Source organism: Manis javanica, chromosome 4 (genome assembly GCF_040802235.1).
Source record: "Manis javanica isolate MJ-LG chromosome 4, MJ_LKY, whole genome shotgun sequence".
In the NCBI taxonomy this organism is placed as follows: Eukaryota; Metazoa; Chordata; class Mammalia; order Pholidota; family Manidae; genus Manis; species Manis javanica.
Window position 1 is genome coordinate 85,369,124 of NC_133159.1, and position 121,896 is coordinate 85,491,019.

At 41.8% G+C, this 121,896-nt stretch overlaps 3 protein-coding genes across 9 annotated transcripts; 2 read left to right on the top strand and 1 right to left on the bottom strand.

Moving 5' to 3' along the window:
* Nucleotides 1-5,045: 5,045 nt before the first annotated feature.
* Nucleotides 5,046-114,872, bottom strand: LOC108388365 (mitochondrial adenyl nucleotide antiporter SLC25A24-like). Of its 7 annotated transcripts, XR_012130251.1 has the most exons (15): nucleotides 114,622-114,872; nucleotides 76,646-76,720; nucleotides 75,536-75,651; nucleotides 63,568-63,702; nucleotides 52,657-52,804; nucleotides 41,752-41,839; nucleotides 31,640-31,751; nucleotides 29,742-29,921; nucleotides 26,367-26,519; nucleotides 20,278-20,445; nucleotides 17,151-17,301; nucleotides 14,713-14,832; nucleotides 13,719-13,799; nucleotides 11,336-12,588; nucleotides 5,046-8,943 (listed from the first exon to the last, which is right to left on the bottom strand). XR_012130251.1 is itself a non-coding variant. In XM_073234336.1 (13 exons), the coding sequence occupies exons 7-12, from the start codon at nucleotides 31,730-31,732 to the stop codon at nucleotides 14,753-14,755; spliced, it is 825 nt and encodes a 274-aa protein (XP_073090437.1). In that variant the 5' UTR covers nucleotides 31,733-31,751; nucleotides 41,752-41,839; nucleotides 52,657-52,804; nucleotides 63,568-63,702; nucleotides 75,536-75,651; nucleotides 76,646-76,720; nucleotides 114,622-114,872; the 3' UTR covers nucleotides 12,821-13,799; nucleotides 14,713-14,752. The 7 variants fall into 7 exon arrangements, 5 of the variants coding, with proteins under 5 accessions (XP_073090437.1, XP_073090436.1, XP_073090435.1 ...); XR_012130252.1 differs by lacking the exons at nucleotides 5,046-8,943; nucleotides 11,336-12,588 and having other exon boundaries at nucleotides 12,821-13,799; nucleotides 17,077-17,301; XM_073234336.1 differs by lacking the exons at nucleotides 5,046-8,943; nucleotides 11,336-12,588 and having other exon boundaries at nucleotides 12,821-13,799.
* On the top strand, nucleotides 77,828-83,929 carry LOC140848713 (uncharacterized). The gene is made up of 2 exons (XM_073232933.1): nucleotides 77,828-80,463; nucleotides 80,656-83,929. Exon 2 carries the CDS (start codon nucleotides 80,896-80,898, stop codon nucleotides 82,294-82,296), a length of 1,401 nt encoding a protein of 466 aa, XP_073089034.1. The 5' UTR covers nucleotides 77,828-80,463; nucleotides 80,656-80,895; the 3' UTR covers nucleotides 82,297-83,929.
* LOC140848930 (uncharacterized) lies at nucleotides 114,002-115,072 on the top strand. The gene is made up of 2 exons (XM_073234339.1): nucleotides 114,002-114,596; nucleotides 114,866-115,072. The coding sequence occupies exons 1-2, from the start codon at nucleotides 114,002-114,004 to the stop codon at nucleotides 114,907-114,909; spliced, it is 639 nt and encodes a 212-aa protein (XP_073090440.1). The 3' UTR covers nucleotides 114,910-115,072.
* Nucleotides 115,073-121,896: the final 6,824 nt, after the last annotated feature.

A 121,896-nucleotide genomic window follows, 5' to 3' on the forward strand; every position in this document is an offset into this window, starting at 1 on the left:
GAGGGCAGGCATTAGAATGGTCACGGAGGCTCTTTTAGAGAGATGACATGTGACCATAGACCTGAATGGAGTGAGGAGAAAAGATCAACAAGAGAATGTATGGGCAAAAGAACAGTAAGTGTTAAAGGTTCTGAAATGGTCCTGGCACTTTGAAGAAAAAGAACACTGTGGCTAAAATAGTAAATAAGAAAGAGAATGGGGAAACAAAGTTGACGCGGTGAGAAGATTGGAGGGATCAGAGACAGCCAACATAAACAACTCTTCCAGGGAATTTTGCCGCAAAGAAGAGCAGATAGACTGGAGAGGGATGTGCGGAAAGGTTTTGTTTTCTTTTGTTCATTAAGATGGGAGAAAATCCAGCATGATTGTGTACTGATGGGAATGATCCAATGGAGAAGGGAAATTTTAGAATGCAAAGAGAGGGAAGAATTCAGGAAGCAAAGAACTTGAGGAGGCAAGAGGGGAGCCATTGGCCTCAGATTGGAGCATAGCCAGTTCATTTACAGTAAACGGGAAAGCTAATGCATGGGCACAGATGCTGGAAGGGGAGTGCATGCAGCTGGCAATAAGAGCTTGTGAAAGTTAAGTGCTCTTTTGATTGTTTTTATCATCTGAGTGAAATAGGAAGCAAGGTATCAGCGGAGAGTACAGATGGAAAGGAGGAGTTGGAGGTTAAAAGGGAAAGGACAATGTATGAAATAGGGCATATGAATGATGTGTAATCAAATAGCCATATAAGTCTTCACCTGTAGACTTTGGCCTGGACAGATCCAGCCTTTTCTGCTGTTCTGTTGGACCCCTAAAAGAGGCAGGAAGACCATGTGACAATTAGGCAGGTATTACCTGTGGTTTGATGTGTTTTGATCTTTTGCATTTGGGGCTCATGGCCCTTCAACTGGTCTTAGTTCTTTCTCTTCATTCCCTTTGTACCATGTAAAGCTGCTAACATGATGCTCCAGCCTGCAACTAGAATCTTCATCCTGAATCCCGTTCGTATGTGCCCAGTCTGTGTCAGGGAACTCGGTCATCCGCATGGGCTGTCAGAGTGAGATTCTGACTCACACAGGCAGAAGGGGGCGTCTGCAAGCTGACACTGCCCTGCGGGAGGCATGGAGGCTGCATAGAGGGGGTGCCTGAGTGGCCCACAAAGCCTTGCGGCTTGCCGCTTGGCTCTCACAAAATGTCTCCAAAGGCCCTACGAAGCGTCTGTGGCTTGGAACTCCGTGGGAGGAGGAAAGGCAAGCAAGCTACGTGCGGGCTTCCCTCTTCCTCTCTTTCCCTTCTCGGTAGAAGCTCTGTGGGGGCTTTGACCCCCTCGTGCTCCCTGCTGTGGCCCCCCCCAGGAAGCCACTGCAGGGGCCCAAGCCACCTCAGTCCCATCAGGGGCGCAGGGGCACAGACCCTCCTGGGCAGTCCACGTTGCACGAGGGGCTCCTCAGCGGGTGGAACCAGCGGCCACCACTTCCGACCGTGGGAGCACAGTGGCCGTGCCCGGGTCCTCTGGTGGAAAGCAGGGCGTGTGGCCAGGACCCAGGCAGAGCCAGGCAGATCCGGGGTGCACATAATGGCTCTGCTACAGAGCCCCGCCTACCATTTTGGGGGGCCTTAAAGGCCTAAACATTTTTAAAAGAACAGTAAACATTAAAGTCCTAGGAGAAAATAAAAGAGCCTACCTTTATTATTTGGGGAAAGAAAAGACTTTCTTAAATAAGACACAAAAAAGAAGAATCATAAGAAAAAGCCTTATCAATTTAATTGTACTAAGAACTAAGTTTTGTATAAACAGTGGATCTCAATGGAGGGTAATTTTGCTCCCCAGGGGACATTTGGCAATACCTAGAGACATTTTTGACTGATGAGCTTGGGGGTTGGGGAGCTGGAGAGGGTGGGGACCACTCCTGGCATTTAATATATTGAGGCCAGGGGGGCTGCTGAACCCCCTGCAGTGCACAAGACGGTGGTTGCACCAGAGAGCTACCCTGCCCGGTGAGTGAATAGTGCCGAGGTTGAGAAAAACACCATAAAACAAGGTAGATGGACAAGTTAAAGACAGAAAAGTTGTGTGGTGTGTTTATCATCCTGATAAAAGATTAGAGGCTAATGTGGAGAATTATAAATCAGTAAGAGAAAAATTCAACAGGAAAATGAGATATCGTTTCTCATGCTTTCTATTGATAAAACATTTTTAAATCTAATAATATCAAGTGATAATGGGAATACAGGAAAAGAAGACTCTCATATACTGCTGGCAACCATGGGAATAGTTACAACTGCCTAGTACAGAAAGCTTTTTGACAGAGTGTTTTAAAATTTGAAACGTCCATACCCTACCATCTGAATGTCAGCAAGTGAGATGTGTCTCTCTTAGACCTGTTCCTTACAACACCAGGTGTGAACTCTGCTATGCATTTTCTCTCTTCCTGATGATGGAATTTGGAGCTAACTTTGACCTCGCTTCAATCATGCAGACAAGGCTAAAATAGAAGGAAAGTATATGATTGGCCATGGTAGAGCCATTGTTCTGTCTGAGGGGTTCACCTCGGGACTGCTGTGTGGACAGAACATAAATGGCTACTTTTAAAAATCAACTGTATTTGGGGAATTGCTTTGCTAAAGTAGCTTGCTTTTACCCTAATACAATGTAAGTGTGTGCAGAGTGTGTAAAAGCACAGGAAATCCAAGAATGAACTAACAGTACCAAAAGGAAAGGGACCGAGAAGGAAGGGTGAGAAGGAAGGGGTAAGAGAGGGGGGTAGAAAGGGGGCATTATGGTTAGCATGTATAATGTGGGGAGGGGGGCACAGGGAGGGGCTGTACAACACAGAAGACAAGTAGTGATTCTACATCTTACTACGCTGATGGACAGTGACTGTAATGGGGTATGTGGGGGGAACTTGGTGATGGGGGGAGTCTAGGAAACATAATGTTCCTCATGTAATTGTAGATTAATGATACCAAAAGAAAAAAAAAGAAAAGCGCAGGAAAGATTTGGAAGATTACACACAGAACTCAGAGTAGCTTCTTCTGGGCTGGGGTAGGGGGCTGGACAGGTTCAGGATCAGTGGTCAAAGCGCTCATTCTGTGATGTTTTCTTTTAAATAAGAGAAGGTATTCACATACCATTCATTTTTCAAACAATTGACTGAGATTACGTTGACAAAGCACATTCAACAAATCGGAGCACGTTAGTAAGAGGCAGGTGCTTGATAACTACACACGATTTGCTCTCAGGAGACCTGGGGCATGCTGGCAGGTGTTTAGCAAGAGGGACCAGCTGTACGTCTGACACAGAGAGTTCAGGGGGTGGTCGTCTCCTGGGGTGGGAGGAGGTCACTGTGCAGGAGGTCAGTTCAGAAAGCCAGCCGATTCCTGTGCTGCCAGATCTGCAGGGGTGAAAGCTCAGTGGCACAGCCAGATCCTGGGGAGGGAGGCTTATGGACAGGATCAGGAATAAATTAGAAGCGGGAAGGCGACCGCTGGCCTCTACTCTCCATAGAGCCCTGAAACATGGCATCTACCTCCTGGCTGGTGATCAGGTGCTCAACTATGTCCTAACATCTAAACGCAGCTGTGTCTTCACAAGCATTTCCATTTTCATTTCAACTTCATAGGCTGCAAATGCTGCAGAGACTAAAGGTGGAAATGTGTTATCCTGTGTTAGGGTCCCTGGTATTTGTGTGCTTTATCTTTAATATTTTCAATTAAATCAGGAGGAATCATTATGCAAACCGTAATTTCAACATCCACAGGGAAATAATTAGTTTATTATCCTTGAGAAGTTTGTATCAGGACATCTAAATCTTTAGATAAGCAGCTAATTTAATTTAAGTTCTCCTGCTAAGATTTCATACTCTAGGGTAATAAATTTAAAAAAGGGAAAATATGAGGACTCTAAGTGAAGAAAATAAGCACAATTATTAATAAATAGAAATTGGGCTGTTATACCTCTTAGGTCTCCAAAGGTCTTTCTCACATACCATCTCATTTATTCTTAAATAATAAAGCAAAAATTCCAAAAACAATATACCACAGTTATACTTGAGGAAGCTGTGTATTCAGGAAAACAATCTCCATTATTGACAACTAGTCATTTGTTTAAAAATTAAAGTTTAGTTAAGATTTAGATAAAGCACTTACCACTTTATATTGAAATTGTTGTGTTTTCATGTCAGTCTTTCCAATAGATGGGGAGCTCTGAGAATAAAAAGTACGTATTATTTATTTTCATACATGCCTAATGTCTGGCACCTAGTGAGCGAGCATCCACGAAAACCTGTTGAGTTAATTAATCCACTGTCAGTGGTGGCATGAGTATTTGGTGCTTCTGCTTCCCATCCACATTTACCGTGTTCTGGGTTGATTTCGTGTTCTTTACAGTTGTCTGCCTCTCCCTGCTCCTTTTTGTTCTATTTATGTACTTTCAATGGAAAGGCAAAGCCTGACCTCATTTCTTATCCCTCAGGCTCCTCTTCTTTAGTAAGTTGAAACCAAAAATATTACACCATGGAAAGACGTTTGGTTCAAGCCCCTTTTCCCGTAGATAGCCATGCGGACATGAGATTTGATTTATTCTTTCATAATGAAATAAAAATTAACTTCATGGAAACAGTGCATACAGCCAGAGGTAATTCAGTGACTCAATGAATGAAATATTACATAACAAAACAGCCTAATTGGCTATTCTTGATTCAAAAAGCACTATGGTTTACAAAGTTTAATTTCTTTTCATTGTTTCCAATTCTGTCATTGTGTAGTAACTACTACATAACCCTCCCTGAAATCCTGCCTTCCTCTCAACCTTCAGCTCATTCTATTCCTGCCCTTGTAGGTGACCCACACCCACGCACGCTAGACTTCACTGGGACTGATTTAAAAAGTCACCGCACAAAAGGCAGGCCCCTGCTCTGCCTCCAGGAAGCTCCCAGCCCCCTCCTGCTCGCCCACCCCACCATCGTCCCACCCAGTTTCCAGGTTCCCCCTCGTGCTTACAGTTAGGGTTTGTACCCCGGCCCCCGCGCTTTCCTAGTGACGTGGATCAATGATTCAGCCTGGACTTCTGTCCCCTTGGGATGGAACCCCCCAGATCTGCCTCCTCCCCCCACTCCTACAGCCCCGGCCAGCACGCAGTGCTCCGCCGCAGGCCACAGAGGAGCGGAGCACCCCTGGGAGTGCAGACCTCGGGGAGCCCAGCCTGGCAGGGGAGGGAGGCTGCAGGCGCCAACTCCTCAAGCTGCCACCCGTCATTGTCACCTGTCATATTTACACATTTTAGATCCTCCCCCCCCCCCACCTTGTAAGCTTCCCTCAAACCTTACTTAGCCCATGAAGATTTGCACACCCAGCCTCTCCCATCCTCCCCTTTCCTGCTAAACCTCCGTCTCCGGTGAGGATGCCCCTGGCCACCGGGGGTGGGAGGTGGGACGTGTGAGCTCCTCCGTGATCACCTCTAGACCGTCCTCCCCACAGGCACCGCCTCATTAAATCCCTGCTCCACCACTAGTACCGCCACCTGGCCACGTAGACCCCGCATGGGCAACATTTTCTCCCCATACTCTGGTTACTCCCTCTCATTCATTCATCTCCAGGCAGCGGGTCACCGAGATCGTCCTCACCTGAACTGTTCTCCACCAGATTTACAACTCCAAATCTCTGCCTGGCCCAACCTCTCTCCTCCTGGTCTATCGGTCATTCCCACCATTCTTGTTCTTCAAACTCTTTAGGACATCAACCCATTCCCTTCTCTGCGCATCAGCCCTCTTCCCGCCTCACTCTGCTTTGGTCCAAGGTCCTAACTCCCAGTGTTCACAATTTCCTCTCTCCTCCCTGTGCTTCCACGGCCCCTGCCCAGCCAAGCCGTGGGTGAGTCAAGCCGTCTGCTGTCTCTGTGCACACGTCTGGGACGTCAAATGCTGCTGTGGAAACTGAGTGTGCTAGGGCAGGGCCGTCCTCCCCGTCACCTGCTTCTCTCCATCCCGGCAGGCGCCACGGGGTGCAGGAAAGGGTCCGCTCGGTCCTCAGCTCACCCGGAGTCTCTCAGCTCATCCCGCGGTCCGGGTCTTCCTCCTGCCTCACCGCTGGCGCTCCCACTCACCTCCACTGCTTCTTTCTCAACCCCTTGCTGGGGGTGCTCAGGTTCATCCTCTATCTTCTCCCCCTCAGTTAGACTTACTCCTTAGATAATCATCTCATCTCTCGTCTTTAAATACTATCCAGACGCTGATAACTCCCAAGTGTGTGTATTTAGCCTGGGCCTCTCCCCTGAATTTCAGAAACGGCCTTCTTGAATTTTTGTCTAGAGTATCTCGTAGGCATCTTGACTTTCCTATGGCCCAAACCCAATTCTCCACCTCCCCCTCAGCCCCACCTTTTTGGTATTCATGCCGTCTTCCTATAAGGAAGGCAGCTTCGTCATTTTATCTCTTAAGTCAAAAACTTACAGTCATCCTTGACTCAACAATTTCTTTTAAAACTCCATCTAATTTGTCAACAAATCCTGTCAGCTCTGCTTCCTGACCTCCTCCACACAGAAGGGCACTGGAGAATATTGCCCTTTACTTAAAAGTCCTTTCATCTCAACCATTAATGTCATTTAAATGCAGCGGTCACAAGGAAACCAGTTCACAATGGTCCTCAACCTTGGCTGCACACTGGAGACCCTAGGAGGGGACTTTAAAAAAGTCTGGTATCCATATTACACCCCCAGAGCTTTCTGTCAGTTGGTGTGGGGTATGGCCTAAAATTTTTAAAAGCCATTCCTGGGCCTGACCCAGATGGTTCTAATGTACTGCTAAGTTTTTGAACCACTGTAGTAGAGCTTAAAAATAAGGAGAAACTCATGAAAATCATTAGTATTACCCAGTTGTCTTGCCAGTGGGTTTCAGACCTGGGCAAATTCACTATGGATTCAATGCGACCAAAGAAATGACAGCAAAATGTTCTTTGGGGTGAAAGGGTTCACTACCTGGCTTGTTCTCCCAGCAGTAGGTCAAGCACTAGCATCTCCCTCTGGGCCGAGCTCTATAAAGTGCAATAATAGCTTATTGCCTAAAGGTGTGGAAGTGGTAGCCTAGCAACAGGCCAGTTACATCATCAGGTGGTTTAACTTCAGTGAGGATCCTGGCCATAGGAACCCCAACTTCCCCACACCAGTGTTTAAATATCAAGTAGATTTCAGAATCAGTATCTGTCTTGTCAGCTCCTTTCAGCCCCAGGACAAGTTTGCTATGGATTTAATGAGACAGAAAAATGACAGAACATTCTTGTAATGAAAGGGGTTATACCCAACTTTACTACCACGGTGGCAGGTCAATCACTAGAATTTTGTCCACTCAGAGTGAGTCTGCAGGCAGCAAGCTGGTCTCTGCCTCTGGGCCTCTCTGCCCCCGCAGCTGTCTCAGCCCCTGTCCTCAGCGCTGCCACCACTCCAGCCTCTGTGCTGCCCACACGTGTGCAGTGAGCAAGCTGACCAGGGCCAGGTGAGAATCCTGCCCACAGGAACCTTCACTCTCTCCACAGTATCACACACTAAAAACAACATCTCCAAGTTAAACAATAATTAAAAGTGGGAGGCTGTGTCAATGTGTTATCTATCCTCTTGAATGAACCTTATAATTTTAATCTTTTATAATCTTTTCTGACTCATTTTTATAAGAATCTTTGTTTTAAATATTGATCATTTGGCAAGGAAATCCTACCACTGGCTATACATTGGCTGGAAATCACCAGATCTCAGGTCTGGTTCCTCTCTGTGTTTGTTTTTTAAGCACAGACATTTTTCTGTGAATTTTGAGGGACATGAGCTGAAGAGCTCATCTCAGTTTTAGGCAGGGTTGAAGGAGTTTAACAATTTAACAAGGCCAGTTTTTATCACCTTGACTTTCAATTTTCTTTTTCAATTTTCACTCCTTTTTCCTCCAAAGGCCTTGAGGCTGTGGTTTACAGGCTCCTCATGGGTTTCCAGTTACAAACAAGGGGAAAGAGACAATTGGGAAGCAGAGAATGATCCTGCAAAGGACTCTCAGGCACCGGTGGGTGGGGAAGTAGGAGGCAGAGGAGCTGGGAGAGCAGGTAAGGAGTTTGTGGGCCCTGGGAGGGGGGCTCTGCCATCAAATTAGAACCTAACATTTCTCTTCTTCATCCTAATTCCTATTTTTCTCTGATCAAAATTTATAAATGTTTCTACCTGTTTACTGGAATTAAAGACTATTCCCGGTTAACCCTAAAATATGGACAGAGTTGCTTGATTTTCCTATTAAATTCTTCCTCAGATGCTTATTGTTCAAGGGATATGCCACCTGAAACCTGAATTGCACTTCTTTTAAAACATGTTGACCGGAGTGCAAAATCAATGAAAACAAGTTCTTGTTTGAAAAAATCCCTAAAAGAGAATGAAGCAAACTCAATTTTGTGGTGCATTTTACTTTGTTTTATTTTATTTTTACACTTACTTTACCAACCCTTGTACTTCAACCTTAAATCATGAGTACATTTTTCAAAATATTTTAAACAAATGATAAAATGTTAATCACACTATGAAAACAAATATCACAAAATATCTTCTCTGATCACAATGTTATCCGAACATTTAGCTGTAACTCTGTATGTGACTGGTAACACTTGTTTATTTCACTCATTTCTAATTTGTCTTATAAAACAGGGAATTTTTCTATTTATCAAAAATTGTCAAAAAAACAAACAAACAAGAACAAGCCTTTCTCTTCAGTGCTGCGTATCAAGGGTCTTTGTCACCTCCTCTTGGAATGCTAACCAGCCAACCCTACCTTCCCTCCTCTAACCAAGGCAATGACGGTCTGTGCAGGAAATCTAAATCTGGCCCGCAGCACCCCAGTGATTTTCCAGGAGAGCCAAACAGAGGAAGCAGAGCTGAGAGGCTTGTGTTCCTTTCCGGGCGCCTGCCGTGCAGAGCTGGGAGAAGTCTGCTACCTAGTGGAAGACGGAGGCCACGGCGGTTACTCGGAATGGCAGTTCGGTGCCAGTGCATTAAGGCCACCAAGGAACCGCGCCTGGAGTCCTGGGCTGTGGTCTCAAGAGGATGCTCAACAGCAGCAAACAATACTCAAACCCAAAACTCAAAAGGTTCCTTTGTATGCATGAAAACTGCACAGTAGTGAGCTACAGAAAATGCCTCTTCAGAAAGTAATGCCACGTTTTACTTAACAAATCCCATCTCATTTCTAGTGATTATCAATATATTTATTCTGTGTGTCTTTTCCTAAACAATGGTGAGAACACAAGGTGGGAGTATACTTATCCCCCATTATGGTTCAAGTTGTATACAATTTCTATACAGAGAACGTTTTCATCGGCTCAGATGTGAAATCTATCTCAGTTTATGGTTGTTCAAAAACTACTAACATGTTCAAGTAAAGTTAAGGGATTAGGAAATGGCGCCCAGGCTAGGCCACTCTGAGGTATCCATGCTCCCTGTTGATTTGGTCACACATTTCTAGTTTGCTTTATGTCTTAAATGATCTACTTTCCATTAAAGTGGCTCATGCCCAGGTATCTTACAAAGGCCTCCGTCCCCTGGCCCACCCCTTCCCGCCTCTAGTCCTGTTCCCCAAGGTAAATACTTGTAGTTAGTCTGTTAGCTACTGCTTTTGGCTTTTTCCAACCTAATCTCCTTAAACAAAATGCTCCTGCCGCTAGCTAGCTCCTGTAGCTAGACCTGGTGGCGGTGGGCTGCCTTCATCTGGGCTCCCTCAGAAGCTCACCCCAAGACAAGGATTCATGGGCAGGTTGCAGAGGGAGGATGAGGCAGGGAAGGGAGCCAGGAAAGAGCACGTCAGCACACCAGCTGCCACTGTGGGTGCCTGGAGCCAGACCCCAGTGCAGAAGTGGGAGCCAGGGAGAAGGGAGCCCCAGGTCACCAGTTTGGGGCAACACTGGTCACACGGGCAGCCAAGTAAGCCCCAGTGGCTGGAGTTTCTCCTGAGGAAGCAAAGAAATGCAGAGTCTGGCAACCGGACACAGAGCTCCTGTGTGCAGCCACAGTCACCAGAAATCACTTTGAATCAAAGACTCTTATATCTTTTGCAAACATCTAAGTTACCTGCAGAGAGGATGCTGGGGGTCCAGGGGGAAGAGAAGTGCTATTAAGAGCAAAGAGAAAAAGGGCTGAACCCAGAGGCTGGGAAGGAAACAAAGGTTAGTGGGTCCAAAATTAAGAGAGATTTGTATTCGGCTCCTCACTCCTTCAGAATGGAAAGGCCAGACGCCAGGCACAGATATCCCACATCCTACCAACTAGCCCCATGCCACGAACAGCACAGCCATTGGGGCCGAGAGACCATGCTGGCTGGAACAAAGAGCGCCTCAGCAGTGACTGGTGGGCCGAGACCAGTGTGCAGAGGATCCAAGACCCCAGGTCGAGGGCATAAACTGGGTGGTCTAAGAGCTTCCCACTGGATTTAAGCTGCCTTGAAATTAGGAAATGCCATGTTTTTTGCACATACCAGCTGGCTAAGTAATGTACATGTGGGATCTCCCGTGGGGGCTGAGTGATGCATATCTGCAGCCAACATTGATTACAGGTACTGAAATTTAGGCTAATTCATCCTGAGCTCGTGGCCATGACTGTGTTGTTGAACTGGTATAAAGACAAATGTAAACTCAGAAAACATAACTGACTAGCGAATACCAAGGGTCTGCAATAAACTTAGGTTTGATAGAGTATCTTCGAATGCTTTAAAATCATTCGACACCAGCACCTTATTCAAGAGTAACAAAATACAAATCACTTCTTTGTTACTATTATCCTGACTTTGTGAAAGTGAATTCAAAGCGGTACAATATCAACTAACAAATAAATAAGTAAAAAGATTGTTTCCAATATTGCACAGTTCATATATACATTATAAACAAGCAAATGCTGGGCAGATACAAGGTGATCAGAGGAGTGAGGGCACTGATAACCTTGTTAGTTTGCCAAAATTAAAGTTCTCTGTGATTACTAGGAAAGTATCTAGAAAGATGTTAACTAAGTCAACTTTTCTTTTTAAAAATTAAAATTCTCCCCAGAAAGCGGAGAGATGTAGAGTGCCAAAATACATGCTACCTGGGGAAAGGGCAACATGTTGGGACAGCAGAAAACTATTCTGCTTGTCATTATATACAGTTACCAGAAAAGGCAAGTGCTGTTCTTGGTATTGAGTCTCCCACTCCCAGAGACACATCTGAATCCTGGATGGGAAACGTCACCAAGAAACTGCGGCTACTGCAGCACTGGAGGCCGAGAAATGGAGAAATGCTCGGCTCGGGTGCCCCGCAGAGGCCCTCTCGGGCTTCAGGGCTTCCTCCCTTCCCTCCAGCTTACCCCACTCCAGCCACACTGGCCGCTGGATGGTCCCTTGGCCTGGAATGCCCTCCGAGCCACCACCGGCCGTCCCCATAAGGAGCACCTTCAGAATTCACTCAAACAGCACCTTCTCGGCGAGGCCTGCCTTCCGTCAGACTGCAGCTCCAACACTGCGTCTGCACCTGTCGCCACCTGACATGAATATGGCAGCTTTCACTTAGTGTGCCTACTGCCTGTCTCCCTACTAGACAAGCTCTGTGAGGAAAGGTGCTGTTTTGTTCACTGCAGTGCCCTTGGCACCTCAAAGCGTCTAGCACATAGTGTTTCATACACATCTCACTGAAAGAACAAATGAGAACATAAATACTTAGGGAAAAAACTCGCAGGTGGTCCTGACACGGGTGCTTCTGCTTTCACAGCAAAAGGCGCAATAGCGGCTCTGGCTGAGCAACCGAGTACAGGGCATGGGGGCCCGCTGACACCCGGAGAACCTGCTCATCCACCGAGAAAACACAAGAGCCAGAAAGCCTCCCCACACCTGCCGGAGGGCTGTGAGCAGAGTCTCCAATTGCCCTGTGGTCAGAGGGCAGCAGTGGGTCAGCCCAGGCAGCGCGGACCTGAGCAAACAGCAGGGCGTGCTCTCCCGGAGTGCCCTGAGTGAGCAGCCCGCCCCACCCGCCTCCCACGACAGAGCCTGGCAAAGGAGGGAGGGGAGCGCTGCTGGTTGCCCCCCTCTAAAAATATCATTACCCCTTTGGTGCTCTTCTCAAAAAAAAAAAAATTCCATGAGAACAAAAGGGCTGGCAAAATTCCTTTCAGGGATATGGAAATCATACCACACTTTTATACATGGGACCTGTTGTAAAGCTTGAGCAGAATAGTGTAAAATACAATCCCTGTTCAAATGAAGGTTATTCTCTTGATGCAGATGAAAGACTAAGAGGCAAGATGTAAGTCTGGCAGCATTTTTCTAACAAAGGGTTCCTGAGGGCAGAGGAGGGCCGATATGTTACCCCTGGAGTTTGGGTGGCATTCTAGTTAAAACACAGACATTTCCTTTGTGGTTTTAAGTTTTATTTCACTTTGTTTTTAATATATTTTGTACTTACTTGTAATCTGCATTATAAAAAAACTTTTATATTACTTACCACTTAAACTTACTTAACTTTTGCCTCCCACAACTTCCAGGAAAACTGATATTTCACCAAGATGTGCCAATAAATCCTGCGATTTTGGATTCTCCTTGATGATGTGAACCCCCAGGGATGTAACTGTAATTATAAGTGTGGACTTGTGATATCACAAAAACCACCTTCTTATGCCAAAATGTATGATAGAGACAACAACTGCTATGACTTCAGGAAAAGCCAAAATATTTGGAAAGACTATATGGAGTCAGATGTGAAAAATATTACTCAAACTACTGCCAGTGACGTGACCTGTATGACACAGGTTTCTTTTTGCGTCAGTTATACTATTTCTTAGAAATGAGGAGACAAGTCATTTTAAAAACAAACATACATGTACTTTTTTAATATAAAGGGATGCAAATGCAAAAATGCCAGAAATAAAGCTATCTTCAACTCCAGGCTCTTTTCAAAAGATACAAGATCATTTTTCTCAAAACATACAAGATGCACAGATAAATCACATACATACCTTATAAATGTTAATTAGCAAACAATTTTACTTCATAATGAACAATGACTATTTTTTCAGTAGCTTGAAATTTCAGTTATTCATGCCAAAATTTTTGAGTAAAAAAATCATGCACCTTGTCATTTATGTATTACTCAAAAGTACAAACAGCCCTGAAAATAGAGTCCCATGCTTATCAGTTGTATCATAAAAATAGTGAGACATTTATCAGGCATAGCTAATACAATAAAAACTACATTTTAGAATATGTTTCACAAATACAAATCCAACACTTCTCTTTGGTTCAGAAAACGTTAAGAGGTAGGTTCAAACAGAATAAATGCCTATTATGTCACTAGATTGTCATTAAAATGTTGGCAATTTAAATCAGAAATTACTAGAAATTACAAGTTTAGGAACTAATAAGAATAATTTCAAATAATAAATGTTTTTCTAAGTCCTAGTCACACAAATCAGAAAAGATAGTTGACTACAAAGATGACTTTAATAAAATAAAAACATGATATTGATAGTATAAATTAGGTTGCATCTATCATAACATGTTCCTAAAACGTGGGGTAAGAGAGAGTATATATGTACAATGTTTATAAATTGGGCCTTTCATTAAACATAGGTACCTAACATATATGATTATTATAGGCTACTATTAATACGTACTATTGTCCTAGGTTTGTATGCCCAAATTGAAAATTGCAGGCTCAAAGAAACTGGATAGTGAGGGGGAAATGATAATGTCACTCACCTGTAATCAACCCACTCAGGTAATCAAGAAATTTCAGATAACCAAGAAGGGTCCTTGAAGACTTGGCGATTAAAACAGAATCTGATTCAAGCAGGAAAAAGGGACAAAGAAAAGAGAGATGCTCTTCAGACACTGATAGAAGTAAAAGGGTTTTGTTTCCTGATATTTTTCAAAGCAATAACAGAATAAAGGGCTTTGTGTTGATAACATAAGAGTAACAGACTGACCATGAGTGTATCAGCCCAGGAACCAAACCACAGCACAGCAGTAGCGGAGACAGACCCGCTGCCATTTTATCACTGCACCTCACACAAAAGTAGTATGAATGGACTCGGGTGTTCACATGCCTTAAACCTTTGCCACGTATGTTCTTATTTGACTTAAAGAAAGGTAAAGATGTACGTTTTATTAGTTGTTTGGCTGCTGTGAAGTATACTTTCATGCAATGATTTTTTTATTACTGGTTCTACAATAAAATTTTAATAAGTCTATGAAGACATTCAAAATACATAAAGCAATTTGAGTTTCAAGGTTTTCTATTTTCTAGTCATTCTGTTTTTAAGACACTTAAGTTTAAAGGAACTGGCATAAACTTGAATCAACCAAAATAAAGATTAATGGTCTATAATCCTACCACACAAAACAAATTTAATTCAAGCTGTATATTTGTTAGATTTAGGATTCAGTGTAGGGATTTGTGAAAAGGACAAATAAGAAAAAAGATAAAACACAACTTTGTGATTTTTAACATTTCTGTACATATAAAATTGAGCCCAAATGTCTGAAGTGATCATTGATCTGCTCTTCCCTTTTCTGAAAAAAGTAGGACTCCTTTTGCCAGAGACTTGTAGCAATTCTAGGAGAAAAAGTCATAATTCAGAGACTGCTGAAAGTTTCAATAATGTGGCTAAAGCAAAAAAAATTCAACATGTCATTTCTGGGTTGCTCCTAGAGTTTGTTTCATATTTTCATAAACCACATAGCTAATGCCTACAGCAGGGAGCACTTTCATGAAGTTTGGGGTGATGCCTCTGTCAAGTCCCGGTATTCCTTCTTTGAAAACTATTCGTCAAAAGAGGCCCCATGTTCACCTGTGGCGTTCCTTCTACCATGGCTAGGAAATAAGAGAGAAAACAGGTTAATTTAATCTTCAAGCATGTTTGGTTATTATACACATTATGATTTGTGTATTTGTTACCATTCACATTATGATTCAGAATGATATGCTAGAATACAATGAAAGAATAAAACATATTCCAAGGGGCCCAAGAAAGTACCCCTTTATGACTGTCCTTGTATGGCACCTAATAGTGGGTGCCCTGATTATGATAATGGTGGGAATAACAGTTATTTGTTGAGTGTAATATTACTATGTGCTAGATATTGGGCTAATTACTTTATATACCAATAACAAGTATTATTATATATTGTTTTATAAATGAGGAATTGGAGGCTTACAAAGATGCAGACACTTACCTAACACACTTGGCTAGCAAGTGGGAGAGCTGAGAGCTGATGGTCTTTCTGCTCCAAAGCTCATGTGCTCTCTACCATCTCACCCTGCCAGCACCCCCACCCCCAACCATTAGCCAAGTGTTGAGGGCAGACAGTTCGATCTTGGGAAGTAAGGGGAGTTGGGGAACACTTTGGGGAGAAGAGGAAAATACAGGGTCCCTGGTCCTTGAAAATGACCTCAATAGGCAAGAAGGAGAGGAAGGGAAAACGGTGTTGCCGGAGCAGCAGACGAGGGCAGAAACACTGGGCTACCGGGTCACCACTCCCTGCAGGAGGCGGTGATGACTCCCGCCAGAGGGGCTGGCCGCGGGAGGGCGACAGAAGGGTGAGGAAATGGAGGCGCGGCGAGAAAAGTCGAGTGGGCCAGATTATTAAAGGCATCCCACCAAGAATTTCAGAATTTATTCTGAAGATACTGAAGAGTCACAAAGACTTCTGAACAGGAATAAAATGATCAGACCCCGGCTTCAGAAACAACACACTTATCAGCCACCCAAGACACGGAACAGGAGTCAGCAGGTGGGAGGAGACGACTGGTTAGGCAATGCTTTCAATCAGACAGGCTGGATTTGAAGTCTGGCTCTGCTAGTTACCCAAATGCATAAATGCATAATCTTAGGGAAGTTACTTAATCTCTTTTCGCCCCAGTTATCCATATGCAAAATGGACGTAATATTAGTGTCGACCCCAAAGATGGTTGTGATGGTTAAATGAGAGAATACACATGAATGTTTAGTTTAGTACTTGGCCTCTTCCTCTCCAGCCATATGGCCTCCTTTCAGCTCCTCTGGCGTGCCCATTTTCTCCTGCCTCAGTGCCTTCACATATGCTTTTCCTCAGGCTGGAAGGCTCTTTCTTACCCACACCCCCTCGCCCCAGTTGCCCAGCTAACTCCCACTTGCCTTTCCAGGCTCAGCTTCAATGACAACATTCTGCGGCTCCCAGACAAGGCTGGAAGCCCTTGCTCAGTGCCCCTCCCCCCGAGGGAAGGGGCTTAATGAGGGTGTTTGCTTGCTGAGTGTGTGTCTCCACTCCCCCATGGCAGGGGCCACACCTGACCTGAGGACTGCTCTCACCCTAGCATCCGGCAGAGTGTCCAGCACCCAACAGTGGCTCAGGAAATATTCGTTAATTAAAGACTGACTGCTTGGTTAGGGAATGGGTAGTTGGGTGCTTAGAAGACGGGTTGAAGAAATAATTGCAGATGCCCAGGTGGACTATTTAAAGAAATGACAGTGGGTGAGTGACAATGGCCAAGGTAGAAGGAGCAACAAAGGAAAGAAAGGCACAGAATGGATACTTTAAAATAGCAATAAAGGCCAGGAAATCATAAGAAAAGAGAATAATCAATGAGATGGCAGGAGAGCCAGGAGGGTGTACTGTATTCAAGGCCCAGGGAGGAGACAGTGTCACACAGGCAAGGATCACAGTCCAAAAGCTGTAGGGTCCAGTAATAAGAAATAATTCCAGCCACCATTTACCAAGAATTCAACAAAGGCCAGGTGCTTTACATATATTGTTGCTAATTCTTACACTATTACATGGTTTTCATTCCCATTTACAGAGGAGAAAGTGAAAATCCAAAGTAGTTCAGGGCAAGAATCTGAACCATCTAGATACTAAAGGTTATACTCTTAAAACATGTATTCTCAGCACAGGCAACAAAATCGTACTCTGTTTATGAATTATGTACATATATGCATATGTGCAGTGCACCTATGGTATTAAAATTTCATGAAAAGGGAGTGATTAGGAAAAGAATTTCTAAAAAGATTCCTTAGGAAGACAATCAGGAAAAAAAAGTTAAGAAACACTATCTTACAACCACACTCTGCTGTCTCACCAGAAAATGAAGTTCCAGAAGCATGTCACTAATGCGGCACGTTTACCACCGTCCCTCTTTCATCAGAAACTCGCCTTGAGCCTGCATGCATGTTCTCACCAAAGCCAAGGGGTAGCTGGCCAGCTGACCACAGGTGCTGGATAAAGCGCCACATCCCAGCAGAACCATGACTCCAGGGTTGACAGAGTCTTTAGCAAAATTATCTAGCCAATAGGACTTCAAGAGCTGCCAGAGAAACAGAAAAGAAGAAAAATAATGAACAAGTAATTTTATAGCTGCTTTCACACAACATGAACATTTCCCAGCTGCTCTTGTCCTTATGAGAGGCAGGCCACATTTCTGCAAGATTGGCAGTACAGTCCCAAGAGCAGCAGCCCTGCAGAGGGGTGGATGAGCCACGGGGGATTCAGAACACAGGAAGTCTGCACTGGCTGCTCATTTCTTCTGAAGAGTATTAATAAGAGTAATATACTACTAATTGTATGTAATTTTGTACTTTACACATGTTTTTTCATTTAGGCCTTTTACAAAAGCTCTGAGGTGGAGCTATTCTTCTGATTTCAGAAATGAGGAAAACTAGTATCAGTGGATACAGAATCAAGTATACTGACCCCCAGGCCACGCTTTTTTCCCTATTATCCTAGGTCCCTATACTTCCATTAGAAGGCAATAGCTGAGAGAAATGGTATAAAATATATGTGCTAATCCATCTTTTAACTATAAAATATTTTAAGTATAAAACCATATGCTGATATGTGGGAAACACTGTATTTCCTTCTGGTAGCCCAAGTATACTAAAACACTACACACAAAGCAATATACAGATTGAATGCAATCCCTATTCAAATCTCAACCAGCCTAAAATTCATACAGAATCTCAAGGGTGCCGAGTATAGCCAAAATAATCTCAGAAGAGAAGAATAAAATTGGAGGCTTCACAGTTTCTGATTTCAATATACACTACAAAGCAACAGTAAGCAAGACGGTGTGGTACTGGCATAAAGAGAGATACATAGCTCAATGGAACAAAACAGAGCTCAGAAATACTATTGAAAGTATGTCCAAACGATCTTCAACAAGAGTGCCAAGACTATACACTAGGGAAAGCACAGTCTTTCTAAGAAATGGTGCTGGGAAAATTGGATATCTGCATGCAAAAGAATAAAGCTGTACTATTATCTTATACATATATAAAAAAACTAACTCAAAATGGATTAAAGACATAAACATAAGACCTAATCCTACATAGCATAAAAGCTTCAGGACATTGGATTTGGCAACAGTTTCTTGGAAATGACACCAAAAGTACAGGCAACAATAGCAAAAACAGACATATAGGCTTCACTAACTTAAAAATTTCTGTGCAGCAAAGGAAACAATCAACAGAATATAAAGGCAATCTATAGAATGGGAGAATACATTTGCAAATCATATATTTGATTAGGGTTAATATCCTAAATACGTGAAGAACTCCTATAACTCAAAAACAATTTAAAAAAATGATTATAAATTGACAAAGGTCTTGGATAGATATTTCTCCCAAAAAAGATAAGTAAATGAACAAGCATATGAAAAGATGCTCAATGTCACTTATCATCAGAAAAATTAAAATCAAAATAACTAGATAATGCTTTTGATTCATACCTGTGAGGAAGCCACTACCAAAAAAACTCACCAAAAAAACAAAAAACAAAAAAACCCCAGAAACCATCAAGTATTAGCAAAGATGTAGAGAAATTAGAACTCTTGTGCAGGGAATGAAAGGGTGCAGCTGCTATGCAAAACAGTTTAACAGTTCCTCAAAAAGCTTAACAGAATTACCGTATGATCCCGCTGTTCTACACCTAGGAATATACCCAAAGCAATTGAAAGCACAGCCATACCCACAGTAGCCAAAAGGTAGAAACAACCCACACGTTCATCAACAGATGAACAGATACACAAAATGGGGATATATATACATACAATGGTATACTATTCAGCCATAAAAAGAAAAGAAATTCTGATACATGCTACACAATAATGAACCCTGAAAACATGCTGAGTGAAATAAGCCAGACAAAAAAGGACAAATATTGCATGATTCCACTCATATGAAATAACTAGAACAGGCAAATACAGAGAGTCAGAAAGTAGATGAGATGTTAACAAGAGCTGAAAGGAGAAGAGGGGGGGAATTATTTCATAGTTGTTACAGTTTATATTTGGGGTGCTGAAAAAGACCCGGAAATAGATAGTAGTGATGTTGCACAACACTGTGAATGTAATTAATGCCCTGGAACTAAACCCTTAAAAATGGTTAAAATGGCAAATTTTACATGATACATATTTTACAATTATAAAATTAAACTTTTAATTAAATGCCCAAAGCCATTGAATTTTATACTTTATAGGAGCAAAAGTGAATTACATCTTAATAAAACTGTAAAAAAAAAAAAAAAGGTAAAGTTCTCTAAGGAAGCTTTCACTACACATTCCACCCCTCCCCTCAGCTCTAGGTTGGGACCCTTCCTAATTTACCCAGGCTTCCTACCTCTGTCGCAGCTCAACTAACCACACTGTGAGTTAGCTGTCTGCACGTCTGCCTCCCCCACTAGACCTTCAGTTTTCTAAAGGCAGAAACCAAGTCCTCCTTTCAATTTCTAGATCCAGCGTCTAACCAGTGGCTTGCCCATAGTGTGTGCTCAATAAATGTTAGTCAGAGTCATAAATTATTAAATGCTTTAAGTGACACGGTTGATCCAAGATCTGTAGTCTGAGCTGTTTCGTCAGTAAAAGGGATGAATCTGTGCTATCCATATCAGTCTTTTGGCCTTATCAATGTCAGATGTTAACAAATCAAAGAAAACGTGCCATTTTTGCTTATTTTTTCTCCCCTCAAAAAAATCCCTAGTACTACCTTCTAAGCTGAACAACTATATCCGAATGTGAGATCACTCTCTTCACTAATAAAAATAATTCACAGGGAAATCTAATATAAAAGTGACCACAGGTATATGGAGTCTCATATTCAAGAAACTTGAAAAAGAAAGATCAAATAGCAGACCCCTGAATCTACTTTTGGTCACAAACTGTTTCCTGGCATATATGTATGTTTTTACATAAAGTCAAATTCTAACAATAAGAAATATTTAACTACATTTTCAGACTCAACAAACAGATGGGTACATTTTCACATTCAAATAAATGTCACAAACTCACCTCATACACAGCAAGATCTATACCTGCGTACGGTATGATGCCTAATAAGTTGGGAACATAACCTTTGTAAAAAGCTCCCATGCCTTCATGTTTCAAAATCTTCTTGGCACAATCGAATATTCCAGAGTATTGTCCAGTTTTGCCTATAGCTAGCCTGGTTTTCAAAACCTGGTTATGAAAAAATTTTATAAGAATGTTACTGTTCATATTAATTCATCATGGAATTTAAAAGAAGTAATTTTATAGAGAATAAAAACCTAGCACATACGGTTACTCGAATGACCCCACTTGTCGATGTGTTCTCCCTCACGTTATTCTCTCTGTTGAGAGGCCGAGACCAGAACCCAGAGGACCCTTATTGCAAAGAGGATCTGAATGAGGGCAGAGGCAGAGAAAATGGAGAGAAGATAATCTATTGATGTCTTCACAAAATTGGTGGCCAATTAGAAAAGGAAGGTGAGGGAAATGGTAGTGTAACGGATGACTCCAGTGCTTCGAGCTTGGAACACAGGATGGGGGCAGCAGGGAGGTGGGAAGGTGATGCTATGAGCTGAACTGGAGGACATAAAAGAAAGGCTGGGTACTGAGGATATTTTTTGAGGGGTGTGCAAGGAATGCTATATTAATATGCATAGCCCAAAAATGAAAACCAAAAGTATATTGTGCTTGAGTCTTATCAGTTACTGAAAAACCTTCTGTCATATCAATAAAGATATCTACATCCACAATATTATTTTTGCTCTAGAGGAGCAAATTTTTCTTTTTAAGAAAGACCACCACTGTTAGCTCAAGGGCTGTGTACAAAGTTGTCCACAGGTCCATGGTTTGCCAATTTGTGCTCCAGAAGGCGGTAAGTTATGACTACCACCAGCTAATTGAATCTTGAGGCTTCATTTTTAAATTTATGGTACATAAACCCTTTGGAGAGGAATGGGTGTTATAATTCTCATCCACACTGTGGCAGCCAGCCTTCCAAGAAGGCCCACTCCCAGGCCTCCCCTTCTCCTGGTATTCACACCCTGGGCAGTCCCGTCCACCGGGGTGGTCTGTGTGGCCAACAGAAGACAGCAGAAGGGACACAGGACTGCAGCCTCCACCTTGGATGCTCACTCACACTCATGTGCTTTCCCCCTCTTAGATGGTGGACTTGAGGAAACCAGCTACACGTCACGAGAATACTCAAGCAGCTATGGAGATGCAGACTGACGTCTGCAGCCCATGACCAGGCAGGCCTGGCAACGGACACAGGAGTGAGTCTGGAAGCAGATCCACCTCAGCAGAGTCTTTCAGTGACTGCAGCCCTGAGCGATACCTTGACGGCAGCCTCTGAGAAACTCTGAGCCAGAGGCACCCAGCTAAGCTACTCCTGGACCCCAGACCCACAGAAACCATGAGAAAATATATGCTGTTTGTTTTAAACTGTTAATTTTGGGATAACTTGCTACACAGCAATAGATAATTAATACAAACACCATTAACGCAGTCAGACTTGACAATGGTACTTACCTCCATAGGATAAATGAAAGTCTGTGCTGTTGCTCCAGCCATGGAACCAGAAACAAATCTCTCAAATGTCCCTATTTTCTGCCCTTCCTCAGTAAGCAACTTCTTGTATAAAATTTTAAATGCACATTAATTAATACCTCCTACAGACTGAATGGTATCTCCTCCCAATGCAGATTGTGGAGCCTGCCCCCCAGTATGATGACGTTTGGAGGTGGGGCTTATAGGAGGTGATCAGGGTTAGAGGAGGTCATGAGGGTGGGATCCTCATGAGGGGGTTCATGCCCTTCAAAGAAGAGGCACCAGAAAGTTTTTTCTCTCCCCTTCCCTCTGTCTCTCTCTCCACATGTATACATCAAGGCGAGGCCAAGTGAGCACACAGTGAGAGGGTGGCCATCTGCAGGCCAGGAAGGGGGCCCTTTCCACAGACAAAGTTGGTCAGTGCCATGATTTTGGACACCCAGCTCCAGAACTGTGAGAAATAAACTTCTGTTGTTTAAACCAACACTGAATGGTATTTTGTTAGGGCAGCCTGAGCTAAGACAGTACCAAAATATAAATGAGCTCCTAGAAATCAAATAATTGACAATATGATGATATTTCTTAAAGGGCAGACACTGCATTAACAATATATAGAAGAAAGCAGAGCTTAAATGCGGATACGTTCCATTTACTGTACAGGAGGTTTCAAGTTAGATTTACAGAGAACACAGATGTTCCACAGATGGGACCCAGTTGCTCCTTTGATTAAACAGAATGTTGTTCTTTCCCAGATGCATTATCCCAGGATTAATAAAGTGCTCATAATTTTTTGGCTATTTTCCCCATAGTTTTCTTTTTTCGAGGTGAGCTTATTTTCACGAGGACAAATAAAACTAATAAATATGTGGCAAACAAACATGAACAGAACAACTTAAAAAACATTTTTATTAGTGATACATAGAATTATACAAACACACCAAGCCCAGTGCCCATGTGGCCCACTGGTTCTAAAGCAGCAACACAGCTGATCCGGCCAACTGCGCAAATCTGACCCCACAGCAGCCAAAATATCAACAGGCCAGTATGTTAATAACGGGAGCTCCTGAGTCAGGGAGATCTAGGCTGGAACCCCAGAAACAGGTGGCCTGGAGCAAGTTCATGAACATTCCATGCTGCACTGCCCTCCCCTGTGATAACAGTGCCTATCCCATGGGTTGCTGACAGTTTTAAGTAAGATGATACATGTAGTACAGTGCCATGGTGGACACCCAGCAACTGGACTACATGTTATCATCATTAATATATTATCTTTCTATATGAAGAGAGAAAAGCTGCCCAGACACAGACTATGCTCATAAGCCAAGCAAACCAAATTCCTTCTTAGAAGTGTGATGTGAGTCTGCAATAGTAATTAGCCCAACACCGGAGGAAGAAGTGGTTAAGTCATTAGAGAGAAGACAACACATGGAAAAGGGACAGGTCAGTGAGGGTCCACTGCCCCCCTTAATGCTGCAGGCATCCATACAGGGGCTCCTATTTCCCAAGCCAGCCAGGATTCTGTTCCTCAGGATCCAAAGAGCCCCATGCAAGTACACAAGAATACTTCTCCTAGTAAAACTGTATTTCTCTACTCATGGTAAAAATTACTTCTATTACTAAAACCCTAAAGAATCCACTCCATTAATTAATCCACATTAATTAATACCTCCTACAGACTGAATCATGTCTCCTCCCAATGCAGATTGTGGAGCCTGCCTCCCAGTATGATGACGTTTGGAGGTGGGGCTTATAGGAGGTGTAAAACCAAAAAACTACCAGAACTAGTATCTGAATTCAGCAAAGTTGCAGGATACAAAATTAATACACAGAAATCTGTTGCATTTCTATACACTAATGATGAACTAGCAGAAAGAAAAATCAGGAAAACAATTCCATTCACAATTGCATCAAAAAGAATAAAATCCCTAGGAATAAACCTAACCAAGGAGGTGAAAGACCTATACCCTGAAAACTACAAGACACTCATGAGAGAAATGAAAGAAGATACCAATAAATGGAAATATATCCCATGCTCATGGACAGAAGAATTAATGTTGTCAAAATGGCCATCCTGCCTAAAGCAATCTGCAGATTCAATGCAACCCCTATCAAAACACTGACAGCATTCTTCTATAAACTAGAACAAATAGTTCTAAAATTCATATGGAACCACAAAAGACCCCAAATGCCAAAGCAATCCTGAGAAGAAAGAATAAAGCTACGGGTATTATGCTCCCTGACTTTAAGCTCTACTAAAAGCCAATTTGTAATCAAGCCAATTTAATCAAGCAATTTGGTGCTGGCACAAGAACAGACCCATAGATCAATGGAAAAGAATAGACAGGCCCAGATATAAATCCAAACATATGTAGTCAATTAATACATAATAAAGGAGCCATGGACATACAATGGGGAAATGACAGCCTCTTCAACAACTGGTGTTGGCAAAATTAGACAGCTACATGCAAGAAAATGAAACTGGATTATTGTCTAACCCCATATACAAAAGTAAACTCAAAATGGATCAAAGACCTGAATGTAAGTCATGAAACCAAAAAACTCTTAGAAGAAAACATAGGCAAAAATCTCTTGATAAACATGAGCAACTTTTTCCTGAATGCATCTCCCCGGGCAAGGGAAACAAAAGCAAAAATGAACAAATGGGAGTACATGAAGCTAAAAAGCTTCTGTACAGCAGAACAAAAAGGCACCCTACAGTATGGGAGAATATATTTATTTGTAAATGACATATCAAACAAGGGGTTAACATCCAAAATATATAAAGAACTCACATGCCTCAACACCCAAAAAGCAAATAACCCTATTAAAAAATGGGTGGAGGATACGAACAGGAACTTCTCCAAAGAAGAAATTCAGATGGCCAACAGGCACATGAAAAGATGCTCCACACCGCTAATTATGAGGGAAATGCAAATTAAAACCACATTGAGATATCACCTCACACCAGTTAGGATGGCCAACATAGAAAAGTCTAGTAACAACAAATGCTGGTGAGGATGCATAGAAAGGGGAATCCTCCTGCACTGCTGGTGGGAATGTAAACTAGTTCAACCACTGTGGAAAGCAATATGGAGGTTCCTCAAAAAACTAAAAATAGAAATACCATTTGACCCGGGAATTTCACTCTTAGGAATTTACCCAAAGAAAACAAATTCTCAGATTCAAAAAGGCACATGCACCCCTATGTTTATTGCAGCACTATTTACAATACCCAAGATATGGAAGCAACCTAAGTGTCCATCAGTAGATGAACAGACAAAGAAGATATGGTACATATACACAATGGAATACTATTCAGCCATAAGAAAGAAACAAATCCTACCATTTGCAACAACATGGATGGAGCTAGACAGTATTATGCTCAGTAAATAAGCCAGGTGGAGAAAGACAAGTGCCAAATGATTTCCCTCATTTGTGGAGTATAACAACGAAGCAAAACTGACGGAACAAAATAGTAGCAGACTCACAGACTCAAGAAGGGACTAGTGGTTACCAAAGGGGAGGGGTGGGAGTGGGCGGGTGGGGAGGGAGGGAGAAGGGGATTGTGGGGTGTCATGATTGGTGCACAAGGTGTGCGTGGGGTCAAGGGAAGACAGTGTAGCTCAGAGAAGACAAATAGGGACTCTGTGGCATCTTACTACACTGATGGATAGTGACTGCAATGGGGTATGGGGGGACTTGATAATAAGGGTGAATGTAGTAACCACATTGTTTTTCTTGTGAAACCTTCATAAGAGTGTATATCAATGAACCCCAAAAAAGAACAAAACACTCCAAAATCACCAAAAATCTATTTGAAATGATACAAAACAGAAGATGGAGTTAAATTTCAAGGTTCTTAGAGTCAGTGATGAGCAACAGTAAAAGAAATGATGGAAAAAGTAATTTTGTGGATGCTCAACTAGACAGTTCTGTTAATGGTCAAAAAGGGGAGCCAAACTCTAAAATTCACTACCCTATCTCCTCTCAACACCATGTTGTTATGCTGAAGCAGCCTCGCAGACGATCGAAGTCCACTGAGAAGCTGACTCAGGTAAATGAATCCACTCCTCCCTCCCTCCCACCAGGAGCACCGAGCACCTGTCCAACGCCAGGCTCTCAGGGCCAGAGCGCAGGGGCAGTAGCCGAGAGCCTGCCCTCAAGGAGCTTTCACTCTCAGCTCCATCCACTTCCCAGCAGCGTCACCGTACACAGAGGACCTTGACTTAAGTTGTCCTCCCGGATGTTACACTGGGAAACTCTCATAAAATTCGTGCTGGTGTGCAACTTCCATTCTCAATTCAAAATGAATAAGCCAGAAGTCTACAGTTCTTTTAAGAGCTACTTAGAAAAGAATACAAAAGACTTTATAATTAACATGAAATTCAGAATCCCAGAATGTCGTCAGGAGGACACTTTGAATTTAGTGTAATCTCGTATAAGAGACATTTCCATATATATGGAAAATTGTGCATTAAAATAAGAATCCAAGAAGTATTATATGTTGCTATTGAATCTGTGTTAACTCCTCTTTGTTAATAAATTCAACAGGTGATAATGATTACCTGTTCATACGCCCAGAACTTAACAGCTGTCTCAGGAGCAATTTTAATGACATTTGTACCATTTCCTCTCCAAAGGGAGCGGATACCTCCTTCTTTCACCATCTGTCGAAAGCCACTATGTATGTTCGTTTTTCCTGATTTTGAACCATGGACCTAAAAATAAAAGCAAAATGGTATAAAATACTGGTAGAATGTTCTTGTTCCTATTTCTAAAGTAACCATATGAACTCTACCTTCCCCAATACTGTCTATAACTGCAAGATGTACTTGAAAATAGAATACAGAACATTCATAAGACAACGTGAGCCAAACTGTACATTAAGCTACAGAACATCCTTTGAAATGTTAACAGGTTCAGTTCAAGAAAAATTTTTAAAGGTATTGCAGGTACTATATTACCCCTCCAAGAAGTAATACCGACATGAAATATAAATGGGTCTGGAAACAGCTGGGTGGTATGAATATCAAAGCCACAGATACCGGGATGCACACGGCCTCACACCAGAAGCAAAAAATGTACCAGCTATGGCTGAATCTCAAGACCACTCCAGGCAATAAATTCAGAAGAAAATGTACCAAATGTGTCACCTCCTGAGCACTGAAATTATTACTTGGCTCATACTACAGATGTGATAGCTATTAAAGTATACTAGACCTTATGATTTCCTTTATATACAAACTGCTTAAACCTAATTAAAAATAATTAAGGAAGTCAGAAATTCTTCTTTGTTTCAACTTACACAAAATGAGTTACTACTAACAAAAAAGAAAAAAGATGGGAGAGGCTGAAGACTAAAGGTCATCCGGAATTGTTAAACTATCTCCTATGTTGATTCCCTGATCAAATCACAATAAAAACTATGGACACCACTGATTTCTCTCAGACTGTTCAAGTACAGTTGGACAATATCCATCATATCATAGACAAATTTTCACAAATGCCTAGGATGCCTAACTGGTCTTCTTGGTTTCACTGGAGACGGCTGGTAATTATAGATCTGCTTTGGTTATGTAACTGTATTCCTATTATGTTAATGTGTGTGCACAATTTAATTAGTAGTTTAAAACCTATACATGCTTAAGTTACTCTACAAGAAGATATGTCAAAGAAATAATCAATCTTCCCATGTTTCTCTTCTGCCTGCTACTTCTATACCTTTTCTTATTCCTTCCTAATTACAACCCTTAGATAGAATTCGTGCCTCAGATCGAATTTACCGAGTATCATAATTCCTCCAAGTGGTAAAGAAACCTCAAGACAAATGCTGGGCATAGAAGCCACAGGGCATAAATCTGCAAAGAAGTAAAAAGCTAACCTTTTCAAACAATATGGCTTCTCTCTCACTTACCAACTTTACATTTCCCTGTATGGCCCTGGAAGATGACTGGTTAGCCAGAGACGGGTAAGATTCCTCAAGGGAGGAACAACCTAAGACAGGCACAGTCGCAAGGGGGCCATCAGGTGAGAAACTGGGGATCAAGAGAGGTGAGGCTTAGAACCTCACCCCCCTTTTTTGGAGAAATCTTCTGCATCCGTGGATGTTTTGTTGCCCTTGTCTAGCCTGGATTAACACTTAGTCTACAGGCACACACCTGATCATCTACATTTGCCCTCTTACAGCACTAAACTATGTTTTCTACCTTTATCTTGCATCTACCTACCACTTCAGCATTTTATTAAAAATAATAATAATAATAATAATAATAAAGGGAGAAATGTGGGATCCACATATAAATCAAGTATAAAAATCAAACGAACATTCATATTTGACCTGATTGTTTATAGTTCATAATGCGTGATCAAAACTGAAAGTTTCTGTGATTACTGCCCTTGTACTGTTCACCATGTAAGAACTTATTCACTATGTAAGAATTTGTTCACCATGTAAGAACTTGTTCACTATGCTTCAGAAGATTGGAGACTGATGAAAATTAGGCTTGGGGTGGATTAATGATTGTGCATTGAGCATTGACTCCCCTATACAGAATTTTATTGTTGTTAACAACCATTTGATCAATTTTAAAAATTAAAAAAATTAAAAACTATGGACACCAAAGGTCCAGGTGAGCTTCTTTGGTAGGTCTGCAACACTCTGAGCATACTGTCACACATCAATGCCAGGAAAGTAACACATCACGGAGAGAGGACAACAGAAACTATGTATTTGTTACTTCTCCAGACCTGGCCCTATGCACTTCTTCCTTGGCTGATTCTAATCTGTATCTTTTCCCTGTAATAAACCATAAACATAAGTGTAAAATCTTCTAGTGATTCTGTGAGTCCTATTAAATTACTTAACCTAAAGGTAGTTTTGGGAACCCCCTTGAACTTACAGGAACTAAAATGTACAGATAACCATTTTATTTTAAATAAATTTTACATTGAAACATGACAAAGAAAAAGATGAATGCTTATTCAAGCTCCTTCAAAGTCAACTTACTGTTGTTCCTAAAGAAACACACCACACCAAATCCTCCTCCTTTTTCTTTAAAGCATTATCTTTACCCCTAGATATACACTGAGCCTCAGATACAGTCTGAATGGATGCTAATTTAAAATATCATCAGACATCAATTTGTACAGAAATCTAAGGACAAATATAAAACATGTTGATCATAAATATAACCACACAATCTTCAAAATATTTTTTAAGCAACCAGTATATTCCAATAGGGTGTTCAGTGTATCTGGGATTTTCACATACCTTAAATCATTTCATTCTACTGTCCTTGTTATATTCTTATTCCCACTCCAGAAGAAAGGAAAATAAGACCTCAGCATTCATGCAGTGTAAGAACCATGAGCTAATATGGGGATAAAATTCTCACCTCATTGTGTTACTATGTGTACTAAACAAGTCACCAGAAAGAGCACCAAATAAACTTTAAATTCCTTTTCAATTTGACCAGCCCAAGCTACACTTTAGTAAACAGTAAAGTCAGTATAGAAATCCAGGTCTTTTTCTGTTAACCTTGCATTAGAATAATTTTAAAAATTACATCCTGGTTCCAAGATTATAGATTTCATAAATATTCTACTTTTGAGAAAGTACATAAAAATAGAAGGAATATATAAATAATTTGAGGAGAACCCTACAATAATGGCTGGAGACTTTTTTCTAATTAAACATTCGAATTAAACATTTTTATAATTAAACACAGACCACCATAGATTCAAAGTTCATCACACATGTATACCAACAATTCAAGGTTTGGTAAAACACTGAAATACTTACATGGACTGAATTTAGGGTAATACCAATAAAGTAGAGACTTTTTTAAAGGTATGAAAGACCGTTACTGAGAAGTTAAAAAAAAATTTTTTTTTTAAGCATCTTATTTCCCATTGTTTTAAAATATTTAGGACAGACTTACACACAAGATCATGCAGTTCACTTGCATCATGACTTTGAGGGGGTCCAAAGGGGCGGTACTAGTTTGAGAGACAGTGCCCGTGACGCCTCCAGCCAAAAGCTGCCGCCACCACTGTCCAGACTTCTTTTCATCTTCTGTGAATTCATCTGGAATTGTTAAACTATCTCCAATGTCAATTCCCTGTAAAAATAGAAAGAAGATCGCCATGATCCTTCAATTAAAAATAGATCATTACAGAAGGTTGGTTTGTTTTGGAAAGAATCATGTGTTATTTTGGAGTTAAGATATTATTTTATAGTATATTCCTTAGAAAGCATACTGAACCAACCTGAGCATATAAATTCACTCATTTATACTAAATGAAGTGCAATATCAGTTCATAAGACAGGCTAATTAACAGTAATTACAAATTTATAAAGCTAGCAACTACAACTTTCTTTCTTAATAGATTTAGAGCAACTTTTCTCCTCTTGGTCTAAGTCAAGTGAAAGGGAGGCATGTTGTCAGATGTAGTGAATCCTTATTAGCTACAAAAAGAAATGAGTTCATCAATTCTTGAAAGATACTCAAAATTATACCATAATATATTCTTTAAATGTATAAATAAAAGTGAAATAAAACTATGCATGTGAATATCCCTAAACTCATTCCTATACAGACTGTGTATAAATATTTTTATAAATCTGACTTGTCATTTAAAACATGAGCAGATTCTATCTAAAATTAGCTAACAGTGAGGTATTGTTTAAAATGATGCATCCTCTAATCTATTCTAAACATTCCTATAGATTACAAATATTGCTTGAGAGAAATGAAGTTTAGTATGGTAACATTTGTATAATTTATAATCCAAATGATTCTGGTATAAAAGATTTTACAGGTAAGAATGTAAGGACAAGAAATTATAATAAATAACACTCTCTTTCTTAATTTTACTATCAATAAAACACATACACAGTTGTAGCCTCAACTGTTATCAACTATCTCCAAATATATACAGTAAGGATTTGATTATGTAAATATAACTTCACATAAGTATAAAATGTATTGGGACAACTGAATTACTAATATGGTTTTATTTTATACTCACAGTTGAAAAGGCACTGAACACCAATAATTTTACAATGCTCTATGTAAGTTTAGGCATTATTACTAGTGGCAATGTGAACTCTGGCTTCATTTCTGCACATAAAATTTACTGAAGTCCATGAATAAGCATAAAAGACAAGACCATTAAAAACTCCTTCAAAGAGTTCATGTTGGTTTCAAAACTGGATTGTACAATAAACTGAACTTTATTTACACCAGTATATTTTAGCAGAGTATTAATGAAATTCATTAAACGTAGAACTTTTTGAGGAATATAGACAGACGAGTGTGAAATGCTAAGTGGACTGAGCCAAAGACTTTTTTTAATCTTTAATGATTATTATTTTAAGAAACTTAAGCCAGAGATAAATCTAGTCAGGTGACTAAACAAGGAAAAAGTTTCAGAAGGGGGCTCTGGCCATTATCAATGGCTAAGGAAACAGATCCTCAGCAAGCATGAAGTGCTGAGATAAGTGAGGCAATATAGTATCTATAAGAAGTCACTTCCCTATGGCAGAATACCTAAATGCCAATAAAAACTGGACAGTGTATCTTCATAAGATTTTGCAGGCAGTACCTCTTTCAAGTTTTGAGAATGGAAAAAATAAGTCTCAAACATCTGCAATGTTTATGCATCTCGAGGTTTCTTAAGATACTCTGACTATACACCTAACAGGATAAGCAGAACTTGAAAAGTTAAGGAGCTGGTGGAACTTGGGCACCCTGGCCTGTGTTACAGAATGCCCTCGGGTAATCACCATGGCTGACAGCTCCAAATAGGCATGAATTAATGTAGATAGTGTACTTACAGTAGAATGCTTCCAGAAACGGATGATCTCCTCAATGTCTGTAACAGGATTCAATAAGAAATAGTCCCTCCATTCATTCCAGTCTACTGTCATTGTCCCATCAGCATCAATGCTGAAAAAATAAAAGAAGCTGATTAATGAACATAACTAAACTTATAAATAAAATTGACACTATTGGCCATTTTACAGAATAGCAGTTTTTTTTTCCAACTTAATATTCTTACTAAGTTTAAAAAATCCCAATTCACAATAATAGGTTATTGGAAATGGCAGCAAGCATTTGATGGTCCGTTAGATAATTTTAATCATTTAGATGAAAATGGACACTGAAACTACAGCAAAATCTCACTAAAGACTATTTTTGGCACTCTGCCAAATTCTAAGTTAATAACCTATCAAATACTAAAGCTAGAAGGTAGGGATTGGGAGGTAATAATAAATGGATCTATGCTAGTTTTTTTCTTGCACTGGTTCAGAAAGAAATTTCTTAATGTTCTGTTGTAACATTTGGGTGTGATATTTGGAATATACCCAAAATACGCTATCAATTTCCTACTCAAATTTCCTCTAAGGTAAGAAAATAAGCAATGACTGTTAAAAAGTAAGAAAGAAAGAAAGTCAAACTTAGGGACAGGGACTTTTGAATCTTCAAAAATCCTGGTACCTCATCTTCAACATTTAAAATGAATAATATTATATAGCCTTAGATATTTTTCATTAACTTTTTGCTTTTTTTACAAGTTTCTTGGCAGTAATGCCATTTATATCTGTTTTTTCCTAAGACCAACTCTGACCTGTGCCATGATTTGGGCCATTTTGTTCACTACTGTATTCCAAGTACCTAAAGTGGTTGGTGCAAAGAAGGTGCTCATTTATTTGTTGAATTAATGCATATACCTGAAAAAAGTTTTGGACTGTAGTCTAAATTGATTATTTATTCTATACTTTGTGTGAAAATCACACATAAAGACGGCAGTCAAGTCAAATGCAATTTTCAGACAATTATTGTCATGTTTTCTTAAAAAAGGGCCACTTGTAATTTTGATCTGAGTATATACAATCACAATTAAACTTCTATTTGTCCCAGAACACAAGTATTAACATTCCATATTTGCATGACAGTCCCTGATACTACTTATAACACTATTTTGGACTGTAATATTTATAGCTATTTTTATCACTATTTTCTATTTTAATGCAATCGTTTATGGTTTGACCCTACCCCCCTCCCACTTCCCACACATTCACACACGTATGGGCATCTTCCACAAGGCAAGGCTTTTTGTTGATTTTGTTTACTGATGTGACCAAAGTGTCTTGAACAGTGCCTGGCACAGAGTAAATAATAATGAATAAATGAATTTCAAATTCTGTAGCTTACAGCCACAAAACACTTAGTTTTGGTGAAGTTCTTAAATAACATAGTCTCACAATGGACTTATATTGCCTTTCTCTTCAAATTACTAACGAGGTTGAACATCTCGAGTACCATATTCATTTGCTATTCATGTTTCCCCATGTGAAATGCCTGTTCATATCTTTTGCCCATTTGTCTAATGGGTTGTGTGGCTTAGTTATGTACAGTTCTTTATATATCAGATTTCAATCCTACAGGTTATAAGTTAGCAAATAACCTTCTCTTTGTCTTTTCACTTTGTTTATGGTTTCCATGAATAGATGCTCTTCATTTCAATAAAGCCGAAGTTATCAATCTTTTCATTTATGCCTCCTGACTTCCATGTTTTTCTTAAAATAAATTGTTCCCACACTGAGATACAGATATTTTCTGTTTTTCCCCCTTGAAGTATTATGGCTTACCTTTCACATTTAGGCTGATTTTGTGTGTAGTCTGAAGTAGGATATAACTTCCTTTTTGTCTGCCTGCATAACAAGGTGCACCAGCCCCATTTAGTGAATAGTCTCTCCTTTTCCCAGTGATTTGCAAAGCTACTTCTCTTTTGTGGCAAATCCCAAATATGGATGGGTCTGTTTCTGGAGAACTATGTTCCATTTTTTAACTTGTCTATTTGTGTAGCAGTACCATTCGCTGTCTTAATTATCAATTAACGAGAACCCTTGATATCTGATAGGGTAGGTCTCCAGCTTCTTATGGCTCTTTATGAATATCTTGGTTATTCTTGGGGAGTTGCTCTTCAATATAAATTTTAGATTCAGCTTGACAAGTTCCTCAAAAAAAATTAAGTAGGCTGTTTTTTCCCAATGATATCGAATCACAGTTATCAATCTAGAGAAGAGGTACATTATTTCTGTAGCATGTCTTCTAATGAAATTCTTGAAGTTGCTCTTTTAAAAGTATTGAGCATAGTATATTTTGCTTTTCACATACCACTAATTTGGTTTGCTAATGTTTTCTTTAAATTATTTACACTAATATCATAAAAGATGTTGGCTTATAATTTCCCTCTTTCATTCATTGTCTGCTTTGGTGTTAAGTTATAGTGACCTCACAGAATGGATTGGATAGTGTACTTCACTCTGCAAATATCTGTAGATCTATTCTTTGATAGTTTGTAAAAACCATCTCGGGATGAAGTTTTCTTTATGGGAAAATTTTTAATTACTGATGCAATGTCTTTGTTAGAGTACTATTGGCTATTTGTTTTTTTTTAGTTTTGGGAAATTATATTTTTCTAGCAATACTTCTATTTCACATGTTTTCAAATTTATTGGTCTAAAATTATATTTTATTATACTTGAAAATGTCCTGATGTGTCTCTTTACATCTCATTTTTCTTTTTTCCTTCATCTCTCCAGAATTTTGTTTTTTTCCAACAACCAAAGTTTAGTTTTGTTGATCCTCTTATTGTATCTCTCTTTCTACTCCACTGCTCCCCTAGTTATATCCTTCTTTCCACTTTTGCTGAGATTATTCTGGTATTTTCCCTTAATTTAGCAAATTAATTTTCAGCCTTAATTCTTTCATAATATGAGCTTTAAGGCTATAAAATCTCCCTACATACCACCTTACCTATACCTCATATGTTTCAATATGTTATGTTTTCATTTCTTCAAGTCAAAATATCTTTAAATATCCAGTATGACTTCCTCTTTAACCCATAAGTTACTGAGAATATAATCACTTAAAAAACTATAAGAACTTCTACAGCTTATTTGTTATTGACTTCTAAATTGATACACAGTACTCAAAGAAGATTGTGGTGCCAATTCTTTGAAAGGTGTTGAGCTTGGCTTTATGGACTACTGTGAAATCAATTTCTATACATGTTCCATATGCACCAGAGGAAGAACAGTTTTTTTTGCCTAATCTTTTGGTTCAAGGTTCTGCTGTATGCTTATTAAAATCAAGCTTCTTATTTAGTTAAATCTCTTCTGTCTTGACAAAACCTTTTCCCCACTTCATCTACCAAATCCAGGAAATGTGTATTAAAATCTCTCACTGCTATGATGGATTTGTTGATTTATTCCTGGGATAAAAATCTTATATCTTTGTTGTGAATTTTCAAATGTGATGAACTTTATTTCCATTAATGCTTTTGACCTTATAATCTTATCTTGATATTATGTAGTTACCCCAGCTTGCTCTTCAGAGGATTTTCTTTAACTTTTGCCTTCATCTGACAATCTCTGTGTTCCGACAAAATTTATGTTAATTTTTATTTTGATATACACTAAAAAGTCTGCCAAAAATAAGCATCATAAAAAATATAATATAGTTTCATGTTACTATAAGGTTAATAATATTTTTCAGTGTATTCTGTCACAAAAATACCATGAAAATATTGAAATTTGTAAGTACCCACCAGGTTGCATACTAAACTGAGAAAATCCTGACTGGTCAGAAGGCAATTACCTCCTAACTTACTTTTCTCCCACCCTATGTCTTCCAGGAAAGATAATAATTTAACCCGTCCCATTTGAGAATGGAGCCGAAAGGAAAACAAGGCCTAACATTATTACAGGCCACATCTGGTAAGGTTTTATTGCACTTGAACTTATGTCGCCCATCTCATCTGCTTTCACTTGTCTCATCTTTTATTTTTTCCTCCTTTCATTTCTTTGTTGCCTTGTCAGAATTTCATGCTCTTTATTTACTTTGTTATTCCATTTCTTCTCTCCCTGGCTTACAAATTATGTATAGTTAATACCCACACCTCCAGTGATTTACCTTGAAATTTTTCCATTTACATGTGGCAAAATCTTAAGTTATTATTTGACCCCACTCGCTTGAATGAGAATTTTAATACAGATTATGCTCTCCTGACTTACATACTATTATTGTCTACTATTTCTGTTGTCCTTTTCTTAAATCCCACAATTGGTCATTATCATTATATTCATGGCTGTTTCCAATGCACTATGCCAACAGCTCAGAGACCACGAGCTAGGAGACAGACACCAGCAGTGTAGAGGGCATCCTGAGAGCCACTGCTTGACCCATTCCCCGAATACACTTTGCAAATGCTTCCATGTGCACACATGTCCTTTCCTCCACCAAGAATGTCCTTCCAGCCACCCTTTTTCACTAGCCTAATTTCTACCCAACTTTAACACATTGTTCAATATTTTCTGAGGCACACTATTGCCAAGTGCTAAGCACAGAACAGCTAACAAGACAGATGTGGTCTGTGTGCTCAAAGCTTACAGTGCAGTAGGAAGAACAGGTACCAAGCCATAGCGAGTAAGAGCTAGTATTCACTGAGCATTTGCTAGGCATTGTTCTAAACACTTCATGTGTAAACTTACTTAATCCTTAAAGCAATGCTACATACTTACTATTGTCTCCACTTTATAGACAGAGAGAGGCTAAGCATTTTGTTCTAGGTCACAGGGCTAGTAATTAGAGTGGAATTAAGTATTTCAACCAGGCATTCTAACTTCAGAAACTATACTTCTAACCACTAAGCTATAGAAATAAGCCCATGGTTAGAACCTGCAAGAACCTTGAAACAGATAAACAAGTTGCATAAGGAAAGAAAACTGATGTACAGGGGCTATTTTAGATAGGGCGGTAGATCTCCGAGGTAAAAACTCAAGGCTGGTAAAAGATAAGGGAAGAGTTTAGTCCTTTAGGCAGTGGGAATTCCAAGTAAAAGGCTCCAAAGTTGAAACAGACTTTAGTGAAGTTAAAGAATTGAAAGAAACATGGCTTGAGCACAGTCAACAGACTTCTCCCATGCCTAGCTTAACTTCCTCTTAGAAGCACCACGGGCCAGTCCCTGAGAGGAGTGGGAGGTGGGATAAAAGGGTAAATATTTATAATAGTCACTGTGGGGAATGGAAGACAAAGATGGCCAGGAATAGATACGCAGAGCTTCATCCCCAAGGTCTGATTAAGAATAAAGGCTGTACATTTTAGGGGTACTAATCTATATTTCATTTTTCTCCAGAAATGTTTAATAGCTCAAATGATAGGACAAAGAGGGCAACTGGTAGGATGCCAGTAGACTGAGGGATGGAGGGAAAGCAAGTAGAAGTGGTGAAAGTAATTGGATCAAGAGATTGTATCTCTTTCCTGGCTGGTGGAAATGAAGAAGGGCTGGATATCTGCAGTCTGAAAGCAGTTATGGGAGGAACAAGACCGTATAAAACCTGCAGAAGGATCAGAAGGTAGGAAGCAGGTGTTTACAACTTCAGGTTATGATACGATCCTGGGAGGGAGTGGATTGCCAAAGCAAAATGGAGATGGAAGTGCTGGGTGTTAAGGAAGGCAAGGAACAGTAAAGCGAAGGCAAAAGGTGAGTCACCAGGTCAAATACTAAAGCTGCCTAGGACCTAGGGGGCAGAGAAAATCCATTTGATGGGTGCCAAGGTCCTCAAAAAATGTCGAGAGAGCTAGAAATAAGAAAATGAGAGACAAGAGGGATGGAAATGAAAGCCTACAAGAAAAAAGGATTTGTTTACTTGAGAGCACAAGATAATGATGTATGTGGTACATATATTCCAGAGAAACTGTCTATTTCAGCTACTACCCACCCATATCTTCCACTGAAAAAGTAGGACTAGGAGGCTCTAGGCCAACCTGGTGACTCCTATCTCATACTCAATGAAAGAGCAGGGAGCTCTTTCAATCAGCACCTTTCAGATTCTCCATAAATTCAGGTTTTAGTCACTAAGAGACAGCGAGACGGCAGAACAGAAGCTGACATTTGGAGGTATATGAATCACACTGATGGCTAAGCACTCAAGGGAAGGTCCATGATTTCCACTACTAAAAACCCTAATCACATTCTGCCTTTTAAAACATTGGCAGATAATAAAAGACACATACATTTGTCTCTGTCCCCAGTTCCTGGTACAGAGCTCCTAAAACCCTTCTAAATTCCCAAGTGATAAAGCGCACTACAAGAGCATCTTTTGTTCTAATGGGGTGACTCTGGGTGGTCTCCTGGATGGCATGGGATGGGAGCTGGTCACCAGAAATACCAAGCCACGATTAGAAACGGATTTTTCAGCCCTGTCTTTCCCCTCCAGCACTTCTCCAGAGAAAGGAGAGGGGCTGGAAATGGTGTTAATAACTGATCACGCCAACATGCAGAAGCCTCCATAAAAATCCCAATTGCATGGTTTTCAGCTTCCAGGTTGGTGAACACATCCACACCAGAAGGGTGACACACCCCAACTTCACAGGGACAGAAGTCTTGCACTTGGGAGCCTCTCAGACCTCACCCTACGTATCTCTTCATCTGGCTGTTCACCTGTATCCTTTATCACAGCCTTTAATAAGCTAGTAAACATGTTACCCTGAGTTTATATGAGCTACTCTAGTAAATTAATCAATAGGGGAAGCAGTCATAAGAACCTCTGATTTCTAGCCAAGTCAGAAGTTGTAGGTAACCTGGGGACCTACTACTTGCGATTGGCATCTAGAGCAGGGAGCAGTCTTGTGGGACTGACCCCTTATCCTGCTGTATCTGACACTCTGTCCAGGCAGCGTTAGAATTAAGTTTGTAGAACACGCAGCTGGTGTTGCAGAACTGCATTGTGGGGAAAAAAAACCCATGCGTTTGGTGAACAGAAGTGTCTGCAGTGTTCTGTGAATAGTAAAGACACATAGGAGGGAAAACTCAGGTTTTTCTAACAAAACATATTATAGTATTTACTGAAGAAGAAATTTTCAAACATTTTCATCACCCCAAAAAGTAACCTTGTCCTCTTCATCAGTCATCCATTACTCCTCCCCTGAATCAGTGATAGCCTCCAGGAACCACTGATCTACCTTCTATACTTTACTGAAGACATGTAAGTATAAACCCCCAAAATACAAAAGAATATACAATTCATTAGTTATCAGGGAAATATAAACTACAGCCATGATGAGATACCACCTCACACCCACTATAGTGGTTAAAAATCAAAACAGAGAAAACATTAAGTGTTGAGAAGGATGTGGAGAAACTGAAACCCTTACACATTGCTGCTGGGATTGTAAAATGGTGCTACTCTGGAAAACAATCTGGCAGTTCTTCAAAATGTTAAATGGGTGTTTTGTCATGTTAATGAGAGACTTTTGGACCCCACCCAAGAGTAGGGCACCAGAGGTTGAATCAACCAATGGCCAATAATTTAGTCAATCATGACTATGCAATGAAGCCCTCACAATAACCCTGGAGAAGAGTTTATCACTCTCTGCTCTCTTGGATCCTGATTATCTGTTGGAGAGAGAGCTTCTATGCTTGGGGAACCAGAATGCTTCCACGTGCCACCGAGCCAGGTCCCAAGCTTCACAAGGAGAGAAGCTCCTTTATTTGTGACCCTGTCCCATGTATCTTTTCATCTGGCTGTTAACTTGTACTCTTTATGGTATCCTTTATTAAACTGGTAAACCTAAGTGCTTTCCTCAGTTCTGTGAGCAAATTAATCAAACCTAAAGGGGAGGTCATTGTGATATAGGGCAGGGACCTGAGACAAGCATCATGATTAATTTTCCAAACAAGCTGAGATATAAACAGTAGAGTTAGAACAAGAGAGATTCCATCTTAAGGCTAAGATTCCATTTTTTAAAAAAACAGGGAGTTAAGAGATAAGATTCCTAATGTAGTCTTTGGTAAACAGAAAATGACTCAACCCACCTTGAAGCAAGGCAAACAGCCTTAACTGATATATATTCCCAGAGAGAAGCCATCATCCTCAGGAGGAACTGGATCAATAAATTTCTTGGGTTAAGTTTATTTTCCAGAATTAGCTGGAGGACTGATGTTAGAGGAGAGGAGACACAGTGTCTCTCACCAGAAATAAGCATCTTGAGACCACTTGACAAGTCTACACCTCCTGGCCCTTTGTCACATTCCTGAAAATGCTTAAAAGAGGGAACTCCCAGTCTTTTAGGCAAACCTCCTCTCTGAGGATGCCCACACTTTTTCTTTAAGTGTGTACCTTTAAATAAAGCTTTCTCACTGCTCAACTTGATTGCATTTTGTCTTTGCACTCTTCCAATAGTAAGCATCTTCGTTACTTCGTTATTTCATTCTATTTTCTAGACTTCAGCACAAGCCTTCACTCTCTCTGTCCTACTTCAGCTTTCTTGCTCTCTTCTCCCTGCAAGGCAGCTGCTATTCTGCTGCTCTTGCTTTGATGAATTCCTTCCTTTCCTATACTCTTCTGACCTGCCTGAGAATTCTTTCTTGTTCAGAGTCAAGAACCCTCCCCCGTCCAGGTTGAGGTTTCACCTGGTGCACAGGGAAAGACCTCCCTAGATGCAGCTGCCCAGCAACAGTTGGAACCCCCAGTCTGTAGCCAGTAGATCAGAAGCACAGATTAATCGCCCAGGGCTTATGACTGGCATCTGGAGTGGGGCATGGAATGCAGTGTTTTAGGATGGAGCCCTTACCCTGGGGAATCTGGTGCCATCCCCAGGCAGATAGCATCAGAATTGAGTTGACTTCTCCAACACCCTGCAGGTGTTCAAGAATTGCTTGGTGTTATGTGTGGAAAGACCCCCCTCTCACATACTCACACACAGTGGCATTGGATCCGGGAATGTGAAAGGAGTTATATTACTATGACTGCTGTGTATAATACTATTTCTTATTGCTGCTATATTTGAAAGAACACATCGTACTAGTAATTTCATTTGAAAACATATGTTCACATGAAAACTTGTACATGAAAGTTCATAGCAACATTATTCAGAATAGCCAAAAACTGGAAACAATCCAAATGCCATCTTTGATGAATGGATAAACAAAATGTGATATGTACTTATAATGGAATATCACTTGGTCTAAAACAGAAATGAAGTACTGAGACATGCTACAATGTGGATGAACCTCATTTAGTGTTAACAAAAGTAACACCGTGATCAGCTCTGAGACTTGGGGCTTTCCTACTGAACAGCTGCTTATAAAAGAAATTTTGAGCAAATAGGAAGAAAATGCTACTGATGCAGATATAAAAGTAGATAAATTCAATAATAAAGCCACTTAGAAGAAACCTTTTAGATAATGTTGAAGACTAAAAATATTCACAAGAATATAACATAACTGCCCTGTTTTCTTGTTATCTTAAAAATATTAGCCCCTGTAGTGTGTTTTTAACAAAAGAGTCTTCAAGGACACTTACAGTTTAGAGATTATTGCTCTATCCTGGGAAATAAAACATTAAGTCTGTAAAGGTCTGACTTAATACCTGAGCTGATTATCCTGACCAATTATATTCAAATTGGTGTTTCCTGAAAGTTTAAATAGGTGTTTCTTTTAAAAGTTTGAAAGTTTAAGTCAGCTAGGAAAGCTCTGGAATTTCTCCTGTGTCCAGTCACATACGAATCAAATAATGTGATGAACATTATTCATCTGATCCCTGACATAATGATTTCTAGAAACCAAGTGGAGAAAATGGCAGCACTAAAACTCTGAGGTTCCTTCTCCATAGATTTAATACCTTACTACCATTCCACTTCCCCTAAGGCCTTGGGACAGACTCCAGTTTGAGATTACATTTCCAGTTCCCACCCTTTAGATGTATGTGTACATCCAAAACAAAAGGGAAGACAAAGGGAAGAAGGGTACTGAACACATGTAATGAGGAATGGTAAAGTGCAGGAAGTTGCTTTAAGCCACACTTACAACACAGATCTCTAATGCAGGATATTGAAATTAAAGTTAAAAAAATTATCAATAAAATGAAGAGCTTACCTTTGAAGAATCAACTCTGCCTGTTGTTCAGAAATAGTTAGACCCAGTATTTGGAGGGACTGGACAATATCAGAAGCCTCAATTTTTCCTTTAAAAAAATTAAAAAGATTCACATATAAATCAAATATAAAAATCAAATGAATATTCATATTTGACCTGATTGTTTATAGTTCATAATGCGTGATCAAAACCAAGTTTCTGTGATGAATGCCCTTGCACTGTTCACCATGTAAGAACTTATTCACTATGTAAGAATTTGTTCACCATGTAAGAACTTGTTCGTTATGCTTCAGAAGATTAGAGACTGTTGAGAATTAGGCTTGGGGTTGATTAATGATTGTGCATTGAGTCCCCTATACAGAATTTTATTGTTGTTAACAACCATTTGATCAATGAATATGAGAGATGCCCTCTCAAAAAAAAAAAATCAAAAAGAGCACACATGAACTCAGACAGACCTTGGAAATCATGTTTTAGATGGGAAAGCCTTGAACTAATTAAGGCAAAATTATGAATTCACATGAGTTACTGATTTGCTTAAATAGCATACTGTAACACCAACTCAAAATTTAAAAATACATTAAACAAGTATATACACATTATTTCATTCAGAAATCATAAAGCCTTATAGGTAAATAATGACATTGCATCTAAAGAAGAGACTGAGAACTTATGTGCCTCATTAAGTAACATTAAGCAGCAGCAGAACTGAGATTCAAATCAAGATACTCTCAAACATAAATTCGATTAAGCTAGGACCTATTAATTTTAAAAGTACATGCATTTCTACATTTTAATAAATAACTAGGCATTTATTATGCATAAAGATGCATTGCACTAAGTTAAAAAGATGTTGGAAATGACTAAAAAGAGTCTGAGAGTGGGGACTATTCTTTTGAGAAACCTGGGAATAAAAATACAGAAGGAATAGTAGGACAATAGAAGAGGGAAATTATTAGTAGTAGAGAAATTAGAGAATGATTGTGGACAGAAGGAGAATCAGAAGAGAGGAAGAAAGAGAAAAGATAAGCAATAAATGTGAGCAATGCCACATTTCCCTGAAGCAGCTCACAGACTCATGTGGGTCCAAGTCTAATATGCGTGATATAGGATGAAACAAAACAGAATCAGAGAGGGGCTGATACCAAACCAGTATTAATGGCAAAATTCTCCAGGAAAAGAGGAAGACAAAAATTACTGCTAGTGGTAAAAGGAAAGACTTCATTTAAAAGAACTTTGAAGAAATGACAAGATTTGGAGAGAATTCTTGGAAGAAAGGAACAGCATGAGAACCTAGACAACGTAAGGATAGTTAGAGGCGTCTTTCGTTGGCAATGGAATTCATTAAATACCACTCTGAATATTCTCCTTTATAATTGCACTCAAAGAAATACAGTCAGTCCTCATTATCCATGGTGGTTGTGTTCTGTAAGATGACTATGAACCCTGAATGATCAGATACAGAACCATGGTTCCTAAGAGAAATACAGGGTGAGGTACCTGTGGGCCTCTGGTCACAACATTCCAACCAGTAAATACGAAACCTTGTTTTACATGTGTTTCTGTTAAAAGACACCCTGTATTATATACAGTGTTGATTCATTAACATTGAACTCACAGACAACAGAACTATAACTCATGCCTGAATGAAGGTTATCTAACACACATATTTTCTTCCTAAGGCACATCACAGCTTCCCTGGATTTAGAAGCACGATGCTTGAGAGTCATTTTAAGCAGCAAAATAATCAACAAAACAGCTCAAAATGCAAAAAAAACATGGCACTATGTAGACTGCAGAAGGACACCTGTTTACAGCACGAAAACTAAAACAAGAAAGCAGAGCATTACCTTGTTCTGGCTAGGTTAGAATGTGCTCATCAAGCAAATGAAATTTATTGCTGCTCTGCTAACATCCACAAGTATTGCTTTGGTGTTGCTTTTGGGGTTAAATTTTAGCAAGTAGGCAAATTCTCGAAAATAGAATCCAGGAGTAATGAGGATAGAAGGTATATGCTTCCTGTAAAGAAGTCTAATAAGCAAAATATGAACCTATCATGAGAAACTGTTTTCAAATGTACAAACAAGACAAACTGTTTGCATCTATTACAAATGCATCATAAAATTCCACCTTTAACTAGTTCCTCTGGTTCATTTAGAATCTGCTGAAATGGCCAATAGATAATATGCCAATTTATGTCCCGTGCTGACCTCTCCTTGGTGGCAGATGCTGCTGGCATAGCTGCCCCTCCCCGCCATGCTGGGAGGCATGTACTATCTCTGCAGCTGCACTACGGGGGGTCTGGGTGGGATGAAAACGTGGAGGGGAGAAGTAAAGCTAATTTAACAACTGAATTTTACTGTGAGACTGGACTACAGGTACACTTGAGGTCTGTAATGCAAGGCCAATGGGAAGTAATGATCCAGTATCACAAACGCAGCTCTCCTGGCTGAGTGTCACAGACTAGAACAATCCTCAAATCCAGTTAAAGGATGTCATCATTTATTTCAAGTATAAACCAAAGGCTGGCAAACTATGACCTTCCAGTCAAAAGGCATATTGCCTGCTTTTGTAGATAAAGTTTTACCGGAACAGCCATGTCCATTCATTTACACATGCCTACAGCTAATTTTGCACTGTGACAGCAGAGATGAGCCGCTGCAACAGGACCACCCGGCCCAACAAAGCTAAAATACTTGCTATCAGGCCATTACAAAAAAAAGTTGGCCCACCCCTGGTATGAACGGTATCTTCAGTCCATCTATTGGTTTGACTTGCTTCTTGAAAAACAAGTATGTGAATGGAATGCCTGACCTACTAATATGTAGGGAAATTTGAGGCTACATTATAATTTTTTAAAATAAGTTCCTTTTTCCCTTCAAAGGTTACCTCTGGTGATAAGGATTTCATGACTCTTCCCTCTCTCCTACTGCGGCCACTGCTTTTTGTTCTACATAACCAGGACTCTGATTCTGAGCTATTAATCTAAATGGAGAAACCGTAATCCTAATTAGTATGTATTTAAATGTCTATCTGTTATTCTTTTTCCTAGTTTTCAGGATCAGAAATGACCTCTAATTCTTTCAAAAAGATTATCACAGGTAAGATAATCTGAATGTTTTTTAAATTTTTGAGTATGTAATATTCATGCTTATATATAAATATCAATAAATCTCTTGCCCAGAGCGCAAGGAAACATTATTTTTATTCCATACTTTTAAGTCAAATCAGTGAAATGTTCCACATTGTTAACATCTTATAAATGGCCCTACTCACACTTTTTAATTCAGTAAGCAAAGCTAACTTTTCTTCACTAAAAACTGAATTCTATATAAAAATCACATAACTGAGGTGGAGCCAAGATGGCGGCATGAGTAGAGCAGCAGAAATCTCCTCCCAAAACCACATATATCTATGAAAATATAACAAAGACAACTCTTCCTAGAACATAGACCAGAGGACACAGGACAACATCCAGACCGCATCCACACCTGTGAGAACCCAGAGCCTCGTGAAGGGGTAAGATACAAGCCCCAGCCCAGCGGGACCTGAGCGCCCCTCCCCCCAGCTCCCAGCAGGAGGAGAGGGGTCAGAGCGGGGAAGGAGACGGAGCCCAGAACTGCTGAACACCCAGCCCCAGCCATCCAGACCAGAGCGCAGACACAGTGCATGCGTGGGGTACTCGATACTAGGGAAATAGGCCAGTAAGACTGGTGAGCAGGTACCAGAGGCTGGCGCCGGAGAACAAAGAAAAGCAAGCGGCCATTTTTTTTTCTTTCTTCTTTTTTTGGCGAGTGCTTTCTGGAAGTCTTAAAGGGACAGGAACCCCAATACTAGGAAAACAGGGCAGCAAGACCAGTGAGCAGATGCCTGAGACCGGCACCTGAGGACAAAGAAAAGCAAGCAGCTTTTTTTTCTTATTTTTAAATTTTTTTTTTCTGTTGTTGTTTTGTTTTGGCAAGTGCTTTTTGGAAGTCTTAAAGGGGCAGGGCGGGACAATTAGTCCAGAGGTAGGGAATCTGGGGATCTCTGGGCACTCTAACCCCCTGGGCAGCAGGGAACACAGAGGCCCCTTACTGAGATAAATAGCCTCCCTGCCGCTCCCCATCCAACCAGGCTCCAACATTTTGCAGCAGCAGCCCGAGCCAGGTCATGCCCAGAGCAACAGCGGAGATAAACCCCAAAGCAACTGGGCAGGAAGCAGAAGCCCTGTCTGCGCACAGCTGCCCAGCACAAGCCACTAGAGGTCGCTATTCTCCCAGGAAAAGGCTACAAACCAACAAGAAGGGAAGCTCTTCCAGCAGTCACTTGTACCAGCTCTGCAAACTATCTCTATCACCATGAAAAGGCAAAACTACAGGCAGACAAAGATCACAGAGACAACACCTCAGAAGGAGACAGACCTAACTAGTCCTCCTGAAAAAGAATTCAAAATAAAAATCATGAACATGCTGACAGAGATGCAGAGAAAAATGCAAGAGCAATGGGATGAGATGCAGAGAAAAATGCAAGAGCAGTGGGATGAAGTCCGGAAGGAGATCACAGATGTCAGGAAAGAGATCACAGAAGTGAAACAATCCCTGGAAGGATTTATAAGCAGAATGGATAAGATGCAAGAGGCCATTGAAGGAATAGAAGCCAGAGAACAGGAACGTATAGAAGCTGACATAGAGAGAGATAAAAGGATCTCCAGGAATGAAACAACACTAAGAGAAATATGTGACCAATACAAAAGGAATAACATTCGTATTATAGGGATACCAGAAGAGGAAGAAAGAGGAAAAGGGATAGAAAGTGTCTTTGAAGAAATAATTGCTGAAAACTTCCCCAAACTGGGGGAGGAAATAATCGAACAGACCATGGAATTACACAGAACCCCCAACAGAAAGGATCCAAGGAGGACAACACCAAGACACATAGTAATTAAAACGGCAAGGATCAAGGACAAGGAAAGAGTTTTAAAGGCAGCTAGAGAGAAAAAGGTCACCTACAAAGGAAAACCAATCAGGCTAACATCAGACTTCTCAACAGAAACCCTACAGGCCAGAAGAGAATGGCATGATATACTTAATGCAGTGAAACAGAAGGGCCTTGAACCAAGGATACTGTATCCAGCACGACTATCATTTAAATATGATGGTGGGATCAAACAATTCCCAGACAAGCAAAAGCTGAGGGAATTTGCTTCCCACGAACCACCTCTACAGGGCATCTTACAGAGACTGCTCTAGATGAGAGCACTCCTAAAAAGAGCACAGAACAAAACACTCAACATATGAAGAATGGAGGAGGAGGAATAAGAAGGGAGAGAAGAAAAGAATCTCCAGACAGTGTATATAACAGCTCAATAAGCGAGCTAAGTTAGGCAGTAAGATACTAAAGAGGCTAACCTTGAACCTTTGGTAACCACGAATTTAAAGCCTGCAATGGCAATAAGTACATATCTCTCAATAGTCACCCTAAATGTAAATGGACTTAACGTACCAATCAAAAGACACAGAGTAATAGAATGGATAAAAAAGCAAGACCCATCTATATGCTGCTTAGAAGTAACTCACCTCAAACCCAAAGACATGCACAGACTAAAAGTCAAGGGATGGAAAAACATATTTCAGGCAAACAACAGCGAGAAGAAAGCAGGAGTTGCAGTCCTAATATCAGGCAAAATAGACTTCAAAACAAAGAAAGTAATAAAAGATAAAGAAGGACACTACATAATGATAAAGGGCTCAGTCCAACAAGAGGATATAACCATTCTAAATATATATGCAACCAACACAAGAGCACCAGCATATGTGAAACAAATACTAACAGAACTAAAGGGGGAAATAGACTGCAATGCATTCATTTTAGGAGACTTCAACACACCACTCACCCCAAAGGATAGATCCACTGGGCAGAAAATAAGTAAGGACACAGAGGCACTGAACAACACAGTAGAACAGATGGACCTAATAGACATCTATAGAAATCTACACCCAAAAGCAACAGGATATATACTCTTCTCAAGTGCACATGGAACATTCTCCAGAATAGACCACATACTAGCCCACAAAAAGAACCTCAGTAAACTTCAAAATATTGAAATTCTACCAACCAATTTTTCAGACCACAAAGGTATAAAACTAGAAATAAATTCTACAAAGAAAACAGAAAGCTCACAAACACATGGAGGCTTAACAACATGCTCCTAAATAATCAATGGATCAATGATCAAAGTAGAGATCAAGGAATATATGGAAACAAATGACAACAACAACACAAAGCCCCAACTTCTGTGAGATGCAGTGAAAGCAGTCTTAAGAGGAAAGTATATAGTGATTCAGGCACACTTGAAGAAGGAAGAGCAATCCCAAATGAATAGTCTGACATCACAATTATCGAAACTGGAAAAAGAAGAACAAATGAGGCCTAAAGTCAGCAGGAGGGACATAATAAAGATCAGAGAAGAAATAAACAAAATTGAGAAGAATAAAACAATAGCAAAAATCAACGAAACCAAGAGATGGTTCTTTGAGAAAATAAACAAAATAGATAAGCCTCAAGCCAAACTTATTAAGAGAAAAGGAGAATCAACACAAATCAACAGAATCAGAAATGAGAATGGTAAAATCATGACAGACTCCACAGAAATACAAAGAATTATTAAAGACTACTATGAAAACATATACGACAAGCTGGAAAACCTAGAAGAAATAGACAACTTCCTGTAAAAATACAACCTTCCAAGAGTGACCAAGGCAGAAACACAAAAGTTAAACAAACCAATTACGAGCAAAGAAATTGAAACGGTAATCAAAAAACTACCCAAAAACAAAACCCCCGGGCCGCACGGATTTACCTCGGAATTTTATCAGACACACAGAGAAGACATAATACCCACTCTCCTTAAAGTTTTCCAAAAAATAGAAGAGGAGGGAATACTCCCAAACTCATTCTATGAAGCCAACATCACCCTAATACCAAAACCAGGCAAAGACCCCACCAAAAAAGAAAATTACAGACCAATATCCCTGATGAATGTAGATGCAAAAATACTTAATAAAATATTAGCAAACCGAATTCAAAAGTATATCAAAAGGATCATTCACCATGACCAAGTGGGATTCATCCCAGGGATGCAAGGATGGTACAACATTCGAAAATCCATCAACATCATCCACCACATCAACAAAAAGAAGGACAAAAACCACAAGATCATCTCCACAGATGCTGAAAAAGCATTTGATAAAATTCAACATCATTCATGATAAAAACTCTCAGCAAAATGGGAATAGAGGGCAAGTACCTCAACATAATAAAGGCCATATATGATAAACCCACAGCCAACATAATACTGAACAGCGAGAAGCTGAAAGCTTTTCCTCTGAGATCGGGAACTAGACAGGGATGCCCACTCTCCCCACTGTTATTTAACATAGTACTGGAGGTCCTAGCCATGGCAATCAGACAAAACAAAGAAATACAAAGAATCCAGATTGGTAAAGCAGAAGTTAACTGTCACTATTTGCAGATGACATGATATTGTACATGAAAAGCCCTAAAGACTCCACTCCAAAACTACTAGAACTGAAATCAGAATACAGCAAAGTTGCAGGATACAAAATTAACACACAGAAATCTGTAGCTTTCCTATACACTAACAATGAACCAATAGAAAGAGAAATCAGGAAAACAATTCCATTCACAATAGCATCAAAAAGAATAAAATACCTAGGAATAAACCTAACTAAAGAAGTGAAAGACTTATACCCTGAAAACTACAAGTCACTCTTAAGAGAAATTAAAGGGGACACTAATGGAAACTCATCCCATGCTCATGGCTAGGAAGAATTAATATCGTCAAAATGGCCATCCTGCCCAAAGCAATATACAGATTTGATGCAATCCCTATCAAATTACCAACAGCTTTCTTCAATGAACTGGAACAAATAGTTCAAAAATTCATATGGAAACACCAAAGACCCCGAATAGCTAAAGCAATCCTGAGAAGGAAGAATAAAGTGGGGGAGAGGGGGTCTCACTCCCCAACTTCAAGCTCTACTACAAAGCCACACTAATCAAGACAATTTGGTACTGGTACAAGAACAGAGCCACAGACCAGTGGAACAGATTAGAGACTCCAAACATTAACCCAAACATATATGGTCAACTAATATTCGATAAAGGGGCCATGGACATACAATGGCGAAATGACAGTCTCTTCAACAGATGGTGCTGGCAAAACAGGACACCTACATGTAGGAGAATAAAACTGGACCATTGTCTAATCCCATACACAAAAGTAAATTCAAAATGGATCAAAGACCTGAATGTAAGTCATGAAACTATAAAACTCTAAGAAAAAAACATAGGCAAAAACCTTTTAGACATAAACATGAGTGACCTCTTCTTGAACATATCTCCCCGGGCAAGGAAAACAGCAGCAAAAATGAACAAGTGGGACTATATTAAGATGAAAAGCTTCTGTACAGCAAAAGACACCATCAATAGAACAAAAAGGAACCCTACAGTATGGGAGAATATATTTGGAAATGACAGATCCGATAAAGGCTTGATGTCCAAAATATATAAAGAGCTCACCCACCTCAACAAACAAAAAGCAAATAATTCAATTAAAAAATGGGCAGAGGAGCTGAATAGACAGTTCTCTAAAGAAGAAATTCAGATGGCCAATAGACACATGAAAAGATGCTCCACATCGCTTGTCATCAGAGAAATGCAAATTAAAACCACAATGAGATATCATCTCACACCAGTAAGGATGGCTAACATCCAAAAGACAAACAACAACAAATGTTGGCGAGGTTGTGGAGAAAGGGGAACCCTCCTACACTGCTGGTGGGAATGTAAATTAGTTCAACCATTATGGAAAGCTGTTCAAATGCTCAAAATAGAAATACAATTTGACCCAGGCATTCCACTTCTAGGAATTTACCCTAAGAATGCAGCACTCCAGTTTGAAAAAGACAGATGCACCCCTATGTTTATCGCTGCACTATTTATAATAGCCAAGATATGGAAGCAACCTAAATGTCCATCAGTAGATGATTGGATAAAGATGTGGTACCTATACACAATGGAATATTACGCAGCCCTAAGAAAAAAAGAAATCCTACCATTTGCAACAACATGGATGGAGCTAGAGGGTATTATGCTCAGTGAAATAAGCCAGGCAGAGAAAGACAAGTACCAAATGATCTCACACATATGTGGAGTATAAGAACAAAAGAAAACTGAAGGAACAAAACAGCAGCAGAAGCACAGAACCCAAGAATGGACTTATAGTTACCAAAGGGAAAGAGACTGGGGAGGATGGGTGGGAAGGGAGGGATAAGGGTGGGAAGAAAAGAAAGGGGGCATTACAATTAGCATGTGTAGTGTTGGGGGGGCACGGGGAGGGCTGTGCAACACAGAGAAGACAAGTAGTGATTCTACAGCATCTTACTATGTTGATGGACAGTGACTGTGAACGGGGATGTGGGGGGGACTTGGTGTAGGGGGGAGCCTAGTAAACATAATGTCCTTCATGTAATTGTAGATTAATGATACCAAAATAAAAAAAATAATAAAATAAAATAAATAAAATAATAAAATAAAATAAAATAAAATAATAAAATAAATAAAATAAAATAAAATAAAAAAATAAAATAAAATAAAATAAAATGAAAAAATAAATTCTGCACATATTTCAGATAATCATGGAAATTGAATCAATACTCTATACTTACAGTTTTGAATGTAAAACCTATTTTCCTCCATCCCTCCCTTCTACCTTCCTTGCCTCTTTCCTTTCTGAATCAACAATTAAAACCCTTCAGCAGGCCTGAGGAAAGCTGCCCAGTACAGGTCAAAGCTCAAAGCAGCAGCCTAATGGGTTGGGAGATGGGTAGCATATAAGAGGATTGAGCAAATAAATAAATATATTGAAGATAATGAGATCAAGTCTTCTTCATGTCAGAGAAATGAGTTACAAATATGCAAAGGAGAAAGCTAGAATGAACTACTATACTGTTGGATTTGAATTGCTTGTTTTAAATATTTGTAGATATAGAAATATAAGTGGGTCTCTGTCCTCATGGAACATACACTTTAGTCAGAGGAGACAAAAAAATAACATAATCAAATCTCCAGGATGCTGTAGCTAGAAGAAATTTTAGTATAAATAAAACAAAGAATCTAAAAAGCAATAAATATTGTTCCTCTAACATGCATTTCACAAGTTACACTGTGCAGTGAGAAATTTCTAGTGCACATCTCATGTTAAAGTGCTTAAAAGTTTTACACATTCAAAAAAATTTTTTGCTGTCTTTTCTTAAATGTTTTGCTTCATATACTCAAAACCTGAATATCTTTTACATTAATGTTTATATCTTGATAACATCTTCAAACTCATGATCACCTGTTCCTTTGAAGTAATGTGACTGTACTTGTATCTTTGTAGTAAGTTTCAAATAGTTTGAGAGCAATTCAATTTTCAAGAAATTCATCTGTTTACTACACTTTCAAAGTATTATTTTCCTTCTGAAGAAAAAGCAGCCCCTATTGGAAAAATGGCCACCATGTAATGTCACTGACAACTCAGTAAAAGGGGTGCTGTAACTTAAAGATGAAGAATGGCTTGGGAATAAATTTAAAAAGCTAAGTCAGATACAGGCAGGAGAGTATCAAAGGAAAGAAGGAAAATAAGTGGAACTTTATTTTGTTAGTCACCAATATAGTTATGGATTCCTAAAATACACTAACAAGTGATAAAGAACTAAAATAGCATTTAGAGCCTAGGTGTAACTAGACATTTTTTTGTTTTAAAAAATTTTCTGCCATATTCATTTACTGTGCATTCCAATAAAACTAAAGTAAATCAACAGAAGAGATACATTTATCTTTAAAAATTATTTTACATACTGCAAAAACAATTCTTCACATCAGCATCCTTTCATCAATAATAAAATCAAACGTTCATGTGGAGTCAGGAACTTTGTGATCCCTGTGAATGATTTCTTGGTGACTCAGTCATCTATTTAAGCCCGTAAGTATATAATGTAACTTTGAGCTGCAAAAAAAAGGACAAGAGATGGTTAAAAGTTTCTTTCATAACCCTTGCAACTTCCTGTTGTCAAAATGTACCACTCTGTTACTGTTGTTGATTTTAATTAATCCTCTCTTGATGTTTATACAGCTTCAAATGTCTTCTAGATGTTGACTCTGTATAAGGCAAAATATTACGTTTGTATACAGTGTATTACCATATTAAATCCTAAATTTGTTTTCTCTTTGCAAAAAAAAATTTTTCTAAGAAACCTTAGCAGGCTTTTATAAATAGACAGTGTTTGGAAAATCCAACTGCTAGAAATCCAGTTTGAGTTAATTTATGTAAAGAGGACTACAGCAGGAACTCAGGTAAGAGAAGAGCCATGAACTGGAACAGCCTCAAGATTCTCTATCTTGTGTCTCTGCTCCTATCTGTGCTCCTGCTTCCAACTTCTCCCACAATGCAGATCAGTTTTCTTCACATGGTAGAAAATATGGTTGTCACAGCTCTGTTCTTTCTCTTACTGTCTCAAGCACCAGAGAGAGCCTCTCTTCATGTCTTTCTGGTACTACATTCTCCTAATCTTCATAAGGCACTCCTCAACTTAGGTTTGGCACTCACCACTGGAACAATTAGCAATGTCCATAGGCCCAAGATTATTATGTCAATGCATTGGGGTTCCCAATGAATCCAAATAAAAGGAAAGGGGAGAAGAGCATTTTCTGGAAGAGGGTACAGATGTACAGATAGATTTTCCTTATTGAGTTGAATTGGCTTATGGTTTTCAGTATGTCAGATTATTCCTAATTTGCCCAATGTTCCAAAGTCAGTTCCACTTAAAAACAAATCAGAAAGAAACAATAAAGCATCTCTGGAATTATTATTAAAGTCAATGGCAAAATGAGATTCAATTAATAAAAACTAAATTTATAATCAACTTCATAGGAACACAGGATTTATATAAAGTAATGCAGAATTAACAGGCTGTAAATAGATATGAGACCAAGATACCAAGACAACAGATATCCTATTCCAAAATGATATGCAAGTCCATGATGCAGAGTCTTCAAAGGAAGTAAGTAGTGGTTGGAAGTCAGTTTTGTGACCCTTGACACCTTCACCTACATTGAAAGTAAAAAGGAGTTGGATTTGATCTGAGTCTCACGGGTTTTGAGGACACCGTGGTGTCTGATTCATGCTTAAGAAATGTCTGCCAACCAGTCTCACAATACAGTGAAAGAGAAGCTGCTGCTTTAGGCAAGTTACACTCCCAGTTTGTTGAAACAAAGAACATGTGAATGTTTCTCCTGCACCAGATGTGGGCTATGCAAGAGAAAGAGTGGAGCTGTCTTAGATCCTGTCTAAAGCGTTGAAGGGCTGTCTGAAGAGATAAATTGTAACATAAAAAAAATGTGGGAGTACCATCAGATGTCTGGAGACTGAAAAAGGAGACAAAAGTGGGCAGGCAGGGAGAGTGCATGATACCCAACAGGAAACTGCACAAGAGTTTCCTAGTAACTGGATGGGCAAGGAGTCTGCAAAGGCCCCATGAAAGAGCCCCATGAGAGAACAAGAGAGCTTCCAGAGGTGTCAGGGCAGAGCACTCAGCACTGCTCACAGCCCTTTTAGTCAAATAAGCAGCAGCCTACCAGCCCTTTCCTGTCCTTTCTATTCTGTCGTGGCTCTGATGGAGTTAGCAAGCTGGAGAAAGACAACTTTTAGAAGGGGAAGAAAGAAACCAAACATGCCCATCTTGCGGATCTTTACCTAAGCAAGGTAGAGGAATAAGTTTAAGCTTTAAATGGAGACTAAAGTTTTAACGATTACATGCCACCAAACATATTAATTACTTTTTTGAAGAGCATTTTATTGACTAAAAGTGATAAGTCATAGGACTTGACCTAAATTTCATCTGGAGCGAGGGAAGAACCAGCCCCACAAAATAAATTCAAAGTGACTCTAGGAAACAGCTAAAATAGCATAGCACTTACATCCCATAATTAATGCTGGTACCACACTTAAAATGTTCAGCTACAAGTGTCCCCATAAATATAGAGATATTTAAGAGAAAGGAAAGGAGACAGCTGTTAAAGATAGATTCTAGATACTTTATATATCTAATATACATGTATTACAGACATAATTCTAATCTAAGTCTCATAACAATCTTCCAAGTGGGAATTAATCCCTTTTTTACATATATGAAAACTATGAACAAGATTGACCTTCCCAAATGACTGTCATGAGTCACAGGCATTTTATCTGCTTCCAACAGCCAATATCCTTTCTAAACATCACCTTAGTTCCCATTTCCTTCTCTCAGACATCTCTAACTCAGCAAATTTACCTAAACTCTGGGATTCATTTTCTTTGCAGATAGGATTGAATTACGTTGCCTGCTCGGCCTCCCTCCAAAGGACATTGGAAGAATCATGAGCTAATATATTATAAAGCAATATATTAATTCCAAATTACTATTACCAGAGGAGGGGAGCAATACTTTACTGTCCCTTCTCTGCAGACAGAATTATATTGGAGGTAATTGTATTTTCTTTGGGATCATAAATGATAATAAATTATTCGGATTTACTACAGCACTAAAGCCATTGTATCTTCTTCTCTTAAAAAAAATTCAAACTGGAAATGCTTTCTCAAAAAATAAGTTTATTGGTCAAACAACATAATTTGCTGCCAATAAAAAACAAAGGCGTTTGATTCTTTAAAACTTTGGGAGACCATTCTTTTCCCATTTTGTGTCACTAAACAAAAAAATGTGTTTGGATTATACAAATCATACCAATCTAATTATGACTTGGCTTGCAGTAATCCAGAGTGCACCTGAAGGAACTGGAGTAAGGATGGTCACTAGGTGCACCTGTTTGAATATTAGCCAAACTTATTTGTTAAAGCTCAGAATTTCCCACTGCCCACACAGTACCTTGCACAGACTTCCTGTGAGTCTTTCATGACTCACATGGGATGTAAGTCATTGTATGAGAGTGCTTTATGTAATTAGAAAATGCAAGTACTGGGTATTAGAATATTATAAACTCTCTCAATTGAAGAGGTGAAATGGTATCTTAATTGAATACTGTAAATAGCATTACTTTAGCATTTACATTAAAGTATGACCTAGTTCCACCAACACTGTGTAAGGCAGGGAGACTGAGATTCATATTACCCCATATAAATATCCAACTGCTTCAGAGCCATTTGTTGAGATGATTATCCTTTCTCCCACTTACTTTGGCACTTTCATCAAAATTCAATTGACCATATATGTGAGGTCTATTCCCAGACTCTCTTAATTTATTTCACTAATCTGAATGGCTAACTGTATGCCAATACCACCCTGTCTTGTTACTGTACCTTTAGAGCAGTCTTAAAATCAGATAGTATGAATCCTCAAACTTCATTTCTAGAAATTCATCTTAAGGAAATCATCATGGACATTAAAAAAAATTTATCTATTGGAGTATTTATATTTTATAAAATTATTTAGAATAGTCTAGGATATTCACAATAAAATCAGAGAACATACTTTGTATGATTTTAATCCTTTTAAATTTATCGATACTATTTTATGGGCTAGCATATGGTCTGTCCTGGAGAATGTCCCATGTGTACTAATAAGAATGTGTATTCTGCTGTCTTGGGTAGAGTATTCTATATACGTTAGGTCTAATTTGCATATGGTGTTGTTTACATCTTGTATTTCTTTGTTGATCTTCTGCCTAGCTGGTATATCCTTTATTGAAAACAGGGTATTAAAGTGTTCAGAAATTGTTGTTTCCCTTCAATTCTGTCATTTTTTGCTTCATATCATTTGGGGCTCTGCTGGTAAGTGCATGTTTTATTTTGGTGGACAGAACTATTATTATAAATATCCCTCTTTATATCTAGTAACACTTTTGTTTTAAAATCTATTTTGTCTGATATTAGTATAGCCACTCCAGCTTTCTTATAATTGCTATTTTTATGACACATCTTTCCATCCTTTTACTTTAAATCTGTTATCTTTTGATCTAAAGCATATCTCCTTGTAGATAATATAGTGGGTCCTTATTTTTTTTATTCAGCCTGATAATCTCTGCCTTTGATTGGATTATTTAATGAATTCGCATTTAATGTTATTATTGAAATCATTGGATTTACCTGCCATTTCACTTTTATTTCTAGATGTCTCATGTTGTTTTTGCTCCTCTATTCCTTTTTACTGCTTTACTTTGCATTGAATCAATATTTCCCACATAAGATACCCACACCTTAAGAGTATATTAGTTCCATAAAGGATTTTCTTTCATTTATTCACTAAATATTCAAAAGAGACTTGTATTAGGAGAGGTTGTATTGCTCTACCAAATACACCCCAAATTGTAAATGCCCAAACTCAAAAGCAGTTATTTCTCATTTACATGATAGTGCTACACATGTCCTCCAGAGCACAGGTAGCTCTCCTCCATGCAGTTTCAGAAAATCTAATTTCAGGCCCAGACATTGGGCACATCATTTCTGCTCACATTCCATTGCAAAGAACTTGGTCACATGTCTACCCTAACTTTGTTTAGCTGCATTCCCAGGGAAAAGGAGAGACTGAGCATTTGTGAAAGCTGTATGTACATTTCTAACTCAGTACTATGCAGAAAACTGACAAATGTTTTTCCTCTGGAAGATCAATATTCTGGCATTCAGTCTCCAATCTACAAGCAAAAATCCATAGGAAATTTTATTAAAAGATAAAGTATTGAGCAACATATATATTTGCAAAAGCAAAAGTATAGTAGTAAAGAGACACAGTGGCCTAAAATTTTTTGAGAAACCCACAAAGATTAGGGTAAAATTTCTCTCTAGTATCACCTGTATGAGCTATTCCCATAAAGTCTTCTATATTACTCTCTGCTTCATAGTAGGCTGCACCACTACCCCACGGTCTGCTTACAGTTCCCTGAAGTGTGTACTGCACTATGAGGTTGTTACATTAATCTGGTCTTTCCCCTGACATAATCTACTTTCGCATGGCATAGTGTTCTCTTGGTCTGGCTTTTCCAATAATAAGGTGAAATTTGATGTCTTCAGACAGTCTTATATTTTCCTTTGTTCCAACCTGCAGGACTATCAATGGGGGTCGACAACCTGGAGGAGAGAATTGAAAAAAAAAAAAAAAAGAATGGGGCAAGGGACACAAAGAACGACCAGCAAGACAGGATACAGGATGTCTGATCAAGCTGGCACAGTTTATTGTTTGCAGGCTCAATTTATACAGGTTAGCAAGTAAGGGGTGGGTCAGGAGATAATTGGACCTTAGGTGGCGCCGGTGGGGAGGTGTAGAGGGGTGATTGGGTCTTGGTTGGTGCCGGCGGGAATGGAGGACCCGGAAGAGAAGCGGGGAGTTTGCCATTTTGGGGGTGGGGGCCCTTGGGAGGGAGGTTTTAAGGGAGGGGCTTTCCTCTGGGGCAGAGGGTGTTTCTTGATTAACAAAGGACAAAAAAAGCACATGTTGCGAGGTAACCTAGCCACTAGCTCTAACCTAGGAGTTCACTAAATGCGTTTCTTAGTAATAGGGGAAAACTTGTTTCTAACGCGTGGATGGATTCATTGTTGCTGACTTTACAGTAAAGACTTTACTCAAATATTGCTGTTGTCTTAAGGCTTTTGTGACCGAGTCTGCCTAAAGGCCCACAGGTTTGCTCCCAACATTCCTTAATCAGAATTTTCTTTTCAGAACTTCCTTAATCTGACATTCACAAAACCCATAGCTCTTATAAAAGCAAGAGACTTTTTGATATCCCTCCCTTTCTGATATGTTCAGTAATTACAGCTCTTTTAAAGGAGTTATAGCAAGATGTCAGGTCAGATATTCATTCCCTCCTCTTGAGGCTACTATCTTTACAAAGAAAAAGACTTTAATGGGGCTGGCACATTTTAACAGAATAATACCCCTTTTCTTAAAGGTCATTTTCTATTCTAGACAGCAAAGAATGTCAGCTACACTAATTGCCTACAGGAAAATCACACCAATGACAGTTTTCTCTTGTCTTTCCAGTAATAGGTCTGAGAATTCCATCCCAAGTATATTATTCTCAACTATTCAGAAGTTAACAAGAAACCCAACTTGCTCCCCACCTTCCTCTGGAGTTTATTATTAATATTGCCATCATCATCATTATTATTAATATCATTATCACTATTACAATTATGAATTGGGCAGAAAATCACATTACCTAGTGAAAATATTTCACAAAAACCCCATGGCAAGTGAAACAATATCATAAGCTCCTCCTAAAAAAAGGAAAAAAGAAGTGTGTATTCCACTTTACGTTTAATTTTTTCAAGTGAACAAAGAAAAGAAAAACATCAGAGGTTAAAGTATGGGACTAGCTCAGTAAATTCTCAGAATAATACCATCTCCTAGGGAGCAACTTGGAAATCGGTGAGGGCATTAAACACTTTTTTAATAAAAATTTAACTTTAGAATAGTTTTTGATTTACAGGAAAGTTGAGAAGATAATACACAGATTCCCCAGGATACATATCTATGAAGATAATACATAGAATCCCCAATTTCCCCCTATTATTGACATCTTAAATTGGTATGGTATATTTGTCACAATTAAAGAACCAATACTGACACATTATTATTGATTAAAATCCAGATTTTCTTCAGATTTCCTTAGTTTTTAACCTAGTAGAGTACAGTGTTCATGTGCAGCTTCTCTTGCCTATAGTCTTGCAGGCTTTCAGGGCACTTTTGATTGCCATAAAGTTTGGAGGTGTGGCTTAACATTTAGAAGAAAGGGCTCAAGAATGCTCAACTTACTGAAATGTGATGCACAATTCTGTACAAAATATTGAATACATGGTTTTTAAATGTCCCACTTAACATTTATGCAAGTAAAACCTATTTATTATCTATTCTTGCACTGCTTAGATTTTCACTAAACATTTCAATAATGTAACTATGATGTACATCAAGGGGAAATCCCATGTCCTTTTTCAGAATGTTACCAATGTTTACCATTTTGGAAAATAACTTACTAATGGCAACACTGCTTACGGTATTTGAGCTGCCAAAGCAGTACCTCTATTGCTCTACATCTGTTGTCACTTTGTAGCAATTCTACCATATATACAATATGCTTGCTTAGTTAGCCCTTATTTCAAAATGTGAAATACAAAAAAAAAAGTGTCTAAATATTCAAGCAAATACATTTTGTCTTACTTGGAGTTTTGGGTTCCTGAAATGAGACAGAAGCTAAATTTTAAATTGTCCTACTTTTCCTAGAAACCAGAGGAAAAGGAGAATGAAAGGACATCCCTCAAACTGAATTTTAGTGAAAATAGGGAAAATCTGAAAACTCAAAATTGGGCATGAGTGCTGCCAAAGGTAGGATCCTTAAGAAGCCTGCATAGGAGTTTGTGACATGTGTCTTAGGGAAGAACAGAGGACCCAAAAATGGAAGATCTCAGAAATATCCACAAAATGTGGTACTGTATAAGGAAAGGGTCCAATGTAGTGAAGAAGCCATTGTGAATGGGACTGAAATTGGATAGGACACCAGTGGGGAAAGGCAAATGCTGGAGGTGCAAATTTCACAAAGTTCCCACAAAATAAAATTCTAAAAGCTAATGCATCATCTAGGAAGGTGATTCTCCCTAAACCAGAGCCCCATCTCACCCTTTCAGTAGCACCCCCGTCATCTGAAATTGCTGTTTAGGTATCACTTGTTTCTCACCCCCACACCAGTAAACGTAATCTCCTAATGTGATTATCTTGCCTGTTTTGTGTACTGCTACACATACCCCAGCGTCTACAATAGTGCCTGGCACATGCTAGGCCTGAAAACTGCTTGCTGAATGAACGACTAGATGTATCTGTTTATTCGAAGAATTAGGCCTGAGAGGAGCACCTGTGGACTACGAGTGGGTGACAACAGAGGAAAGAACATCTGGTGGCCCTTTGCTAGTTGCCCCTAGCAGGACTCCATGCCCATCCTGCACTAGACACAGTGCAGGGCGACCACAGTGACTCCATTCCTGGAGTGGGAGCACATATGTGCCTGTGCAGTGAAGCATGGGGAGAGCAGACATTGAAGATGGGCAGGTCTGGGTCCAACTCCGTCTTGCAGCTCTTACCAGCTGTTTAATTTTGAGTAAGTTGTTTTAAAGCCATCACCCTGGCCTCATGACTTTCTCATGAATGTTTTCTGAGGCACTTAGCCTGTTCTGTGCTTAGGAAGCAAGTGAATCAGAAGCTCACTCAGACCTTTGTTGCTTCCCCTCCCACGGTGAGAAGAGCAGGGCTTGCTATGTGGAGGAGGTGATAAGCAGCTTCAGGTAAGGGGGCAACTGTGTCAACACCCCCAAGCATCCCAGACAGGGTAGCTCAGAGCCACTGAACCAGGACCATTATGCTAACACTCACCGAGGGTTGGCTGCATGTCAGGCTCTGCTCCAAGCATCACTGCTCCCAGTTACCCCTCCATGAGTCCTACCTTACTGTACAGGTGAGGAAACTGGGTCACATACCTGTAGCACATGCAGCTGGACTGTGAACCCACACGGCTGGCCCAGAGCCAGCCTCTCAATCACTGTGCTCTCTTCCCTCCCATGGGGTAACAGGTGGTCTGGGAGGCTGGGAAGATGACAAGTCTGTAGCCCATGCCTGTGGCCTGAGATGGTGGGGAAGTCCCCTTGGGCCCCCAAGGACCTACCGCTGGGACAGTCTTCTAGGCAAGCACACCAGAGGCTCATTTCTAGAATATTCCCAGTGGCTGCAGAATGGCTCCAATCCAACACACTGCTTTCCATTCCTCTTCCAGGTGAGGGGAAAGCATGTTTCTGTGGTTGATGCCTGTATGGCTTCCTGTCTCCTACACAGCCATGCCTCCACCAAGACCCAGCCACAGCCACCAAGGCCTCCCGCTCTTGGGGACTAGCACTCACAGAGCACACAGCAGGTGCACAGGGACAGGAGAAGAGGGAACATTTCCAGGGCAGGAAGAACCATTAGGCACCCGAGTGCCTACCTCCTGTAAGCCCAGGGCAGACCAGGTGGCAGGGGTGCCACCAGCCCCGGCGCAGACAGAGGAGGCCCCAGAGCAGAACGGTGGACAAACGCCAAGGCCTGAGCATTGGTTCTATTACCACACCTCTTGCCAGGTGGAACTGAGGCAGATTCTGATATAAAAACTGACAGGAAGCAAAAGCGAAATGAACAAAAATAGAAGAAATTGTCAAGCCTTGAAGGGAAGTACACAAGATGAAAATGGAATGAAACCGACCATGACTGGAGATTCTATAAAAGGGGGTGAATGACAGTAAGTTAACATGTAGCCCATGTACAGTCTGTCTGTAGGGATAACAAAGGATAGTTTTATGATCATGCAGATTTTTGTTGATTTTTTCCCCCCACTGGCTCCTACAGTGAAAGGTTTAATTTTTCACAGAGCTCAGTGTTGTGGATTGCCCAACTGCTTGGAACACACAGGCGTCTGAGCTGTGTTTTTCTCTAAATCTCCTTGGATGCAACTCTTTTATGGATGGAATTTTCTGTGAAGTTGAGGGTGATTACTTAGGAGTCATGTGTTATGTGTACTTTTTTAAAAACAAAAATTGAAACAAAATACTTTTTTCACTTAGTAACACATTATGAGCATTTTCTCATGTCAAATGTTCTACATGATTTTAGTAGCTGCATCATAGAGTATACCAGAGTTTACTTAATTACTTTTAATTTTGAGGAAACTGAGAATGTTGGGGAACATTTTAAATTTATTCTCACTTTAAATTCACTGTGTACTATGCCCCTGCACAAGGCGATTTTCCTATTCATAATCACATCCAACCCTCACATGGTCCCAGTGATGACCTATGAGGTATTAGGATGCCATTTTGAAGAAGAGTAAATTGAAGGGCTGAGAAGTTAAGTAGCTTGCCCAAAATCACACAGACTATAAGAGAGAACTGCAGAAAGAAAACTTTGGTCTCTGAATCTACAGTTCTTCAGCCATTTCCAGAGGTCTTAATAGACACTGAGAATGAACATAGGCTTTCTGAGCATTCTTGCTTTGGCTTCACAACATGAACAGAGAAAAACCCCCCAAAGGAGGTTAGTGTCAAAAGGCTTTAGAGCCAAGGTGGGGAATGTAAGATAGGAAAAGAGAAAGTGGGTGGAGAACCACCTATGGAGAGACTCCTGGGTTTTCAGTCCCAGGAATGATCACTGCTAAGTGCTCTTTATACATTATCCAATTTTATTCTCACAGCCAGCCTGTAAAGTCTATACCAGCATAATCTTATTTTAAGGTCACAGAGTAGTTGGTCCAAGGTCACCCTGCTGGTAGGTGGCAGAGGCCTTTCTCAAGTATGAGAACATTGTTTTTATTAGTTCTACCAATAATCTATAGTAATATGGTCACAGGTCTCATCCCTGGCTTAGGGGGTATTGTTTGAAGGGAGGTTATGGGACAGATGAATGAAAGGGGAAAGAGTGAGACACATACAAGATGAAAATGAAATCAAGCCCAGAAAAAAATGTATAAAATGCCTGAAAGAATGCTAACTGCAATCAAAGTAATACATTGACTGCAGGGAAGATGGACGGGAATCTTTGACTCACCAAGTTTGGAAAGCAACATTAAGCTGATGAAAATATTGTATTTTCTGCTGTTTCTTGTTTTGTAGGCAAAGGAGAAATGAATGAATAGTTTAGTAATGGTTTCTCTTCTGTACAAACCTAGTACATTTCCCAAAACTGATTAGCTCAAAATACTCATCTTACTTACCATGAAACCACTGAGACAGTCTTTCATATCCATTATTTCACCAGTTTATACAGTTGGATAAAAGATGCACAGCAATATTACTTCCAGGCATTGAGTGTGTTCATTTAGACTGCTCCTGTTTCAGTTCCTTAATTTCTGAAATAAAATGGATAATACAGGTGTTGTAAAAATTAAAAAGTGAATACTAAGATCTTGGGGAGGGGTTTAAAAGGGATATGTTAACATATGGCCATGATTATATCTTCATTCCTATTCTGAAGTCATAATGTTCTGATGATACCATTAGTCTACCCCATGGAAAGCAGTGGTTTCTGCCATCTCTCTTTCTGGGGCCTCAACCATTTTCTAGGAAGTTACAGAGGCTGCCATGAAAATAAAATTAAATCCCTCTTCTCACAATCTTTAAATGCCCTTCACTGGCTTGCAAATGCCTTCTCTTCTACACTTTTCCTTGAATGCCCCCCTAGACCTCCACCTACATCTTTCTCCTCTTGCATTAGACCCACTCACTCCCATGGGTGTGGTTATGGGCAGCACATCTCTCTATTCCTTTGTTCCCTTCTTCCTGGCTCTTCCTTTGCTCCTTATAGGTGGGAACAATCGCTGTTGATTCAACAGGTTGCTCCCTATCCCTATTAATGTCTGCATGGAGAAGCCAAACCACTTCAAAGTTATCAGCTTTGTGACTGCTGCCAATTACTGAAGTATCAGTGCCTGCACAGTGTTTTGTTTCAGTTAGAAAGAAGTCACCATAATGTTTCATTTGTAAGAAGTCACCATAAACAGATGGCTCTGTTATTATTGAAGACATGAAATCAAATCAGTAACACGAGTTATCTGCCTATGAGCTATCAGATGGATATTATACCAGGTTTTCTCTGTGTGAATGAGTTCAATTTTTGAAAATCTGATATTCTCTGTTCTCTTGAGATAATTGGCACATGAAGACAAGCTATCGAATTCCCTAGTGAATATTTTAAGTAAGTTTTTCCACATTACCAAGTAGCTTTCACTTACCAAACTAATGCAAGACCTGAGTCTACAGTAACAGAAAACAGTATCTTGCTTTGAGAAAAATTCTCTCACAACTTTTTGCCAGCAGTCATTTTTTCAGCCTTTAATTGTCCCCACTTTCTCCTCTTCTTTTGAGTCCCTTACAATGAAAACCAGGAAAAATATACTGATTCAACCATTATCCTGTCCTCCAGTCTCCCTTACAGCACTCTTTCACTTTAGTTTCTCTTCCCAGCAGAAAGCTAAGCAGCTAAGACATCTTGCAGCAGACTGGCTGTTTGTGAGCAGCACTACAAAACTGTGGGAGTGTCTGACTAAGCCTCTTTGACAGGGAGAAGGACCTGAAAGCCGGGCTCTCAAGTGGGTGCCCTGAAGACAAGCATCCCCACCTTTAAAACCTCTATTTCATCTGGTCTCACTGCAGTGAAAGTGGGCCTGCACCCCTCACCACATTCCCGATGGCCCCAGTTCAGAGGCCCAGTGGGGCTGCCAGGCAGTATCTGAGCCACCACCCTTCACTTAGCTTGCCTTCGGGGGCTGGCGGTGAAGGCTTTGAGTGGACTTTTGTGTCTGGCTGACCTCCTCATGCCTGTATGCACCTTCTCTCTGCCCTGCTGAGTGATCTCCTCACTGCAGGTTCTCATCCCAAATGCCAAGCTGAAGGAAGAACATGTCATTGCACTGTCATACCCGCATTTGCAGGGAGCAGAAGACCAGATGCAGGGGCTGAGTGAATACCAGAGAAACTTGTGGTGGCAAAAGTCCTATGTGTCAGAGCCTTTAGCTTGGATGGTCAGGAAGGGCCTTTCTGAGGAGGTGATATTTGATCCAAGACCTGCATGCTGAGAGTAGATAAGCCTAGGGAAGAATATTCGCAAGGTCTTGAGGAAAGATGTTTCCATAACTTAAGTTGTTTGCTCAATGTTCACAGCTAGTAAGTGGCATACCATGATTTGCAATCAAGTCTGTCTGTTCAAAGTCCATGAGTGCAGAGGCCACATTCTTGTCAGCACACATGCTTTCTTCTGTATCCCAGGGAGTCAGAGGTCTCTCAGAGCAGGGCAGAGGAGAAAAGAGACAGACTGATTTCATTCTACCTGTTTAATTTCCCTTCTCTAGAATATAAGGTCTCTGAGAGCAGAGCTCTGAATTCACCATGTTCTTGCTCAGTATGGAACACAGGGCCTAGGCACACTCTAGTGCTCACTAAAACTAGTTTTCAAATGAATGAATAAACCTGAGTTGGAATCCACATAGCTGCATGACTTTGGGTGAACTGGGCCTCTTTCACCAAGTGGGATGTAGGAGCCCATTGCACAGGATTGCTGGGAGGGATTAAATGAGATGCTGCCTATTAAGGGCCTGTTGCACATACACAGATGAGTACTTGGTGCCCCTCAGGTCCTCAGGTGACTGATGTGAGAGCTGTAATGTGTGGTCTGCTAAGTCCCTCAAATGATAGATGTTTGAAGCCAGGAAGTAAAAAGACTTATGGGAAACAGCATTGTTTTCCCAGGTTTGGGAAATTAGTACAATGTGGAGAGTGTTTGCAGGATTAGTTTGGTGAACAGAAGGAAGAGTGGGCTGGAGTGGGCAGCTCTTGTAGGATTCTTCTGAAGCATCAGGCTCCTCTGCCTAGAACCTGACCTCAAAGACTAGGTGTCCCTGGGTAGAGTGGTGCTCAGAATTATCTCCAAATGACAAGAAAATCCACAAATCTGAGGCTCCATTAGAGCAATAACCCAAAATAAATTGTTCTTAATTTGTAGATATTCTCTAGGGCCTAGAGATATTATGACACTAAGAAACTGGTTAAGCAAATAGTTGCCCCCATAACATTTTACTTCAGACCAGCTACATTTGAGGGTAAGGGTGTTAAAATAAGACCAAGGCAGCAAAGCCGCTTAGGACAGTGCATCATGAAGGCAGTAATAGTCTAGGGGAGCCTGTTAGTGGGGACATTAGGTACAGGGCAGGGGCAGAGTGAGAATGCCAGGATGTTTGGAAAGGGAGGTGGGAGGCAGTAGGCTAGCAAGAGCAACCGCAGTTTTCCCCAGGACTTGCTGGATGTTCTGCTGAGAGTGCATTTTTCACCATAAGGTGTATTTGCTGGTGCCGGGCATGAGGGCAGACCACTCAAGAAGCTTCCCCTCTGGTTTAGCTCTTCTACCAGGATCCCCTCTCTGTGTGAAAGCAGAGAGAAGGCCAGAACACTGGCCTTCAAACTTTTTTGCTGTCATTCTCCATAAAAAATTTTAGAAAGTCTTTGTACTCCTTTACCTTTTTAAGCTTATATTTATATTTGATCATAAGTGAAATAGTTTCAAAGGATGTGGCTTCTGATATATTGAAAACTGTGTCTGTGAAACACGTTTTGTTGAGCCTTTGGAGCTGCCAGCGTGTAAAGGGTGATGGAAGCCTTCGCTGACAAATTAATGAGGCAAATTAAGAATTGTTTTCTGGAGAAAAAACTCTAACTCTATTTTTCAGTTCAAATAAACATGTTAACATGCATACAGGCATTTCACAAGACAGCCCTCTTATACTTGAATTTTAATTCCAAGGTAGTTGGGGAAAGGTTTAGAGCTGGATAAAATGAAGTGCTGGTCCTTTGTTATTTCTAACCTCTGCCTTTCTTGCCTTTCACGGAAGCTTCATCATGCAGACATGATTGATTACTAGCACTACTTCAAGCTTCTATCCCCTCTCTGCAGAATGGAAGGTGGGACTTAAATTTCCAAGCTTCTAATCATAGCTTGGTCATTCTGGTGACTAGATGCCATCCAGGAGCCTACTAAGAATTGTCTCATTAGAATAAAGACATTCCTATAATGAGGAAATTTCAAAGATTTAGGAGCTCTGTGTCAGGAGCCAAGGTCAAAGACTAAGTATTAGAATGAAAGATACTCCTAGCACCCCAACTTATAAGGATTTAGGAGTCCAATGTCAGGCCCTGGGGGCAGAAACAATATATATATTTCTTATTTTATATATATTGGTGGGCCTATACTGCTGAAAGCATGACAAAGCATGACAAAGTCTAGGCTGTCATGATAAACTCAGGGCACTTTTCCATTTTATACAAATGCTAAGGAGACACTAGCATCATTAAGATATTGTTTGATGAATGCTTTCATTGAGAAGTATTAATGTAGTTAGAGACTACTGTGAAAAAAGAAAAAAGAAAAAAAAATTGACTCAGAATTGGAATGAAATGGCAGGGGAAATATGATTCTGTTTAAACACCAAGAATAGAACAAAGACATCCTACAGTATGGGAGAATATATTCATGGATGAAATATCCAATAAGGGGCTGACATCTAAAATACATATTAAGTGCTCATGCACCTCCACACACATAAAGCAAATAACCCAATTAAAAATGGGCAGAGGATCTGAACAGACACTTCCCCAAAGAAGAAATTCAGGTGTCCAACAGGCACATGAAAAGATGCTCCATTGGATTAAAGATGGCAGCGTTGAGAGGAGAGAAAGAGGCTTCCTCCTAAAACTAGATTCAATTAGAAAATATAGTTGGCGCAACTAATCCTGAGAGACCAACAGGAAAGAGGATGGCGCCAGACTGCACACACCTGGAGAAAAGAGCAGACCTCACGGAACAGGGTAACGTACCAAAGTGGTGGCCAGGCAGGACCCAAGCCCTTCCCCCACCACAGCTCACTGGCGGGAGGAAGAGAAATGGAGCAGGGAGGGAGTGGAAGGCCTGGGACTGCTGAATACCTAGCTCCAGAGACCTGCACTGGGAGCACAAACCTACATTTCATGGTGCTTTCATGATACTTGCATCACTACCGGGCTGGAAAGTTAATACAGGCAGAATTCCTGAAGAGACTCAGATTCCAGCTGCTTGTGGAAAGCAGGGATCCATATCCGGCTGCTCTGGGACAAAAGCTTATGCCTGTGTGCTCGGCCCACTGGCTAAGTGCAGTGGAGACAGGCACAGCAGCCAGAAGCCAGGAACAGCTCTTTCCTCCACCCAGGCACCAATACTGCTCCCCTGCAACCCCTGACATTGCTTCAGGGGCAGAGCAGCTCCAGAGTGGAGCTTCTGGACACTTATGGGCACAATATACAAATATGAAATGGTAAGGGAACCTGATCCAGAGTAAAATTAATATAACTGCAGAGAAAGATTTAAATGACATGGACCTTCCGACTCTTCCTGAAAGGGAGTTCAAAATAAAAATCAACAATAGGCTAATGGAGGTATGGAAAGATATCCAAGAACTCAGGAATGAATTCAGGTCGGAGATCCAACCACTGAAGAACACGATGGAGGGTATTAAAAGCAGGCTGGATACAGTGGAGGAGACGATAAATGAAATACAAACTACAGAAGAGGAATACAAAGAGGCTGAGGCACAGACAGAAGAAAGGATCTCTAAGAAAGAAAGAATATTGAGAGAACTGTGTCATCAATCCAAATGGAACAATATTCGCATTATAGGAATATCAGAAGAAGAGAAAGAGAAAGGGATAGAAAGTGTCTTTGAGGAGGTAGTAGCTGAAAACTTCCCCAGTCTGGGGAAGGAGATAGTCTCTCAGGCCATGGAGATCCACACATCTCCCAACACAACGGACCGAAGGAAGACAACACCAAGACTTAGAGTAACAAAATTAGCAAAGATCAAGGATAAGGACAGACTATTAAAAGCAGCCAGAGAAAAGAAATAAGATCACATACAAAGGAAAGCTAATCAAGCTAACATCAGACTTCTCAGCAGAAACCTTACAGGCAAGAAGGGAGTGCAGGATGATATTCAATGCAATGAAGCTGAAGGGCCTGGACCCAAGATTACTTTATCCAGCAAGATTATCATTTAAATTTGAAGGAGGGATTAAATAATTCCCAGATAAGCAAAAGCTGAGAGAATTTACCACTCACAAACCATCTCTACAGTCTATTTTGGAGGGACTGCTATAGATGGAAGTGGTTCCTAAGGTTTAATAGCTGTCACCAGAGGAAATAAAACCACAGTAAAGAAAGAAGAATAGCTAATTATTAAGCAAATCCAAAATTAAATTAACTATCCCCAAAGTCAATCAAGGGATAGACAAAGAATATAGAAAATGATACCTAATATACAAAGAATGGAGGAGGAAGAAAAAGGAGGAGAAAAAGAAAAGAACCTTTAGATTGTGTTTGTAACAGCATCTTAAGTGAGTTAAGTTGGACTCTTGAATAGTAAGGAAATTAACTTTGAACTTTTGGTAACCACAAATCTAAAGCCTGCAATGACAGTAAGTACATACCTATTGACAATCACCCTAAATGTAAATGGACTGAATGCACCTATCAAAACACACAGTCACTGAATGGATAAAAAAAAAAGACCTATCTATATGCTGCCTGCAAGAGACTCACTTTAAACCAAAACACATACACAGACTAAAAGTGAAGGGATGGAAAAAGGTATTTCACGCAACTAACAGAGAGAAAAAATAAGGGGTTGCAATACTTGTATCAGACAAAATAGACTTCAAAACAGAGAAAGTAACAAGAGACAAAAAAGAAGGACATTACATAATGATAAAGGGGTCGATCCAACAAGAAGATATAACGATTATACATATCTATGCTCCCAACACAGGAACACCCACATATGTGAAACAAATACTAACAGAATTAAAAGGGGAAATAGAATGCAATGCATTCATTCTAGGATACTTCAACACTACACTCACTCTGAAGGACAGATCAACCAGACAGAAGATAGGTAAGGAGACAGAGGCACTGAACAACACAATAGAACAGATGGACCTAACAGACATCTACAGAACTTTACACCCAAAAGCAACAGAATACACATTCTTCTCGAGTGCACATGGAACATTTTCAAGAATAGATCATATACTAGGCCACAAAAAGAGCTTCAGTAAATTCAAAAATATTGAAATTGTACCAACCAGTTTCTCAGATCACAAAGCTATGAAAATAGAAATGTTACGCAAACAAAATGAAAAATCCCACAAACACATGGAAGCTTCAAAACATGCTCCTAAATAACCAACAGATCAATGACCAAATAAAAACACAGATCAAGCAATATATGGAGACAAGTGACAACAATAATTTGACACCACAAAATCTGTGGGAAGCAGCCAAGGCTATGCTAAGAGGAAAGTATACTGCAACACAGGCCAATCACAAGAAAGAAGAACAATCCCATATAAGCAGTTTGAACTCACAATTAAATGAAACTAGAAAAAGAACAAATGAGGCCCAAAGTCAGTAGAAGGAGGGACATACTAAAGATTAAGCCAGAAATAAATAAAATTGAGAAGAATAAAACAATAGAAAGAATCAACGAAAGCAAGAGATGGTTCTTAGAGAAAATAAACAAAATAGATAAACCCCTAGCCAGACTTATCAAAAAAAAAAAGAGTCTACACACATAAACAGAATCAGAAATGAGAAAGGAAAAATCACTACAGATACCACAGAAATACAAAGAATTATTAGAGAATACTATGAAAAATAATATGCTAACAAACTGTACAACATGGAAGAAATGGATAACTTTCTAGAAAAATACAACCTTCCAAGGCTGACCAAGGAAGAAACAGAAAATCTGAACAGACCAATTACCAGCAATGAAATTGAACTGGTAATCAAAAACCTACTTAAGAACAAAACTTCTGGACCAGATGGATTCACCACTGAATTTTATCAAACATGTAGTGAAGACCTAATACCCATTCTTAAAGTTTTCCAAAAAATAGAAGAGGGAATACTTCCAAACTCATTTTATAAGGCCAGCATCACTCTAATACCAAAACCCAACGCAAAGACAACACAAAAAAAGAAAACTACAGACCAATATCCCTGATAAACATAGATGCAAAAATACTCAACATAATAGCAAACTGAATTCAAAAATACATCAAAAAGATCGTCCATCATGATCAACCTGGATTTATGCCAGGGATGCAAGGATGGTACAACATTTGAAAATCCATCAACACCATCTACCACATCAACAAAAAGGACAAAAACCACTTAACCATCTCCATAGACGCTGAAAAAGCATTTGACAAAATTCAACATCCATTCATGATAAAAACTCTCAACAAAATGGGTATAGAGAACAAGTACCTCAACATAATAAAGGGCAAATATGACAAAACCACAGCCAACATTATACTTAACACCAAGAAGCTGAAAGCTTTTCCTTTAAGATTGGGAAAAACACAAGGATGCCCGCTCTCCCCACTTCTATTCAACATAGTACTGGAGGTCCTGGCCACGGCAATCAGAAAACAAAAAGAAATAAAAGGCATCCAGATTGGAAAGGAAGAAATTAAACTGTCCCTGCTTGCAGATGACATGATATTGTACGTAAAAAAACCCTAAAGAATCTACTCCAAAACTCCTAGATCTAATATCTGAATTCAGCAAAGTTGCAGGATAAAAAATTAATACAAAGAAATCTGGCATTCCGATATACTAACAATGAACTAGTAGAGAGAGAAACCAGGAAAACAATTCCATTCACAATTGCATGAAAAAAAATAAAATACACAGGAATAAACTTAACCACGGAAGTAAAAGACCTACACTCTGAAAACTACAGGACACTCATGAGAGAAATTACAGAAGATACTAATAATTGGAAACACATTCCGTGCTCATGGATAGGAAGAATTAATATTGACAAAATGGCCATCCTGCCTAAAGCAATCTATAGATTCAATGCAATTCCTATAAAAATACCAACAGCATTCTTCAACGAACTACAGAAAATCGTCCTATAATTTATATGGAACCACAAAAGACCTCGAATAGCCAAAGCAATCCTGAGAAGGAAGAATAAAGCAGGGGGAATTACACTCCCCAACTTCAAGCTCTACTACAAAGCGATAGTAATCAAGACAATTTGGTACTGGCACAAGAACAGACCCATAGACCAATGGAACAGACTAGAGAGCCTATTAATATATGATAAAGGAGCCATGGACATACAATAGGGAAATGACAGCCTCTTCAACAGCTGCTGTGGGCAAAACTGGACAGCTGCATGCAAGAGAATGAAACTTGATTATTGGTTAAGCCCATACACAAAAGTTAACTTGAAATGGATTAAAGACTTGAATATAAGTCATGAAACCATAAAACTCTTAGAAGACAACATAGGCAAACATCTCCTGAATATAAGCATGAGCAACTTCTTCCTGAACCCACCTCCTCGAGAAAGGCAAACAAAAGCAAAAATGAACTCATGGGACTAGACCAAACTAAAAAGTTTCTGGTACGGCAAAGGAGATCAACAAAACAAAAAGGCATCCTACAGTATGGGAGACTATATTTGTAAATGACATATATCACAAGGGGTTAACATCCAAAATATGTAAATAACTTACACACCTCAACACCCAAAAAGCAAATAACCCGATTAACAAATGGGCAGAGGATATGAAGAGACAGTTCTCTAAAGAAGAAATTCAGATGGCCAACAAGCACATGAAAAGATGCTCCACATCACTAATCATCAGGGAAATGCAAATTAACACTGCAATGAGGTATCACCTCACACCAGTAAGGATGGCTACCATCCAAAAGACTAAGAACAACAAATGTTGGCCAGGATGCGGAGAAAGGGAAACCCTCCTACACTGCTGGTGGGAAGGTAAGCTAGTTCAATCATTGTGGAAAGCAATATGGAGGTTCCTCAAAAAACTAAAACTAGAAATACCATTTGATCCCGGAATCCCACTTCTTGGAATGTACCCAAATAATAAAACTTCTCAGATTCAAAAAGACTTATGCACCCCTATGTTCATCGTAGCACTTTTTACAATAGCCAAGATATGGAAGCAACCTAAGTGTCCATCTGCAGATGAATGGATAAAGATGTGTTACATATATACAAAGGAATACTATTCAGCCATAAGAAAGAAACAAATCCTACCATTTGCAACAACATGGATGGAGCTGGAGGACATTATGCTCAGTGAGATAAGCCAGGCGAAGAAAGACAAATGTCAAATGATTTCCCTAATTTGTGGGCTATAACAATGAAGCACAACTGAAGGAACAAAATAGCAGCAGACTCAGAGACATCAAGAATGAACCAGTAGTTACCAAAGCAGAGGGGGGTGTGGGAGGACGGGTGGGGAGGGAGGGAGAAGGGGACTGAGGGGGTATAATGTTTAGTAGATATGCTGTGGGGGATCACGGGGAGAATACTGTATAACAGAGAAGGGACATAGTGATTCTTTGGCAACTTGCTGCACTGATGGACAGTGACTTCACTGGGGTATGAGTAGGGAATTGATATACGGGTAAATGTAGTAACCACACTGTTTTTTCATGTAAAACCTGCATAGGAGTGTATATCAATCATGTTAATAAAAGGTTTAAAAAAAGAAAGAAATAGGAATGAGGAAAGTAAAAGCAAATCAGAAAAACAATGAACTGAGAAGAATAAACTCAAAGAAATAAAAAGAAAAAAGAAAAGATACTCCACATCGCGAATCATCAGAGAAATGCAAATTAAAACCACAATGCATTATCAAATCACAGTAGACACAATAGCCACTATGCGGAAGACACACAACAACAGATGTTGGTGAGGATGTGGAGAAAGGGGAACCCTTAGACACTGCTGGTGGGAACGTAAATCAGTTCAACCATTGTGGAAAGCAGTATGGAGGTTTCACAAAAAACAAAAAAGTACAAATACGGTTTGACTCAAGGATTCCACTCCTACGAATTAACCCTAAGAATGCAGGAGTCCAGTTAGAAAAACACAGATGCGCCCCTATGTTTCTCACAGCACTATTTACAAAAGCCAAGAAATGGAAGCAACCTAACTGTCCATCAGGAGATGAATGGATAAAGAAGAGGTGGTACATATACACAAAGGAATACAATTCAGACATAAGAAGAAAACAAATCCTAACATTTGCAACAACTTGGATGGAGCTAGAGGGTATTATGCTCAGTGAAATAAGCCAGGTGGAGAAAGACAAGTACCAAATGATTTCACTCATATGTGGAGTATAACAACAAAGAAAAACTGAAGGAACAAAACAGCAGCAGACTCACAGAACCCAAGAATGGACTAACAGTTACTGAAGGGAAAGGGAATGAGGAGGGTGGGTGGGAAGGGAGGGATAAGGGTGGGGAAAAAGAAAGGGGGTATTACAATTAGCAAGTATAATGGTGGAGGGGGGCACGCGGAGGACTGTACAACACAGAGAAGACAAGTAGTGAGTCTACAGAAACTAACTACGCTGATGGACAGTGACTGTAATGGGGTTTGTGGGTGGGTCTTGAAGTGGGGAGCCTAGTAAACATAATGTTCTTCATGTAATTGTAGATTAATTATAACAACAAAAAAAAATTTTTTTAAGTGCAATAGGGACACAGCTCTCAATGGTCAGAATAAAAGGACAGGCTTTAAATGCTCCAGTCAAAAGACACAGGGTTAAGGAAAGGGATGAAAACTCAAGACCACCTACGTACTCCCTTACAGGAGACTCACTTGAGATCCAAGGACACAGACAGACTACAAGTTGAAGGTGTGGGGAAAGGTGCCCTACACAAGTGAAACTGAAAAAAAAACAAAAGGATGGGTCGATGGGATCAAAGACAGCGGCTCAGGTGAGAAGGGAGGCAGAAACCTCCTCCCAAAACCAAAACCACATACATAGGTACAATATGAAAATAAAACAACTACACCAAATCCTGGAAGAACAGCAGGGAAGGAGGCTGCTGCGGCAGGTTGCCACCTCAAGGAGAAGGGTGATGTACCAAAAAGCCTGTGACCCAGAGGGACCCCAAAGCCCTTCCCGCACCCAAGCTAACGGGGGGGGGGGGGGGTGGAGGAGGGGGAGGACGAGAAACGGAACTGGGGAGGTGGGCGGAGGCCTAGGACTGCCGAACACCCAGCCCTGGAGATGAGATGTGCTCTGGGAGCGCAAACCTACCGTACACGTGGTGCGCTCCGCAGGATCGGTGGGGTCGGAAAGTGAAGACAGGAAGACTTCGAGAGACTTGAGATTCCAGCCACTTGTGGGACAACACAGGGATTCACATCCGGCCGCTATGGGACAAAAGAAAGGCGGGCAGTCTGAGAGACTTCCTAACAGCGAGAGAGAGCAATGCTTCCGCAGAGCTTGCCGCTCAGGAGAAAGGACAGGTGCGCCAAACTGCCCGGGTGCACTCTGCCCGGCAGGAGGGGGAACATTCAGGAGCTCTGGGCGCTCCATCCCCCGGCTGGCCTCGCAGCTCCGAGGCCCCCTACCGTGCTGTGACTGATACACGGCCTGCCTCCCCACCGGCACCGGCCTGCAAAATGGCCGCCCCCCCCCACCTATGGCAGCTTCTCCCTGTGTGCTACGCAAACTGGCCCTGGCAGTGGAGACGGGCAGTGCGGCCGGGGAGCAGGAAAGACCTCTTTCCTCCCGGTGGGGGGAGGGCACCGGCACCGCTCCCCTGTGACCCCTGCCATCCCCCCAAGGGCTGAGGAGCTCCAGAGAGTAAAGCTTCTGGGAGCTAGAGGGCGCCACCTACCAATATGAACCTTCAAAGGAACCTGGCAACTGGACTCAAATCAATCTTCCTGAGAAAGAGATCTCAAAATAAACATCAGGAGCATACGTGCTCATCGGAGCTACAGAAAAAAAACTGCCCCTGTCTCTTGAGCGCAATTCTGTCTCTGTCTCTGTCTCTATCTCTGTCTCTCTGTCTCTCTCTCTCTCTCACCAGGAGCTCTGCTGAGGCCCTGTTCTGAGAGGGATGCTGCGACAGCCCAGCAGGAATGGCACGGCTCTCGAGTCCACCCCGGCCGGTGCCAGGACAGTCCCACACGGGCTCTGACTGAACTGCAAACAGGGGACGCCGCACATCTAACTCCGCAGGAAAGACAACAGTGCCGCACGCTAGCCTTCCCATTAATGGCTGGTGGCTACGTGGCTCCACCGATACCAGGTGACGTCAACACCCCGGGCTTTATCTCCTTGGCAATCTTTTTTCCCTATGACCCTTGAAAGCAGCACATGGAAAGATACAACCTACCAGTCTCCACACCATCTCACCTCTCAGCTTTACGCTAGATGTTCCTGCATCACAGCTTCTCCTCTTTGTTCCAGTTTTCTCGGCCGGTTGGTGTTCTGGAAAAAGAAAAAAAAAATTAGTTAAGACTTGGAATGAAATGGTAGGGGGTATAAGATTCTGTTTGACCACCATCAGTAGACCCAAAAGACATCCTTCAGTATGGGAGAATATATTCATCGATGACATATTTGATAAGGCGTTGCCATCCAAAATATGTATCAAGAGCTCACGAACCTCAACACACAAAAAGCAAATAACTCCCAATTACAAAATGGGCAGAGGATGTGAACAGACACTTCTCCACAGAAGCGATTTCAGGTGGCCGACAGGCACATGAGAAAACGCTCCGCATTGCTAACCATCAGAGAAATGCACACTAAAACCACAATGGGGTGTATCACCTCACACCAGTTAGGATGGCCACCACCCAAAAGACAGACAACAACAGATGTCAGGCAAGGGTGTGGAGAAAAGGGAATCCTCCTACACTGCTGGTGGGAATGGCAGTCAGCTCAACCATTGTGGAAAGCAGTATGGAGGTTCCCCAAAAAGCCGAAAAAGAGAAATACCATTTGACCCAGGAATTCCTCTCCTAGGAATTTACCCTAAGAATGCAGGAGCCCAGTTTCAAACAGACATATGTGCCCCTATGTTGATCGCAGCACTATGTACAACAGCCAAGAAATGGAAGCAACCTACGTGTCCACCAGGAGATGAATGGATAAAGAAGAGGTGGTCCATACACACTATGGAATATCATTCAGCCATAAGAAGAAGAAAAATCTTATCGCCATTTCAACAACACGGATGGAGCTAGAGGGTGTTATGCTCAGTGAAATAAGCCAGGTGGAGAATGAAAGTATCGAAGGATTTCGCTCCTCTGTGGAGTATGAGAACAAAGCAAAAATGGAAGGAACAAGACAGCAGCAGACTCACAGAACCCAAGAATGGACTAACAGTTGCCAAAGGGAAAGGGACCTGGGAGGATGGGTGGGAAGGGAGGGAGGGATAAGGGGGGAAAAGGGGCATTACAGTCCACACACATAATGTAGGGGGTGGGGGGCCACGGCGAAGGCAGTATAGCACACAGAAGACAAGTCGTGATTCTACAGCATCTTACTACGCTGATGGACAGCGACTGTAATGGGGTCTGGGGAGCAGACTTGATAATGGGGGTGGGAGCAGGGGAGAGGGGGAGTCTAGTAGCCACAGTGTGTTGCTCATGTAATTGTCCATTACTGACACCACACCACACCACACAGAGAGAGAGAGAGAGAGAGAGAGAGAGAGAGAGAGAGAGAGAGAGAGAGAGAGAGAGAGAGAAAGATTCTAAGTCCCCAGAGAGACAGTCAGTAGAAAATAGCCCTTCCGGCCACCATGGATTCTTTCTGTTTTGGTTTTGGCAGTGCCCAGTCATGGATTCAGTGGTACGGCGAGGCCCTTCTCATTTTTTCTCACCTCAACAACCAAACTGCCATGATAATATGCGTCTGGGCTTTTGAAATCAGTGGTTTTTATGATGTTCACGAATGTAAAGAAGTAATAACCAGATACAGAAGGAAGTTTGGACGCTCAAATAAACACGTCACTCCACAACACACTCTTTGCTCCCAACTGCTCCTGTCTAGAACTTGGGTGTTCCTTTCTACTTGTCCCTCCTCCTATCAGCGGTGATCACGCCGATGTCCCTCAAACATGGTGGTGAGCAAAGCACCAAGTTTCCTCTTCTGTCTACAACAGGCCTGTGGTACAGGTCCTCTCAGATCTCAGAGGAAAAGCAGTAGCAGCGGGAGAAAACCCAAAGACATAGAAATAAAAGACGGTACAGTACAATGAAAACTGACACAATGAAGGCAAGAGAAAAGAGACTTCTGAGACCCATACTTAATTCCTTCAGAGACATGAAAGAAGCCGCCCCCATACAACAAAACTACACCACTATGGAAAAAGCACAGGCAGAGAACAAGAAGAGATCTGGAACCCTACCCCACTGGGCCAGAGAGAGAAGTCATCACGGCAGCAGCAGCAGCATCTGGGGCCTGCCCCACACGCTGTGCGCTCATCGCTGTTAAAGGTAAGACTGTGGGGCTTGGCTCGCCGGGCCTCTCCCTAAGCACCTGGGGGTATACACGGCGGGGACTGAGGGGTCGTCGGTGGCACCTCGCCCGCGTTTATATTCCGCACGGTTTGGAACATAACACATGGTTGGCGAAGGAGCGGGCGGCACCAGGTACCACTGAACAGGCAGCTGAGCTCTGAAGCCGAGTCCAGCCATTCACTGTGTCACCGCTGCTCAACAGATCCCGTTACCTGAAGGGTGATGTGCACGAGCTTACACACTCAAATCTGATATGGGAGGTTCTTGCCAAGTACGGAGAAGGGAGAAGAGGGCACGCCTAAGTGAGAGTGCACGGGAAGTCTCCAAGAGGAGGTGACTAGAGAGCTGGGTCTTCAACAATCCATGTTCTTCTGCTAGGGTGAAATGTCTTAAAAACCAGAGGTAAGAGGTGGGAACCCCCAGAGGAAATAATTCAGAGACAAGAAGGCACGAGACAGGGTCTTTCCAAGGAGCAGGAAGCTTGGCTCATAGGGATGGACATGTAGTCAAAGTTAAGGCCAGGCCGTGAGTTGGGGATGGAGGATTTCACATTTTATTCCGTAACAGTGTCAGTGCTTCCACAGTAAAACAGTGAGCAGGCAGGGACTAGGTCCACCAGGAAAGACCTGAGAAACTAGAAGCAGGGTTACTGACACAGGACACGAGCTTCGCGGGTTATGACATAAAGGATGAACTGTCAGGATCGGGAATGGACAGGCTGACTGCTGAGAGGAGGCAAGGTTGCCCCGCAAGCTTCCAGCCTGGCTGACGGGCAAGAACGGCGACACCATCGAGACGAAGAGTCTAAAGGAGATGCATTTAAAAACAAAAAGTGTTTCCCAGTTTACTGTGTTGTGTTATTCACGTCTGAGACACAGGCCCCCAAAACTAGACCAGAGAGAAAATCTGGGTGGCCAGGCCCAGTCAGAATGCGGGATGTGGCTCTGCTGAGACCTGGTGGTCCCTGACCTACGCTTTCCGTGAGAAGCAAAGAAAGAACCTGCCCGCTAGCTAGGAAGGCAAGTCATGGGGTCTGCACCCTCCCCTCAGAAGTCAGCCACCTGGCTGGCCATGGCTGAGAAGGCATGCCTGGCTCCAGGTGTCCCAGAGAAGCTGGGAAGGCCCGGGAAAGGGCGGGCCGTGCCCTGGGCAGCCTCTGGGTGGCTCCGCGCCGGGCTGTGAGCAGGCCCTGGCCTCCGGGACCGCGGGGGCACGGCACTGGCCACCCGCCGCACCCTGGGTGCCGAGCCCATGCAGAGCCAGCACCCGGGTGGGCTGAGCTCTGACAGACGTGGGCACTGCAGCCCTCGACAGTCTGCATGATGGCCTCGTTGGTCCAAACACCTGCACGGCCCTCAGCGGGCAGTCCTGGGGGCTAGGGATTCGACTGGGGTTGGCCTGGGGGCCGCGCCGTGGCCTTGGCCCAGGGTCTTCTCTGGGCAGGGCCGGTGTGCTCAAGGCAGTGGGGACTTGGTGATGCGGGCCCTGGCTGACGTCACAGTGGCCCAGGCCGCTTTGTGATGCGTCCCCTGGTTGACATACGTATCAGGCTCACCCTAGCTGGGCAGCTCAGTGCGTGCTTGGCCTGAGAAGGAGTTAGCAGCAAAGGAGACCCTCTCCCTAGCTTCAGACCCTTTCCTCGGATCATTTGGCACACACCACAACCCATTTTTCCGTGTGGACAGTTTCCTCCTTCCTAAGGTTCGTTGCCCCACCCCGCCTGCCGCCTCCCCAGCCCCACCTTCTTCGCCCGCCGGTCCTTCCCGTCCCCGGGATGCCGCCCCCTCCCCTCCTGCCAGGGAGCACCCTGCACCTGCCCACTGCCCTGGTCACAGGCTGTTCCACCAGAATCCTGTGCCTTTAGCAGCTGTCTTTTCCCACTTCTCCCAGCAGAGTTCCCACTTCCCCGGGGAGCAGTCCTGGGCCTCTGGACCATCCTAGGCTCCCAGCAGACGGCTGGAGAGAGACCACCCAGACGAGCCCCTCCTCGGCAGGGCACACGGCCACCACTACCAGCCCGCCTCAAGGTGTCCTGCCTCTGCAAAACCGCCATCCAGAGTCAGCCACCAGACAAGGCCGTGGGCAGCACAAGCACCGGCCCGAAGGCGGCCTCTGACACTCAACGCGAAGCCAATGGACAGGATGCCACCGTCGCTGGCCGTCATCTTCCGGGCGCCCCCGGCCCCACACAGGGCCGTGGGCAGAACCACCACCGCCGGCCTCCTGTGCACCTCAGACGTCCACCGCGCAGGCAGTCGTCATCCGTTCTCCCCGGGCCCCACACGATGCCGTGGGAGGCACAGACGACGGCCTCGGCCCTACCCGGAAGTTGGACGAAGACCCGACAGGCACGCCACCGCCCTCGGGAAAGCCACCTACACCTGCCTGCCGGGCCCAGGCAAGGCCGTGGGCAGCACCACTGCCGGCCTCCCACGCACCTCGGATGCCCACCGCGTGGGAGGTCGTCGTCCTGCCTCTCCTGGCCCCACTCGATGCCGCGGGAGGCACAGACGACGGCCTCAGCCCTACCCAGAGGTTGGGCTGGGACCCGACAGGCACGCCACCGCCCTCAGGAAAGCCAGCTACAACTGCCCCCTGGCCCCAAACCTGGCCGTGGGCAGCACCACCGCCGGCCTCCCGCGCACCTCGGACACCGACCGCATGGGTGGTCATCGTCCTGCCTCCCCTGGCCCCACACGGTGCCGTGGGAGGCACAGGCGACGGCCTCGGCCCTACCCAGAGGTCGGGCTGGGACCCGATGGGCACGCCACCGCCCTCAGGAAAGACACCTACAACTGCCGGCCGGGCCCAGACAAGGCCGTGGGCAGCACCACTGCCGCCCCGAAGGCCGACGATGACGATCAAGAGGAGGTGATGGACACGACACCACCCTGGCTGGCCGTCATCCTCCGGTCCCCCGCAGCCCCACACGAGGCCGTGGGCAGCACCACCGCCAGCCTCCCGCGCAACTCGGACGCCCACCGCGCGGGCGGTCGTCGCACTGCCTCCCCTGGCCCCACTCGATGCCGTGGGAGGCACAGACGACGGCCTCGGCCCTACCCGGAAGTCGGGCTGGGACCCAACAGGCACGCCACCGCCCTCGGGAAAGCCACCTACAACTGCCCCCCAGGCCCAGACAAGGCCGTGGGCAGCATCACTGTCGGCCTCCCGCGCACCTCGGACACCGACCGTGCAGGCGGTCATCATCCTGTCTCCCCTGGCCCCACTCGATGCCGTGGGAGGCACAGACGACAGCCTCGGCCCTACCCGGAAGTCGGAAGAAAAGCCAAGGGGCACGCCACCGCCCTCAGGAAAGCCAGCTACAACTGCCCCCCGGCCCCAAACCTGGCCATGGGCAGCACCACCGCCAGCCTCCCGCGCACCTCGGACACCAACCGCATGGGCGGTCGTCGTCCTGCCTCCCCTGGCCCCACACGGTGCCATGGGAGGCACAGACGACGGCCTCGGCCCTACCCGGAAGTCAGACTAGGACCCGATGGGCTCACCACCGCCCTCAGGAAAGGCACATACTAGTCCCCCCGGGCCCCACACGAGGCCATGGGCGGCACCACCGTGGGCCTCCTGCTCACCTCAGATGCTCACCACGCTGGTGGTCATTGTCCGGTCTTCCCTGGCCCCATACGATGCCGTGGGAGGCACAGCCAACGGCCTCGGCCCTACCCCTAACTCGGACTCCGACCCGGTGGACGTGCCACAGCCCTCGTCAATGGCACCCACAGGTCTCCCCCGGCTCCAGGCAAGGCCTATGTCCATTTATAGGGGCTTCACATCCTCCTGTCCATGTAACGAAATCTTTCCCAGAATATGTGTGTATATTATATGTTCACACTAAACCCTGTTTTTGCTAGTACGCCTCTGCTCTGTTTACTCTTTTGACTCGGCGACAGAGGAAGAACACACATACGTGATAATGTTCTGAGCCACACTTAACTATGCAACATGTTCCATGCCCCAGTGACTGGGATGTGGAAGTAGCCGCGTTTTACGACTGTGCGTGCATGCTCACCGCGAGGTCTGCGTGCTGAGCGTTTAATGGATGGCAACCCAGGGGGAGGCAAGTCCGGGGGAAGGAGGCTGGGTTGGATTATGCGGCCCCTTCCCTCTCCTCTCCCACTGCTCTGAGCTCACCGGAGGTTGGGGAATCCCTGCTGTGACACAGGAAACCACTCTTATCATTTTGGTTTTTAAACATGTTTAATTCTGTATGTGTGTGTCTCGTGTAACTTAGACTTTGGCCGATCATCCTCATGCATTCCCACTTCCCCACGAGAGAACGCATTTGGCATCCAGGTCCTCGAGGCTGGAGGAACGACAGAAGGAAGTGCTTCTGCCTGCTGCATGATTATTGAAAATTTAAGCTTGCTTAGAATTTATCAAGTAGCTTAGTAATACCAGAAAAGGTCCTCTTTAATGACTGGCTGGACTGACTCTAACCTAAACTGCTAAAATGTCGAACCACGTTGAGTTACAACTGTGCCCGCTTCTCGCTGACCCTAGAGTCTGCAGGGTCTCCACCAGACTTAATGCACGCAGAATTCCTAACTTGTGGAGACCACATTCTAGTTGGAGGGGAGGAAAGAGACAATGAACACCTGTAAGTTTTCCGGTAGCTAGGCTGGTAACAAACACTACGAAGAATAAAAAGCAGGATATGGAGGACTGCGATTATAGCAGAGAAAAGCAGGGCTTTCAAAATAAACAGTGGACAGGGTAAGCCTCACCAGGGAGGTGGAACTTGAACAGTCTAGAAGGAGGTGACTGAACCAGGTATCTGAGGCAAAAGCATTCCATACAATGGGATAAATTACTGAAAAAGCCAAGAGGAAGGATACTTGTGATCTTCAGGGAGCAGTCAGTCAACAAATGCAGCTGGAATAGAGTCAGCAAGGAGGGAAAAGAGGACCAGGGACAGAGATATAGGTTGAAGTCCCTGCACCACCATTTACTAGTTTCATAATCACACGCTGTTGACTCGACGTGCAAATGTCTCAGTGAACCCAAGTGCTGTCTCTACGGCCTAGTTACCTTGCAAGTTTTTGGAAACATAAGTAGGGAAGTGACATATAAGCCATCTTGATAACTGTTCTGTACATAAGGATAGATGGGGAGACAAAAAGATGACGATAGATAGATAGATAGATAGATAGACAGACTGATAGATAGAAAGACAGATGATAGATTAGATAGGATAGATGATAGGTATAGATAGAATAGATAGATACATACATACATACATACATACATACATACATAGATATAGATAGATAGATAGATAGGCATGTTAGACAGCCATCTTGGGTTAACTGTTCTGTACATAAGGATAGGTGGGTAGACAAAAAGATGATGATAGGTAGATGACAGATAGATGACAGGTGATAGATGGTAGATTAGATAGATATAGATAGATTAGACAGATGATAGATATTCACAGATTAGATGAATAGATTGACAGACAATAGATAGATAAAATATATATAGATGACAGATAACAGACTAGATAGGATAAATGATATAGGTAGGTTAGATAGATTAGACAGATAGGTGATAGATATTGATAGATTAGATAGACGATAGATAGATGATATATATATATATATATATACACAGAGTTACGGACTGAATTTTTGGGCCGTCACCTCACCATCTCCCCCTTCTCCTAAACCCCTACCACACACACACACACACACACATACACACACACATCCATGTTTGAACTGAGGCAGGGTTGAAGTCCTAACCCCCACTGTCATGGTACGGGGAGGTGGGGCCTTTGGAGGTAATTGGGTTCAGAAGATATCATGATGGTGTAGGGTGTGGGTGGAGTGGCCATTACGCAATCAGTGCTATTAAGAGGAACAGGGGACAGAGCTTTCTCCCTCAACCCTGTGAGGACACAGCAGGGATGTGGCCATATGCAAGCCAGAAGAAGGGACCTCACCAGGAACTGAACCTGCCTTGGTCTTGGACTTCCGCTTCCAGAACGGCGAGAAATCAGTGTGTATGGATTAAGCCCCCACTCAGTGACAGGCTGTTTATCAACTTGAGTAGACTAACACGGATATGTAGGTAAACAGAGACGCACTTAGACGACAGATGGAGAGAGCCTACGCATAGATATTTGTGCTTACGTGTCTGCATAGGTATCTGTGCCCATCCACCTCTGCACTTTGAAGTCCTCTCCCTATGGGGGAAAGACCAGGAGCACAACTTATGTACATTTTTTTTAAAGTGTGGGCTGCAATTTCCGATAACTGGGGTCTCCGTGAAGTCTCAGCCGTGTGTGTGTGTATGCGTGCGAGCATGTGTACACCACTGCCCTTATTGGTCTACAATCACAGGAGAGATGCAAAAGTAACAAAGGAATGCAGGATACAGCAAACATCTTGCAAACTGTGACCAGAAAGAGCAAAATTTTCCACTAGCCTCTGGGGATATCTTTGCCAAGTGTTTCTATGCAATTTTAGAAAGATCTTGCTGGAAATGTTGCTGGGACCACTCTGAACCATCAAGTTAGTTAAATAAGCCAGGACAGGAGAGCAGCAAAGAGCACCCACGGAGTATCTCCTATGTATCAGGCCAAGGTGTACAAGGCTTTAATTCTACTACATCACTTCATCTCACTGTGGCTGACATGGGATGACCTTATGCACCACCTTCATCCATGAGTACAAAGTTCCTTCAGAATCACTTCCCTTAACAGAAAATAAATAAATGCAGGAACATAAACATTCCTAGAATTCCTGCCACCATCACCCCTCTTTATGCTAAGCACCCTCTTCACACCAACATGAAACATAGCTCTCAACGCTATTATTCCATTTCAGATAGACCTGACTCACATCTAAATGCCTAAATGCACTGAAACTCCACCTCCACCTTGACAGCAGAGGGGAGCAGTTTCCCCACAAGCTAGCTGGCCTGCCGCCTCAGGAAGCCCATGGGCCACTGGCCCACAACAGCCCCGCGTGTCACCAAAAGGTAGTTCCCTTAACCAGTGACTATACGCATGCTCTCGGAGATGGGCCACCAAGGTGACATCGGCACAATGGCACAAAGACCTACTACTTGGCATGCACCTGCCTCGGCCCCCCGCAGGCCAGCCAGGGTGCTCCCTGCGTGGGGCCTCGGATATGCCCCGTAGCTCACGCAGCCGCCCCAGCAGGACTGGCCCCGGGGCAGAGCAGCTGGAGGTCACCAACCTGCACAGGTTCAGGAGTCCAGCCCGCCAACCACACCACCCACACCCAGCAGACTCCGGCCACCTACCCAGGAGACGTTCCACCCAGGCCACTCCTCTCAAGACCCAAACACACAGCTAACTCACATAAACAAACACAAGGAATTGAGACTGAGAAGGACACAGAGGAATGAATGTGCACCTAGTGACAGCACATTGACAACAGTGAGAAAATAGATACATAGATGGATAGATTAGGCTGATATGCATACATATAGATGATAGATTAATTAGACAGATACAAAGATGGGAGTAGATAAATAGATGATAGATCATAGATAGATAGATGACAGATAGATAGACAGATAGATGGTGGATAAAGAGATAGATAGGTAGGTAGATAGGAAAGCATAATACTAAACAAAGCTATCCTTCACTCAAGACCACCTACTCCTTACAGGTGCTCCCTTACAGGAGACTCACTTGAGATCCAAGGAGAGAAACAAACTACAAGATGAAGAGAGGTGGGAAAAGGTAACCTAAAGAAGTGAAACTGAAAAAAGTATTATTTTGATGGGAGTAAAGATGGCGGCATGAGAGTTGAGGAAGAGACCTCCGAAAACCACATACATAATATGAAAATATAACTACACCAAATCCTGAAAGAACAATAGGAAAGAAAGCTTCAGCAAACTGTCTACACTTGGGGAGACCAGCAGACCTCAATAATAGGGATGTACCATAACCGTGATCCACGGGGACCCAAACCTTTCCCCCACCCAAGCTCACCAGACTGGGAAGGGGCTGGATACCTAGGACTGCTGAACACCCAGCCCTGGAGATCTGCTGTGGGAGGACAAACCTACCTTACATGGTGCTCTGGAGATCAGTGGGGTTGGAAAGCTAAGACAAGCGGAATACTTTGAGAGACTGAGATTCCAGCCACTTGTGGAACACAAAGATCCACATCCGGCTGCTCTGGGACAAAAGGAAAGCGGGCAGTCTGAGATAAGACTCCCTACTGGCGAGACAGCTGCTAAAGGGACAAGGATTGCACAGACCTTGCTGCTTGGGAGAAAGGAAAGGTGTAAAAAAGTGTCTGGGTGCACTCTGCCCAGCAGGTGGGGGAACTTTTAGGAGCTTCAGATGCTCTACCACCCCAGCTGGCTATGCAGCTCTGAGGCCCCCCACCATGATACACAGCCTGCTGCACCTTCCTGCCCACCGGCACCAGCTCACAATTCACTACTGAGGCAATCGTGTCTGGCTAGCAAGAGGGATGGCACACCCAGAGCAGCTACAAGCGCAAATCACAGAGGCCTCTCCCTGAGTGTAAATGGAACTTTTTCAAGAATAGATGATGTAGCCCACAAGAAGATCCTCAGTCAATTCAAAAAGATAGAAATTCTACCAGCCTCTCAGGTCAGGAAAGGTACGAAAAGTAGAAAGAAATTACACAAAGAAAACAAAAAAGCCCACAAACACATGTAGGCTTAATAACATGCTCCTAAATAATCAAAGGATCAATGACCAAGTAAAGACAGTGATCAAGCAATATATGGAGACAAATGACAACAATGATTCAACATTGCAAAATCTGTGGGACACAGCAAGACCATCCTAAGAGGGAAGTATATTGCAATACAGGCCTACCTCAGGAAAGAGGAACAATCCCATATAAACAGTCTAAACTCACAGTGAAACTGGAAAAAGAAGAACAAATGAGGGCCAAAGTCAGCAGAAGAAGGGACATAAGATTAGAACACAAATACATAAAATCGAGAAGGATAAAACAATAGAAAGAATCAATGAAAGCAGGAGCTGTTTCTTAAGAGAAAATCAACAAAATAGATAAGCCCCTAGCCAGACTTAACAAGAAAAAAAGGAGTCTACACACACAAGCAGAATCAGAAATGATAAAGGAAGAATCACTATTGATACCACAGAAATACAAATAATTATTAGAGAAATACTATGAAAAAATTATATGCTAACAAACTGGATAACCTAGAAGAAACGGACAACTTTCTAGAAAAATACAACCTTTCAAGACTGACTCAAGAAAAACAGAAAATCTGAACAGACCAATTACCGGCAACGAAACTCGATTGGCAATCAAAAAACTACCTAAAGAACAAAACCCCTGGATCAGATGCCTAAACTGCTGAATTTTATCAAACATTTAGAGAAGACCTAACACCCATCCTCCTTAGTTTTCCAAAAAGTATAAGAGGAGGGAATACTCCCAAACTCATTCTACGAAGCCAGCATCACTCTAATACCAAAACCAGGCAAAGACACCACAAAAAAAGAAAATTACACACCAATATTCCTGATGAACACAGATGCAAAAATACTCAACAAAATATTAGCAAATTGAATTCAAAAATATTATCAAAAAGATCATCCACCATGACCAAGTAGCATTTATTCCAGGGATTCAAGGATGGTACAATATTAGAAAATCCATCAACATCATCTGCCACATCAACAAAAAGAAGGACAAAAACTATATGATCATCTCCATGGATGCTGAAAAAGCATTTGACAAAATTCAACATTCCTTCATGATACAAACTCTCAACAAAATGGATATAGATGGCAAGTACCTCAACATAATAAAGGTCATATATTACAAACCCAGAGCCAACATCATACCGAACAGCAAGAAGCTGAAAGCCTTTCCTTTTAAGAACAGGAACAAGACAAGGATTCCCACTCTTTCCGCTTTTATTCAACATAGGTATGGAGGTCCTCGCCACAGCAATCAGACAACACAAAGAAATAAAAGGCATCCAGATTGGTAAGGAAGAAGTTAAACTCTCACTGTTTGCAGATGACATGATATTGTACATAAAAAACTCTAAACAATCCACTCCAAAACTGCTGGATCTAATATCTGAATTCAGCAAAGTTGCAAGATACAAAACTAATACACAGAAATCTCTTACATTCCTATACACTAATGATAAATGAGCATAAATAGAAATCAGGAAAACAATTACATTCACATTTACATCAAAAAAGAAAAAATACCTAGGAATAAACCTAACCAAGAAGTGAAAGACATATACTCTGAAAACTACAAGACACCCATGAGAGAAATTAAAGATGCCAGTAAATGGAAACACATCCTGTGCTCACAGATAGGAAGAAAAATACTGTCAAAATGGCCATCTTGCCTAAAGCAATCTACAGATTCAATGCAATCCCTATCAAAATACCAACAGCATTCTTCAATGAACTACAACAAATAGTTCTAAAATTTGTATGGAATCATAGAAGATCACGAATAGCCAAAGCAATCCTGAGAACAAAGAATAAAGTGGGGGGGTCATGCTCTCCAACTTCAAGCTCTACTACAAAGCCACAGTAATCAAGACAATTTGGTAAAAGCACAAGAACAGACCCATAGACCAATGGAACAGACTAGAGAACCCAGAAATTGACCAAGCATATATGGTCAATTTATATACAATAAAGGAGCCATGGATACACAATGGGGGAATTACGGCCTCTTCAACAACTAGTGTTGGCAAAACTGGACAGTTACATGCAAGAGAATGAACCTAGACTGCTGTCTAACCCCATACACAAAAGCAAACTCAAAATGGACTGAAGACCTGAATGTAAGTCATGAAAGAAAAAAACACAGGCAAAATTCTCTTGAGTATAAACATTAGCAACTTTTTCCTGAACGCATCTCCTCAGGCAAGGGAAACAAAATAAAAAATGAACAAATGGGACTACATCATGTTAAAAAGCTTCTGTACAGCAAAGGACACCATCAGCAGAACAAAAACGCATCCTACAGTATGGGAGAATATATTTGTAAATGACATGTCCGACTAGGGGTTAACATTCAAAATACATAACTCACACTCCTCAACACCCAAAAAGCAAATAACTCTTTTAAAAAATACACGGAGGATATGAACAGACACTTCTCCAAAGAAGAAATTCAGATGGCCAACAGACACATGAAAAGATGCTCCACATTGCTAATTATCAGGGAGATACAAATTAAAACCACAATAAAATATCACCTCATATCAGTTAGGATGGCCAACATCAAAAGATTAGGAACAACAAATGCTGGCGAGGATGGGGAGAAAGAGGAACCATCCTACACTGCTGGTGGGAATGTAAATTAGTTCAACCATTGTGAAAAGTATTATGGAGGTTCCTCAAAAAACTCAAAATAGAAATACCATGTAACCTGGGAATTCCACTGCTAGGAATTTACCCAAAGAAAACAAATTCTCAGATTCAAAAAGACATATGCAACTCCCCCCCCATGTTTATTTCAGCACTATTTACAATAGCCAAGAAACGGAAGCAACCTAAGTGTCCATCAGTAGATGAATGGATAAGGAAGAGGTGGTAAATATACACAATAGAATACTATTCAACCATAAGAAAGAAGCAAATCCTACCATTTGCAACAACATGGATGAAGCTAGAGGGTATTATGCTCAGTGAAATAAGCAGGATGGAGAAAGACAAGTACCAAATGATTTCACTCATCTGTGCAGCGTTAACAACCAAGCAAATATTGAGGGAACGTAACAGCAGCAGACTCAGAGAACCCAAGACTGGACTAACGGTTACCAAATGGAAAGGGACTGGCGAGGATGGGTGGGAAAGGAAGAAGAAGGGAGAAGGGGAATAAGGAGCATTACAATTAGCACCCACAATGTAGTCGGGGGAACGGGGAAGAGAGTATAGCACAGAGAAGTAGTGACTCTATAGCATCTTAGTACACTGATGGACAGTGATTGTAATGGGGTATGTGGTGGGGATATGATAATGGGGGGAATTTATTAAGCACAATGTTGCTCATGTGATTGTATATTAATGATACCAAAATAAAATAAATAAATAAATATTTGATAAAAGAATAAATGGAAGAAAAAAAAGACAGAGAACACTTGCTGTACAAGAGATTCTGGTATCGCAGAGCTTCACTGGAGAATTCTACCAAACTCTTAAAGAATTAATGTCAATCTTTCTCAAATCTTCCAAAAAACTGAAGAGTACAGAACACTTCCAAGCTCACTCTATGAGGCCACCATTACCCTGATATCAATCCAGATAAGGATACCATGAAAAAACACAACTGCAGACCAGTATTCTTATTGAAAATAGATGTAAAATTCTTACTATGCTGATGCACAGTGCCTGTAATGGGGTATGTGTTGTGGACTTGATAATAAGGGGAATGTAGTAACTACACTGTTGCTCATGTGAAACATTTGTAAGATTATATATCAATGATACCTTAAGTAAAAATAAAAAATAAAATGGATGAGCATTTTCTAAAAATATTAGTAAACCAAATTCAAGGTCACATTAAAAACCAAATTCAAGGTATCAATGATACCTTAAGTAAAAATAAAAAATAAAATGGACGAGCATTTTCTAAAAATATTAGTAAACCAAATTCAAGGTCACATTCCCTCATGATCAGCTGACACTTATCCCAAGGAGGCAAGGATGGTTCAATGTGCAAATCATGAGATTAGAAGTAAATGAAAAAAATCATATCATCTCAGTTGAGTCAGAATAAGCATGCTACAAAATACAATATACTTTTAGTGTAAAAACCCCCAAGAAACAGAGCATCAGCATGATAATGTCCATATACAACAAACCTATAGTTAACATTATACTCAGCATTGAAACATTGAAAGCTTCCCCTCTAAGGCCAAGAAGACAAGGACTCTTGAGCCTGCACATGATGTTGGAGAACTCTGGACTCTAATCCAACTGAGGTCATGAAAATGACAGAAGGTCTGTGGACCACAATGCAGACATATTTTTCTCATAGTTGATACACTTGCTGATATTTAAAGCTGGTCTGCAGGTAAGAATTATCAACAATTTTGATTTCCTAATATGGGTCATGTAATATTTCTGTGGTAAATTGTGCCTGTAATTGGAAAAATACAGTGGACAATTTTCTATGATGGAGCAAATGCAGTGGTGCACTGACCACTGGAAAATCTGAATCAAAGAGTAATAAGGATATTGCAGGTTTCTGTAAGTCTGAAATTATCTGAAAACACTCTTCTAAATGACTGTGTTCATACTAAGCCATTAAGCCGATCTGACAGCAAAATGTTACAGATGAAGAGCTTGATTCACCCCAGATGAACCAAGTTGTAAAGCTAAAGCTATTCAACCTTTTAAGAAACTGAACATTGAGAAGGCAGTACATGAGTATTGTATTAATGTTACTGTACCTCCAGTGTGATGGATAATTTGTGGAGCCTGGGGAAACACTGAGAACTTTAAATCCCTTTTTCCATCATGATGCCTTTCCTCATCTGGCTACTATGAAAACTCTCTAACCCTTGCCACAGGAAACAGGACAGGGACAAGGGCATTCCCTCTTACCGCCCCTCCTCCCATTAAGGCCCATGGTGCCCCAGAACCACTGCACCCTGTCCTCTCCACGAAGCCAACACAGGACGGAAGCTGGGGTCGTCTCAGCTGTCATTTTGCTTCTTGCGTGGTGCTGCTCTGAGTCTGTTCCTGCAGGTACGACCCAGCAACATGAAGAGAGGGGACTGGAGAGAGAGAGAATCACCACTCTGGCTCTGTTGAGGTGGGATTCTCTTAGGACAAATTACCGGGTAAGCAGCAGGAAGGAGTGATGTGACCTTGCAGGGAATTTATGGTACAGAGGTATATGGGCTATGTGATGAAGACTACCTATCCCCTTTGTGAGGCCGTAGGGGACTACATGTAATTGGTCCACTTTGACACAGGTTAACATGACTCAAAAGTTAATATATGGAATATCAACGGAGAATATACACTATGCTGAATCCAAATCTGGATACAAAATCATTATAAAATGGTATGCAAATTAGCACTGTGGAATGATATTTTGAGTGACTGGAAATAAATTTTAGGTGTCTCCTGACAATTTTAAGACTCTCCTGAAAATTGACAATTTAATCATGCAGCATGATTATTAGTTCACTTGTTTTTAAAAAAACAATGAGGATATAAATTTGTATGTTGTATGAATGTAAAACTTTAATGACGCACATGGATATACTTTATGAATTTGAAAATTAAGAACAGTAAATTGAAAATATTTCTGGCTTTAGTACAAATATGTAAACTTAAAATATTACATTGTGAGATATAATACATACACTCTTTAAATATTTAAGAGAATTTCAATTATTCCAATGTCATAGGAAATTAACCATTATGAGAACTAATAGAAGGATTGGTAAAAAGCATCTGAATTCCATGGTCAGACACTGTCCACAATTCAAGCAGACAATCCCCTGAATGTATACCTACTTCCCCTCTGTGTGAGTCTGTCAGGCTTCCTCCATGAAAACAATTCAGAAAAAGTAAAACCTACAGCATGCTATAGGTTTTATAGACATGGACACCCTTGTAAAATAAAGATTCTATATAATAGTTATGAGAAACTAAAACAAAACCCATATTAATAGTCCAGAAAATTTTAGATTCCTTAACTAATTAACAAAACTTTCTCAGGAGTTGTAACACATAAAATACACAGTGCTAAACTCAGAAGCACGCTGGGCACAGATAAGACTCTCAAATTTAATGCAACTGATCATGATGAGATGATCATATGAACCATATGCAAATGGTTAAAAAACAGCTCTAGTGAAAAACCAGGACAATATGTAATTTCTCATGCTTATTAGAATGCCTGTTACCTAGCTTACCAATAAAGAATATTAGGTAGAAAGTATATTAGAGGAATGTAAAGATAAAGTAAGGTTTATGTACATTTTTTTCTGAAGCTCAAAACAGACCAAAAAAGTAAAGGAATAAGCATGCTCAAGAGAAACTTGAATTTTCCAATTATTACAAGAAGGAAGCACATAAAAAAGGAAGGAGATTAGAAACATCTCACTGTCATCTCAGAAACCAAGATACACAAAATTAAAGTACCTTCAGACTTTCTTCTTGGAATCTGAGAAAATCTGTTTTCCATAAATGCATCTCATTTAGAAAAAGTAGCCAATGTTTTGGCTCTTAAGCGTTACGGTGATTTCAGTCCTAAAGATGTTTTGTAACTGCACAGGCATTCCCCATCTGATAAAGGCCCTCAGACATCTCATTGATACAGAAGACTGGGTCCATCAATTATGACCCACAGTATGGGAATCAGAATGTGTAGATTGATTAAAGAAAATGGGAGTTTGCAAACCAAGGTAAAGCAAAATAAAATGGCCCAGGACTCTGATTCCCTCCTCAAGACCACAGACAGACTCTTGACTCATGTATGTATCCTTGACTTGTTTTGCAGGAATTTAGGCCCCACCAGAAGCGCCACCTCCTGACAATGAGCACATGGACTCCAGCCACTGTGGAGTCAGAAAGCTGACAGCTAACACTCCTGAAACAGTCCCCTGTCACCTCACCACAAACCCGTCAGAACAATGCCACAAGCGCATCACACATTCTGCAACCCTTTCCCATAACCTTTAAAAGCCCTTGCTTGTAATATAAGCCAATGGTGAGTGCAGGACTTTAAGCTTTAGCTATCCATTCTCCTTGCTTGGGGAACGCCCGCCTTCTTTCACCACATCCCAATGTCAGGGTTTGGTTTCATTGCTCATGTCAGTGTTTGGCTTTGCGGTATGTTGGCTCAGTGGAAACAGGTTAGTTTCATTTGGTAACAACTTCACCTTAGATGGTTTTAAGCAGCATGCAGTAGGTGGTATGAAGAGAAAAGACATCATCCTATTTTGATCTTCTAAACCTGATTCCTGAAATTTGCTCACTCTAATCGTGTATCAAAACAGATAGATGTTCCCTTGATTCATTTATGTATCTTTTAACAAATACATTCACAGATGTCTGGCAAAGAACATATTAGTGGATGAAGATAATTTTTAAAAATTTTGTTCAGCACTAATTCAGGAGAAATCATCAAGCATGATGATAATCACGTTTGAAATGACAACCTATGGGGATATTAACATACTGATGTTAGCTTTTTGAAAGCTAGGAACATAAAAGCATACTAAATTCTGGTTTGGCATCAATAAAATAGTAGAACTCAAAATATTCTGAGTTTTAATGTACTTCAACTTCCACTTTTCAGTGGATCTCAATTACTTTAATGTTGGAAAAGTAATACAGGTGAGTGAAAGGACTTAATTAGGGTGTGACTTTTTTCTCTTTGCCTCAGGTTGCAGGGAAGACTGGCTGGTCCCATTTGCTCTCCTACCTTGTGTGTTTATGAAGCTCATTCTTTGGCTTCGTGAACAAGAACCCCGGCATCAGAGTGACCCAAAACAAGTCTCCTAACCACAAAAGCACTGGCATCTTCTCTGCCCTGATAGAAACCACTGAAGAAACAGAATATGACAGCCCTTGATTGAGACTTCATGGTAATTGCCCAAAGCAGCAATTTCATCCTAATGGATCCAGAAGATGACTGAGAAATGAGATTTTGCCTTGCTATTAAAAAATCATCAAACTACCAAATTTCTAGAAAAAAGTAACACAACACATCTTATTAGTTGCCCTGTTTGTTATCTGTGCTCCAACAACAAGGATCCTCCTGGCTGCAAGTGGATAACAGACTTGTCAAGCATGTTACTCCAATTTCAGGAGGCAAGCAACTTACATATTAGATAGTTATAAAACTGCACTAGATTAAGTGAACAAATTGTATTCCCATTCTACAGTATTATCCTGATCTGTAAACCTGTCTTCATTAACCTGAATATTTTCAAACACCTAAAACTCAACTAGTTCTAATCATTTGCTTTACCAGTCAAAACCAAATGTGTGCTTGACACCCTCCATTTAAAAAACCCAGCTGCCCGGAATTACAGAACCCAAAAATGGACTAACAGGTACCAAAGGGAAAGGAACGGGGGAGGATGGGTGGGCAGGGAGGGATAAGGGGGGGGGGGAAGAAGAAGGGGGGTATTAAGATTAGCATGCATGGGGGGGAGGGAGAAAGGGGAGGGTGGGCTGTACAACACAGAGAGGACAAGTAGTGATTCTACATTTTGCTAAGCTGATGGACAGTAACCGTAATGTGGTTGTTAGGGGGAACCTGATATAGGGGAGAGCATAGTAAACAGTATTCTTCATGTAAGTGTAGATTAAAGATTAAAAAAAAAAAAAAGAAAGAAAGAAAGAAAGAAAAGGGGGATTACTCCTTGATAGGATAAAACTATTGGTAAATCAAAGATCAATGCATGCTTTAAATATCCTTAATGTTGATCACTTAAAGGGTGTCAGATGATCAGCTATGGAGGTACTCTTTTCTGGTAATATTCCTTTCTCTTAATTAAAAAAAAAAAAAAGCAGTTCCTGTGTGCTGACCTCCAATGAGTTCTGCACAGTGGTATGGAGGGCATGTCAAAGTGTGGGCAAAGGGTCTGTTTGTTTCTATGCAGAAGATCAAGGCCTAGCTTGGATACCCAGAAAATGAACTAAGATATGATATGAGGAGGAGCTTCCGGCATCAGCACTCTCTGGAGGACTTGTGCCAGGGGGGTGATCATCAAAAAGCCTCCACAGGGATCTGGGCGATGCTGCAGTTGTGGCTGCATCCACCCCACTGTTTCCTGGACTTGCCATTGGAATGAGGAGGGAGATGTCTAGGCTGGCATATGCATACAGTGAGACAACGAATTTGACCGGATCTGTACTGTTGGAACTCAACCAGGAGTTGGGAGGGGTGCAAGTTGTAGCACTCCAAAATCTTATGACTATAGACTATCTACGGTTAAAAGAACATATGGGATGTGAACAGATCCCAGAAATGGGCTGCTTTAATTTGTCTGATTTCTCTCAGACTGGTCAAGTACAGTTGGACAATATCCATCATATCATAGACAAATTTTCACAAATGCCTAGGGTGCCTAAATGGTTTTCTTGGCTTCACTGGAGATGGATGGTAATTACAGATTTGCTTTGTTTATGTCACCGTATTGCTATTATGTTAATATGTGAGCGCAAATTAGTTGGTAGTTTAAAACCTATACATGCTTAAGGTACTCTACAAGAAGATATGTCAAAGAAACAATCAATCCTCCCATGTTTTCTTCCATATGCTACCACTATAGCTTTTCTTCTTCCTTCCTAATTACAACCCTTAAATAGAATTCATGCCTCATATCGAATTTACCGAGTATCATAATTCCTCCAGGTGGTAAAGATACCTCGAGACAAGTGCTGGGCATAGAAGCCACAGGGCATAAATCTGCAAAGAAGTAAAAAGCTAACCTTTTCAAACAATATGGTTTCTCTCTCACTTACCAACTTTACATTTCCCTGTATGGCCCCGGAAGATGACTGGTTAGCCAGAGACGGGTAAGATTCCTCAGGGGAGGAACAACCTAAGACAGGCACAGTCGCAGGGGGGCCATCAGGTGAGAAATTGGGGATCAACAGAGGTGAGGCTCAGAACCTCACCCCCCCTGTTTTGAGAGAAATCTTCTGCATCCATGGATGTTTTGCTGCCCTTGTCTAGCTTGGATTAATACTTAGTCCATAGGCACACACCTGATCATCTACATTTGCCCTCTTACAGCACTAAACTATGTTTTCTACCTTTATCTTGCATTTACCTACCACTTCAGCATTTTATTAAAAATAAAAATAATAATAATAATAAAGGGAGAAATGTGGGATCAACATATAAATCAAGTATAAAAATCAAATGAATATTCATATTTGACCTGATTGTTTATAGTTCATAATGCGTGATCAAAACCGAAAGTTTCTGTGATGAATGCCCTTGTACTGTTCACCATGTAAGAATTTATTCACTATGTAAGAATTCGTTCACCATGTAAGAACTTGTTCATTATGCTTCAGAAGATTGGAGACTGACGAGAATTAGGCTTGAGATGGATTAATGATTGTACATTGAGCACTGACCCCCCTATACAGAATTTTATTGTTGTTAACAACCATTTGATCAATAAATATGAGAGATGCCCTCTCAAAAAAAAAAAAAAAAAACCCAGCTGCCTTGATGTTGATGTCTAGAAGAAACACCTATCAGAGGTTTCCACAGGTCATTCACCCTTCTATTGGACAGGTGTGTTTGGACGAAACTTCTGATTTAAATGTTAAGCCTCACTATAAATTGCACCTCTTTTCTCCTGATAAATAAAATATAAATACACACAATAAATGAAATAGAACAGAGAGTTCACAAATGGACCCAACAATTACAGAAACTTGAACCTGGCCAAAGAAATGAAAGCACTTCCATACAGAAAACAGGGCCTTTAGACTTTATTCTTCCATTTTCTTATTTAGCGTTCACCACCATCAACAAATGGAGACAAGGCAAAAGGATGGCCATGCGTAAATGAACACAGACAACTCAAGTCAGAAATGAGAGAGAAGTTACAACTGACACAACAGAAACACAAAGGACTGCAAGAGGTTGTTATAAAAAATATCACGCCATCAAATTGGGAAATATAGGAGAAAGGGTAAGCTCCCCAGAAATGCACAATATTCCAAAACTGAACAAGAAGAAATAGAAAATCTCCACTGACAGGCTGACAGTAATGAACTGCACTGATAATCAAAAAAAAGAAACACTCCTTACAAAGTCAAGGACCAGACGTTTCAAAATTACTTCCACCAAACATTTAAAGTACAGTTAATATTTACCTTTCTCAAACTACTTCTAAACCTTGAAAACGAAGGAAAACTTGATGCCATTTTATTAGGTCAGCATCACCCCAGTACCAAATCCAACAAAAAGAGTACAAAAAAGGAACACTAGACACCACCATCCTTGGTGACCACATTTGTGAAAATCCTCAAAAAAACTAGTAGCAAACTGAATTAAAAAATACAAGACTCATTAACCAAGAACAAGTAGGATTTATTCCAGGGATGCAAAGATGGTGAAGTATCTGCAAATCAATGTGACACACGCCATCAACAAAAGGAAGGATAAAAACTATCATCATCACAATAGATACTAAAAAGGATCACAAAACGCAACATGCTTTTATGCTAAAAATTCAACAAAGTGTGTATAGAGGAAACATACATCAACATAACAAAGGCCATATATGACAAACTCACAGCTGCCATCACACTGAATGGCAAAAAGCTGAAAGCTTTTCCTCTAAGATCAGGAACAAGACAAGAATGCCCACTGTCACCACTTTTATTAAACATAGTCCTGAAAGACCTAGCTACGGCAACCAGACAAGAAAAAGGCATCCAAGTTGGTAAGGAAGAAGTGAAATTTCACCTATTTGTAGGTGACATGATACTGTATAGAGAAAACCTTAAAAACTGCATCAAAAAACTAGTAGAATCAATGAAGTCAGTGAATGTCACAGCAAACAAAACCAATGCACAAAAATCTGTCGCACTTACACATACAAATGAACTAACAGAAAGAGATTTAAGAAAGAATCTCGTTTATGAATGCCTCAAAGAGAATAAAATCACTGGGAATAAAATTCAACCAAGGCAGATAAAGACCTGTACTCTCAAAACTCTAAGACACTGATGAGAGAAACTGAGGAAGACACAAATAAATGGAAAGCTAACCCATGCTCCTGGATAGGATGAATGAATATTGTTAAAATGGCCATATTATCCAAAGCAACCTACAGATTCAATGCAATCCCTACCAAAAAACCAATGGCATTTTTCACTCAACTAGAGCAAAGAATCCTAAAATTTATATGTAACCTCAAAAGACCCTGAAGAGCCAAAGAAATCTTGACAATGAAGAACAATGCTAGGGGTAAAGAGCTATACTACAAAGCTGCAGTGAATTAAACAGTATGGTACTGACACAAGAACAAATATATGAATCAATGGAACCGAACAGATAACTAAGAAATAAACCCACACGTATATGGTCAATTAAAATATGAGAAAAGAGGCAAAAATATACAATGGGGAGAAGACAGTCTCTTCAATAAATGGTGCTGGCAAAACCAGACAGCTACATGCAGGAGAATGATATTGAATCACTGTCTAACATCATGCACAAAACTTAATTCAAAATGGATTAAATACCTAAAGGCATGAAAGCACAAAACTTTTAAAAGAAAAGAAGAACATGAATCTCCTGAAAATCAGCAAGAGTGAATTTTTTTCTGGACATATCTCCCCAGGCAAGGGAATCAAAAGAAAGAACAAGAGGGGCTTCATCGATCTAAAAAGTGTCTGTATAGAAAAGGACATCAACAAAATGAAAAGGCAACTTACTTTAAGGAAGAACATATCTGAAAGTAATATATCTGATAAGGGGCTGATATCCAATATATATTGGATAAATACGCCACAAAACAAAGAACCCATTAAAATACAGGCAGAGAACTGCATAGACATTTTTCCAAAGAGGGCATACAGATGGCCTAGTCACATGAAAAGACGCTACACATCACTAATCATCACGCAATTGCAAATTAAAACCACGAGGGGACTCGCTCAAGATGGCGACGTGAGTAGGGCAGCAGAAATATCCTCCCAAAACCATATATATTTATATTTTGAAAATACAGCAAATGCAACTATTCCTAAAAGACAAACCAGGAGACACAGTACAACAGCCAGGCTACATCTACATCTGCAAGAACTCACCATCTCATGCAAAGGGTAAGATACAAAGTCACAAAACAGAAGGACGAGAGCACTCCCCTAACCCCAGCTCACCAGCATGAGGAAAAGAATCAGACTGGGAAGGGAGTGGAAGCAAAGGACTTCTAAATAACCAGCCCTAGTAATCTGTACTGGGAGCAGAAACACATATGGCATGGTGTATGGGATATTAGAGAAACGGAAAAATAAAATCTGAGATGGAGACAGCGAACAGGTCCCCACAGCCGGCTGCCCTGGAACAAAAGAAAAGCAGGCACTTTAAAAGTCTTAAGGGGACAAGGGTTTAACAGGTGCACAAAATTGTCCTGGCACACTCGGAAAAGCAGGCTGGGAATTTGAAGGAACTTCAGGCACCCTAACCCCCTGGGTACCAACACAGCTCTGAAGCCCCTTACGGCGATAAGCAGCCTGCTGTTCACTCCCCCCAGCTGGCACTGCAAGCAAACTGCTGACACGCCACTGCTGCAAACCAGCCGGGAGCAGCCCCACTCACAGCAACCACACAGAATGTTCTCCCAGTGCACAGCTGAACAAGCCAGACCCAGACTCTGACCCCTGTGCGCAGCTGCCTGGCACAGGCTTAAGGAAGCCAGCACAAAGTCTGGAAGTCACTAAGGGGCGCCTTTCTCACAGAACACATGCAGCTCGCCTGCAAACCCCGCCAGTGCCTTAGAATATGCTGAGGGCTGCCCCACCCACAGCAGCTCAGGCAATTAACACAGGGACTGCTCACTGTGTGCAGTTAACTGGCACAGGAAGCAGAGAATGGCAAGGCGACCAGCAAACGGGAAGGGACTTTGTTCTCCCAGCTGACACACATGCCACTCGCTGGCAATCACTTCTATCGCCATGAAAAGGAAGAACAACCTGGTTCAGTCCAAAATGACTCAAACGCCAGAGAGAGGGCCTGGTGAGACCAATGTAACCAATCTTCCTAAAAAAGAATTCAAAATAAAAGTCATAACCAGGCTGATGGAGTTGCAGAGAAATATGCAAGAGGTAAGAGATGAATTGTGGAGGGAGACAACAGAAATGAAACAAACAATGGAAGGATTTAAGAGCAGACTGGATGAGGTGCAAGAGACTGTTGATGGAATAGAAATCAGAGAACAGGAATACAGAGAAGCTGAGGCAGAGAGAGATAAAAGGACCTATAGGAATGAAAGAACACTAAGAGAACTGTGTGACCAATACAAATGGAACAATATTCACCTTATAGGGGTACCAAAAGAAGAGAGAGAAAATGGGATAGAAAGTGTCTTTGAAGAAATAATCGCTGAAAACTCCCCCAAGCTGTGGAAGGAAACTTTCTCAGACCATGGAAGCCCACAGATCTCCCAACACAGGGGACCCAAGAGGGACAACACCAAGACATATAAGAATTAAAATGGCAAAGATCAAAGACAAGGACAGGGTAGTAAAAGCAGTCAGACAGAGAAAAAGATCACCTACAAAGGAAAACCCATCAGGCTATCATCACACTTCTCAACAGAAATCTTATAGACCAGAAGAGAATGGCATGATATATTTGATGCAATGAAACAGAAGGGCCTTGAACCAAGAATACTGTATCCAGCAAGATTATCACTTAAATTTGAAGGAGGGATTAAACTATTTCCAGATAAGCAAAAGTTGGGGGAATTTGCCTCCCACAAACCACCTCTACAGGTTATTTTAAAGGAACTGCTCTAGATGGAAGTACTCTGAAGGCTAAAATAGATGTCACCAGAGAAAATAAATCACACCAAAGAAAGCACACCAACCAAATAGTAACTAAAGGCAAAAAATAAAATCAGCTATCCAAAAAAAAAAGTCAAGGGAAACACAAGAGAGTACAAAATAAAACACCTAACATATAGAGAGTGGAGGAGGAAGAAAAACAAGGGAGAGAAATAGAGAATCATTACACTGTGTTTATAACAGCATAAGAGTTAATGTTAGAAGGGTTAGATAGCAAACAAGCTACCCTTGAACCTTTCGTAACCACAAATCCAAAGCCTCCGATGGAAATAAGTACATATCTATCAATAATCACCCTAAATGTAAATGGCAGGAATGCAACAATCAGAAGACACAGAGCAATACAATGGATAAAAAAAGCAAGACCTGTCTATAAGCTGCTTACAAGAGACCCACCTCAAACCCAAAGACATACACAGACTGAAAGTGAAGGGATGGAAAAAGATATTTCATGCAAACAACAGGGAGAAAAAAGCAGATGTTGCAGTACTTGTATCAGACAAAATAGACTTCAAAACAAAGAAAGTAACAAGAAAAGAAGAACACAACATAATGATAAAGGGGTCCGTCCAACAAGAGGATATAACCTTTATAAATACCTATGCACACAACACAGGAGCACTGACATATGGGAAAAAAATACAGAATTAAAGAAGGAAATAGAATGCAATGCATTCATTCTAGGAGACTTGAACACACCACTCACCCCAAAGGACAGATCAACGGGACAGAAATTAAGTAAGGACAAAGAGGCACTGAACAGCACACTAGAACAGATGGACCTAACAGATATACAGAACTCTACACCCAAAAGCAGCAGGATACACATTCTTCTCAAATGCACATGCAACATTTTCCACAACAGATCACATACTAGGCCACAAAGAGCCTCAGTAAATTCAAAAAGACTGAAAGTCTACCAATCAACCTCTTGGATCACAGAGGTATAAAACTATAAATAAACTGTACAAAGAAAACAGAACGGCTCATACACACATGGAGGCATAATAACACGATCCTAAATAATCACTGCATCAAAGACCAAATTAAAACACAGATCAAGCAATATATGGAGACAAATGAAAACAACAGCACAACATCCCAACTTCTGTGGGACACAGCAAAGGCAGTTCTAAGAGGAAAGTATATAGCAATCCAGGCCTACTTAAAGAACAATCCCAAATGAATAGTCTAAAGTCACAGTTACTGAAACTGGAAAAAGAAGAACAAATGAGGCCCAAAAGCAGCAGAAGGAGGGATAAAATAAAGATCAGAGAAGAAATAAATAAAACTGAGAATAAAACAATAAAAAAATCAAAACCAAGAGCTGATTCTTTGAGAAAATCAACAAAATAAACCCCTAGCCAGACTTATTAAGAGGAAAGAGAATCTACACACACAAACAGAATCAGAAATGAGAAAACAAAAATCAGGACAGACACCACAGAAATACAAAGAATTTATAGAGAATACTATGAAAATTTATATGCAAACAACCTGGAAAACCTACAAGAAATGGACAACTTTCTAGAAATACACAACCTTTGAACACTGACCAAGGAAAAAAAACAGAAAATCTAAACAGACCAATGACCAGCAACGAAATTGAATTGGTAATCAAAAAACTACCCAAGAACAAATCTACCCAAGAACAAAATCTCCAGGTCAGATGGATTCACCGCTGAATTTTATCACATTTAAATAAAAAATAATACCCATTCTCCGTAAAATTTTCCAGAGGGAATACTTCCAAACTCAGAATGAAGCCAGCATCACTCTAATACCAAAACAAGGCAAAGGCACCACAAAAAGAAAAATTACACACCAATATCCCTGATAAACATAGATGCAAAAATACTCAAAAAAATATTAACAAACCGAATTCAAAAACACATCAGGATGATCATAAACCATGACCAAGTGGGATTCATCCCAGGGATGCAATGATGGCACAACATTCGAAAATCCATCAACATCATCCACCACCCAAACAAAAAGATAAAAACCACATGATCATCTCCATAGATGCTGAAAAAGATTTCAACAAAATTCAACATCCATTCATGATAAAAACTCTCAACAAAATGGGTATAGAGGGCAAGTACCCCAACATAATAAAAGGCCATATATGACAAACCCAGAGCCAATATCATACAGCTGAAAGCTTTTCACCTAAGATCAGGAAAAAGACAGGGATGCCCATTCTCCCCACTTTTTTTTTTTGAGAGGGCATCTCTCATATTTATTGATCAAATGGTTAACAACAATAAAATTCTGTATAGGGGACTCAATGCACAGTCATTAATCAACCCCAAGCCTATATCTCAACAGTCTCCAATCTTCTGAAGCATAACAAACAAGTTCTTACATGGTGAACAAGGTCTTACATAGTGAATAAGTTCTTACATGGTGCACAGTGCAAGGGCAGTCATATCACAGAAACTTTTGGTTTTGATCACGCATCATGAACTATAAACAATCAAGTCAGATATGATTATTTGTTTGATTTTTATACATGATTTATATGTGAATCCATTTCTCCCTTATTATTATTATTATTATTTTTAATAAAATGCTGAAGTGGTAGGTAGATGCAAGATAAAGGTAGAAAACATAATTTGATGCTGTAAGAGGGCAAATGTAGATGATCAGGTCTGTGCCTATAGACTAAGTATTAATCCAAGCTAGACAAGGGCAACAAAACATCCACGGATGCAGATTTCTCTCAAAACGGGGGGTGAGGTTCTAAGCCACACTTTTGTTGATCCCCAATTTCTCACCTGATGGCCCCCCTGTGACTGTGCCTGTCTTAGGTTGTTCCTCCCATGAGGAATCTTACCCGTCTCTGGCTAACCAGCCGTCTTCCGGGGCCATACAGGGAAATGTAAAGTTGGTAAGTGAGAGAGAAGCAATATTCTTAGAAAAAGTTAGCTTTTTACTTCTTTGCAGATTTATGCCCTGTGGCTTCTATGCCCAGCATTTGTCTTGAGGTATCTTTACCACTTGGAAGCCATTCTCCCCACTTTTATTCGACATAGTACTGGAGGTCCTAGCCAAGGCAATCAGAGAAAACAAAGAAATAAAAGGCATCCAGATAAGAAAGAAGTCAAACTGTGACTATTTGCAGATGACATAATACTGTACATAAAAAACCCTAAAGAATCCACTCCAAAACTACTAGAACTAATACCCGAATTCAGAAAAGTTGCAGGATACAAAATTAATACACAGAAATCTGTTACATTCCTATACACTAATGATGAACTAGCAGAAAGAAAAATCAGGAAAACAATTCCATTCACAATTGCATCAAAAATAATAAAAATACCTAGGAATAACCCTAAAGAAGGAAGTGAAAGACCTATACCCTGAGAACTACAAAACTACAAGAGAAATCAAAGAGGACACTAATAATTGGAAATTCATCCCAGGCTCTTGGCTAGGAAGAATTAATATTGTCAAAATTGCCATCCTACCTAAAGCAACCTATAGATTCAATGCATCCCTATGAAAGTACCAACAACATTCTTCAACTAACTGGAACAAATTGTTCTAAAATTTATATGGAACCACAAAAGACCCTGAATAGCGAAAACAATCCTGAGAAGGAAGAACAAAGCAGGGGAATCTGGCTTCCTAACTTCAAGCTCTACTACAAAGACACAGTAATCAAGATAATTTGGTACTCCTCAAGAACAAACCCACAGACCAGTGGAACAGAACAGAGTCCAGATATTAACCCAAACATATATGGTCAATTAATATATGATAAAGGAGCCAGGGATATACAATGGGGAAATGACAGCCTCTACCACAGCTGGTGTTGGCAAAACTGGACAGCTACATGTCAGAGAATGAATCTGGATCATTGTCTAATCCCATACACACAAGTAAACTTGAAACAGATCAAAGACCTGAACATAAGTCATGAAACCATAAAACTCTTAGAAAAAAATATAGGCAACAATCTCTTAGACATAAACATGAGCAACTTCTTCATGAACATATCTCCCCAGGCATGGGAAACAAAAGCAAAAATGAACAAATAAAACTGTATCAAGCTGAAAGGCTTCTGTACAGCAACGCCTTCAATAGAACAAAAAAGCATCCTATAGTATGGGAGAATATATTCATAAATGACATATCCGATAGAGCTCACACACCTCAACACACAAAAAGAAAATGATCAAATTAAGAAATGGGCCATGGATCTGAACACACACACTTCTCCCAAGAAGAAACTCAGACGGCCAACAGGCACATGAAAAGATGCTCCACATTGCTAGTCATCAGAGAAATGCAAATAAAAACCACAATGAGATATCACCTCACACCAGTAAGGATCGCCATCATCGAAAAGACAAACAACAAATGTTGGCGAGGTTGTGGAGAAAGGGGAACCTTCCTACACTGCTGGTGGGAATGCAAATTAGTTCAACCACTGTGGAAAGCAGTATGGAGGTTCCTCAAAAAGCTCAAAATAGAAATACCATTTGAGCCAGGACTTCTAGGAATTTACCCTAAGAATGCAGCACTCCAGTTTGAAAAAGACAGATGTACCCCTATGTTTATCGCAGCACTATTTACAATAGCCAAGAAGTGGAAGCAACTTAAGTGTCCATCAGTAGAATGGATAAAGATGTGGTACATATACACAATGGAATATTTATTCAGCCATAAGAAGAAAACAAATCCTACCATTTACAACAACATGGATGGAACTAGAGGGTATTATGCTCAGTGAAATTAGCCAGGTGGAGAAAGACAAGTATCAAATGATTTCACTCATCTGTGGAGTATAAGAACAAAGAAAAACTGAAGGAACAAAACAGCAACAGAATCACAGAACCCAAGAATGGACTAACAGTTACCAAAGGCAAAGGGACTGGGGAAGTTGGGTGGGAAGGGAGGGATAAGGGCGGGGAAGAAGAAAGGGGGTATTACGATTAGCATGTATAATGTGGGGGGGGGCATGGGGAGGGCTGTGCAACACAGAGAAGACAAGTAGTGATTCTACAGCATCTTATTATGCAGATGTACAGTGACTGCAATGGGGTGTAATGGGGTTTGTGTGTGGGACTTGGTGAAGGGGGGAGCCTAGTAAACATAATGTTCTTCATGTAATTGTAGATTAAGGATAACAAAAAAAAATACCTAGGAAATGTATTTTGGTCATCTGAATTACCAAATATTTACTTATCAATCATTATATCACATGTGTCCCCACATACCCATAATGCCTGCAGTGACCTCTCTCTCCCAGAGAGGAGGCACAGAGCTCCCCACTTACACCATAATTTCCTTCCTAGTCACAATGTTGATCTGCATGAAAGACGATCCCTTTCAGGAGGATAAAGTCAAGGCTTCCGGCATATGCCAAGGCCAAGGAGGTCCTCCTGGGACCCCAGAGCCATGGGGCAGAGAGATGGGAGAAATGGCTTCAGGAGTCTGTTTTCCTGTCAGCAGCTCTCCACTCCCCCAGCCTTAGCTGTCAACCTCACCACCCAGCCTGACAAACAGGGGCCTGCAAAGAACAAAATACTGGCATCAGAGCAGCTGAACAGCTACCATGTGTCCCGTGTGTCCCGAGGGGCTCCGCTCCTCTCAGGGTTCAGATTGGAAAAACCCAACAGGGAAGAGGAGGTGGCCCAGCGACTCCCAGTTGCCATGTCGAATGGGGCAGGGCAAGCTCCACTTCCGCCGGAGATGCTTTCTGGCTATCTGAGCACTTGGCAAGGCAGCACGATAGGGTGTAGTTAGGGGGGAAATTTCCCAAACCTAGAATTTTAATTTCCTGAGTATGAGTAGACTTTCTGCTGCTCTGACTACACTGGAGTACAAAGAATGTCTAAGCAGCAGGTCCCACTTCCAAGTGACAGCACCCACATTACCCATTCGCTGCTGCCTCTTGGTGACCAAGATGAGAACTACTACGTTACTAGGAAGTTTTGACTGTCAAGCAGAAATGCAGAAGTTTTTGAGACACCTTCTCAATCCATTCTCTGCATTTGCAGTGAGACAGACCAGAGAAATGGGATGAGGGTCATGCCACTGTAAAATATACTCAGCCTGAAAAAAGCCCACTTTATACTTTAACTTCATCTACATCCTGTTCTGCTTCTTCCAGCCCTCCTATCAATTAAAGAACCTTGTAACCAGGACAGGAGATAGACCGCCGAAGTGTAAGTGAACCTAGGGGGATAAAAAATGCTGAGATCTGGATCAAGACAGTCCCCTGAATAACCCTACTCTTAAGACAAAACTTCAAAGGCTGTATGCAGCATGCCTTGTGCCCACAGCTACCCAAAAGGCCCTTAACTGCGCCTCCTCTCTCAGGTGACCTGCACTCCCGTCTGGGTGTCTACTGTCTGACAGTAAATGAACCTTCTTGTTGTACAGCCAACTGGACTTATCTCTGAACTTTTTACCCTAATCAAGACAAAAGCCCTCTGACCTCCACCCTCCAGAGGTAAACGTCTATGTCACTTTGCTGCTTTATTCAGCTTTCTAGTTTTACAATCCTTTTCTCTCCCTGTTTTATTTAAGGCCACTGGGAAAGCAGAAGTTCTTAGAACATAATCTCACTCCATCTAGTGCTCCATGGCTCCCCAAATTCTGGGATTGTAGGGATATAATTCTCACGCCATGCAGATCAAGTGGACACCAGATGCCAGGTGACCCTGGCTTCAGGAGTTGCCAAGGAATATGCCCTGTGCCGAGCAGCAATTCAATGAACTTTCTTTTTCTCCCTCTGCTCTGCCTTGCTCTCTACTGCCTGCACAGCTGCTGACATTCACTTCTACTCTTGCTGTAATGAATTCCTTTCTTCCTGGCACACGTTTGACCTGGTCAAGAATTCTTTCCCTATCAGAGTTAAGAACTGTTTCCGATCCAGGTTGCGATTTCACCTAGTACCCAGGGAAAGATCTGCCCAGCAACACCAGTATTCAGCTGCTGCCTTACAGGAGAGGGAACCACATGGGCTGAGTCCACACTCACAGCACGTTCCTGGAAAAGCTGAGGCGAGGCATCCACTCCTAACCCAGGGCCTTGGGCTCCTAAATCCTCTCCAATTCCCCTTTGCCGTCCCCGGGCACGGTCTGCCACTGCCGCATCTCCTCCAGCACTGCAGTCCAGCTGGCTCTCTCCAGGTCTCCTCCAGGACTCAAAATAAACACACGTGCTATGATTCCTATTTTAATGAAAAAATCCAATCCACAAGCTATAGAGGCAACAACAAAATATTTCCTAGGACAAGCCACCGTGTCTATATTACTAATGCTAGCCATCACTATCAATCTCACATTCTCTGGACAATGGGCTATTACAAAAATGTATGATACCATGCTATCTATCATCATTACCATAGCCATAGCCATAAAACTGGGAATAGCCCCATTCCATTTCTGAGTTCCGGAAGTAGCACAAGGAACCCTGTTGTCATAGGGCATACTAGTATTAACCCGACAAAAAATCGCACCCATCTCAATTCTATGTCAAATTTCACCCACAGTTAACACAAACTTGGTAATACCTATAAGCAACACTCATTTTTAATTGGAGGCTGAGTGGGTCTAAACCAAACACAATTACAAAAAATTATAGCTTACTCCTCAATTGCCCACATAGGTTGAATAATAACATATAATCCAACTATTACTAATCTAAATCTAATTTATATTATAATGACCCTATCAATATTCATAATGCTAGTATACAACTCACCGACAACAACCTTATCTTTGTCTCATCTATCAAATAAGACACTGCTAATTACAACCATTATGCTCACAATCCTAACTATACTTGGAGGCCTTCCACCATTAGCCAGTTGAATGATCATTCAAGAATTTAGCAGAAACAACATATTACCAATAATAGCAGTGATAGCTCTACTAAACTTATGTTTTTATATGCACTGATTTACTCCACAACACTAACAATATTCCTAATAACCAACAACATAAAAGTGACTACTTGAAACTACAAAACACATAAAATTAGCCCCACCCCTAATTATTCTATCCACAATACTTCCACTAATTCCAACCATTTCAATTCTAAACTAGAAATTTAGGTTACATAGATCAAGACCCTTCAAAGCTCTATGCAAGCATAAAACACTTAACTTTTAATCCTAAGGACTGTAAGACTGCATCCTACATCACTTGAATGCAAATCAAACACTTTTATTAAGCTAAATCCTCACTAGATTGATGGGATACAAACCCATGAAATTTAGTTAACAGCTAAAAACCCTAATCAGCTGGGTTCAATCTACTTCTCCGCCATAAGAGAAAAAAAAAGGTGGCGGGAGAAGTCCCGGCAGAATTGAACCTGCTTCTCTGAATTTGCAATTCAGTATGTAAAACACCTCAGGACTTGGCAAGAAGAGGACTTTACCTCTATCTTTAGATTTACAGTCTAATACTTTTATTCAGCCACCTTACCCATGTTCATCAATCGTTGATTATTTTCAACTCATCACAAAGACATCAGCACATTATACCTTTTTAGGCGCTTGAGCTGGAATAGTGGGACCCGCTCTAAGCCGCCTTATGGTGCTGAACTAGGCCAGCCTGGGACCCTCTTAGGTGGTGACCACATCTATAATGTAAGTGTAACCATGCACACCTTTTTAATAATTCTCTTTATGGTGATACTATTATAATTGGGGGCTTTGGAAACTGACCGGTGCCTTTAATAATTAGTGCCCCAAACATAGCATTTCCCCATATAAATAACATAAGCTTTTGACTCCTCCCTCCCTCCTTTCCTCTTCTCCTAGCATCCTCTACAGCTGAAACAGGGGCTGGAACCGGTTGAAGCATATAAATTACTTAGCAGGTAGTTTAGCACATGCAAGGGCCTCAGTGGATTTAACTATTTTTTCTCTTCACTTAGCAGGTATCTTATCAATTCTAGGGGCTATTAACTTCATCACAACTATTATTAACATAAAACCTCCCACTATAAGCCAATATCAAACTCCACTATTTGTGTGATCAGTTCTAGTTACAGCCATACACCTACTACTGTCTCTATCTACCCTGTTCTAGCTGCCAGCATTACTATGCTTTTAACAGATCGTAACCTAAATACATTTTTTTATCCTGCTGGGGGAGAGGATCCAATTTTATATCAACACTTATTCTGATTTTTGGTCACCCCAAAGTACATATTTTAATCCTTCCTGGCTTTGGAATCATCTCTCATATTGTAACCTACTATTCTGGGAAAAAAGAACCTTTTGGGTATATGGGCATAGTCTGGGCAATAATGTCAACTGGCTTTCTAGGCTTCATTATATGAGCGTATATATTTACAGTAGGCATAGATGTTGATACACAAGGCTGTTTTACATCTGCCAGTATAATTACTGCAATTTCAACAGATGTGAAAGTATTCAGTTGATTAGCAACTGCATGGCAGAAATGTAAAATGATCCCCAGCTATATTATGGGCCCTGAGCTTTATTTTCTTGTTTACAGTAGGGGGCTTAACTGGTATTGTACTAGTTAATTCCTCATTTAATATTGCTCTTTATGATACTTACTATGTAGTAGAGCCCATTTTATTATGTGCTCTCCATAGGTGCAGTTTCTGCTATTATCGGGAGATTTGTACATTGATTTCCTGTATTTTCAGGATACACCCTCAACCCTACATGAGCAAAGATTCACTTTACAATTATATTTGTGGGTGTTAATATAATTTTTTCTCCTCAACATTTTCTCAGACGTTCAGGAATACCACGTTATTCTGATTACCCAGATGCTTACACAACATGAAATACTGTGTCATCCATAGGATCCTTTATTTCACTAAGTGCCGTTATAATTTTTATAATCTGAGAAGCTTTTGCTTCTAAATGAGAGGTGCATATGGTAGAACTAATACTAATCTTGAATGATTACACAGCTGCTCCCCACCTTACCATACATTTGAGGAGTCTGCCTTTGTAAACTTAAGCAAACAAGGAATCAAACTCCCAAAAAATGGTTTCAAACCAGTATCATAACCTCTTTCTCAATTATTAAAGTATGAGTAAAATTTATATAACTTTGTCAAAGTTAAATTATAGGTCTTAAGTCCTTTATACTTCCATGGCATGCCCTTTTCAACTCAGGCTAAGGCCGTGGGAGCCACAAGCCTAGAGGGAGAATGAACTTGATGCTACCTGACGTTTACCCCAGGAAACTGACCCTCTGGCTGGGCTTCACGGTGCCCATCAGGGTCTGTAAGTAAAGCCAAGGAGAGGGGGGCTAGGGGTTTATGTGCACTTCAGGCCTCCTTACCTCTGTCCCAAAGCTACCCTCTGTTTTGATGGCACCATGGAACAAAATTTTAACTCCTATACTGTTCTTCATTATTTATTAATTTTCTAATAGCATGTACCAGAGTGAGTTGCATCAGCAGGCAGGACTGACCACTTCACTAAGTAGCCTGCGTAGACGGCTGAAAAGAAACTACCCATTCCTACACCCACAGATGTATGTATATTAAAGCAGCCCGAGTTCACCTCCACAGAGTGCCAGAATACACAGTGTGTCTCTCCAACACTGACACTTGTCAAAGGACCAGAATTTTTGCTCTTATAAAACTTTACACCAAAATACATACAATAAAATGCACAAATCGTAAAGTTCAATGAATTGACATATGTACACACATCACCATCACCTAGATCAAGATATCAAATATTCTCACTTTCTCACCCCTCACCTACTTCAAAGACTTGCCAAGGAGGCATACAGATGGCCAAGAGATGCTCAATATCACTCATCATCAGGGAAATGCAAGACTAAACCCTATGAGATGTCACATCCCATCAGTCAGAATGTACAAAATCCAAGAAACAAAAAAATAACAGTTGCTGGCAAGGATGTGGAGACACAGAATGCTGGTGGGACAATGGCTCCAAGTTGATGCAGCCACCATGGAAAGCAGGAGGGAGGTTTCTCAGAGAACAGCTGTGTTCTCTGTCATGCTAAGGGATGAGGAAGGGCACTGAATGGTGGCTTCCTAAGGATGCTAAAAGGAATTCTACCTGCCTCGTGTGATCCTGGAGGTAAGGAACAGCAGATGTTTGCAGAAATGGATCAAGTAGAACTTTCATGAGTTGACTTCAGAGAAACAAAGTTGTTCCCCATGAAGACCTTACAGGAAAAACAAAAATGTCACAAAGAGGGTGAACCTGACCCAGTGGGCTTCCCCACTAAAAAGGGGCAGTCCACTAGCAGATGGCTTTTCGGAGGCAGGGAGAGTGGGTCACAGGGGAAGAAGCCCTGATTTGCAGGCAACCTGCCAAGTGGAAGGGGGTGGAGAAGGATGCTCTCACCTAGGCCTATGCATGTTCCAGGGGCCTACCTGCTGAGGCCAATCTCCCCAGCAGCCTGCCCCAGTCTCCCCACCTGACTTCTCCACTAGGCAGTTATGGAAAGCCTGCTGCCTTTCTCAAGCTCTCCTAGGGCATAGGCACCCAGAGACACAAACACTGTCCCAGGCCGCACAGTGCTCTAACACACACACCACCACACGTGCAAGAGCTACCACAAGCATACACACATGGAGGAGGGCAGCTGACACCACAGGGATGCACTCACCACTAGACCATGTGCAGTTGGAAAGAAACATGCCGGGCACCGGAAGTAGGTGGTGCTGGCCGGCGGGACCATGACACACTCCCTGGACTCCCGCGCTGACCCGTTTGGGAGCACAGGAGGTCCCCCGGCAGTGTCGGAGGCCACTGGCTTTGCCTGGTGGGGGGAGTATGCTGGGCATCAGCTGTGGGCAGACTCCGTCCCCTTACGCTGCTGCCCCTCCGCCCCCGGAACCGACACCAACCGACACGGTCAGCCGCCACCAACTGTCGCTCACCACCACCAGTTACCGCCCCCAACCGACGCCATTGCCAGCCATGGATGCTACCCTCCCACTGCCAACGCCGCCAACACCTCTCCCTCATCTCTGGCTGCGCACCTGCCAACGGCAGCTTCAGAAGTCCACCTCGGGAACAGACACCCGCGCCTCCCGCCGCTGCAGACGCCACGGCCCACCACGGAGCCCAACCCGTCCACGCTGCCACCCACTGCAGACCCTGCTCCCTGCTGCTGCCTCTGCCGCCTCTCACGGCGCACCTGCAGACAGTGGGTTGGACTCCGCCCCCGGCCGCCGAGGAGCCCCAGCCGCAGCTCCCCGCAGCAGACTCCTTCCCCGCCCGATCCCTCCCCAGCCGACTCCGCCCACCCCCTGGGGTGGCTGCTTATGGGTGAGCTGCCGCTACAAGGACATGCCTGAGTGAGGAAGAAGACGCAGGGTCCCTGGTCAGGTGGGCCCCTGGAGCCAGCGGGAGACAGCCGCGGGCGGCTACTATTGGAGGGCTCCGGCCGGCGGCGCAGGGCTTTGGCTGGCGACGGCAACATCAGAGGGAGGAGGCCTTGGCGGCGGCGGGGCAGCAGCCAATGAGGGACTGTGTGAGCAGGAGGCACAGGTGAGCGGCGGAGGGGCTCAGGCAGGAAGCTTCCGTCTCTACTGCAGGTCACCACGCAGTTAGAAGGAAACATGGCGGGCACCAGAAGTAGGCGGCGCTGGCCGGCCGGACGAGCATGCGCAGCGTTAGTTGCAGGCAGACCCCGCCCCCCTCGGGCGCTGCCTCCAACCCCCCAACGACGGAGCGCGCACATCAATCCCACACTCCCCTTTCTGTGCAACATCCATGAAAAATAAAAGACGGGACTCACAGAACCCAAGAATGGACTAACAGTTACCAAAGGGGAAGGGACTGGGGAGGATGGGTAGGAAGGGAGGGATAAGGGGGCATTATTATTACCAGACATAATGTACGGGGGAGCACAGGGAGAGCTGTACAACACAGAGAAGACAAGTAGATTCTATAGCATCTTACTATGCTGATGGACAGTGACTGTAATGGGGTATGTGGGAGGACTTGGTGATGAGGGAAGTCGAATGAACATAGTGTTCCTCATGTAACTGCAGATTAATGATACCAAAATTTAAAACAAAAGATGGCATACAACAAAAATTTAGGAACTCGAACTAAGTTAGCAGAAACAATATTCTGGGAAAATCTTGGTAGCCGGAGTCCAGGCTTCATGCCAAAGCCTCCTGTAGCTTCCACAACCCCCTGTCAGTGCTAGTTTTCTTCGTGGGGTGCCTCAGCACAGCAGAGAGGCAGATGGAAGAAAGGTGTAAAATTATTGTAGGGAGGGGGAGGGACTTTCACAACAGCAACAATGCTTCAGTAATGTTGGCACAGCACTCAACCACTCACAAGTACATTCACACCTACTATCTGTCTGGCTCTCAGAGGTGGGCGCTGATCCCCAGCCTTAGATTCTGCCTCCCATTTCTTTACAGACACATGCCCTTTTCTAGACAAAGGTCTCTACGTAAGGCTGAACTCTTTCCTCATGTCAGTTCCAATTTCTGAACGCCCTCACCACTTCTGTGAAACTTCTATCAAACACACTTCTCAAGAGTCGGGGCAGGCAGGGGCTGCAAGAGACCATCTAGTCCAACTTAGTCACTAGCCCAAAGAAGAAAAGGGACTGAGGTAAGGCCACACAGCCTGTCAGGAACCCAGCAGGGCTCAGACACCTGAGGGCAGACACACACACGTACACTGCCCCCATTCTCCCAATGCCTTACATAGCTGCAAACTTTGCCCTCCTGGGGCTTCTCACGAGCGTACAGTGGGTGCTTCCTAAGTCGGGGTGTTTGGGAATGTAACCTGTCAACCTTATTTTACCCTTCTTGCGGGGAATGGGGTGGAAGGAGCTCGCCATTCTCAGGGATCCTGTAGGGGATTCTTTTACAAAATAAAGACTAGTATGAAAACTGGTTTTGTACACAGGAGGTGACTCAGACCTAGGACTGAGGGACTGACACACACGCGGGCTGCCCTAGCAGCAGGCACCTGTAAACACAGCACCCAGTCTTCCAAACCCTGATCGCGCGACCCCTCTGAACGCTGCTCAGCCCCCACCCACCTACACCTCCCCCTCCTCCTCCACCACTCCAGACGGTTCTCCAAAGGTGGGCTGAGGTCTTGTCTGTTTGCTATAGAGGAAGTTAAGAATAACTTCCTGGGTGTTAAAATGCAATCTTATCTTTAAGATGGGTTCCTTCCTGCCTTTTACTATACTGTTTGTGGCTGGGCTTATTGCCATATCAATTGTCCAAGTTATATAGTATTTGATTAGGGGCTGGAGGAGGAAAAGCAGCATTTCGGCAAAGTTAAAGATAAACTGGGCCTTTTAGCAGGCTAAAGTAAATTTTACAATAGCCTCACTTAATTGACACATGAAGACATGGGCTGGGCTGAGATACTTTCTTATCTGGGGGATGTTCAAACATTCCAGGCCAGGTTACTCCTGGCTTTTTAGTTTTAACTAATCTTCACTGAAGAATGTTCCCAGTTTGATACTTTACTTTAGAGAATGTGACTCTGACTTTGTTTAATACGTTGTTTTGGTAGGGGTCTTTTTCTAGAGGCTCTCACCCTACTCTGACTACCCACGGTCCCTGTCAGAATCTCTGTGGCTAGTTACAAATTACTCAGCTGCACATTACAAACCGAAATGATAGAAAGACATGAATTTCTAAATACAAGCAAATACACTGTCAGTTCCCAGATCAAAGTAAAGAAACTTCATTCCCAAATAAAAAATACGAGAAGTACCTCACGAAAAAATGTTTTATTTTAAAGGCGCTGCCTCCGGACGGCGTCTCCACCGCCGCCCCGCCGCGGGTTACATTTGAACCTCAGCTCGCCCGGCCCTCACCCTCGGCCCGCGCCGATAAAATCCACACAAGGCAAAACGCCCACTGGCCTCCCCGTCTGCGCGGCCCGGCGGCGGTAGCAGGTCGGCGGCGCGGCCGTGGGCCGGGAGGACGCGCGCCGCGGGGCGCATAGCAGCCGCCCTCACCACCCAGGCCCGGACGGAGGAGCAGCGGCTCCGGCGAACTTCGCCAGCCGCTCGGACGTCCGCCCCGGGAGCACCTGCTCCACTCCCTCCCTTCCCGGGCGGCCCTTCAGGCGGAGCGCGCTGACTCCCGGCCCCCGGCTGGGCCCCGCAAGCCCACCACCCACGTCGGCCGCTTCCCGGCTCCGCGAGCCACGAGCTGCACGCCGAGCCACGAGCTGCACGCCGAGCCACTCGCACGGCCGCCCCCTCGTCCGGCTCCCCCGCGCCCTCAGACGGAGGCAGGCGTCCCCGCGCCCGGTCCGGGTCCCGCCGCGCCCCGGGGCCACGTACCTTCCAGCCCGCAGAGCCGTCGCTGTCGACTTCACCCCTGAAGCGGGGGCCGCTCTGGACCCTCCACCGCAGATCCATGGGAGCGGGACGAGCTTCTCAGCCGAGGTCTCTGAAATCCGGCCGGGCCAGCGGCTCCAAGTCCGGGCCGATCGCCGCCCTCCGCGGGAGAGCCGAGAAGCGGCGAGGGCTGCGCCGGGAGCCCAGCGGGGGCGAAGGCCGGGGGCGAGGTCGGTGCCGCCCCCACATGCGCGCCGGGAGGACGGCGCAGCCAAGCAGAGCGCGGGTCCAGAACTTCACGGTCCATCAACATCTGGTCTCCGTGGGGTCCCCTGAGAGGATGGGACGGGGGGCCGGACAGGGCCAGCGGACCGAAAAACGGAGCGAGCCGCGACACTTTTCTCTCCGAGCGGCGCTCGCGATGCTACTGACTTGAATACGGCGGGCGGCGGCGCCTGCAGCTAATACGCAGCCGCCGAACTTACGTAGTCTGCGCGCGACCCCAACGGCCAATGAGCGCACGGCGCCGCGGCGCAAGCAGCCATTGGGCGGGCGCGCCGAACACGAAAGTCCGGCGGGTGCGTACTAGCTGCAGGCGCCGCCGCCGCCTTATTAAACAACCAGTAGGAACGCGAGCGCCGCCGGGAGAGCGCGGTCCCGCGGCGCCCTCTGTACTTAGGTTCGCCGACCCTTTCCGGGCGCCTTTGCCCCGCCCTCCCTTCAGCGCAGCGGGCCTAGCGGAGACCAGATGTCGAGGGACCCTCGAAGTTCTGGGCCCGCGCTTTGCTTGACTACTCCCAACCCCAGGGCATGTTTTTGTTGTTTGCCTGTTTATTTACTGAGTGTCTTCGTTGGACATTTTTAGTGAAGTCTTTCTCTGCAGTGTTAAGCCTCTGATGTAGAGCGCACAGCACTGCGCATGTACATGGTCACCGTGGGATGATAGGGCTCTGTCTGACTGCCGTTCTCCCTGATCGCCCAGTCACATGGGAAGTCTATGTTTAGTATTTTAAGGGATTGCCAAACTATTTTCAAAGCAGCTGCACCATTTTACATTCCCACTAGCAATGAATGTGAGTTCCAATATTTATGAACACATATTTATGGATACTTGTTATTGTCATCTTTTTTATTTTAGCCATCACAGTGGGTGTAAACAGGTATCTAATTGAGGTTTGATTAATTCCCTTATAACCAATGATATTGAGCACCTTTTCAAGTACTTGTTGGCCTTTTGTCTATTTTCTCTGAATCAATGTCCATTCAGTTCTTTGCCCACTTTTAAATTCTTTATGTCCTTTTTTTGTTAATTTATAAGCATTCCCTATGTATTCTCATATAAATCCCATGTCAGATACATGATTTGAAAATGTTTTCTCCCATTCTGTAGGTTATCTTTTCACCTTCTTGATAGTGTTCATTGAAGCACAAAACATTTTAGTTTTGATATAGTCTAATTTATCTACTCTTTCTTTTATTGCTATGATTTTGGTTTGTATATATGAAATCATTGCATAATCCAAGGTCACAAAGATTTACTTCTATATTTTCTTTTAGGAGTTTTATAGTTTTAGCTGTTACATTTTGGCCTACAATTAATTTTGAATTAATTTTTGTATGTGATGAGAGGTAGGGGTTCAACTTTATTGTTTCACATGTGAATATCCAGCTGTACCAGAACCATTTATTGACTAGGCCATCCTTTCCCCATTGAATTGTCTTGGAATCCTTGTTAAAAATTGACCATAAATGTAAGGTTTTCTTTCTGGTTTTCCTCAGTTCTATTCTATTGATTCTTATGCCAATTCTTATGCCAGTCCCATAGTGTCTTGATTATTGTAGATTTTTTGTAAGCTTTCAAACTGGGAAGTGTGTATTCCCCAATGTTTTTCTTTTTCAAAATTGTCTATTCTGGATCCCTTGCATTTCTATATAAATTTTATGATCAGTTTGTCAATTTCTGAAAAAATCCACCTGGGATTTTGATAGGGATTGCACTGAATCTAGAGATCAGTTTCAGAAGTATCACCATCTTAACTGTATTGTCTTTTGATTCACAAGTGTAGGATGTCTTTCATTATTTCGATCTTTTAAAGTTCTTTCAAGAGAGCTTTTTGTAGCTTTCAGAGCATAAGTATTACACCTCTTTTGTTAAATGGATTCCCAAATATTCTATTTTTCATGTATTGTAGACAGAACTGTTTTCTTTATTTTTGGATTGTTTTTTGCTAGTGTACAAAAATGCAATTGATTTTTTTGGTATGGTGATTCTGTATCTTGACATTCTGCTGAACTTATTAGTTCTAATTGTTTTTCAGTGGCTTCTTTTGGATTTTGTGTATGTAAGATCAGGTCATCTGCAAATAAAAGTTGTTTTACTTCTTCCTTTCCAATCTAGATGCCTTTGTTTTTCTTGCCTAAATGCTCTGGCTAGAACTTCTAATACAATGGAATAGAAATGGTGAGAATGGACTTCTCAGGGGGAAAGCTTTCAGTTTGTCTCCATTAAATATGATGCTAGTTGTGGGTTTTTAGTAGATTCTCTTTTTATCTGGGGGAAATTCTTTTGTATTCCCTCCCAGTTTGTTGCCAAAGTACTGTTTAACAACTTTGTAAAGTAGAATCAGTTTCCATTTTCCAAAATTTCCCTTCTCCCCTCACCTTTATACCAATTCGCATTTAGTCAGAAAATTTTTATTGGGCCTATATTTAATAATAGAGTAGTTTTAAGAAATGACTCAAGAATTTAATTGTCAGTTAGGGGATTCTCTCGACCCACCCTTTGCAGGTGCTAGAATTTCTCTCTCTTTTTCCCTTCTTTCTCAGTATGAGTTACTAATAATTTATACTTACTGTAAAGCTAAGTCATTGCCTGAGAGGGACTGCATTTCAAACTTTTCTCTAATTGATATGTGAAAGACATTTTGTGGTTAAGGAACTTCAGGTTTCCGTAATCATCACTGAGGCTGCCACCTACTCTGGTTGAGAAAAATAAACTGATAGTTGATATGAATCATCTTGAGCAAAATAGTAACAGAAAAGCTCCTTCAGAGTGGTATAGAGTAACTTCAATATTAAGTGCGGTTTCCTGTCTGTTTATGTCAGCTAGTTTTGGGGATCAACCTCTTAAGCTCTGAGGTTGGGTGACATTCAGCCTGTTAATAAATAAACAGTGGTATGGGTGAGGTAGGCAAACCAGCTCTGCTGCCTTAGAGAGGTGCTTTACTTACTTACATCCAACCTTCTCTCAGAAAGGATTTAATGCCACTTAAATCAAGTGATGAGGAAATTGGGACTCTGGGAAAGTGAGGACCAGAAAGATGGATGCACCAGATTTGTTTGGGGCATGTGGACTCCCTGCCTGGGCTTATGGGAGATCCTAGCCACTCCCAGAAGTAGATGCTACTGCGTGCTAGCCAGGGAATGTGGAAGTGGGGGCATCCCCTCTTCATATGTCTCTGTTGAGGTGAGGCTGACTTGCATCTCCTGGTATAGTGACAGTGGCTGCTCTCTCAAGTCCCACAAGTTAAGCACGTGCCTGCTCCCAAGCCCTGAGGGGGAAGTTGTGAAGATGTACACAACTCCTCCAGCTTTGTGCCTCCTACCCTTCCCCAGGCATCTATCTGTCTCTTAGGGTATAGCACATGCCTAGCACATGGTAGATAATAAGTACTTGTTGAGTGAATGGATGGGTAATTATAAACAAAAAGGTACATGAAAGGTACACAGCTAAATTTTCCAGTGACAATTTAAAGGAAGTAATTAAAGCAATCTTTCTAGAAAATCTTGAAGATACAGTAGTGGGAAAAAGAAATCATAGATACAACCTCATGATATACAGATGCTAGTGCAAAGACATTAAAAAAAGAACAACACAAATATATGATTACAGACCTGGAATGGGTCAGCTCTCTGAGAAGAAAATCTCAGTGTACATTGACCAGGTTTTGGTCAAGGGGAGATGGACGAAAGTGAAAGAAACCACTTCCAGACTTGACCCTTGAAAACATCCCTTGGTATCCTCCAGCCCTGTCTGGTTCTGGTGTGCCTACCTTGTAGCTACATGTGTATTAAGGGTTGAATTATGCCCCCCTAAAAGCTATGCAGAAGTCCTAACCTCTGGTACCTATAAATGTGGCCTCATTTGGAAATAGGGATTTTCCAAATGTAATCAAGTTAGGAAGAAGGTCTTTAGGGTGGGCCCTGATCCAGTATGGCTGGTGTCCTTATAAGAAGAGGGAAATTTGGACACAGACACTCAAAGAGGGGAAAAGACCACATGGAGCTGAAGAC

What these genes read in the sequence shown, in the direction of transcription:
- LOC108388365 (XM_073234336.1), bottom strand. Translation starts at nt 31,732, where the DNA reads ATGACAGTAGACTGGAATGAATGGAGGGACTATTTCTTATTGAATCCT. An exon ending in TGAACTGCATGATCTTGTGT is followed by an intron (nt 26,520 to 29,741) that starts GTAAGTCTGTCC and finishes TTTTATTTTTAG; the next exon opens with GTCCATGGTTCAAAATCAGG. An exon ending in AACATGCATGCAGGCTCAAG is followed by an intron (nt 14,833 to 17,150) that starts GCGAGTTTCTGA and finishes CTTATTTCCTAG; the next exon opens with CCATGGTAGAAGGAACGCCA.
- LOC140848713 (XM_073232933.1), top strand. Translation starts at nt 80,896, where the DNA reads ATGGACAGGATGCCACCGTCGCTGGCCGTCATCTTCCGGGCGCCCCCG.
- LOC140848930 (XM_073234339.1), top strand. Translation starts at nt 114,002, where the DNA reads ATGACACACTCCCTGGACTCCCGCGCTGACCCGTTTGGGAGCACAGGA. An exon ending in CCTGGGGTGGCTGCTTATGG is followed by an intron (nt 114,597 to 114,865) that starts GTGAGCTGCCGC and finishes TCTCTACTGCAG; the next exon opens with GTCACCACGCAGTTAGAAGG.